This window comes from Chiloscyllium plagiosum, unplaced genomic scaffold, assembly GCF_037043375.1.
Source record: "Chiloscyllium plagiosum isolate Xiang-an unplaced genomic scaffold, Cpla_swu_hap1 HiC_scaffold_47, whole genome shotgun sequence".
NCBI classification, from domain to species: domain Eukaryota; kingdom Metazoa; phylum Chordata; class Chondrichthyes; order Orectolobiformes; family Hemiscylliidae; genus Chiloscyllium; species Chiloscyllium plagiosum.
In genome coordinates this window covers 2,648,886-2,793,064 of record NW_028270185.1, presented here as the reverse complement: position 1 = coordinate 2,793,064, position 144,179 = coordinate 2,648,886, and the positions used below count along the sequence as shown (strand labels likewise).

Below are 144,179 nucleotides of genomic sequence, written 5' to 3'. Positions count from 1 at the left end.
GGGCTCCTAATGTTCTCCCGAAGCGGGCCTTTTGTAACAAAATCAAAAAGGTGCTTGCTCAGCGAGAGTCAGGCAATGAGTGTCGCAGAAAAGCTGACGGGATCAGAGTGTGTCATGTTAGGAAATCATTGATCACTGCAACAGTCAAACTGGATCTCTGATTTAGTTATAAGCTTGAGGTTTTAAATTCTGTTTAGTGTGGCTAGGTAATGCTGCATGTGGGTTCTTGCTGTGCACTCCCACTGGCTGGATTACACTGCTTTTACACATTAGAACACTTAAGAGTCATAGAGATGTACTCATCCATATTCTAACCTAATTGAGTCCCACTTACCAGCATTTGGCCCATATCCCTCCAAACCCTTCCTATTCATGTCCCCATCCAGATGCCTTTTAAATGCTGTAATTGTACCAGCCTCCACACTTCTTCTGGGAAATAAAAACCCTTCTACGGCTTTAAAGCACTTGTGAAGGCCCAAGGAGGTGATAAGAATTACAAAAATGTAGGTTCTTACAGTTCCTTCACCAAGGGCCATAGACACTAAAAACCTAATTAACAGATATTAAGGGGTTTCTGGTTGAGAATCCTTTTACCCTAATAAAGCCCATTTCTGAACACACCCTGGGTGAGTTGGAGGTCAGGAATTCAATTCTCCTTTTTATCAGGGAGCACAAAAAAGCCCGGTTTCCAATTCCCTGTCAATATTCACAGATCTCAGAGGAGAAGATTGGCCTCAGCTGTGATGGCTGCCCTAGTTGATCTGCCTGGCAACAATCACTGCCATGGTTCACATATGAAGTCCTGGTACATTACTGAAAAAAGGTTGCTGGAGCTGGAAGGAATTGAAGGTCATTGACAGTCAGCACCGAAGGGGACAATCTTGTGTACAGACAGCTTTTCTTATGAGGAGAGGTTGAGTAGGTTGGGCCTGTACTCACTGGAGTTTGGAAGCACTGAGAGACGACCTCATTGACAAATAATACTGTTAGGGGGGTTGACAGGGTAGATGTGGAAGAGGTTGTTTTTCCCTTGTCGCAGTGTCAGACCAGGCGTATAATCTCAGAACAAAAACGGCCAGCCATCTGAACCAGAGAGGAGGAGGAGGAATTTCCTCTTTCTAAGGATGGTGAATGTGTGGAATTCTTCACTGCAGACAGCTGTCAAGGCAAGGTCAATAAAAGTCTCTCCATCTTAGTCTGGAGTACACTAGTCATTAAAAGGAACCAAGGGTTTTGGGGAAAATGTCAGGAAAGTGAAATTAAGGATGATCAGGTCAGCCACAATGCCTACGAGTGACTTACGTCTGCATCCACGTCTTATGGGACAAACCAGTTAGCGGAGGATTTGAAGGAACCCCAGGAAACGTTGACGATGATAAATGAAATCTGTCCTTGAACATCTGCAGGAAGCTCGGGTCCACAAACAGATGGCGCCTCACTGTCTGTATCTCTTTAGTGACTCGATATAATCAAAGTTTTTGTGCAGGAACAGTATCTGATCAATGTCGTCTGGCAACAGAGCTGACCTGGTCTGGTCTGGAACGCTGCTGGAACAGAAGAAAGCTCTAGTAGCAGAGACAGAGGTGGCAGGAATGGCCAGGTACTGTTTAGCCAGGTTGGCTACCGCCGGGAACCGATGCTCATTATTCTTCCACCAATCAAAGGGATTGGTGTTGCGTTTCCGCAGGGGCTCCGCCAGGTAGCTCTCCAGCTGCTGATGAATCTCTGGCATCCGCTCAATGGGATCTTCACCAAACAGGAGGTCATACTCACACTGGCTGGGTCTGCGCCCTGCCTTGCGACTACGTTGCTTGCTGCCTTGCTGGTGGTCTGAGACACTGTGCTCGTCTGAGGAGGAGCTGGACGAACGGGACCGAGAGCTGGTCACAGCGCTGGACAGCATGTTCTTCACCTTGTTGTGGACCTTGTCGCGTGTGTCTGCACTCAGAAAGCGAAGATCCTTGAACCGAGGATCTAAAAAGGACGCCACGATGGCTGGACTATCCATCATCTCATCGTCGTCAGGGAGACGCCACCGCTTAGCGATCTCCGTCCTGATCTTTGTACTCACTGCCCTAACGATACAGCCTGGGTCACCATGGTGCTGCATGAGAGCTGTCATCACCCCATGAAGACATGGGAACAAGGAGGACACAGAAGCATTGTGCTCTTCACTGAGGAAAGATGATGCTACTTTGAGAGTCTTCAGTACAGGCAGCAGATCCTGCAGAAGTTTCCACTGGTGGTCAGACAGATTCTGAACAGTCATGTGCCCAGTTCGATCCTCTTCCAGCACCATGCTCACTGCCCATCGCAATTCCAACAGCCTCTCGCACATGTCAAAGGTGCTGCTCCAGCGAGTAGCAGTATCCATGACCAACACCAGCCTCTCTTTGTTCATCTCTGCCAGCTTGGTGCTGAGCTCCACATTTGCACGGGCGCTGTGAACAAAGTGGTTGACGATGCGCCTGGCAACGCTCAGCGTGTGCTGTACCTGTTCCACTTGCAGTCCCAGTTTAATGCTCAGCTGCAGCATGCGGCCAGCACAGCACAGACTGGACCAGCCAAAGCGCTCCTGCAGCAGGCGGGAGCTGCTCATCAGGCTGCCCGCACTATCGTGCACCACCGAGTTCACAGTCTTGCAGGAGACCCCAAACTCACTGATGATGGAGTAGAGCAGCTCGCCGATGTAATCCGGTGCTGGGTTGTACTGGGGGATCGTTTTGAGAACGCAGCGTGCCAAGCGCCAGCGACAGTCAATGAAGTGCCCCACAACAGTGAGGTAGGTCTGCTTGCCCTGTGAAGTCCAGGTGTCAGTCGAGAGAGTCAGAGAGGGGACAGAGTGTAGGTAGTGCTCCAGCTGTAACTTGGCAAGGGCATATTTGTGTCTCAGGCTTGCGGTTAAATGCATGCTCGACGGGATTTTATAGCTTGGCTCCAGAAAACCAAGCAGTCTTTTAAAGCCCTCATTGTTGACGACAGAGATCGGCTGAAGATCTCGAAAAACCATACCCAGGATCAGATTGCTGATCACCTCCTCTCTTTTCTCAGGGCATGCCTTGGCATCGTGCAGGACCAGCTCAGAGATGCTCACGGGCTTGTTCTTCTTCACTTCAGGTTCCTGGCCCATGGACTCTGAGGAGGAAGAGCCCTCATCCTGCGACTGGCGAAGGTCGAGCTCACTGAGGTTGTGTTTGCGCCTCAGGTGCTCCCGCAGACTGGTTGCGCTGTTGTGGTAGCACAGCTGCTTTCGGCAGAGGCTGCACTCCACACAACGCTCGTTCAACTTCTTGAAGAAGTCCCACGTTTGCGACTTCTCTTGGCAGCTCACCGGTGAGGCATGTGTGAAGTTTAGCTCAGTTTCCTTCCTCCTTCGGGAGCCCACACTCCCATCTCTGGCCAGGTGATAAGATCGCAGGACCATGGAGAGTTCATCTGCACATGACAGAAAAACAATCACGGCATCCTAACGTCTGGTTTATAAAGTGAGGTCACAGGCTGGAATTTCCAGCCTAGAAACAGGCCATTTAGCCCACCTGTTCCATGGTGGGTCTATTCCACTCACTCCTCCTCCTGACCCCACCCTTCAGCCCATCCACAGCATTAAAAGAAAATCGCAAATTTTCCAAACCCCTTCAGTTCTGAAGAAGTCATAGTGGATTCAAAATGTTAACTCTCTTTCTCTCTCTACAGAAGCTGCCAGACTTGCTGAGTTCTCCAGCTCTGTTTTTATTTTAACTCACTTGTGGAGTTAGATTTGTGCTTGGTCTTCTCTATCAAATCTCTTCATCATCTTAAAGATTTTTAGCCAAGTCTTTTCACCTTGCTACAGAAAAGGGCTCCAGCATGTTCAGTGTTTCAAAAATGAGACCATTTGGCCCATCCTGTCTGTGCTGTCTCATTGAAAGATCTATTCAATGAATCTCACTCTTTTGTCCTTCCCCCATTACCCTGCAAATATTCCCACTTCAGGCATTTATCCTAATTTCTTTTGAAGGATATGACTATTACATTTACTCCCACCAGCCTCCCAGGCACTGTATCCAGAACACCACATTAATATTGTGCAGCTGACTGCAAATGATCACAGAGAGATGGCAAATTCTATTCCTGTGCTGTTTGCAGGGTTCTCCCCTTCACTCGTCCTCAGCAGCTGCTGCCCAGCACAGTCAGGGTCGCCACCCCATTGACTGGTCATAGCAGATCAACTGGATTGGGATTTGCAGCTACTCGCTGCCACGGTTGGCCCACAGACAGCTACTGCTCTGTCGATTTGCTTTCTCTGTTCAAAGGTGCAGACCCTGCCTCATCAAACTGACATCAATAGTCAACAAACAGAATTACAGCAGATCACTGACCGAGCAGGGGCCAAGCCTGGTCCTCAGAGTGCAGGCTTTTGCCCACGGGTGCAGGTCTCTGGCCTCGAATGGGGTGGTTCAGGTTCTGGCTAGAGATGAGGGGCATGGGAGCAGGTCTCCAGCCGGGTGATAGAGGGGTCAAGCCAGCAGCGTAGTCACTGACTTGTGGGGCACACGCCCTGGTCAGTGGAGCACAGACACTTAACAGAAAATGAACACAAACAATAGGACCAGGAGTGGACCATTCACCCCATCAAGTCCGCTCTGCTCTAACATTCAACATGATCATGGCTGATCTTGGGCTTCAAGTCCATTTTCCTGTCCTCTCCAATGTCCTTTCACCCAAGAAATCTGTTACTTTGCATTAGGTCCTGGAAGAATTTGTTTTGCAATTGTCCATTGTGAAAAATATTTTTCAAGGCTTATTGCCAGCAAGCCTCGGATATGGTGACCCTTGAGACAGGTTGGAGTTACTGACAGAGTTAGTGGATATTCAAATGTTCCACGTTACACTGTGACTGTACCTTCAGCTAATGCAGTACAGGATTCACCAATTCCAGCAAAGGGATAGATTTCCTGGTCTTCTTCTGTCTCCAATTGAGCTGCACACTCTCGGAGCATCTCCGATATCCTGCTGCTGCTGCTTTGCGTTGTCAGGGTTGCCTTGAGAGGATGAAGAAACAACAGGAATAGTTTTTTCAAACACTGTCCTCTGATGAGAAGAGGGCACATGGAGGCCAGTGGGTTTGGGAGGGAGGGTGTGGGCATGGATGAGAAGGTTCAGTGGGGAGGCTACACAAACTCAGCCAGAAATAATTTTCAGGAGGCTGGACAGGAGGAAATAGAGTTTGTGGAGGAGAAGGAGAGAGGAGAGATTTGGTGAGGGTGGGGACAAAGAAGGAGGAACTTTGGAGTGGAAGGATTTGGGGGATTGGGAGAGTCAGAGGAGAATTAGTCAAATGGCAGGGGCTTGGGGAGAGAAGTTGGGAGGGAAAGCACATGAGCGAATGAGGGGTTGAGCACGTGTTTGTATGGAGAAGCCAAACTGTGGGAAACTACAGAAGGGAAAAGATAAACAATAATAATGCGTACAAATCTACACCTTGACATAATAAACCATCCACAGGGCTTCACAGGAGGTCATAAAGCAAAATGTAACATGAGGCCAGATTAAGAGAATATTAATGTCAACCACAGATTGATGAGATGGGTAAATCTAATTGAGAGAGATCATGTAAATCTACCTAGATGAAGCCAACATTGTAATTCCAAATTCTGATATTTAATCTGAGAGCAAACACTCACAGGATTGTCTATCCCAATCAGCTGTGTGATTTTAGGAACCCTGTCCTTAGTGGACAGGATACCAGGGATCCGCTCGGTCCTGGGCTCTCCCTGCAGTTTATTGTGGTCAGCCTCCTCTGTAAAGTGAACGTGGTGGTTCCTCTCCAGGTGTAATCGGAGGACAGTGGCACTGCCAGAAGTGACCAGCTCCTTCCTGCAGATGTTGCACACAACTGTTTTATCATCTCTCCTGGTTACGTATTTCCAGACATCACTGGCATGGGCCATCCTGCTGCATCTGTGACTCCACATCAGCGCAGGCCTGACTGCAATTAAACAAAGAAGACTCATGAAATCATTCCTTCACAATTGACCAACCCAACGCCAGGAATACTGAAGCCAACCGACCAAGCCAACCCCTGGGGTAGCGAGGCTAACCGACCAAGCCAACCCCTGGGGTAGCGAGGCTAACCGACCAAGCCAACCCCTGGGGTAGCGAGGCTAACCGACCAAGCCAACCCCTGGGGTAGCGAGGCTAACCGACCAAGCCAACCCCTGGGGTAGCGAGGCTAACCGACCAAGCCAACCCCTGGGGTAGCGAGGCTAACCGACCAAGCCAACCCCTGGGGTAGCGAGGCTAACCGACCAAGCCAACTCATCCTCCATCAAACCTCCCCCAGTGCTTTTCTTTGCTCGTTCCAGTGCTGGTCATCATGTCGCCTTGCCAATATTCCCCCTACATCCCCCCTCCATCTGCGCCATTCCTCCATCACCCTCCTCCTCTCCCATTCCTCCATCCCACCTTCCCCCATCCTCCTCAGACATTTCTGCCTCATCCACCCACACACCTCCCCCTCTCTCACACACATTCTCTCCATCCTCCTGTTGCTAAGGAAACGAACCGGAAGCACTGCCATTGACCCGGAAGCTGTTGCTGCCGATTCACCGGGGATGCGGGTTATTGTCGTTTACCGGTTATTGACCATTATTACCGATTATTGACCATTATTACCGATTATTGACCATTATTACCGATTATTGACCATTATTACCGGTTGTTGATTATCGCTCTCCGGCTGCGGCCTCCCGCCCCGTCCCCATGGTAACGCGGCCTAGCTCCGCTCGGAGCCTAAATCGAGCCCCGGGCAGCGGGGCCCGGAGGGGGAGCTGTCCTCACCCCCCACCCCCGGGAATCACTGAGAGGGTGACAGTTTGTGGGCAGAATGTGGTTGGGCTCCGTGTGAAACCCCAGGCTCCTCCGCCCCCCCCCCATTGACCCGGGGGGTAGAGAATAGAGACAGAGGGTGTGGGGGGTGGGGTATAGAGGGTGAGGGTGTGGGGTATAGAGGGTGAGGGTGTGGGGGGTGGGGTATAGAGGGTGAGGGTGTGGGGGATGGGGTCTAGGGGGTGAGGGTGTGGGGGATGGGGTCTAAGGGGTAGGGGTCTAGGGAATAGGTGGTATAGAGGGTGAGGGTGTGGGGGATGGGGTCTAAGGGGTAGGGGTTAGGGTGTATAGAGGGTGTGGAGGATGGGGTCTAAGGGGTGAGGGTGTGGGGGATGGGGTATAGGGGGTGAGGGTGTGGGGGATGGGGTCTAAGGGGTGAGGGTGTGGGGGATGGGGTATAGGGGGTGAGGGTGTGGGGGATGGGGTCTAAGGGGTGAGGGTGTGGGGGATGGGGTATAGGGGGTGAGGGTGTGGGGGATGGGGTCTAAGGGGTGAGGGTGTGGGGGATGGGGTATAGAGGGTGAGGGTGTGGGGGATGGGGTCTAGGGGGTGAGGGTGTGGGGGATGGGGTATAGAGGGTGAGGGTGTGGGGGATGGGGTCTAGGGGGTGAGGGTGTGGGGGATGGGGTCTAGGAGGTAGGGGTCTAGGGAATAGGTGGTATAGAGGGTGAGGGTGTGGGGGATGGGGTATAGAGGGTGAGGGTGTGGGGGATGGGGTCTAAGGGGTAGGGGTTAGGGTGTATAGAGGGTGTGGGGGATGGGGTCTAGGGGGTGAGGGTGTGGGGGATAGGGTATAGAGGGTGAGGGTGTGGGGGATGGGGTATAGAGGGTGTGGGGGATGGGGTATAGAGGGTGAGGGTGTGGGGGATGGGTTATAGGGAGTAGAGGGCCTGGCCTGGGGGGAGATAACTGGCTGTGGGGGCTACCCCCACCTTCTCAGACAAGAGGGAGTTAATCTGAGAGAGACACTGGAATACTGTGTGCGGTTCTGGTCTCCCTGTTACAGGAATGATGTGGTTCAGCTGGAAACAACAATCGCTGGAGATCACAGCGGGTCAGGCAGCATCTGTGGAGAGAGAGCAAACTAACGTTTCCAAGTCTAGATGACTCTTCATCAGAGCTGGAGAGGGTTGAGAAGAGATTTACCAGGATGTCGCTGGTTATGGAGGGTTTGAGATATAAGGAGAGGCTGGGAGCAAATTACTGCAAATGCTGGAATCTGAACTAAAAACAACAAATGTTGGAGATTACAGCAGATCAAGCAACATCTGTGGGGAGGGAGAGCAACGTAACGTTTCACATCAGATGACTCTTCATCAGAGCTGAAGTGCGGAGGGGACAGCATTTATGTAATAATTTGGTTGGCAGGTGGGGGTAATGGGTATAAGGTACTGGTGGAGAAAAGGCACTGATAGGCTAAGACTCTTTTCACTGGAGGTTGAGAGGTTACGTTGGGTTTATAAAATCATTAGGGGTATGGATAAAGATGAATGCCAATTGTCTTTTCCCTAGGGTGGGGATTTCAAGACTGGGGGCATATTTTTAAGATCTGAGGGCAAAGATTAAAAAAAAAGACATGAGGAGCAAGTCTTTTATACAGAGTGGTTCATGTGTGGAATTAACGTCCAAAGGAAGTGGTGGATGTGGGTACAGTTACAATGTTTAAAGGACATTTGGATAGGTTCATGAATAAGAAATGTTTGAAGGGATATGGGCAAAGCGCAGACTGGTGGGACTAGTTTAGTTTGGGAACATAGTTGGGATGGACAGGTTGGACTGCAGGTTTGTTTCCATGCTGTATCTTGGTTCTAAATATTTACGTTAATTGTGTCCCTCTTCTCTGCAAAGGATGCTACCAAGATATTCCACCTTGAGAGTCAATGCCTTGGTGAAATTGATCCCCCGTCTCCTCATGTCCTGCATCAGCTGAAAGGTTTCCTAAAATCAAGTGTAATCAGGAATATAAAATTGTCACCAGTCTCAACATCCATTCCCTCCATGCCAACACTTGTAGCAGCAGTATGTGCCATCTACAAGATATGCTGCAGAAATTCACCAAGGCTCCTTAGACAGCAACTTCCAAACCCAGGACCACTTCAACCTAGCAGGACAAGGGCAGCAGATACATGGGGAGACAATGCCCTGCAAATTCCCCTTCAAACCCCTCACGATCTTGTACTGGAAATATATTGCTGTTCCTTCAGTGTTTCTGGGTCCCAATCCTTTAACTCCCTCCCTAATGGCATTGTTGGATGACTTATAGCACATGGACTGCAGCAGCTAAGAAGGCAGTTCACCAACACCTCAAGGGGCAACTAGGGATGGCCCAGCTCGCGATTCCCACCTCGGACGTTATTACTGAATCTGCATCCAACAGACTTTCAGAAACACGTCCCAGATTACAACAACTCATTTTGTTAAAAAAAATTCTCATCTATTCCAACTCTCTGGTTCTTTTTTTTAACCTTATATCTTTGTCCCTCTGGTTACTAACTCTCCTGCCAAAGGAAACTGTCTCCTTATCACTCAATCAAAATTGTTTATGATTTTGAACACCTTTCAAATCTCCTATTATTATTCCTTTAAGTAAGTCAATCCCAACTTCCCCAAATGCTGCACACAACTGAAGTCCCACTTGTTTGTTTTCATTACTAGGACTGACTGCTGCTCAGCTCCCTTGGTGTAGACAAACCTGAAGAGATGTTCTCCACAGGAGTGATGAGAAGCTGGATGTCATCGTTGACTTTGGGTAAGAGTTTTATTTGTGTTGGAATTCGTTACATTTGATTATCTTTTGGCTCTGGAAGAGAGAATATTGGGGAGTGCTTGGTGATCTTATACAGCAAGTGAGTGTTACGTAGAACATTACAGTACAGTAATGCCCTCGATATTACACTGACTTGTGAAACCGATCCGAAGCCCATCTAACCTACACTATTCCATTATCGTCCATGTATTTATCCAATGACCATTTAAATGCCCTTAAAATTGGTGAGTCTACTACTATTGCAGGCAGGGCATTCCACGCCCTCTGAGTAAAGAACCTACCTCTGACATCTGTCCTATGTCTATTATCCCTCAGTTTAGAGTTTTGTCCCCTCATGCTAGCTATCACTATCCGAGGAAAAGGGTTCTCACAATTTACCTTATCTAATCCTCTGACCATCTTGTTTGCTTCTATTAAATCACTTCTTAACCTTCTTCTCTCTAACGAAAATAACCTCAAGTTCCTCAGCCTTTCCTCGTAAGACCTTCCCTCCATACCAGTCAACATCCTTGTAAATCTCCTCTGCACCCTTTTCAATGCTTCCACATCCTTCCTATAATGTGGTGACCAGAACTGTACGCACTCCTCCAAGCGCGACTGCACCAGAGGTTTGTACAGCTGCAGCATGACCTCATGACTCCGAAACTCAATCCCTCTACCAATAAAAGCTAACACCCCAAATGCCTTCTTAACAACCCTATCAACTTGGGTGGCAACTTTCAGGGATTTATGCACATGGACACTAAGATCTCTGTTCAACCATACTACCAAGAATTTACCATTAGCCCAGTACACTGTTTTCCTGTTACATTAAACTCCATTTGCCACTCTCAGCCCACTTCTGCACTTATTTATGTCCCTCTGTAACCTGCAACATCTTTCCGCACTGTCCACAACTCCACCGACTTTAGTGTCATCCGCAAATTTACTAACCCATCTTCTACGCCCTTGTCCAGGTCAATTATAAAAATGACAAACAGCAGTGGCCCCAAAACAGATCCTTGCGGTATCCCACTAATAACTGAACTCCAGGATAAACATTTCCCATCAACCACCATCCTCTGTCTTCTTTCAGCTGGCCAATTTCTGATCCAAACCACTAAATAACCCTCAATCCCATGCCTCCATATTTTGTGCAAAAAGGTTTGTGAGGCATGACCTACCCTTCATAAAACCATGTTGACTGTCCCTAATCAAATCATTCCTTTCTAGATGATTATAAACCCTATCTCTTCTAACACTTTCCAACAATTTACTCACAACTGAGGTAAGGCTCACTAGTCTATAATTACCAGGGTTACCTCCAGTTCCCTTCTTGAACAAGGGGAGAACATTTGCCATCCTCCAGTCTTCTGGCATTATTTCTGTAGACAATGCGACAAAAAGATCAAAGCCAAAGGCATTGCAGTTTCCTCCCTGGCTTCCCAGAGAACTCTAGGATAAATCCCATCTGGCCCAGGGGACTTATCTGTTTTTACACTTGCCAAAATTGCTAACACTTCCTCCTTATGAACCTCAATCCTGTTTACTCTAATAGCTTATATCTCAGTATTCTCCTCGACAACATAGTCTTTTTCCTGTGTGAATACTGATGAAAAACAATCATTTAGTTGGAAAAGAGGAAAACGTTGAGAAGTACAAATAACTGTTGAACCGCCTCAACCTCTCCACCCCTCTAACCCACTCCAACCTCTCACCCTTGGAACGTGCAGCCCTCCACTCCCTCCGTTCCAACCCCAACCTCACTATCAAACCAGCAGACAAGGGAGGCGCGGTAGTAGTTTGGCGCACCGACCTTTACACCGCTGAGGCTAAACACCAGCTCGCGGACACCTCCTCCTACTGTCTCCTTGACCATGACCCCACCTCCCACCACCAAACCATCATCTCCCAGACCATCCATAACCTCATCACCTCAGGGGACCTCCCATCCACCGCCTCCAACCTCAGTCCCACAACCCCGCACCGCCTGTTTCTACCTCCTGCCCAAAATCCACAAACCTGACTGCCCCGGCCGACCCATTGTCTCAGCCTGCTCCTGCCCCACCGAACTCATCTCTGCATACCTCGACACGGTCCTGTCCCCCTTAGTCCAAGAACTCCCCACCTACGTTCGGGACACCACCCACGCCCTCCACCTGCTCCATGATTTTCGCTTCCCCGGTCCCCAACGCCTTATCTTCACTATGGACATCCAGTCCCTGTACACCTCCATCCCCCATCACGAAGGACTCAAAGCCCTCCGCTTCTTCCTTTCCCGCCGTACCAAACAGTACCCTTCCACCGACACCCTCCTTCGACTGACTGAACTGGTCCTCACCCTGAACAACTTCTCCTTCCAATCCTCCCACTTCCTCCAAACCAAAGGAGTAGCCATGGGCACCCGCATGGGCCCCAGCTATGCCTGCCTCTTCGTAGGATATGTGGAACAGTCCATCTTCCGCAGCTACACTGGCACCACCCCCCACCTTTTCCTCCGCTACATCGATGACTGTATCGGCGCTGCCTCGTGCTCCCACGAGGAGGTTGAACAGTTCATCCACTTTACCAACACCTTCCACCCTGACCTCAAATTCACCTGGACAGTCTCAGACTCCTCCCTCCCCTTCCTAGACCTTTCCATTTCTATCTTGGGTGACCGAATCGACACGGACATTTACTATCAACATACCGACTCCCACAGCTACCTAGACTACACCTCCTCCCACCCTGCCCCCTGTAAAAACGCCATCCCATATTCCCAATTCCTTCGTCTCCGCCGCATCTGCTCCCAGGAGGACCAGTTCCAAAAACGTACAACCCAGATGGCCTCCTTCTTCAAGGACCGCAATTTCCCGCCAGACGTAGTCGACGATGCCCTCCACCGCATCTCTTCCACTTTCCGCTCCTCCGCCCTTGAGCCCCGCCCCTCCAACCACCACCAGGACAGAACCCCACTGGTCCTCACCTACCACCCCACCAACCTCCATGTACAACATATCATCCGCCGTCATTTCTGCCACCTCCAAACGGACCCCACCACCAGGGATATATTTCCCTCCCCTCCCCTATCAGCGTTCCGAAAAGACGACTCCCTCCGTGACTCCCTCGTCAGGTCCACACCCCCCACCAACCCAACCTCCACTCCCGGCACCTTCCCCTGCAACCGCAAGAAATGCAAAACTTGTGCCCACACCTCCCCCCTTACTTCCCTCCAAGGCCCCAAGGGACACTTCCATATCCGCCACAAATTCACCCGCACCTCCACACACATCATCTATTGCATCCGCTGCACCCGATGTGGCTTCCTCTATATTGGGGAGACAGGCCGCCTACTTGCGGAACGTTTCAGAGAACACCTCTGCGACACCCGGACCAACCAACCCAACCACCTCGTAGCCCAACACTTTAACTCCCCCTCCCACTCCATCAAGGATATGCAGGTCCTTGGACTCCTCCATCGCCAGACCATGGCAACACGACGGTTGGAGGAAGAGCGCCCCATCCTCTGCCTGGGAACCCTCCAACCACAAGGGATGAACTCAGATTTCTCCAGTTTCCTCATTTCCCCTCCCCCCACCTTGTCTCAGTCAACTCCCTCGAACTCAGCACCGCCTTCCTAACCTGCAATCTTCTTCCTGACCTCTCCGCCCCCACCCCACTCCGGCTTATCACCCTCACCTTGACCTCCCTCCACCTATCGCAATTCCAACGCCCCTCCCCCAAGTCCCTCCTCCCTACCTTTTATCTTAGCCTGTTGGACACACTTTCCTCATTCCTGAAGAAGGGCTTATGCCCGAAACGTCGATTCTCCTGTTCCCTGGATGCTGCCTGACCTGCTGCGCTTTTCCAGCAACACATTTTCAGCTCTGATCTCCAGCATCTGCAGACCTCACTTTCTCCTCTGTTGAACAGGGATCCTATTTGTGGAACACAGGAATCGGGTCTATCAGCAGAAATAAGGGGGAGAATAATTAGAAGGAGAATATCGCTGTAATGAGGAATTTATTATGTGTGCATTGGGGATTGGAACATTTGACAAAAGAAGCAATGGTAGCATTGTGCTTAGCATGTGCTGCCAGAGGCTCTGCTGAAAAGGCAGTTTCACTTGAGGCTTTCAACAGGGAATTTATCATTATCTGAAAAGGAAGAATGGAGAAAGGCAATGGAGTGGCACTCAGTGAGTCTCCTCCCCCAAGACAGCCAGCTCAGACTGAATAGGCCAAATGCCCTCTTTCTCTGTAACCATTCTGAGATTTAGCACTGGTTAATCAGTTTCAGTGTTTCCCAATCTTTCGTACAGTTGACCAACCTCCTTTCTCTATCATCTCTCTGGGTCAAGGGGGTGCAAAATGTTCCTGAACTCTCAGACTCAGGTTGTGTCACAGATGTTAAAGCAGTTTGCCTGTCCAGCACTAGTTTGGAGCAGAGCACTTCATACTGTTGTGCCTCTGCCCAGTCACAGAATCTCTACAGTGTGGAAACAGGCCATTTGGTCCACATTGACCCTCTGAAGAGCATCCCTCTAAGACCCATTCCCCTACCTTTTCCCTGTAACTATACATTTTCCCATGGCTAATGCACCTAGCCTATATCTCCTGAAATACTATGGGCAATTTCTCTTGGCCAATCCTCCTAATCTGCACATCTTTGGACAGTAGGGAGAAAACCCACACAAACACGGGGAGAATGTGAAACTCTACACAGTCGCCTGAGGGTGGAATCGAACCCAGGTCCCTGGCACTGGGAGGCAGCAGTGCTAACCACTGCGCCCCATGTCGCCCCAACCATTTGTTACAAGGCCATCTGCAAGACATTCCCATTCTCTGTTACAAACTCCATCTCACCCCCTGAGATATGAGAAGTTGCATCATCACCTCAAACCATACTGCCAACAGTCTGCTGCTATTCTCAGTCCTCCGCTGTATCAGAGTGGAAGGAACCTTACTCCATGATCATTCACTTGCTCTTCCGTATTTACGTTGTCATACCTGATCTGTTCCTCATACCATTACCTAAGAAGCTTCTTCACGAGTAGTAAAGCACCTTTGGATGTCCAGAGTGGGTAAAAAGAGCAAAGTTCTCTTGTTAAGTCTGCCACCATCTGATGCCATTTGTAGGTTCCACCTGATGAGCAATGGATGAGTATGTGGAATGGAGAGGAAACGGAGTAATCTGTAAATAGATTTGTTCCTACACTAGTATCTCTCTCCTGTCGGTGTGAATCCCAGTAATCAGTGTCACAAATAGAATAGTGGCTAATTAAGGTCATTTTAAATTATTATTAAAAGATGAAAGACAGGATTTATGATTATTTGGAAAAGCATAGTGTGATTAGAGACGGTCAGCATGGCTTTCTGAGGGGCAGGTCATGCAACACAGGTGTTATTGTTGTGGTTCTGTTTGCCGAGCTGGGAATTTGTGTTGCAGACGTTTCGTCCCCTGTCTAGGTGACATCCTCAGTGTTTGGGAGCCTCCTGTGAAGCGCTTCTGTGACAAGCACTGAGGATGTCACCTAGACAGGGGACGAAACGTCTGCAACACAAATTCCCAGCTCGGCAAACAGAACCACAACAATGAGCACCCGAGCTACAAATCTTCTCACAAACTTTGAACACAGGCCTTATTGAATTCTCTGAGGATGTGACAAAACATGTTGATGAAGGTAGAGCAGTGAATGTGGTGTACTTGAATTTTAGCAAGCTGTTTGATAAGGTTCTCCATGGTTTGCTCATTCAGAAAGTAAGGAGGAATGGGATACAGGGATATCTGGCTGTCTGGATACTGAATTGGCTGGTCCATAGAAGACAGAGCTCGATGACCAGTGGTGTTTTGCTGAGATCTGTTTTGGGACCTCTGCTCTTTGTGATTCTTATAAATGAGTTGGATGAGGAAGTGGAAGGGTGGGTTAGTAAGATTGCTGGTGACAAGAAGGTTGGTGGAGTTGTGGAAAGTGTGGAGGGCTGTTGTAGGTTGCAGTGGGACATTGACAGGATACAGAGCTGGGCTGAGAAGTGGCAGATGGAGTTCAACCTGGAAAAGTGTGAAGTGATTCATTTTGGAAGGTCGAGTTTGAATGCAGAATACAGGGTTAAAGGTAGGATTCTTGGCAGTGTAGAGGAACAGAGGGATCTTGGAGTCCATGTCCACAGATCACTCAAAGTTGCTGTCCAGGTTGATAGGGTTGTTAAGAAGGTGTATGATGTGTTGGCTTTCTTCAGCAGGGAAATTGAATTTAAGAGCTGCGAGGTTATGCTGCAGCTCTCTAGAGCCCTGGTTAGACCACACATGGGATATTGTGTTCAGTTCTGGTTGCCTCATTATAGGAAGGATGTGGAAGCTTTCGAGAGGGTGCAGAGGAGATTTACCAGGATGCTGCCTGGGCTGGAGGGCATGTCTGATGAAGAGAGGTTGAGGGAGCTAGGGCTTTTCTCATTGGAGCGAAGAAGGATGAGAGGTGTCTTGATAAAGGTGTACAAGATGATGAGAGTCCCAGATAGAGTGGAGTGGATTTCCATGGCGGAAATGAGAGGGCATCATTTTAAGGTGATCAGAGGAAGATTTAGGGGAGATGTCAGAGGTGGGTTCTTTACACAGAGAGTGGTGGGTGTGTGGAATGCACTGCCCGCGGTGGTAGAAGAGTCAGATACATTAAGGACATTTAAATGACTGTTGGAAAGGCACATGGTTGATGGGTATGTTGGTTAGTTTGATGTTAGAGTAGGATAAAATGTCGGCACAATATCGAGGGCAGAAGGGCCTGTACTGCGCTGTTCTGTTCTATGAAATTATTCCGTGTTCCAGTCGGAGACACTGTATAGACAATAGGTGGTTTGTGTGGTGTGCAAGCATAGGCAGAGCATTGTTGGAAAAGCAGCCTGTTTCCAATTTTTCCCTATTCGTTCATGCGATGTGACCTTTACTGACAAAACCAGCATTAATTCTTTGTCCCTCATTGCCATTGAGCTGCCCACCTTGAATTGCTGTAATCTGAGAGATTTGGCACACCCAACAGTACTGTTAGGGAGGGAGTGCCCGGACTTTGACCCAGTGACAGTGAAGGAATAGTGATACATTTCTAAGTCAGGATGGTGTTCCAATGGATCTGCTGCCCATGTCCTTGCGGATGGAAGTAGTTGTGGGTTTGGAAGGGGCTGTTAAAGTGGTTTTGAGAGAAGTGCCATCTTGTAAATGATATGTGGTGTTGCCAATTATTGTGCTGCAGTTACAATATAATTCCTCACCATAAATGTTTCTGTGTTTCCTTCTAGGAGCAGCGAGACTGATCAGCTTGTCACCGGCTTCCTTCCTTCAGCGAGCTTTCCCAGCAGGAGTGACATTGCCCACTCTGGCTTGCCAGCACAACAGACGCACCATGGCCACCCTCAACCAGATGCACAAAATGGGCAAACCCAAGCGTGCCCCCCGCAAGCTGGGACCCACTTTTGGCCGGCCACAGCTGAAAGGGGTGGTACTGAAGACCATGATCCGCAAACCCAAGAAACCAAACTCGGCCAACCGCAAATGTGCCCGAGTCCGCCTGAGTAATGGGAAAGAAGTGATCGTCTTCATCCCCGGGGAGGGCCACAATCTCCAGGAACACAACATCGTGCTGGTGGAGGGGGGAAGGACACAGGACCTCCCGGGTGTCAAGTTAAAAGTTGTGCGCGGGAAGTACGACTGTGCACACGTCCAAAAGAAAAAGTAAAGACTTTCGCACTGACATAGTATTCAGAACTGCAAGCCAGTCATTAAAGTTGTGTGGTTCCTCCACTTTTAGTAGGACTGCTTTTTTCACAATTCCTCAAGATCCACACACCCTGATGAGATTAATATACCCTGTCATATTCCAAATCTGTTGCTCCTTACGTGGATGGACATCACTAGTTAGCCTCAGTCCCATGGGATTGGGGTTAAGAGTATGTTCCTGCTCCTGCTTGTTGTCCTGGTCACCTTTCCTGGGGAGCACTGAGAAGTTTAGAATTCCCCATGAAAGCCTCAAACTACACATCTGTTGAGGAATTGAAGACAGGAAATTTCTGTTTGGGTTCTGCTGTAATAAAGAATTGTATAGCACGAGAACAGGCCCTTCGGCCCATCAAGACTGTGCCGAAACTAAACTTTTCCTCTATGTGATCCTTATCCCTGTATTCCCTGCCTATTCATGTATGTCAAGATTCCCGTTAACCATCTGTATTGTACTGCCTCCACCACATTTTCTGGCAGCACAATCTAGGCACTTATCACCCTCTGTAAAAAAACTTGCTGCTTGTATCTTTAAACTAATCCTCTTTTAACTTAAACCCATCTCCCATGTAACGAACATTTATACCTTGGGAAAGATACAGGAACTATCAGTGCCTCTCATAATTTTGTAAACTTCTATCACGTTGCCCCTCATCCTTTGAGGAAGTGATAGTGAAGTCCTGGTAAGCTAGAACTGTTCAGCAGGAGTCCACCCTATCCCTGGGACAGGGTGGCGACTGTTAGATGTGGAACACCAGTCTGCTGATTAAAGGGTACTCCGTTATGTAATGGTGCACTCCCGTGCAAGACTTTAATTCACTTCACACTGCTATGAAATATCTCTTCCCCCTTTAACACTGAGCTTTACATTAATAGTGTAGAAAGATCTGCATAACAGTGAGGTACAATACTGTAGGCACAGGTCTGTCGCTGTATAACATTAGGGTACAGGTGTGTCCCTGTATAACATGAATGCAGTACTGGTGGGGACAGGTCTGTCACTGTATAACACTAGGGTACAGTACTGGTGGGGACAGGTCTGTCCCTATAACACTGGGGTACAGTACTGATTAGGACAGGTCTGTCACTGTATAACACTGGGCACAGGTCTGTCACTGTATAATGCTAGGGTACAGTACTGGCGGGGACAGGTTTGTCACAACACTGGGGTGCAGTATTGATGGGGACAGGTCTGTCTGTATAACACTGGGGTACAGTACTGATGGGGACAGGTCTGTCACTATAACATGGGTATAGTACTGACTGGGGCAAGTCTGTCACTGTAATACACTGGGGTGCAGTACTGATGGAGGTAGGTCTGTCACTGTATAAACTGGAGTACAGTACTGGTGGGGATAGGTCTGTTGCTGTATAACACGGGTACAGTACTGGTGGGGACAGGTCTGTTGTAAAACACTGGGGTACATTACTGCTGGGGTCAGGTCTGTCGCTGTATAACACCGGGGTACAGTACTGGTGGGGACAGGTATAGCACTGGAGTACAGTACTGGTGGGGACAGGTTTGTCACTGTATAGCACTGGGGTACAGGTCTGTCTCTGTATAACGCTGGGGTACAGTACTGGTGGGGACAGGTCTGTCACTGTATAGCACTGGGGTACAGTACTGGTGGAGACAGGTCTGTCTCTGTATAACACTGGGGTACAGTACTGGTAGGGACTGGTCTGTCACTGTATAGCACTGGGGTACAGTACTGGTGGGGACAGGTCTGTCACTGTATAACACTGGGGTACAGTACTGGTGGAGACAGGTCTGTCTCTGTATAACACTGGGGTACAGTACTGGTAGGGACTGGTCTGTCACTGTATAACACTGGGGTACAGTCCTGGTGGGGACAGGTTTGTCACTGTATAACACTGGGGTACAGTACTGGTAGGGACTGGTCTGTCACTGTATAACACTGGGGTACAGTCCTGGTGGGGACAGGTTTGTCACTGTATAACACTGGGGTACAGTACTGGTAGGGACTGGTCTGTCACTGTATAGCACTGGGGTACAGTACTGGTGGGGACAGGTTTGTCACTGTATAACATTGGGTACAGTACTGGTGGGGACAGGTTTGTCACTGTATAGCACTGGGGTACAGGTCTGTCTCTGTATAACGCTGGGGTACAGTACTGGTGGGGACAGGTCTGTCACTGTATAGCACTGGGGTACAGTACTGGTGGAGACAGGTCTGTCTCTGTATAACACTGGGGTACAGTACTGGTAGGGACTGGTCTGTCACTGTATAGCACTGGGGTACAGTACTGGTGGGGACAGGTCTGTCACTGTATAACACTGGGGTACAGTCCTGGTGGGGACAGGTTTGTCTCTGTATAACACTGGGGTACAGTACTGGTAGGGACTGGTCTGTCACTGTATAACACTGGGGTACAGTCCTGGTGGGGACAGGTTTGTCACTGTATAACACTGGGGTACAGTACTGGTAGGGACTGGTCTGTCACTGTATAACACTGGGGTACAGTCCTGGTGGGGACAGGTTTGTCACTGTATAACACTGGGGTACAGTACTGGTAGGGACTGGTCTGTCACTGTATAGCACTGGGGTACAGTACTGGTAGGGACTGGTCTGTCACTGTATAACACTGGGGTACAGTCCTGGTGGGGACAGGTTTGTCACTGTATAACACTGGGGTACAGTACTGGTAGGGACTGGTCTGTCACTGTATAACACTGGGGTACAGTCCTGGTGGGGACAGGTTTGTCACTGTATAACACTGGGGTACAGTACTGGTAGGGACTGGTCTGTCACTGTATAACACTGGGGTACAGTCCTGGTGGGGACAGGTTTGTCACTGTATAACACTGGGGTACAGTACTGGTAGGGACTGGTCTGTCACTGTATAGCACTGGGGTACAGTACTGGTGGGGACTGGTCTGTCCCTGTATAACACTGGGGTACAGTACTGGTAGGGACTGGTCTGTCACTGTATAGCACTGGGGTACAGTCCTGGTGGGGACAGGTTTGTCACTGTATAACACTGGGGTACAGTACTGGTAGGGACTGGTCTGTCACTGTATAACACTGGGGTACAGTCCTGGTGGGGACAGGTTTGTCACTGTATAACACTGGGGTACAGTACTGGTAGGGACTGGTCTGTCACTGTATAGCACTGGGGTACAGTACTGGTGGGGACAGGTTTGTCACTATATAACACTGGGGTACAGTACTGGTGGGGACAGGTCTGTCACTGTATAACACTGGGGTACAGTACTGGTAGGGACTGGTCTGTCACTGTATAACACTGGGGTACAGTCCTGGTGGGGACAGGTTTGTCACTGTATAGCACTGGGGTACAGTCCTGGTGGGGACAGGTTTGTCACTGTATAACATTGGGTACAGTACTGGTGGGGACAGGTTTGTCACTGTATAACACTGGGGTACAGTACTCTTGCTGGTGGCAGATCTGTCACTGTTAGTGATGACCTCTTCTGGCATTAAATTAGCAGGAACAATTGCAGAGCACGGTGACTGCATTAGACCACCATCTGATATCAAATGTTTAGAGATAATGAGACAGTTATTAGGAACAAGTAGAACCAGAGGGAAAGGTTTTGATGATGAACCCATGCTACACCAAGAGTTTCAGTCTGGTGTCAGGATGTTTTGGTCTCAAGTCCCATTCCAGATCGTGGAACACAAAGCCCAGACTGAAACTCCCAATTCAGTTCCAAGGGATTGTTGCAATTGAATGAAATCTTAAACTGAAACCCCAAGTGTTTGCTGAGCTAGATCTGAGAGACGGTCCTGTTGGAGGAAGGGTGTGGTGATTTCCATACCCCAACCAAAACTGCTTCCCCGCGCTTGGTTGTCAGTCTAAAATCCATGAATACAGCGGTTTAAATTAGAAGCCTGATGGGATCATAGAATAGTTCTAGTAGGCTATTCCACATGTTCCTGTCAGATCTCTGCAAAGAACACGTCACACCAAGTGAGATCTCTTTATTGTGTTTGATGAATATAAAATTCTCATGGAATGTTGCACAGGGATTCTATGTGCACTGGGAAATCTGCTCAAAATTTGCTCTGTGCAGGGACTCTCTATTTGGGGTGGCACAGTAGTTAGCACTGCTGCCTCACAGCACCAGGGACCCGGGTTCAATTCTACCCTGGGGCAACTGTTTGTGTGGAGTTTGCACATTCTCCCCGTGTCCGCGTAGGTTTCCTCTGGGTGCACCAGTTTCCTCCCACAATCCAAAGATGTGCAGGTTAGGTGAACTGGCCATGCCAAATTGCCCATAGTGTTCAGGGATGTGTGGGTTAAGTGTGTTGCTCAGGGTAAATGTAGAGTAGTAGGGAAATGGGTCTGGGTGGGTTACCCTTCAGAGGGTTGGTCTGGACTTGTAGGGCCAAATGGCCCGTTTCCACACTGTAGGATTCTATGATAATTTGGCTTGCAACAATGAATCATTCACCATGAAATGCCTTCACTCACTGCACAAAGACAATACTGTAGCCTTATGGTTTTTCATAATTCCACCTCCTTCTCCCTCCCTTTTATGTTCTCTTCCCTGAGCTTAACTGATCTCTTGCAACACCAAATCCTTTTGGTAGGTTTGAGCCACAGCTGCAGGGGGAATATTTTAACACAGCAAGTGATAATAGCTAGGAATGCCCACGAGGACAATAAAAGTGGAAATTAAATGAATTCAAAATGGAACTGGATGGGCATTGGAAGATAATCAAGTAACCAGGAGTAAGAGGACAAAGCAGTCAATGGGTCTAATTGGATTGCGCTGCGGGGAACTTTACCTCCTTTATGATGACAAATAAAAAGTGAAAGAACTGCAGATGCTTTAAATCAGAAACAAAAACAGAAATTGCTGGAAAAGCTCAGCAGGTCTGGCAGAACCTGCGGAGAGAAATCAGAGTTAAAGTTTCAGGTTATACGTTCCTCAGTTCTGAAGAAGGGTCACTCGATTTGAAACTGTAACACTGATTTCTCTCTATCGATGCTGCCAGACCCGCTCAGCTTTTCTGCAATCTCTGTTTTCGTGACCATTATTATGATGTTTGACTGTCTCTTGAAGTTTACTGGCTCATCAAAAATTATTGAGTCATGTACAATATGTTTGCCCAAAAAGCTTGATGAGCTGAGATTCGTCTGAGCTGTCAATATATCTAAGCATCAACCTTGAAAGTATGTTTGCAACTAGCTTTCTAAGTATTTGTTCAAAGATTCTCGTATCAAAGAATTATACAGGTGCAAAATGTGACTATAATCTTAATGGTAAGGTTCCTGGGAAAGAGACCTTGGAGTACAGGTTCCTTAAAAGTGGAGTCAGAGGTAGATAGGATAGTGAAAGTGTTTGGTATTTTTGCCTTTATTGGTCAGTGCATTGATTATAGGAGTTGGGAGGTCATGTTGTGGCTGTACAGGGCATTGGTGAGGCCACTTTTGGAATATTGTGTGCAATTCTGGTCTCCCTGCTATAGGAAAGATGTTGTGAAACTTGAAAAGGTTCAGAAAAGATTTGCAAGAATACTGCCAGGGTTGGAGGATTTGAGCTGTACGGAGTGGCTGAATAGGCTGGGGCTGTTTTCCCTGGAGCGTTGGAGGTTGACAGGTTACTATATAGAGATTTATAAAATTATGAGGAGCATAGATAGGCTGAACAGTCAAGGTCTTTTTCCTGGTTTGGAGAGTCCAGAACTAGAGGGCATAGGCTTAGGATGAGAGGGGAAAGATTTAAAAGGGACCTAAGAGGCAACCTTTTCACAGAAAGGGTGGTACGTGTATGGAATGAGCTGCCAGAGGAAGTGTTGGAGGCTGGTACAATTACAACATTTAAAAGACATCTGGATGGGTATATGAATAGGAAGGGGTTAGAGGCTCATGGACCAAGTGCTGGCAAATGGGACTAGGTTGGGATATCTGGTGGGCATAGATGAGTTAGACCGAAGGGCCTGTTGATGTGCTGTATGTCTTTATGACTCTGACTGTAATTTTACAGGCTTTTACTGAAACACCGAAGAAAAGACTATTCTCATGGAAGCAGCAAGTGTTTAAGCTGCTGAGGTCTTTTCGTAGGAAGGCCTTGCTAGAAATGCCAGGCATTCGCCAGAGAAGGTGAGTTTTCTGCATCAAAATGACATATGTTTGTGGATTTTGGTGGTATGCAGTTCACTGTGCTGAGAATCAGAAATAAAAGTATCATAGAGATATGCACCACGGAAACAGACCCTTCGGTCCAACTCATCCATGCTGACCAGATATCCTATATTAATCTAATCCCATTTGCCAGCACTTGGTCCATGTCCCTCTAACCCTTCCTATTCATATACCCATCCAGATGCCTTTCAAATGTTGTAATTGTACCAGCCTCCACCACTTCCTCTGGCAGCTAATTCAATACACTCACCACCCTCTGCGTGGAAAAAGTTGCTCCTTAGGTCCCTTTTAAATCTTGCCCCTCTCACCCTAAACCTATGTCCTCTAGTTCTGGATTCCCCCACCCCAGGAAAAAGACCTTGTTTGTTTACCCTATCCATGCCCCTCAAGATTTTATAAACCTCTATGAGGTCACCCCTCAGCCTCCGACGCTCCAGGGTAAACAGCCCCAGTCTATTCAGCCTCTCCCTGTAGCTCAAACCCTCCAACCCTGGCAACATCCTTGTAAAACTTTACTGAACCCTTTCAAGTTTCACAACATCCTAGGAAGATCAGAATTGCACACAATATTCCAGAAGTGGCCTAATCAATGTCCTGTACAGTTGCAACATGACCTCCCAATTCCGATAATTAATACTCTGACCAATAAAGGAAAGCATACCAAACACCTTCTTCACTATCCTATCTACCTGTGACTCCACTTTCAAGGAGCTACGAACCTGCACTTTAAGGTCTCTTTGTTCAGCAACACTCTCGAGGGCGTTACCATTAAGTAAATACATCCTGCTCTGATTTGCTTTTCCAAAATGCAGTACTTCTTATTTATCTGAATTAAACTCCATCTGCCACTCCTCAGCCCATTGGCCCATTTGGTCCAGATCCTGTTGTAATCTGAGGTAACCTGCTTCGCTGTCCACTACACCTCCAATTTTGGTGTCATCTGCAAACTTACTAACTATACCTCTTATGCTCACATCCAAATCATTTATATAAATGACAAAACGTAGAGGACCCAGCACCGATCCTTGTGGCACTCCACTGGTCACAGGCCTCCAGTCTGAAAAACAACCCTCCACCACCACCCTCTGTCTTCTACCTTTGGGCCAGTTTTGTATCCAAATGGCTAGTTCTCCCTGTATTCCATGAGATCTAACCTTGCTAATCAGTCTCCCATGGGGAACCTTGTCAAATGCCTTACTTAAGTCGACATAGATCACTTCCACCGCTCTGCCCTCATCAATCCTCTTTGTTACTTCTTCAAAAAACTCAATCAAGTTTGTGAGACATAATTTCCCATGCACAAAGCCATGTTGACTATCCCTAATCAGTCTTTGCCTTTCCAAATGCACATACATTCTGTCCCCCAGGATTCCCTCCAACAACTTGCCCACCACTGACATCAGGCTCACTGGTCTATAGTTCCCTGGCTTGTCTTTACCACCCTTCTTAAACAGTGGCACCACGTTCGCCAACCTCCAATCTTCCGGCACCTCACCTGTGACCACCGATGATACAAATATCTATTCAAGAGGCCCAGCAATCACTTCTCAGCTTCCCACTGAGTTCTCGGGTACACCTGATCAGGTCCTGGGCATTTATCCACGTTTATGTGTTTCAAAACATCCAGCACCTCCTCCTCTGTAATATGAACATTTTTCAACATGTCACCATCTATTTTCCACATTCCAAATCTTCCATGTCATTTTCCACAGTAAACACTGATGTCTAATACTCGCTTAGTTATCTCCCCCATCTCCTGTGGCTCCACATATGAGCTATCTTGTTGATTTTTGAGGGGCTGAAAAATGTGTTGCTGGAAAAGCGCAGCAGGTCAGGCAGCATCCAAGGAGTAGGAGAATCAACGTGTCAGGCATAAGCCCTTCTTCAGGAATGAGGAGGGTGTGCCAAGCAGGCTAAGATAAAAGGTAGGGAGGAGGGGCGTTGGGAATGTGATAGGTGGAAGGAGTTAAGGTGAGGGTGATAGGCCGGAAAGGGAGTGTGGGCGGAGAGGTCGGGAAGAAGATTGCAGGTCAAGAAGGCGGTGCTGAGTCTGAGGGTTGGGACTGAGAAATGGTGGGGGGAGGCAGTGGTCTTTCCAGAACACTGATAGGGGAGGGGAGGGAAATATATCCTTGGTGGTGGGGTCTGTTTGGAGGTGGCGGAAATGATGAAGGATGATACGATGTATCTGGAGGTTGGTGGGGTGGTAGGTGAGGACCAGTGGGGTTCTGTCCTGGTGGCGATTGGAGGGGCGGGGTTCAAGGGCAGAGGAGTGGCAAGTGGAGGAGATGCGGTGGATAGCATCGTCAACCATATCTGAGGGGAAATTGCGGTCTTTGAAGAAGGAAGCCATCTGGGTTGTTCGGTATTGGAATTGGTCCTCCTGGGAGCAGATGCAGTGGAGGCGAAGGAATTGGGAATATGGGATGGCATTTTTACAGGGGGAAGGGTGGGAAGAGGTGTAATCTAGGTAGCTGTGGGAGTCAGTCGGTTTATAATAAACGTTCCTGTTGAGTTGGTCGTCTGAGATAGAAATGGAGAGGTCTAGGAAGGGAAGGGAGGAGTCTGAGACGGTCCAGGTAAATTTGAGGTCAGGGTGGAAGGTGTTAGTAAAGTGGATGAACTGTTCAACCTCCTCGTGGGAGCACAAGGTAGCGCCGATATAGTCATCGATGTAGCAGAGGAAAAGATGGGGGGTGGTGCCAGTGTAGCTGCGGAAGATGGACTGTTCCACATATCCGATTTTTGAGGGGCCCTATTCTCTCCCTAGTGACCCTTTTGTCCTTAATATATTTGTAAAAACCCTTTGGATTCTCCTTAACCCTGTTTGCCAAAGCTATCTCATGTCCCTGTTTTGCCCTCCTGATTTCCCTCTTAAGTATACTCCTACTATCTTTATACTCTTCTGAGGATTCTCTCAATCTCTCCTGTCTATACCTGACATATTCTTCCTTCTTCTTATCCAAAACCTCAATTTCTCTTGTAAACCAGCATTTCCTACATCTACCAGTCTTTCCTTTCACCCTAACAGGAATATACTTTCTCTGGATTCTCGTTATCTCATTTCTGAAGGCTTCCCATTTACCAGCCATCCCTTCACCTGCGAACATCTGCCCCCAAACAGCTTTTGAAAGTTCTCGCCTAATACTGTCAAAATTGGCCTTTCTCCAATTTAGAACTTCAACTTTTAGATCTGGTCTATCCTTTTCCATCACTATTTTAAATCTAATAGAATTATGGTCGCTGGCCCCAAAGTGCTCTCCCACTAACACCTCCCTCAGCACAGCTGTAATGCTATCTCTTACCAAAAATGCCACTCCCCCTCCTCTCTTGCCTCCCTTTCAATCCTTCCTGTAGCATTTGTATCCTGGAACATTAAGCTGTCAGTCCTGCCCATCCCTGAGCCCTGTTTCTGTAATTGCTATGATATCCCAGTCCCAGGCTCCTGACCATGCCCTGAGTTCATCTGCCTCCTCTGTTAGATCTCTTACATTGAAATAAATGCAGTTTAGTTTATCAGTCCCACCTTGTTCTCTGCTTTGTTGCTGCTTGCCCTGACTGTTTGATTCGCTTCTGTTCTCAACTGTATCAGTCTCAGACTGATCTCTTTCCTCACTATCTCCCTCGGTCCCATCCCCCCAGTTTTCTCGTTTAAATCCTCCCAAGCAGCTCTAGCAAATCTCGTTGCTAGTAAATTAGTCCCCTTCTAATTTAGGTGCAATCCGTCCTTCTTGTACAGGTCACTTCTACCCCAAAAGAGTTTCCAATGATCCAAAAATGCGAATCCTTCTCCCATACACCAGCTCCTCTACTATGCATTCATCTGCTCTATCCTCCTATTCCTGCCCTCACTAGCTCGTAGCACCGGGAGTAATCCATATATTACTACTCTCAAGGACCTCCTTTTTAAACTCCTGCCTAACTCTCTATATTCTCCCTTCAGAATCTCAACCTTTTCCCATCCTTTGTCATTAGTTCCAATGTGTACAATGACCTCCTGCTGGCCCCTCTCCCCCTTGAGAATATTCTGTACCCTCTCTGAGGCATCCTTGATCCTGGCACCAGAGAGGCAACACACCATTCTGATTTTCCATTGCTGGCTGCAGAAACATCTGTCCGTGCCTCTGACTAGAGAGTCCCCTATCACAATTGATCTCTTGGAACCTGACGTACCCCTCATTGCATTAGGGCATGTCTCGATACCAGAAACTTGGCTGTTGGTGCTAAATCCCCCTGAGAATCCATCACCCTCTACATTTTTGAAAACAGCATACTTGTTTGAAATGGGGATAGCCACAGAAGACTCCTGCACTACCTGTCCACCCCTCCTAACTTTCCTGGAGTTAAACCATCTCTGTGACTGTATCTGCGGCTTTTCTCCCTTCCTATAACTGCCATCCATCACACCAACCACCCCCCCGCTCTTGTAAATTCCTTATTGCCTCTGTCTCTCCAACTAATCCATTTGATCTGATATGATTTGCAACCAACAACATTTATTGCAGAGAATTACATTTCCTGATGAAGAGCTTATGCCCAAAATGCCAATTCTCCTGCTCCTCAGATGCTGCCTGACCTGCTGTGCTTTTCCAGCACCACAGTCTCGACATTTATTGCAGATACAATCCTCAGTAACATGGAAACTCTCCCAGAATCCCCACATCCGACAAGAAGAGCATACCACTCTAATAAAGGCCATTTTTGCTCCTTCACAATCTACAGACCCAGAAATTAGCACTGTCTTATTGCTCTAAAAAAACAGTACTCCAGGCTAACTTAGTACTTATGGTTTATATTTTTAAATATGACATCAGGTTATAGTCCAACAGGTTTATTTGAAATCAAGCTTTCAGAGCACTGCGCCTTTGTCACCTGTCGGACTATAACCTGGTGTCATGTGACCTCTGACTTTGTCCACCCTGGTCTGACACTGGCAGCTGCACATCTATGACTCTAAATCATAGAGCAGCTTCGAACTTTGAGCATCATCAGCCTGTCCAGTTATCCAGTGATTTTGCTATGAAGATTTTCAAACTGCATCTACACAGGACTTGCACAAGTATCCTTCAGCATCAGGAAAGACACTACGAGTGACCGTTGTAGCAGCCTCGACAGAGTGTAGGAGCTGTCTGAACACAGAGGCGCTAAAAGTGTAATCCTTTATAGCAGGGTTTGTGAGAAAAAGAGTTCAGTTGCTATCGACAACGATCAAGATCAGGAATTTCCTATCGTTTTTCTCAGCCTAACAGATGCTTAGAAGTGCAACAAACCCCAAATTCTGCCTGATCTGAGGTCACCAAGCTCTGCCCCACTGAAAGTATATCTCAGGACCAAATTAAGCAGTGGCTTTATCGTCGGAAGTTACTCGATGACGTTATAGCCTTAAAATGTCATGTTCCGGGATTTAATGACAGACATTGCATCAATCACGTGCCAAATGAAGATTGCATTCTGATCAATAGCAGTGCACAGTGCAATCTGACAGGCCATACACTTCATGGTACAGGAGACACAGTCAACAGATGGAGATGGAATCTCTGAAAACAACATCACTTAATTACCCACAAATAATGTGGTCCATATTTACACTCAGTCAGTGCAGCAATTAAATCTTTAACAAAGCAGCTGTCTGTAGTGGTCCCCACACTGATTTCTATCTTCTGTTTTAGTGTGTACATCAAAGTTATAAACTGGAAGGTTTGGAAGTTTGGATTACCAATTGAACTGGGGGTGTGAGGGGGGAAAGGAATTGGGAAAACGCATAGGACAACGCTGGGCTTTCACCTCTGAGCCTTGTGTTTCAATCCAGTCTGAATGACAGATGGAAAATCCTGAACTTACAAGTCATTCTCAACTGGGTAATCATTTGCTGTTGGGGGAGCGATCACACACAGGACGCCTGGTGTAGGAAGTAGATAAGTTATCCCATTGGGGCAGGAGACTGAGAGGTTTGGGGACAACAGGGTGGTGAGATGTGTTAACGGGACAGTGTCAAATGAACTTTACATTGTACATCACAGGGCTTTATGCCGCAATACTTTGGTGCTTTGACGAACATAAAATTAGCACAAAGAAAAAAAATCCAAAGACTGTGGATTCTGCAGCCTTTAAATAAATAGTGAAATAAAGAGAGTTATTATTTAAAGTTGATTCCCCCCAGCTTGGGATTTGGAAGGAGGTTGATTTACAGTTCAAATTCTGTTATTTCACCTGGTGTCGAGCCTCCTTACTCGCACCTTCTGCTTGTAATGATATTCCTTCAGGTACTCCTTCAGGGTGTTGGGAATCGGGAGCAGGTCGATCCCGTCATAAGTGGAGCAGCTGGAAATGGCTGCCCTGCAGATGTGCTGGAGACTAAATGGGAAAGTCCTGTTGATGGGGTTGGAGAGCAGAGGTTCGAAGAACATGCAAGAGTTTGGATCCTTGTAGTGCTCAAGGAGGCCAGTGACAGTGGGAGCGTGGAAAACACTGGGGTCGTGGACATCGAAGCTAAAGTTGTGATTCCACTGCTCGATGCGTGCGTGCAGGGAGCGGCTATATCGGCGGAAGCTGACAGAGAAGAGGTAATCCTCCTGGGCAGAATCACGCAGCAGGAAGGCTCCCTCTGGCTTACCCTCCAGTAGAGCCTCAGCTTGGTATCGGTCCATCACTCCCCAGTAGCAGGGGAACGTAGTCAACTCTAAGAGGTCAGGAACCAGGCAGTGGATGTAGTCAATCTGAGTGTGGGCGCGATAACCATCTTTGATCTCCACCTGCTCTGGGGGCAGTTGGGGAGGGGGCAACTCTTCAACTGACGCACTCTCTTGTACCTGGAGGGTGGCTCGGTCGTCCCCAGCTAGCTCATTCATTCCTGGCGCCAGTTTGGGTCCTAGTTTGTACAACGGGTTGATCTGTGCTGTTACCTCAAAGGTGTGAATCTGTGCATGGGGAGGAGGCTCAACTCCCTGCTCGATGCTAATCCGCCTTCTCTCCCGCAGACGGTCATCTTCATCCTCCACAGGTGTCCCGCCAGAGGATGCAGTGTCCAGCATTGGCAAGCTCTGAGAGACAGGGGCGGTGTGCTGTTTGATTAGGTACCATTTCTGTGCCAAATCCGTGCCAGCGGGGAAGGGGCATTTATCGAGCATCAGTTCACTGATGTGAATCTTCCTTTTGGAGGAGGATAAGATGGCAGAATGGAGGCTGTGGGATTTAATGGGGAAGCACTGACCCACCACATCCTGAATCCGCTGCCTCAAGGATCTGCTGTGCAGTTTGCACGCTCCCAAGTCAAGGGAATCCTCTCGGGTCCGATCCGGACTCTGTCTCTCTGGTTTCCTGCCCGAATGACTCCTGACATCCTCCTCCTGCGGTCCACAGTCCGAGGCGCGAGCGGAAGGATCAGACTTGTGGGAATTTCTGTTCTTCTTTTTGCTCCGGCTTCCCCTCTGATCGTCTGGATCGCCTCGTCTGACCTTTGGCCTCACAGCCCGCTTATCTTTCTCCGGCTTGTCATTCTCTTGCGACTCTGACATGGTTTCTGGAAGTTAGCCTGCGATTCAGCCTAGGCTGTGAGTCTGAGCTTTAAGAAAAACCATTGTGGAAACGCTGATGGCAGATTGAATCCACTAATGTTGGACAAGACTTGTACACGTGGTGAAAGATGCGAGCAGCCATCTTGTCTTGAACTGCGTTCAGAATTCTCTTCAAATCTGATTTAGAAACCTCCCTAAAATTCCCACAGAGAAGTTCACTGCAAAAAAAAATGAAAGGACACAAATGAGTGGTCACAACAGATCCCATGCTGAAGTTGGTGTAACATGGTTAGAGGACATATTGGATACAAGAGGACAGGTCATACAGGCAGTCGCTTGCCTGATAACTTCACCCCTTGTACCTTTCAGGTCACAAGGAACAAGAGATTTTGGGGGAAAATTGGGGTCAGGGGATTGGTTATCTCGGTCCTGGAGCTCCAGGTCAATGAGTGAGTTATAACGGACACACACACACACACACATACATATATATATATATATATATATATATAGGTGCAAACCTGGGACTATGCTATCCGGCTTCAGCCCCAAGGAACTGGCAGTGACTCTGGTCAAGTTTCAGATTTAACCAGACTGGACATAGGAACACTTCCCACTTCCACCTGGACATGAATACCACCAAATACCTTTATTAGAATCCGTACAGTGTGTGTGGAAACAGGCCCTTTGGCCCAACATGTCCACACTGGCCCTCCAAAGAGTAACCCAGCCAGATCCATTGCCCTACCACATATTTACCCTGACCTAACCTACACACCCCTGAACACTATGGGGTAATTTAGCATGGCCAATCCACCCTAACCTGCATATGTTTCGACTGTGGGAGGAAACCGGAGCACCCGGACGAATGTGAGACACGGGGAGAATGTGCAAATCCTCTTGCAAGGATGCTTACCTTGAAGAAGTTCGCCTTCTCTCTCTACAACAATCTCAATCTCCTCTTCCCTGAAGCTCTTCAACCATGTCCTGTCCAGCTCAGCACCGTCCTCATGACCTGTCCTACCTGCCAATCTTCCTTCCCACCTACCTGCTCCACCCTCCTCTCTGACCTATCACCTCCATCCCCACCCCCATTCACCTATTGTACTCTTCGCTACCTTCTCCCCAGATCCCCCCCCCCCTCTACTTATCTCTCCACCCTGGAGGCTCCCTGCCTTCATTCCTGATGAAGGGCTTTTGCCCAAAACGTCGATTCTCCTGCTCCTCGGATGCTGCCTGACCTGCTGCGCTTTTCCAGCACCACTCTGATCTGGACTCTGATCTCCAGCAACCGCGGTCCTCACTTTCGCCTACTCCACAGGGCAGTCTGCCTGAGGCTGGAATCGAACCCAGGTCCCTGGTGCTGGGAGGCAGCAGGGCTAACCACTGAGCCACTGTGCTGCCCTTGTGGACCATGCATTCCTCATGCACCCCCCCCCCCATCCCCGTTCATCCCCTCATCCCCATCCATCATCCCCCCCATCACCATCCCCCTCCCCATCCCCTCCTCCCCCCATCCCCATCCCCGCCTCCCCCCATCCCCATATCCCCCCCTCCCCCCCATCCCCATCCCCCCCTCCCCCTCACCCCCCATCCCCATCCCCGCCTCCCCCCATCCCCCTCCCCCTCCCCATATCCCCCATCCCCGCCTCCCCCCCATCCCCATCCCCCCCTCCCCCTCACCCCCCATCCCCCCCTCCCCCTCACCCCCCATCCCCATCTCCCCCTCACCCCCCATCCCCATCCCATCCCATCCCATTCCCCCCCCCCCCGCGGTAAATCTGGGTTAATACCCAGAACATCGCAACTCAATATCCATTAAATACCAGGTTATAACAGACCAGTAAATCCCAGGGTAATAAAGGAGTCGGATCAGGGGAAAGGGGGGTATTATCAGGGGAACAGGGTAACTACCTGAAAAAGGGGGTAACTACTTGGGGAAGAGAGAGATTAACGGGAAAAGGGGTTAATTATCAGGGAATGGGGTAGTTATTGGGAAAAAATAGGGCAATAATTAAGGAGATTAGCTTATTATTAGGGAAAGGGTTTGATTATCCGGGTATTACCGAGCTGTCTGCACTCCCCCCGGTCTCCAGCCGGTCTTTACGCCGGGTTGCTGTCGATAGACCGCAGTCACTCAAACGCCCCGATCCCCGGCTCCTGCCGCCGCCCGCGGCCTCCAACTCACTCCCGGGAGCGGCCCCGCCGCCCGCAGCAGCGCCCTCAGCTCCCCCAGCGCTCACATTGTGAACAGCAACACACAACAGTCGCCACCGGCAGCGCCCTCAGCTCCCCCAGCGCTCACATTGTGAATAGCAACACACAACAGTCGCCACCGGCAGCGCCCTCAGCTCCCCCAGCGCTCACATTGTGAACAGCAACACACGACAGCCGCCCCCAGCGCTCACATTGTGAACAGCAACTCACAACAGTCGCCACCGGCAGCGCCCTCAGCTCCCCCAGCGCACACATTGTGAACAGCAACTCACAACAGTCGCCACCGGCAGCGCTCTCAGTTCCTCCAGCGCTCACATTGTGAACAGCAACACACGACAGCCGCCCCCAGCGCTCACATTGTGAACAGCAACACACAACAGTCGCCACCGGCAGCGCCCTCAGTTCCTCCAGCGCTCACATTGTGAACAGCAACACACAACAGTCGCCACCGGCAGCGCCCTCAGCTCCCCCAGCGCTCACATTGTGAACAGCAACACACAACAGTCGCCACCGGCAGCGCCCTCAGTTCCTCCAGCGCTCACATTGTGAATTGCAAGACAACCGCCGCCACCAGCAGCGCCCTCGGCTACACCCGTGCTCACACCGAGAACTGCAGGACAACACAGCCGCGGCCACCAGCGCCCTCAGCGATCACTTGGTGAACTACAGGCCAACAGATCCGCCGCCTGCAGCGCCCTCAGCTCTCCCAGCGTTCACATCGTGAACTGCAGGTCCACATCACGACCGGCAGCAACGGCCTCAGCGTTCACACCGTGCACTGCAGGCCAGCACAGCCACCGCGGGCAGAGGCTTCAGCTCCCCCAGCGTTCACACCGTGCACTGCAGGCCAGCACAGCCGCCGCCGGCAGCGCCCTCAGCGATCACACCCTGAACTGCAGGTCAATCAGGCCTCCAGCGTCTCTGTAGATTCTGGGATGCACGTCCTAGGGACTCTTCAGCCACTAGGTTTAACAGCCCTTTGCAATATCTTTTCCTTGGTGTAGGTGATTGCTTTAAGTTCCTCCCTCCCTTCCTTCTCTACCTTGATTGTCAAATATATTTTGGAAGATTCCTAATTCTGCCACAGATGCAAAATGCTGTTCTATATTTCCACAATTTCCTCATTCCCCATTATTGTTTAATTGGAAGCACACTAGATTTCAGAAAGCTAGTGCTTCCAAATAAACCTGTTGGATTATAACCTGGTGTTGTGAGATTTTTAACTTTGTACACCCCAGTCCAACACCAGCATCTCCAAATCATAACAGTGTCTTGTTGGGATAGGAGCTCCACACACGCTCTCCCCGAGGTACAAGCTCAGACTTGCTGTATACTGGTTGGTCTCTCACACATTGGTCAGGGCATTGAGTACAGGAGTTGGAAAGTCATTTTGTGGTTGTGCAGGACATTGGTTATGCCTCTTTTGGAATACTATGTTCAGTTCTGGTCTCCTTCCTTTCAGAAGGATATTGTGAACATTGAAAGGGTTCAGAAAAGATTTTACAAGGATCTTGCCAGGGTTGGAAGATTTGAGCTATATGGAGAGTTTAAATAAGCTGGGGCTATTTTCCCTGGAGCGTCGGAGGTTGAAGACCTTATAGACGTTTACAAAATTATGAGGGGCATGGATAGGATAAATAGACAAAGTCTTTTCCTTGGGGTGGGGTCCAGAACTAGAGGGCATAGGTTTAGGGTGAGAGGGGAAAAGATATAAAAGAGACCTAAGGGGCAACTTTTTCACACAGAAGATGGTACATGTATGGAATAAGCTGCCAGAGAAAGTAGTGGAGGCTAGTACAATTACAGCATTTAAAAGGCATCTGGTTGGATATAGGAATAAGGATTATGGGGAATATGGGCCAAATACTGGCAGATGGGACTAGATTAATTTAGGATAGGTGGGCAGCACGGTGACGCAGTGGTCAGCACTGCTGCCTCACTGCACCTGGGACTCTGGTTCAATTGCAACCTTGGGTGACTGTGTGTGAAGTTTGCACATTTTCCCTGAGTCAGCATGGGTTTCCTCCAGGTGCTCCAGTTTCTTCCCATAGTCCAAAGATTTTCAGGATAGGGTGGATTGGCTATGCTAAATTGTCCACAGTGTTCAGGGATGTATAGGTTAGGTACATTAGTCAGGGGAAATATAGGGTAACGAGTCTGTGTGGGATTCTCTGTGTGAACTTGTTGGGCCAAAGGGCCTGTTTCCACACTGTAGAGTCAGAAATGTACAGCATGGAAACAGACCCTTCTGTCCAACCAGTCAATGCCAACCAGATATCCCAACCCCATCTAGTCCCACCTACCAGCACCCAGCCCATATCCCTCCAAACCCTTCCTATTCATAAACCCATCCAAATGCCTCAACTGTTGCAATTGTACCAGCCTACACCATATCCTCTGGCAGCTCATTCCATATCCATACCAGCCTCCGTGAAAAAGTTGCCCCACAGGTCTCTTTTATATCTTTCCCCTCTCACCTTGTAGGAACTCTAATTCGAGGTAGCTGATCAGCGTGGATGAATAGAACTAAAGGTGCAGTTTCTGTGCTGTACATCTCTATGAATATGAATCTCCCTAGGGTACTGGTCTCTCACATCTTGTGCTCTACCTTTATAACAATGACAAAGAAGACATACATCATAAACTGTTTTGTGCAGCTTTGTCAAGGCACCTTCCTTCCAGTCTGAAGCTCATCAGATGGCTGACTGATGACGAGTATCCACTACCTGTTCTAATTCGAGCTTGAGTTGATTTCAAAGCTGCAGACACCATAGGGACTGGCAGTGAGATAACAGCAAGAAACCCAGGGCACCATCCGAGTTGGAAGCAGTATATGTGTGATTAGCATCCTGACTTGCAAATATATAATCATTCCTTGAGTGGGTCACTGGATCAGAATCCTGGAATCTCTCCCTAAAGGTCTACATGGACCACAGCAGTTCAAGAATGCAGCTCACCATCACCTTCTCAAGGGCAACATGGGATGAGCAAAAGAGTTAATGTTTCAAATCTGGTGACCCTTTGTCAGAACTACAGCAGCTCGGAAAAGGTGGCATTTATGCCGATGGAGGCTTCCCTGATTTATGATCATCAAGCCCTTTGTTATCTTTCGCACACTGTGCTCCACCTCCACCTACCTGCTCACTCCTTTAACCCCCATCGTCAGCATAAATACCACCTTTTCCGAGATGCTTCTAGTTCTGAAGGGTAATCAGACTTGAAATATTAACTCTGTTTCTATCGCCACAGATGCAGCCAGACCTGCTACGTTTCATTCGAAATTTGTTTTTATTTGATTGAGCCTCTCCCACTCCGAGGCAGGATCAAATTTTTTTTTGTTTGAATCTCAGTGTTATAACTGACAGCGTGAGAAGCTTCCAATTCCATATCAACTTCATTAAGGCTGTCAACTTTCACCTTCCTGACATTGTCCAACTCCATTCCAGCTTTACCAAATTTCATTCCTACTGTCAGTTCTATCTAAACTTGACTATTTCGATGGTCTCCTGGCTGGCCTGTCTATGGCACCACACATAAAACATACTCAGCCACATCCTGACTTGCACTCAGTCCTATGCTTACTCATTTATATTGACTCCTTATCCAACAGTGCACCACAAAGTCATACAGCATGGAAACAGACCCTTCCATCAAACTAGATTAGAGTGGTGCTGGAAAAGCACAGCAGGTCAGGCAGAATCCGAGGAGCAGGAATATCTACATTTTGGGCAAAAGCCCTTCATCCAACTAACCCATAACGACCATGTTCTGAAATGAAACTAGCCCCACGTGCCTGCGTTTAGCCTGTATCCCTTCCAAACCTTACCTATTCATGAATTTATCTAAATATCTTTTAAGTGTTGTAACTATACCTGCATCCGCCACTTCCTCTGGCAGCTCATTCCACATTGTGTAAAAAGGTTGTCCCTCATGTTATTTTTAAATCTTTCTCTTCTCACTTTAAAATATGCACCCTAGTCTTGAACTCACCCAGTGTAGGGAAAAGACTGTTGTCATTCACCTTATCCAAGCCCCTCATGATTTTATAAACCTCTACAAGGTCACCCCTTAACCTCCCATGCTCCAGTAAAAAAAGGCCCAGTCTATTTTTAGATCTCAAACCCTCCACTCCTGGCAACATCCTGATAAATCTTTTCTGAATATTTAAGGTTTTCAATATAGTCACTTCCTCCCCCTTACTCTGGCCAGCCCTCCACTCCCTTAAGATCTCTGCACTCGTCCAATTCTGGTTTGCTGTTCATCACCAATTTTACTTGTCTGTCCATTGGCAATGTAGTTTTCAGGAGCCTGGGCCCTAAGCTTTGGTATTTCCCCCTTGAAATCTTTCTTCATCTACAACCTTAACCAAGCTCTTTGACACATCTGATAGCTCAAAGCAGATTGCTCTCAAAGTTCAGTCAGTCTGGAGTGTTCTACTTAGTTAAAGATATGATATGAAATCAAATCGAGATGTACGGTAGCCTGGAGATGGAGATGCTGGAACAAAAGTCCTTTGATGGTGGAGCCCGAGTGACAGAGAGGTGGCACTATGTTAATGACACATGTTCCTGATGGACTGCATGTCCCACTCTATTTAAGCATCAAGATTTCACAACAGTGTATCAGGAGAATTCTTCTTACCGAAGCCCTCTCCACCTCCCAGTGCTTTATTCTCTAAAGAATAAAAACTCTACAAACACAATTGGACATTGCCTTTAAGCCAGGTTTACAATATCCAGCTACTCAACTATTTCAGGAAGATATGCTATAAGTCAGAAGGCATGAGATACATAAGTTATGAGCCCAGATTGTAAAAAGATACATTTACTTCATATTCTTACAGACAGAATGACATTTTTTTGGGGAAGATTGTGACTCATTGTCAATCTTACTGGACAAGTCAGCCAGAACCCCAGTCTAATGATCTCAGAACATGGACTCAAATTTGACCATAGAGATGGTTAAAGTTGAATCAAAAATCTGGAATTAAGATGCTGGACTGTGAATTGCTGTTAAAACCTTATGTGGTTCACTAACGTCCTTTAGGACCGCCTCATGACTTTGAAAACTTAGAAACTTGTATTTCTACAGCAACATTCACAATCATAAATGCAGTGATTGTTGTAATGTTGTAATAAGCACTGACGTGTGAAATGATCAGAAGTAATCAGTGTTTGAGGGATTAATCTTGTCCTCTGTCTACATGACAGTTGACAGGTGTCAGTTTAATTACTCAGCTGAAAAAAGCACCTCTGACAACACTGCACGCCATCAGTACTGCACTAGCTTTGAAACCTTTAGGGCACAATGAAACACAGCCTTCGGACTCTCAGTGTTAACTACATTGTCCAGCTAACATTTTGACCACAATGTCCTCCAAAAGTATAACAAGCAGCCAACATTTCATCCAGGTCTCAATGCCAGCTGCCAGTACCTTCACAGTGAAGTTTAACAGAAACCCCCCAACTTAATATATTAGTCCACCTGATAGCCTGATATTACCAAAGAAATACAGAACCATTATAATAACAAAATGTAACACGTGTAACTGCAAATATTCAAAAAGTCGCAATCCAATCTGCTTTCTTTCCCATAACTTACTGTAGATACTTTTCCTTATTAGTACAGAGGAGGTGCAGCATTGTTGAAGAAACTCTCTTTTGGCTATGACTTCAAACCGAGGCTCCGCCTCCCTCTAAGAGTGCTCAAGATCTTGCAACAAATCTTCATATCCACACTTTTATTTCACTGCTACTTTATGGGATATTGTTTTGTGCAAATCAGCCACACTCATCCCACATGTAGAATAATGACTACACTTCAAAAAGACTTCATTGGCCATTATGCATTTCAGGCACCCTTAAGATCATGAAATATGCTTTCCAAAAGCAAATTCTTTTTGTCTATTGTGCATGCAATCAGGTATAGCTATATCTAATGAAAGGATACCCATACATTCGAGTCTCACAAATAGTGTGATGGAGATGAAAAAAAATCATAAACCGAAACATCAACTCTATTTGCCCACAGATGCTACCTGATCTATTGAGTATTTAGAGCACATTTTTCTCCCCTCTTAGTTTAGATAAGAAAATAGGATTCTGCATTGTAATAAAACTACTCCCACCTCCAGGAGTAATATTAATTTTATTCTTTAATCCCTGATTGGTTTGAAGTCAATTTTGACCACTGCTACACAGCAGTGAACGGCTATTTTAAAGGAAGTGATCACAGGTCATTGTAATCGTTGTTCGAGATAGCAAGTCAGGCCCCAGTTTCTTCATTCACCTCACTCTTCAATAGCGACTTCAGCTCAGGTGGGCACTTCCCAACTGAAGACAAAGCAGTTGCATTAAGTGATTGGTGCAATTACAGGGTACATTAACTAAACACATTCTTTATACACACACACAGTAGAATTATCACTGGACTGTTAGTTGAGAAACCTAGGTAATATCCTGGGGACCCAGGTTCAAATCCTGCTGTGGTATTCAATTGGGAAAAAGTCTGGAATTAAATTCTGATGACGACCACAGATCTGTTATCAACGGTTGGGGAAAACACATCTATTTCACTAATGTCCTTAGGGGAGGAAGCTGCCATCATTACCCAGTCTGGCTTCCATGTGACTCCAGACCCACAGCAACATGGTTGCCTCTTGACTGCCCCTGCTGGGCAATTCCAGATGGGCAATAAATGCTGGTCTAGCTGGCAACATCCTCACCCAGTGAAGGAATAAAAAAAAATGTTAAAAGAATGAAAGCTTAATTGATTGCAATGCACCACAACATTTATGGCAACAAAACATGACATTTATGGCTTTCCTCCTTAATTCCTCTATCCAATGGCTTCACTCCCCCCAATCAGTTCAACGCTCAAATGGATATGTCTCCTGTTAAGTTTTCCCAGTTCATGCCTCAACCTTTTCATTGAATCAGTTTGAATCCAGTTGGGAATACTTTGTTTTTTAAAAAAAGATGATTCACTGCAAATAATGAGGAGAATGCAAGGAAACCACGTCTAAGCAATGATTCTTTTCTCAGGGGATTTAGTGGTGGGTGGGACTGGAAAGCAAATTAAAATTCCTAGTTACATCAGAACAGTTGCATTCCAACAGCATTACTGATTTGTTAAGTCTCCTCCAACAGGATCATCCAAATGATTCATCCAGATACAGAAAACCTGAGTAGGCTGGACAGTGTCTTCAGGCTGCAACATACATATCGTGCGAACAATTCTCAGGCAAGATTGATCTGTGTTTAGAATCTTAGAGGCAGCCAGTCTGAGTGAGGATGGGGGAAGAAAATATGATATTGGTTTACATAGTCTATAAATTTAATCTTAAGCCAGTCTCAAAACACAGACGAAAGGGGATCCAGATTGCACCTTCTTGCTAGTAAAACAGAGTGTTTGCATTATGAGACAATGGCAGCAGCATGTGTGCTGGTAGTTAATACATTGTCAACAAAGTCCCAGAAAAGGCATTGAAAATATTGAATTGTAAACAGTTGTACTTCAAACTGTCAGTTTAGATTAGATTACATTAGATTAGATTACATTAGATTACATTTTAGATTACATTACAGTGTGGAAACAGGCCCTTCGGCCCAACAAGTCCACACCGACCCGCCGAAGCGCAACCCACCCATACCCCTACATTTACCCCTTACCTAACACTACGGGCAATTTAGTACGGCCAATTCACCTGGCCCTGCACATCTTTTGGACTATGGGAGGAAACCGGAGCACCCGGAGGAAACCCACGCAGACACGGGGAGAACGTGCAAACTCCACACAGTCAGTCGCCTGAGGCGGGAAGTGAACCCGGGTCTCTGGCGCTGTGAGGCAACAGTGCAAACCACTGTGCCACCGTGCCGCCCACCAAGGTGGCAGAGAAAGTTCAGCAGTCAAGGAAAAGTAATCAGTATCTGTACCTGGATACATGAGCCATGCAATTCATGCTTCTATCAAGATGGGAAGGCTAAAGAGGGAGCCTTTGTGATACTGAGTCACAGGCTTTCCGAACATCTCTCTCAATATTGGGGGCAGGTTTATCTGTCAGAGTCCGTGTAAAAGCTCATACTTGAAAAAACCCAATTCATCAGGCGTTAAAATTAGACAAAAATACACCTCGCTTGTCTAAAGATCAGTTATGAAATTAAAAGTGACCAGGTGGAGAAAGGTAAAAACCATAAGAAACAGGAACACATTTAGCTCCTTCACCTGCACTGCATTTAGCAGGATCATGCATATTCATATTGTACTCAGCAAAAAGGTGTTGCAACTTGTGTGAATATGGTTATTCACCTTCTAAGTAAGTGAACCTTCAGAAGCAAGGAATCACTTTGGATTGATTCTGGGAGAACTGCATGCAGAATTAAAGGATAGCATAATATATACTGGACTATGGGCATTCTTGTGTTAAAAGTTATGTAGTTACAGAAACAGTGTTTGGTTAACAGTATTTTTCAATTTATTTTAAAAGTTATCAATCCTTCCAAGGACTACAAAAAAAAGGGGAACAATTTGAAGGAATCATTGTTGAGCTGCTCTCCTGTACCATATTTTATCAGTGGGTGATATGAGCAATAGTGCAATATCTGCAACACAAGGCTTGTACACACAACCAACAGGGACCTTGGGCAAATTTTCTCATTCCATGTAAAACTCCAATGGCCACGCAGTTGAAACCAGGTAGTATGGACATCTGCACAAAACTGGGTGGTTGAGGCTGCAAAGGTCCTCTCTGGCCTGTGTAATATAATTACCATTCTCCCTTAATAGAAACGTGGATAAAAGAACTTATTATAATGACAAGTACAAGTAGCTCTTCAGTAAGAGATGGAATCACATTTTACCATCCTTTTAAAGCCAACTACACTTTTGCAGATGTAACTCTTCACAATAAAAAACACATGTAGCTAAACAGGTGTTATCATGCTCACCTTCATAGTGATCTGATTATCTTACTGCTGGCTCTTTAAACTGGAATGCCAAAAATTAAATTTTCAAAACCGGAGTCCAAAGAGAGGAAGGAAATGAGGAGTATCATTCAGAGCAAAAGGTCATCATTAAAGAGCAGCAGGCAGAACAGACAATCTTCACCACTCATTTGGCCACTTGCAGGTACAAACAGGTGAGAGGTTGGTCATCCTTTGTACTACATCTAGTATTGAACACCGATCGCAACATCCAGACTGGTTCCACCATTCCCACTCTAGTGTCTGCGCAGACACAACTCTCTCATTCAAGCCTGTACACTTTGACACTGTCATCATCTTAAAGCAGTAGTGCTTTCCCTTATGAGGACTTGTGATTCTTGGATTTAAAAATCTGCATGTTAATACTTGAACATGAATTTAAAATCATTAATAGACAGGATTTGAAATTAAAACTGAAGAATCAAAGAGAGATGACCCCTGAATCCGCTAACTACATACCAGTCAGTAAAGAAAAACAGCATGAGAGGTGCCAGTAGTATCTGTTATGCTTGGAGGAATCAGGAACCTGCCTTAGACTCTCCCCAATCTGGGAATTGCAAATATCCTGGCTATTCCAGTTTGTTCAGATAAATAGTTCAAGGAGTGTCACTTTCCTTACAGTCTAATGTATCATATGAAGAATAAATATTTAAAAATGAAACAAACCTATTAAGCAGCAGTTTTCAATCATCATAGGAATTCTGTCTTGGCAAAACAAAAAGGTTACCGCTGAAATATTTTCCAGTCTCGTATTACATTGGCCTTTCACAAAGTAACATTCATTCCACATCTGGCTACTCACATTTTGCACAGAACTACGATCAACAGTTAGTTTGTTTTGTCACCTACTAAATATTTCTTTGCTCAATTCAACAGTATTCCAATCTCCCAACTCCACTTTCTGCCGAAGATGGCTCCATTCTCTCATGACAAAAACAAATCTGGAAAGTCTGATCTCAGTTCTGAAAACTCAAAGGAAGTGGGTCTCCACTTGAACTGCAAGTTCGTCATTTGAAGGCTCTCTGATCAGCAACCTGGGAGCAGTCAGTGTTAAGAATGAAGAGACATTTTACTCCAGCCATCCATGCTCCTACTGCACAAAACAGAATACCGCAACTGGCACTTAGGGTTATTCACCTTCCTCTCATCCCTGCAATTAAATTGGAGATATACTCTCCAAAATCAACCTTTGCTCCAGTCTCTAAGGCAATTGAGCCATCATTGCTTGTGAAAGTCACTGAATTCCCTCCAATAAACAGCCACTGGTCTCAGAGTCGGAACAATGAGTGGTGGAATGCTATTTGGTACACAAAAGTCTAATCCAGTCCTAACAACAACTTCCTAAATAGGGTTCTTGTGATAGTGGTAGTGCTCCTACCTCTGAACCAGGAGAACTGGGTTCAAGCCCATCTGTTGGAGAGGTGTCTAATAACACTTCTGAACAGGTTGAATAGTGAAAATAACAACTGTTTTCTGTAAGGCCAACGGATATAAAAGAGGAACTCGTGATTTTTTTCCTTCTTAACTCAACGATGAGAGAGTCAATGGAAGCCCACATCATTAGTCGGAGATTAGCAAACTCAGAATCAAGACTGAACTGGTGACACTTCATGACACATCTATAGAGAAACAAAAATGCACAATCACCAGATCTCACAAAACTTTGCAGCCAATGACATGCAGTGTTAGAATACAGGAGACATAGCATCCAACTGCACTCAGCAAACACTGACACGGCAACCATTTTAAATAGCCAAACAATCCTCTCTGCAACAAAAACAGATTGTTGGAAAAGCTCAACAGACCTGGCAGCACCTCTGGAGAGAAACTAGAGTTGGGAAGAGTGACCCTTTTGAGGTAATTTGACCCAAAACGTTAACTCTGCTCTCTCTTCACAGATGCTGCCAGATCTGTTGAGCTTTTTCAGCAATTTCCACTTCTGACTTAGAGCATCTGCAGTTCTTTCGGTTTTTACTTTGCTGTCATGAGACTTGGTTTAGTTCTTAGTTTTTAAATCTTTTCTGTAACACTTATAGAGGGAATGGTCAGGTCACTGGCATAATTCTTCTATTCTTCAAGACAGTGCTATGGGATTTTCTTTTAAAAAAAAAGAAAACATTGGGTATGCAGAAGGAGCCTCGGTATAAAGTCTAATCCAAGAAGCAGAAATCTGACAGTTTGGTACCTGTTGTGGTTCTGTTCGCCGAGCTGGGAATTTGTGTTGCAGACGTTTCGTCCCCTGTCTAGGTTACATCCTCAGTGCTTGGAAGCCTCCTGTGAAGCGCTTATGTGATGTTTCCTCCCTGCATTTATAGTGGTTTGAATCTGCCGCTTCCGGTTGTCAGTTCCAGCTGTCCGCTGCAGTGGCCGGTATATTGGGTCCAGGTTGATGTACTTATTGATTGAATCTGTGGAGGAGTGCCATGCCTCTAGGAATTCCCTGGCTGTTCTCTGTTTGGCTTGTCCTATAATAGTAGTGTTGTCCCAGTCGAACTCATGTTGCTTGTCATCTGAGTGCATGGCTACTAAGGATAGCTGGTCATGTCGTTTCGTGGCTAGTTGGTGTTCATGGATGCGGACCGTTAGCTGTTTTCCTGTTTGTCCTATGTAGTGTTTTGTGCAGTCCTTGCATGGGATTTTGTACACTACATTGGTCTTGCTCATGCTGGGTATCGGGTCCTTCGTCCTGATGAGTTGTTGTCCGAGAGTGGCTGAGAGGAAAGCCACACACACAGACCAAGTCTTAATCTACGAAAGCAACCACCCCAACACACACAAAAGCAGCTGCATCAAGACACTGTTCAAAAGGGCCACAACACACTGCAGTACACCAGAACTGCAAAAAGAGGAAGAAGAACACCTATACAATGTATTCGCCAAAAACGGATACCCCCGCAATTTCATCAACAGATGCCTAAGGGAAAGACAACGGAATGAGGACATGCCACACTACCATACATCAAAAACATTTCTGAACTGACAGCCAGACTACTGCGACCACTAGGACTCATAACAGCACACAAACCAACAGCCACTCTCAGACAACTCCTCACCAGGACGAAGGACCCGATACCCAGCATGAGCAAAACCAATGTTGTATACAAAATCCCATGCAAGAACTGCACAAAACACTACATAGGACAAACAGGAAGACAGCTAACGGTCCGCATCCATGAACACCAACTAGCCACAAAACTACATGACCAGCTATCCTTAGTAGCCACACACGCAGATGACAAGCAACATGAGTTCGACTGGGACAACACTACTATTATAGGAGAAAGTGAGGTCTGCAGATGCTGGAGATCAGAGCTGGAAATGTGTTGCTGGAAAAGCGCAGCAGGTCAGGCAGCATCCAAGGAACAGGAGAATCGACGTTTCGGGCATAAGCCCTTCTTCAGGAATATAGGACAAGCCAAACAGAGAACAGCCAGGGAATTCCTAGAGGCATGGCACTCCTCCACAGATTCAATCAACAAGCACATCAACCTGGACCCAATATACCGGCCATTGCAGCGGACAGCTGGAACTGACAACCGGAAGCGGCAGGTATAAACCACTATAAATGCCAGAGGAAACATCACAGAAGTGCTTCACAGGAGGCTCCCAAGCACTGAGGATGTCACCTAGACAGGGGACGAAACGTCTGCAACACAAATTCCCAGCTCGGCGAACACAATCACAACGAACACCTGAGCTACAAATCTTCGCCCAAACTTTGAAGTTTGGTATCTACACTGGCAGCCCAGATTAGATCACTAACCCAGGAGAGGTGGGGGAGGTGTATGGTATTGGATCAGTATGGCACACCAAGGTGTTTTCAGTTATGGGATAAGCAAAAGTAGGACATAAACTGGGATCAGACAGGGAAGTAATTTCCATATCAAGTTGAAGCAAGGATCAGGTGGAAAATCTGTGCTACATGGAGCATTCAATGGATTTGGTGATGTGTTGCCAGGAGGTGCAGACAACAGCTTTCAGAATGTTTACTGCTGAAAGGATCACATTCATACCTATTTGAGATAGCTGCTGAGATGTTTTAACACTCCCAGCACAAACAAGAAAGTGTTACCGACATTATGAATTTAATTTGGATGTAATAACGTAGGTAAGCATTTGGCACCAAGGGATAGATTTGGAATGGAAATTAAACACGCTGATGGAAGGCCACTGCAAAACAAGCTTAAAGATTCCTAAACAGTCCCATGGGTTCAGCATCTCTAATTGTACAAGGTACAATTGCAGGAAGGATACAAAAACAAAGTTAGAGACTTTACCCTGGATTATAAAGACAGAACCAGTTAACTGATCTTAAAGAAACACTTATGGGGGGCTTTAGCTCCTCCATTCAGCCACTCACCATGATGCGTGCAGTTTCACTTTATCTCCCATCCAATCTTATTTTAGACGTTTTCTTTTTTAAACTCAACGCTGGTCAATTGCTCTCCTGTATCTCCCCTTTCGGTCATCCAGCTTTTTCCAACTGGTTTGCATTTAAGTCTCTAGCCATTGACTTTTACGCCTTCCTCCTTTTGAGAGTCCCATCTCCAGCACGTATATCTCCACAAGAGATCACCATATCATTTCAAACTCAACTTTCTTGAATACTTCTGCAATTTTTAAAGTGACCCCAAAGGACCAGTTTCCCATCTTTGCCTTAATAGTCATACATGTCAACATTCCAATGTATTAGTATAAGACCATAAGACATAGGAGCAGAAATTAGGCCATTCAGTATCTCCGCCATCCATTGCATATCAGAACTTAGCACCCATTCCCATTCAATAACAATTAAATAATTTTAATACACAAGTTAAATGTTACAGGTTTTAACTTGTGAATCATCCAGTGTCTTTAATACCTCCCTTGTAGCTTTCATTTTTATATAAAAACACTATGTTCAATAAACTGCTGAATGGTTTTTTGATTCTCTGATGTATTGCATCCACTCTTTCCCTGTCCACTGCATCAAGATCCATAGCACTCTCTCGAACCATTGCGGCTTCAAAAGGAGAAGAAACAGAAGTAATGCAGGAAGGAGGGTGCATTGCGAAGGGTACATTTCCAGTGGATCAGAAACCAATAATCACCTGAAATTCAACTTGAGATCAAAGATGGCTGACCCCACTTCTGTGCATTGTATATTAAAACAACAATTTTTAGGAACATATAACAGTACCATTCATTTGGGGAGACGGGTTTAAAAAAAAACAACTTTTAAGCACTTTTGGATATTTATTGTTTAGTAAGAAAATTATTTTCCTGGCATCAGACAGAACACAAAGTGATGACCTAACTTTGCACCAGAGCAGAGATTCCTGGTTCCTTTAGAAACTTCACTCTGGGGTAGATTTCCTCAATTGAAGTTTAGTAAACTGACTAATGATTGGGTCAAATTATAGATTCAGGAGAATTTTGGGGGGTGGGGGAGGTGAAAGAAGAAATCTTATTTTGTTACTGCGGAGTTTTAATCACAAGATCACTGAGTACTTTTCATGAGTGAATAGATGTGAAGAATATAAATGAATCTCACTGGACAAGAGGGGCTTTGGTGTCCAAATTCAATTTCTCCCAGAGTGCAGCTACACAAAAGTAGTTCATTCAGGATGTGACACTGCATCAGTTCTGGGGTCAACTTCCTCCTTTTCTCTTCCAGGTGAATCAATTAAAGCAATCTGTCTGCGCCATCAAAAAACTGACGTAGCAATGTCAATACATCAGTTGAATGAGGTGACTAGCACAAGCCAATGGCATTTCCGTTCTCACCTAAACATCCACGTGTAGTCTCCAGGATTAGGGGAATAGCTTACTCTAAAAAAAAAAGGAAAACAGTTGGACTTCATTTCCTCCTGAGGAACTGCTACCCCATGGAGATCAGCCTAGCCCAGGTATCAAACCTGGGACATTCTGAAACAGAGTTACCAAAAGGAACTTTCTGATGCTTTGCAAATAATATGACTGCTCAACATAAACAAAATTTTATTCAGGACTGCATCTGTCCAAACGACACCAGGATTCCTGGTCTGAGAAATACATTAATGGCTATGCCAAAACTAAACAACCTTTGATCCATTAACCAGGATGTAAAGTTGTGTGCAACAGAAGTGAAGGGCCCCACAGTTAGTGTGCTCCCAGAAATGGATATGTTCAAGCATGTTTAATTGTCAAGGTGCCAAAAGAATGTGAAGTGAAACTTTAGAAACCAGGAATGAGTCCGTTCTGGCCTTGAAAAGCAAAATATTTAAGGAACAGGCATATTCCAAAGTTTGGCTATTAAAATTCTCTCCCCCCTCCCCAACCCTTGTCCAGCAGCACAAACTCAGCTGCTACAGACTTGAAACATTTCAACACTGCTTTAACATTCCTCTATTCTCTCATACTTCAACCCCCCCACCCACCCAGCCCCTCCCACCCAAAGCCCTCTCTAATTCGGTCTTGGAAAGTACAACTTCCCTTTTACACGAGGAAGCAAACCTGCTGCAAAGGCTTTTAAAAATAATAACTGTATAATAGAAAAGGGTAACTTAACTTGTGTTTTAAACATGTATCGTAGCTTGTACAAGAGGGGTGGGGGGGGAAGCGAACCTTCAAACACAATGCTTTAAATGACTTTGGTTTAGATCCCATTCCAGTTTGATCCATTCCAGACCTTAGTTAGTTCCTTACAGTTCATGTCTGTATTAACAAACCATCCTATATTACACTTTACTTCAGAGGCATGGATCATCATAACCTTGTTACACAAAAGGAACACAGAGCCAGGGCTTTCTTCAATTTGAAGAATTCTGGTTGGGTAATCCCATATAGGGTTCCAGAGCAGATAGTACACTCTTTCCACAACCAACTCCCCCTTCTAGTTCAGCCCAAATTAGTGTCATGTGGAGCTCAGGATTCCAAATTGAACTCACTTATCAAATTAGTCAATTCAAGGGACTTGTCCTTCTTTCCCCTAAGCTTTACAGATAACCATGAATAGAAAAGCTTCAAATTCAACTTCACATTTCAAAGCCAAATCAATGGTGAAGCCTGAAGCCTTAAAATGCTTAATGCCATTGACTGTCCCTCAGTGAGTTTTCAACTATTGTTTCATGAATTGGTTTTAAAAATCAGATTCAATTGCACAAAACCTACATGCTGTGCAGCTCTCTCATGCAGACACATCTTCAATACATAAATGCATGGTGAAAACAAGCTGGGTAGAAGAACTCAGAAAACCATGAATTAAGTCAAATAAAACCTTTGTAATTGTGGGACAAACCCTGCATAGAGATGAACTTTATCTAGTTCCTAGATTTGAAAAAAAAGTAGACGAGACACAGTCTCGCATCAGGGCCTGTAACAAGTTTTATTTTACATGCTCTGAGTCAGTCTGCATTTTTATAAATGAATATTACCTATTAATGGGTCAGTTAAATAGTGTAATTGCTGCCATAAATTATCCACTCAAGGTCTGGAATGGAAACAGATTGAAGTGGCCGTTCATTTCTTTTGTCAATTTACCCAGATGGTGGTGCAATACATACCTCACATAAACACTCAACACTCACAAAATACACAAGGCTGCATCATACAGTGGGCAGATGTCTGAATAGGAACTGGGTTGAGCCTTACAGGGGAGCCTGCCCCTCTATACCCAGTTCAAGCCTCTAATTTCAAGTGTTATTCTAAAACAGGAAATTGTTGCTATGGCAATGCCCTGGGCAGCTGTACAACTGTTGATACCAAAAAAGAAATCTCTTAAACAGACCAATACACTCAAGGGTGGTAAAGTGGGATATTTATAAAACCCTAATCTCGTTTTACTTGGTCTAAAGGAAAGGACAAGGGAAGATTCCTTAAATGGCTTGACATTAAACGACTGCCTTGTTGCACTGGCTGAATACAAAAAGACACAGCAAATTGAAACTTCTGCAGAACTGCATTCAGAAGATGCTCAGTGTGAGATTTACCAGACTGCTGTGAAAGGCATACTTATGAGTTACGATCTGCATTTTTAATTTAAATCAAGTTGAAATTGTACTGTGAATAACAGAAATGATTCAAAATTATTTTAAAACAGGAATTGTTCTCAGGAAAGTAATCAATTGTTCATTAGGCCCCAATGTTTAAAACTAGTAAATGTTTTGCTTTTAAAAAATTCTAATGGAACAGCGATGCAGAACGTTTATGCATTCTGCAGTCTTTCATGGCTGGGGTGGAGTGAAAAGAAAGGACAGGGTGAGTTACTTACTAGCATGTCTTCTGACATTCCAGCTACATGCACTACATACAAAGTTCCCCTTTCCCTTCCCCTCACTACCTGGGCTGCTGCGAAAAAAAGACTTCTCCAGGAAGGGGAAAAATATTTAAACATTCAACTCATCTGGACTTAAGTCCCTGCAGCACTTGCAACATTGATACCAATCAATAGTCTGAAAATCCATTAACTCTAATAGACTAAATGTATATTTAACAGAAGATTCATAAGAACTTACACAATGACTTTTGGGACATATCTACATTTTTATGTCATTTAATTTTAGCAAAAAATGATGGATAATGTAGCTCGTGACATTGTTCTCCACTTAGTCATAAGTCAGCCTTTTACCAACACTACAGAAATATCCTTTAGGGAGTGAACTTTGCAATCTCACCATGCATTAGTGGCAGGGCTCCAAATGGTTTCAGAGTTCAGTTGAATAGGAAGAGGGACAGAATTGGGTTGGGGCTTAGAAAATATTTAAAAAATGACAACTCAAAAGGGCCAAGTATTAGACTGCTTCACTGCATTTGCACAAGTACAATCTGGGGCTGAGGCAGGGGTGCACATTCCAGCTAATTGAGAAGCAAACAGCTTTAAAAGGGAAGAGATTATAAAAAAGTTTACTATATAACAGTGCCTCCTACCTAGATGGCATAACAATTTATCTATCATCTCTACACAGAGTTTGGAAAATAACCATATTCTGGAGACTCCATATTGGTCTCTCATCACCACACTTTGCACCCAACTTTGTAAAGGTTGATGGAAGTTGAATATTCAAGCCCGACTTAAATTTATCAGATTGTTTTTTTAAAAAAAAGTGTAGATGGTGACAAGTCTTGGTTTTCCACAGACAATTTAGCACCCATGACACCAAGCAACATAAACAGATGGCAATTTCAGTGCTTAGCTGCAGCCATAAACTGTTTTTAGAGACAGTATATGAAACTGTAGCCTCTGAAAGGGCCAGGGAACCCTTGCAAGCAAAAACAAAGTCAGTCTCCCCACAGCTCAGCAACAGAAATGGCCAGCACATTGAGAAAAGTGCAATAATGAACCATGTTCTGCAGCAGTGTTCAAACAAGTGATGCAAAACACATCCAGGGACATCATTTTATGAATTTTAAAACTATAAACTATAAGGGACAGGTTGCTGTACTTCAAAAGCAAAAATGATAAAGGAGTTAGGAATATTAACCCTTGCATTCTGAAGGCACATAAGGAGCAGGAAACTGTATCATGTATTTTGGAATGGAAAGAAAAGACCACCCTCATTTTAACTTCCCTTCAGAGCCTGGATAAATCTCACACAGATTTAAATGCGAGCAGTTAGGCCAATCAGCCAACTTGGCATACAAGGCACCCAGTTTTAGAACGTACCCATGGCTTTTGTATAAATCTTTTTAAAAAAAGAATATCTTTCCTGCAGCTGCAAGGTAGGAGTTGTAAAAGTAAATTTCATGCAGAAGTTGCAAAAATCATGGGCACAAATCTCAACAGGGATTTCTAATTCTGTGTATAATAACATGCTGTACAAATTATTTTCCAGTTGGATCCTGTGGAAAGTACTTCTCAGGTACTTGCCTCTATCTTCTTCTATCTTGCCACTAGAATTTGGGTTTTCATGTTCTCAGAATAGGGAATTAGGTGACTAGGAAAGGTTCACTTCCATTCTTTTCATGAACAGGATGATCAACTGCCTTATACCCCTGCTTTAATTAGGGCAGCCATTCAGCATCTGTACTGAGAAATGGACAAAAAAATTGTGCAAAAAGGAAGTGAATTTATGAGTACAGGTGATTCCTTGCATGGGACAATCAAATTCTTTGTTCTTTTAGAGTCTGCTCTGGGAGTGGGCACTGGTTTTCCTACCCCTGTACTCGCCTCTTCAAGACGATGGCAGCTGGAACAGCACTGAGGCAAGTTGAGAACATGTCTATTGGTCAGTGCGACAGGATCATTATGATATCCAAAGTCATTTAAAGTCATGCATGTGTTGTGCATGTCCCCCTCCTAAAATGTAAACACATAAAACTTCTTTGCTGAAGCCACAAGACTCCAAAAACAAAATGTGATTCATATAAACAGACCCTTATATAACTGATACCCTTTTGAGAATTAATCTCACTTTTCCATACATACATTTACTATATACATGAAACCTTCCTTCTTTGAACATACACATCCCCTCCCCCCTCCCATTCGGTGCCTCATGCTAGAAAATTATGACCTATGAATTCTCTTTAAATGCAACTGTAAGCGATCAGGGAGGGTTACACAAATACACATCTCCCTAACTTCTCGCTTCTTTTGTTAAGTTTTTCAAAAAAATAAGGTTACCTTTCTTGCATCATTACAAGAAGAAATATTGTGTTCTGAACACACCACATTACAAAAATGCAGAAAAAGAGTTTTTTGCTGTCAATATTGCATTTGGACGAATGAAGAAAGAGACTGTTTCTTTTCCACCCCCAAACACGTGTCTCCAATTGGAGGCAGGAGATTGTTCTTTGCGCAATTTGCCTGCATTTATAAGTTTACATATTCCCTGTCAAATGAAAGCAACATGAAATGCAAACATGCTTGAAAAAGTCAAACATCAGTGTCTCACCATTTGGCTACAAAAGATTTCTGTTCATGGGCAGCACGAACAACCAAAAAAACAGAATTATCAGTACAAAGTCTTAGTGAGAATGTCTGATCTCTCAGATTTATTTGGTGTTAAATTCCTGCCATGTCACTGATCAGGAATAAAACTGGAGTGCCCTGCAGCAAAACTAGATTCATAAACTCTTCTCCCCTGCCCCTCCCACCAACTCATTTGTTGGTCTAGATTTTGCCAATTTGGCAAAATTCATGTTAGACGTAAAGCATCAGGACAGACCCTGAATTCCATCCGAAGACACTGAGCAGAACTTGCTGAAATGGGTGAGTTACAGGTTTAATCCCAGAATTTCTGCAGCAAGATTCTCAACTGTTCTGGTACAAGACTAAACTTTTTTTTTCGCTATGTTCTACTCTGGGTTCATAAGCTCACAGTGATGAAGGTGGACATTATAGTGGAAGAGGTTGAGGGAAGGGCCAATTTCCATTTTATTTTTCAGGGGTCAGGGAAATCAGATCCTAATTTTTAATAGACAGGATCCAATATCAAAGACATTCCCTTAGTTTAAGCAGGCTAAGCATTGGAAATGCCAGCTCCTAGAGGGTATTTTAGACAGTCTGTTTGCTCACAGGTGTTGCTTCAACAAAACTTTAAGGTCTTTTATTTCTTTGAAGTTTCTCTAAATCCATACAAGAGGAGTAATCCCACTGGAAGAGCCAACTGCCATTTTGAACTCCTCCTGCCACCTCAAACACTTCAACCCATTGTCAGTGTTCTGGAAGTCAGTGTGATCACATTGCTCCAAATTACCAAAATAGAGTTGATATCCATGAAATTCCAAAACAAACAAAAAAGAAATTACCCACAGCCTAAGTGAAAGGCATCAAGACTCCTTCAAGAACCCTGATAAGTTTGAAAAAAGGGTGGGAGTAGGGGAACTTCATTGTGAAATGCCTCCTACAATACATCAATATTTATGAAACCAAACTATATCAACCATGAAGGGAGAACAAAGCGACAAGGGAGAGAATTCAATCAAAACTGCGCTATGCAGTAGCTGTTCACAGATCTATTTCTGCTATCAATACAAGCACAAATATGCAGATGAATATTAGCAACACTATAACATCAGATAAAAAAGGTCAATTGTTTCCTCATTTTATTCACCACAGTGATTAATCCTCCTTGCAGCCGCTTAACTGAAGGCAGCTAGAGCACACTGGATAATGATTTTTGTTTTTAAAAGTAATGTGGGCTTCAGAACAGAATACCTCTTTTACATATTCTAAAACTTTAATGGTTAAGTTGTATGCATCACTGACAGTTGACCAGAGGCTTTAGGTTAAATTAGTGATAGACAGATGCAAAAGCCAGACCTGTACGACTGCCTAGTACTGTCAACACTGGGTACCAGACCTACATGACAGCACAGCATGTACAAGTTTCTGTTAAGACAATTGTAATATCAACCAAGAGTTCCCGTCTCCGTTCTTCCTGTCATGAGCACTGCTCACCACCTTACACTGTCAATCACTAATTTCATTGTAATTCCCAGTTTTATTTAAATTAAAATTTGAACTATATGATTTATTTGTACCGGTTCAGAACCTTTTACCAGTTGGGTACTGAAAAAACAAAACACTTTAAAACAAAAATATACTGGAAAATGGACCGGAAGTAGTTTGGTAATCGGTCTATTTTCCCGAAGGTTAAATAAAGATCAGCGAAGATATACATTTTAAGGTGTAGTGACCCTCAAACTTCAGTGGCATTTCCTGCAGCTGCTGTGTAATGTCAGTCTCTCATTAAGTGTTCACAAGCTAAGTACAGCGTACTAAATAGTTGATGTCTTGTCCACTCCATCTGTCAAAATAAAAAATAAAATCGTTTTAATGAAGCATCAGCCAAGGGTATTGCCATAATCTCCTCTTCAGATTTTCACTCTTTCTGCTACACATCAAATACACAACTAGCACATTTAATAGTTTGCTTTCCCGATATGTTGAAATCCAGGCTCAATGCATCACTTCCCATAATAAGACTCCTCTAATGAAATTTGTGTTACTTGGTCTGTCCTCCACCTTATAACATTTTACCCATGCACTTCCAGGTTAGTGAACAATACCACCCTTTTCAATCTTGATGTCTAGCTCTTTACTAAAATTCTAAGAAAAGTCTTAACTTACAACTGCGACAGCTTGAATTATGACTGAACAAAGCATGCAAGTATTGTGCAATTTAACATTCATAATAAAGTTTCATAAATCAACCATGAGAAACATTAATCGGTTTAATGTTGTATAACTAAGGTAAAATCATATTTCTAACATCAAGACAAAGAGAATGTGAAAAAGTTTAATAAAGAACAGTGACCCTTTACTGGGGAAAGGAGGACTATAGTTGCAGTAGCAGTCTTAGTTCTCCAGTGGTACTTGACTTACCACATTCACTGCTGCTGTGGTACAAATTACTGGATCTCAATAGCACAGCAACCATTACAAATATATTATTTATATTTGGTTCCTGACTGACTGTGCACCAGTTCTAGAGCCAAACACTGATAGGACTTAAACATAAAAGCAGGGATGTACTTCTGAGGCTCTATAAGGCTCTGGTCAGGTCACATTTGGAGTATTGTTCGCAGTCTTGGGCCCCCATACCGCAGAAGGGATGCGCAGGCCCTGGAGCGTGTTCAGAGGAGATTCACGAAAATGGTTCCAGGAATGAACAGCTTACCATATATAAGGAACATTTGAGAATTCTGGATCTATACTCTATGGAGTTTAGAAGAACGAGGGGAGAATCTAATTGAAACTTACAGAATACCTGGACACAGTGGACTTTGAGGAGATGTTTCCATTGGTAAGAGAAGAGGATCAGAGGACACAGCCTTAGAGCAAACGGAAGACCTTTTAGAACAGAGGCAAGGAGAAACTTCCTCAGCCAGAGAGTGGTGAAGCTATGGAATTCACTGACCCAGAACGCTGGGGAGGTCAGGTCATGAAGTATATTTAAGATGGAGACAGATAGGTTCTTGATTGCAAAGGGGATCAAGGGTTATGGGGGGAAAAGTGGAAGAATGGGGTTGAGAAACTTATCAGCCATGATTGAATAGCGGAACAGACTCCATGGGCTGAATGGCCTAATTTCTGCTCCTATGTCTTATGGTTTTGGATAGATAAGAACTGAAAATGCTGCAATTTCTTGGCTGTATTGTGTTGAGACAGAGATAATGTTTCAGGTTGATAAGTTTTATCAGAATTGAAAGGAGGTAGAAATTTAATACATTTTAATCAAATGAAATGGAAAAGGGTGAAGAAAAGTACAAAAAAGTATGGGTGTGCTGGGTTGGGAGAAGGGAAAGATTAAATGAAAATGGATGAAATGGAAATGGGGAGTCAATGGCCTAGTAGTATTATTGATAGACTCTTTAACCAGGAACTCAGCAAATGTTCTGGGAACCTGGGTTCAATTAAAAATAATCTGGAATTAAGAATCTATGGATGACCATGAAGCAATTAGTTATTGGTGGAATAACCCATCTGGCTCACAAATGTCCTTCAGGGAAGGAAATCTGCCTCTTCACTTGGTCTGGCCCACATGTGACTCTATAACCTCAGCAAGATGGTCAAATCTCAACTGTCCTTCGAAATGGTCCAGCAAGCTACTCCGTTCAAGGGTAGCTAGGGACAGGCAATAAAAGCTGGCTAGTCAACGATGCCCACATGCCACAAGTGAATTTTAAAAAGGGAAAAAAGGATTGATGGTGCATGACCAAAAGAGAGGGAAAAAGAAATACAATTCTAGAAGAGGTGTGATTGGCAGATGAAGAGCTGTCATCTAAAAGCAACAGCAAGAGGAAAACAAAATTAGAGCAAAAAACTGCAAAAACAATGTTTCTTTTGGTAGTAGGGGAAGAGGGGATGGCAGAAGTCATAGTCATGGTCTGAATTGTTGATGTTGAGTCAGGAATTTAGTAAAGCATCCAATTGCAAGATAAAGTGCTTCTAAGCTTCACTGGTAAACTGCAGGAGATGGGGGATGGAAAGGTCAGCATGAGGGCAAAGATAAGAATTGAAAAGGCACAAGATCGAAGCTCAGGTTTACACCGAAACAGGAGAAATCTACATTTGGTCTCTCCACTACACAGCAAATGCACTGTGTGTATAGTATAAACTCAAAGTACACATACGTTATTGTTTCACCTGGAAAATGTGTTTGAGGCCTTGGATGGCATGTGGTTGAATAGAAAGATGACAAGGTGAGTGTGTCGGAGTAAATGGAGGAATGAAGCATGGTGTCACAGAGGGATAGGCCACTTCAGAATGCTGAAAGGGGAAGACAGGAAATGTGTTTGGTGCTGACATTACACAGGAGTCGGCAGAGGGGACAAGAGGAGATGCAATTGATATCATCAGGTAGAATGCAATCCAAACTGGAAAGGAAGATCTATGGAATATGGAGGTTGGCAGGATGGAAGGAAAGAACAAAGGGAACTATTGTGGGAACTGATGATATGAAAGCAGGTACTGGAAAATGGGGTGGACCCAGTTAAACACCTAACCAAGCACAGTGAGAGGGCAGAAATCCTTGAGGACAAAAGGAACTTGTCAGAAACACTGTAGAAACTGGGAGTGTTAACAGGAAACCAAATGCAAAGAATTCTAGTTGAGCCAGTGTATATCGTGCATATTTGGGGATAGCATTTGCCTGGAAAAGGAGGCAGAAAAGTCAAGGAAAGGAAGGAAGAAGTTGGTGATGGACTGTGAGGGAGAGGAAACTGGAATAATAATTGATTAAATGCTCCATTTCAGGGTGAGCACAGGAAATGGCAGGCACTACAGCCTCCTGTACATTAATAATTTTAAGAAACTATACTGATTAGGACTGAAACAAGGAATATTCCACATAACCCACAAAAAGACAAGTATAGCTAGGACTTGAATTCCACTGAAACCCTTCACTTACCTCCTAAGGCGTGCTCGGTCATACTGAGACACAGAGATTCTAGTCTGGTATTAATCTCAGGTTCTGTTACTGGCACTTGGCATTCTGTAAAAACATCACAAATCTTCAGTAAAATTTCAATTTGGCCATGCAACAGAATGCCACTTCTTTCTCTGCAGGGTTTCTTCTGCGTTCCACAATTTCTCCTCTTTTGGAGAAAGATGCTTGGAGACAATAACATCTGCTGCCACAGGCATTCTCAGCACTTGAATATTCATTTGTTGAGCTGAATATAATGGCCACATGCCCAGCAGCTGGAAAACAACCTGCTTTGCCTTTAGGGCTTCCAAAACCCACCTTTACTGGGTGGCCTCCTTATGTAGCATATAGACTCCCCTACAATTGGTATGAGACCTTTAAGTGACTGATTGAGGTTTGGAGTGGGGGTGGGAAGATCATTTGATTCCAGACCGCCCAGCACACTCAAAGTAAGAACCATACTTTGCCCTGTGAGAGAGAATGTTAACAGCATTAGCAAGCCTCTCAATAATACTGGTCACTAATGAGAAGTCTGATCATGTTCTCATCCATTAGAAAGCCCACATCTGCAGACAATGGGAGTAAGTGGACCTTAATTAAGAGCAGGAATCATCATTAGCTTCTCTCCTCTTACTACCCTCTCCCCATAATCAAGTTTAAGGCTCAAGATTAATTCTAATAGTTCAACTTGAATCACAAAATAATACAGCATAGGAGGCCATTTGGCCCATTATGCCTGTACTCATTTTTAACAGAGCTACACCGTTAGTTCATTTCTTTTAGCCCTGTAAATCTTCCTGTATAGGGTGAACTTTCTCAGCACCGATCGGAGAATTTCTGATCTCAGTGTCTCAAGACCACAATGTGCAAAACATTTGTTTACTATACAGCCAGACTGGAGGGCAGGATGGGAAAGCTCTCTGCATTTTAAACTGACCAAGGATGACTAAGTGGTCTGTTTAAAAATGTTCTTAGGGATCCTCAAGTTTCCTCCAAATTATCGATCAAAATAGCAACCAAAATAGCAACTATTATAGACCAGTTAGTCTGACCTCAGTGGTGGGAAAAATTTTGGCGTCAATTATAAAGGACGAAGTTACGACACATCTGGATAGCAGTAACAGGATAGGTCAGAGTCAGCATGGATTTATGAAGGGGAAATCATGCTTGACTAATCTTCTAGAGTTTTTTGAGGATGTAACTCTGAAGATGGACAAGGGAGATCCAGTGGATGTAGCATACCTGAACTTTCAAAAAGCCTTTGATAAAGTCCCACGTAGGAGGTTAGTGAGCAAAATTAGGGCACATGGTATTAGGGGCAATATACTGACATGGATTGAAAATTGGTTGGCTGACAGGAAACAAAAAATAGTGATAAACGGCTCCCTTTCTGAATGGCAGGCAGGGACCAGTGTTGTGCCACAGGGATCGGTGCTGGGACCGCAGCTTTTTACAATGTACATTAATGATATAGATGAGGGTATTAAAAGTAATATTAGCAAATTTGCTGATGACACAAAGCTGGGTGGCAAGGTGAAACGCGAGAAGGATGTTAGGAGAATAGGGTGACATGGACAGATGCATGGCAGATGCAGTTTAATGTGGATAAATGTGTGGTTATCCACTTTGGTGGCAAGAACATGAAGGCAGATCACTACCTAAATGGAGTCAAGTTAGGTAAAGGGGCAGTACAACGAGATCTAGGTGTTCTTGTACATCAGTCAATGAAAGCAAGCATGCAGGTACAGCAGGCAGTGAAGGCAGGCTAATAGCATGCTGGCCTTCATAACGAGAGGAATTGAGTACAGAAGCAAAGAGGTCCTTCTGGAGCTGTACATGGCCCTGGTGAGATCGCACCTGGAATATTGTGCGCAGTTTTGGTCTCGAAATTTGAGGAAAGACATTCTGGCTACTGAGGGAGTGCAGTGTAGGTTCACGAGGTCAATTCCCGGAATGGCAGGATTATCTTATGCTGAAAGATTGGAGCGACTGGGCTTGTATACGCTTGAGTTTAGAAGGTTGAGAGGGGATCTGATTGAGATGTATAAGATTATTAAAGGATTGGACACTCTGGAGGCAGGAAGCATGATTCCGCTGATGGGTGAATCCCGAACCAGAGGACAGTTTAAAAATAAGGGGTAGGCCACTTACAACTGAGATGAGGAGAAACTTCTGCACCCAGAGAGTGGTGTGTGTATGGAATGCTCTGCCCCAGAAGGCTGTGGAGGCCAAGTCTCTGGATGCTTTCAAGAAAGAGTTGGATAGAGCTCTTAAGGATAGTGGAATCAAGGGTTATGGGGATAAGGCAGGAACAGGATCAGCCATGATCATAATGAATGGTGGTGCTGGCTCGAAGGGCAGAATGGCCTATTCCTGCACCTATCGTCTATTGTACTTCAACTGGTCAAGTCAGAAACAAGCAGTGGGGGAAGATTTATAAAACTTGTCTTATAAACAAACTGCATCTCATTATTTTCACAAAGACACTTCCCATGCTGAAGGTGGAATTGACAGAGGTAAAACATGCTGCGCTTTTCCAGCAACACATTTTCAGCTCTGATCTCCAGCATCTGCAGACCTCACTTTCTCCTCAGAGATAAAACATAACAAACCTGGCTGCTGGAACATCAGGATGGCCTGTGGGGAGGTATGCACAGGTAGTGAGTATGTCCGTTGCACAGAACTGCGACTTTGACTTGGCATGCTATTACTGCCACCTGGGTTCGCAAACCATAGGTTCTGCAGGAATAAAAAAAAATATAATGCAGTACCTGGATGACGACATCTGGATTTATTTTCCTCATTTTAATAAAAGAGAAATTACTAATCAAGAAAGCCCATTTTCGAACATCCACAAATGATCATGAGAATCAAACTGTTAATAAGAACTTGGTGATTGTCGCCTCATCCCTCTTTACTTATGGTGCCACTTGCTGGATTGTAGTTCCACCTGCACTGTCAGCTCTTTGTCACTTCATTCAAGTAATAATTTCCTCATGCAAGATGAGGCCGTTGGCCTTGGCAGACAAACAGATTGGCCAAGGAAGAAACAGGATCATTCCATAATGTCCACATTTATGAATACATGAACTAGGAACAGAAGTAGGCAACTTGAGCTTGCTCTGCCATTCAGTAAGATCATGTTTCAAATTCCACATTTCAATCTGTCCCTGATAGCCTTAGATTCTTGTCAAGTAGAGGAATCTATCTCCACTGTAGAATATTCAATGATCCTGCCTCCTCAGGCAGAGTGTTCCAAAATCTCTCAACCCTGAGAAGAGAAAGAAAATCCAGGCGGATTTGCTGAATGCTGATTAGGGCAGAAAGCCTCCTTTCATAACCTAAGAGCACAGAGATCGCCAGTGAGGATGTGGTATCCAAGTATGGTTATAATAATGCACTAATGACTTGGAGACAAGTTCAAATATCAACATGGTGGCTAAGAAATTTAAAATTTTTGGTTGACTAAACAAATCTAGAATGGGTTAATGAATCTTTTGTTAAAATAACCCCTCAATTTCTGAATACTCTCTCCAGGTCCACAGCCATGTGGGTTAAACTCTCAACTATCATTTAAAATGAGGCAAAAAAAGCTGCTCAGGTGCACTGGTGTGGACAATAAATTCTGGACTTGCCAGTGATGCCTGCATCCCTCAACAGGAAGTTATGCTAGAACTGGATTTGACTTTCACCCACTGCTCTGCCCTTACACGTGATTTAAATGCTCAGCACTTGGAAAACAGAGGGAGGATCTGACATAATTAACATGGATTCATGAAAGGGTAGTCTTGCTTAACCAATCTATTGGAATTTTGAGGATTTAACTGACACAGCTGATAAGGGAGAACAAGTGGATGTGGTTTACTTTGACTTCCAGAAGGCTTTCATTAAAGTCTCACATAAGAAATTAGCATGCAAAATGAAAGCACATGGGATGGGGTAATGGTGTACTGACATGGATAGAGAACTGGTTGGCAGAAAGGTAATGAATAAGGTCTTTAGAGTGTGGTAGACCAACAACTAATGGGATATTACTGGGATCAATACTTGGACCACAGCTGTTCACAATACATATTAATGATTTAGGTGAGGGGACTAAATGTAATATCATAGTCTAAGGTGAGCTATTTAGGACTGAGATAAGGAGAAATGTCTTCATTCAGTTGTGAGCCTTTGGAACGTCTGCCATAAAAACAGTTGAGGCCAAAACACTGAATGTTTCCAAGAAGGAGATACAGTTCTTGAGACTAAAGGCGTCAAAGGGTATGGGGAGAAAAAAAAAGGAACAGGGTACTGAGTTGGATGATCAGTCATGATGATATTGAATGTCAGAGCACGCTAAAGGACGAATGGCTGACTCCTGCTCCCATTTTTTATGTTGCTATGTTCGCATCCTCATTCTAAAAGAGATACGTGATGAAAGTCCCAGTTTTTAAAAATTTGTTTAATTTTAAACTTCCTACAATTTCATCCTGAGGTGGCACAACGGAAGACACCAACATCCAATTTCATGGTAATAACTTTACAGGTTCATACAACCTTTCATCATCCATAAACACAGCTCAAAGCATGAAAAGCCACAGTAACAACCCTCATTTTCTTGGGGTCATCTGCATTAGGAGAGTAAAATTGTGACAGGAAGCAGGTGGAAATGCAAGGTGCCAAATAAAGAAGAAACTGGGCAAAGAGTTACAGAAAGCAGGTGTACAATGGCTGAACAAAAAGAGGAGCAAGGCTGAAGACACCAAGTCATTGAACACATTACTTAAATTCACATTCTCAGCTCGTCAGCAATACAGGACTTTCAAAGTTAGTTTTTTTTTAAAAGCAGTGCTTATTTTATAGATACTTGTTTTTTCCGTCCAGGACATTGAACACTAGGAGAAGGATTTTCCTTAATTAGATTTTCCTTAATTCACTGGTATGTACATATGGAAAGTTTTATTGTATTTCACATGGTTTATGACAAATCTGGCAAATGGACGAGTAGGGAATGCATTATGAATGAGATGCTGGTAAAAGAATGGTAGTTGATAAAGAATACCAACACATACTACCAACAGCTGCTGCATTCACCATTTTTCTCTAGAGAGATAGCAGACCACTAAATTCTGAATATCATTTATATTTAACACTTGAAAAGATTGCACTCATCGAAGGAATCCACAGCCGATCAGCATCTCTGATTTCCACCAACAAACATTTTAAGTTGCAATCTCGTAGCATAGCCATTTTCCTCAATAGGAACTTTACTAACCTGCCTCCCTTGACTTGTCAATGGATTAAGCGTATGCCTTGGAGAAACACCACCCAGACTAGCAGCTGAAGTGCCAATCAGACCCATGCGGTTTGCAGAAAGACCCCGTGGAGGCACCTGGAATGGCCGTTGGCCTCGCCTGCCTAGTCCGCCAACCACAGAGCCGGCTGTGGGAAGTGAACTCGACTGACTGAAACCCCAGCTGGAAAGGAAAAGAAATTTATGAATTCCAGTATTCACCAAAGAACATGAAATACCAATAATAAATTACTAATAATTTCCCTACTTCCGAAGCAGTGACCCCTCGAGTCAACAGTAAAGTCCAACTAAACCTATTCGACTTATACTGATGAACAAGATGATAAACTCAGGCCAAGTCCAAGACCTTGACTGGATGGAGAAGATCACGCAGCACTACTCTGATGAAGAGCAGGAAAGCTCTCATTAAAGTCCTGTCAAATATTTATCCCTCAACCAATGTCACTAATCAACATTATTTTTGGTGAAATTTTGCCTGCACATAAGTGTCAAATTTCTAGATTACAGAAGTGACTATTAGTTTACTGCCTGTGAAGCACAGTCATCTGATAAATGCGATAGCCAATGCAAGAATATTTTTCTTTCTTATACAGTATCTTCCATTTACAAAGATTGTGTTTTGACAAAAGTATTATGGACAAATGGAGTCTTTAAACATATGTTGTGTGAGAAATCCTATATTTCATAGGAGAGTCTTCCTACTGGATATTATGTATTCCTAAGTTGTGCTTCTATTTCACAATTTCACAGACAGGGCACAACGTTGACATTCTGCATCACACAGTATGGACTGATTTGTTCTGGTTAGGAGTCATTCTACATATATCAAGTTGGCATAGATAAATCTGCTTCAAGTGGCTCACATTGTACATTTTAATTAAAACAAATTGTATGGTAGTGAGTTTAATGTAGTAATTGAAACTCAGGAGTTCTCCTGATGTTGATAAACATCACTTCATTTATTACATCCTTTGTTACTCGTGACCAACAATTATCCTAGTTGTTATATAAATCTTCCATCTTCAGTACCTTGGCAAGCATCAAGAAATGAATGGTGTATGTGTGATGAGGATGCACAGATTTGAAGTCTGACAGTTGATACAGATTCACATATAGTTTTGCAGTGTTCCAATGCAGCTTGATTGTCTTTGAGTACCAGCAGGTTCAGTATTTAAAACCAATATTCAGTAGAATCCACTACAGAACTGAATCGTAGAATCCCGATAATGCGTAAGGAGGCCATTCAGCCCACCATGTCCACACCAACCCTCCAAAAAGCATCCCACCTACACGCAGACCCCCATCCTCGCCCCATAACTCCATATTTACCAGGCTAACCCACCCGGCCTGCACCATCCCTGGACACTATGGACAATATACCCTGACCAATCCTTGCACAGCTTAGGACTGTGGGAGGAAACTGGAGCACCCGGAAGAAACCCACTCAAACGTGTAAACTAGAAGGCTGGAATCGAATCAGGGCCCCTGCTGCTATGAGGCATTAGTGCTAACCACTGTACCACTCCCACGGAGTGAGGAATAACGACATCAATAGATTATGATGGGGATGTTTGAACATGGCTGAATTCTTTTGTTAGGGAGGAAAAGGGAATAGATATACACTCAGATCTGTCAGTGAGATTCCTTCATTGGTGCTGGGAATGGACTATGTGAAGACAATGAATGAAGCAGAGATTGAGACAAGATTAATATGAAGAAATTGGATAACTGGAGTTTGTTGAGAGACACAGAATGTTGAGCAATTGGATATAATGTTGATGGTGATTTTTGGGTACGGGTAGCTTACTAATTAAAGAGAGGGTTTATTGATGCAGCCTAGAAAATATTCTATCTAGATGCATCACAGCTTGATATGGCAACTGCTCTTCCAAAGACCACAGTTACAACAGAAAGTCATGAACACAGCCCAATCCATCACGCAAACCAGCCTGTCATCCATTGACTTAATTTGTGACGATATTGTGGTTTTAAGAGGTGTATTTTCTCCAGGTTTTTAAAAAATAAGTTAGTCGAGCAGTTGAATACACAATTTATTTGGCTTCTTTGTGCACACTAAAGTTTTACAATCAAATTCACTGTGCCAGGTTTATAAGTTACTACAAAAAAAACCATATGAATAAATGGTATAAACTCACTTCCCATTACACCTCTCTAGTTTCCCCATTGTGTATACAGGCCAAATTAATGGTGAATAAATCAGTGTACAGTAACCCATTTTAAAGTAATCTTCTGAAAAATTCAGCATCAGCAAGATGGCATCTGGTGCTCAGCTCTTAAATATGGTCCATGAAACTGCCTCAAATATGCCATTCTGCCAGGATCAGAAATAAAGACCAAAGCAAAGAATTTAAACTAAAAGCACTACAGAAGTCAACAATGACAAATTAAAAGTTTGTGCCAGAACCACAGTTTTAAACATTTTTCTATTCTCCAGTATTGTACAATTTCTTCAACTGGATCAGAGAACTGGAGATTCCTATCACTTCTAGAGTGTCAATGATCAAACTGTGTTACCAGGGGCAAATTAATTCCCAGAACTTTACAATTATTTTACCTGATTATTTCAAATTGCAAATACATATCAATACTTTCTGTAGCACAGAGATGCTTTTCAGCTGAAGGCCTGTGACCAGTGACGTGCCATTAGGATCAGTGCTGGGTCCATTGCTTTGTCATATTTTGATAAAGGATTTGGAGGCGAATATAGGAAGTATGGTTTGTGAGTTTGCAAAACTCACGTATGAGCGCAAAATAGATGGTGCAGTGGACAGTGAAAAAAGGTTATCTCAGAGTTCAATGGGACAAGGAGTGACAGATGGAATTTAATTTAGATAAATGTGAGGAGCTGCATTTTGGTAAGGCAAACCAGGGCAGGATTTGTATCGTAAATGGCAGAATCCTGGTAAGTGTTGCTAAACAAAGAGACCTTGGAGTGCAGGTGCATAGTTCCTTGAAAGTAGTTACAGGTAGACAGGGTGGTGAAGGCAGCGTTAAGCACACTTGCTTTCATTGGTCATAATATTGAGTTAAGGAGTTGGGATGTCAAGTTGTAGAGGGTGCAGAAAAGATTTACAAGGATGTTGCTGGGACTGGACGGTTTGAGCTATAGGGATAGGCTGAATAGGGTGGGGCTTTTATCCCTGAAGAATCAAAGACTGAGGAGTGACCTTCCAGAGTTTTACAAAATCATGATGGGCATTGATTGGGTGAATAGCCAAGGTATTTTTCCTATGGTAGGGGAGTCCAATACTACAGGGTATAGGCTTAAGGTGAAAGGAGGAGAAAGATTTAAAAAGTCGAGGGGTAACTTTTTCACACAATTGTGCACGTATGAAACCAGCTGCTAGAGGAAGTGGAGGACATTACAACATTTAAAAGGCATCTGGATTGGTACATGAATCGGAAGTGTTTAGAGGAATATGGGCCAAACACTGGCAAATGGGAATAGATCAGATTGGGATATCTGGTTGGCACAGATGAGTTGGACCAAAGGGTCTGTTTCTGTGCTGGATCAATCGAATGGTGTGATAATTGCTTATCTCTTTTCATACTGACAACTAATAAAATTCACCAAAAAAAAAGAAGTTGTAAGCTTCTCTCATGTTGCACAACACCCAAAGTCTGCACTTTGTACCTTCTAAATTAACATTTGGCAGTTTTGAAAGCTCAAACAGTTTCCCCTTTATTCCCTATCCAACTAGCCCTCAGTGCAGCTCTGTTGCATTTACTTCTCTTATTTACTCTCTATTTTTTCCTCTATTCCTGGAATGAAAGCTGCAAAAGGGAACAAGTGGGAACAGCAAGGGGTAGCACAGTGGAGAGTTGTACCAGTCTGAGACTGAGAGTGCTTACGCACAAGGGAAAACCAAAGTGATCAGGAAGATGTAAATTTGTTGAAATGCAAAGCAGGGCTACAAGAATCTAACATCTAGAATAGCAAACTTAAGAATCTGATGTTTTAATTGAAGACCCTCCATTAGAAGGAAAACCAGTCCATGGGTCTCTTGCAAAGATGTTCCCGATCTTGTGAGCCACACTGTGAACCTTTAATTTCTGATTTGCAGCACAATGAACTGTATACCCCACCAAAATCCACAAACATATGTCATTTTGATGCAGAAAACTCACCTTCTCTGGCGAACGCCTGGCATTTCTAGCAAGGCCTTCCTAGGAAAAGACCTCAGCAGCTTAAACACTTGCTGCTTCCATGAGAATAGTCTTTTCTTCTGTGTTTCAGTAAAAGCCTGTAAAATTACAGTCAGAGTCATAAAGACATACAGTACATCAACAGGCCCTTCGGTCTAAATTGTCTATGCCCACCAGATATCCTAACCTAACCTAGTCCCACCTGCCAGCACTTGGCCATATTCCTCCAAACCCTTCCTACTCATACTCTCATCCAGATGCCTTTTAACTGCTGCAACTGTACCTGCCTCCACTTCCTCTGGCATCTCATTCCATACATTCACCACCCTTTGCATCAAAAAGTTGCCCCTTAGGACATTTATATATCCTTTCCCCCACCCTAAACCTGTGCCCTCTAGTTCTGGACTCCCCCAACCCAGGGAAAAGACTTTCATTATTTATCCTATCCATGCCCCTTACGATTTTATAAACCTCTAAAAGGTCATCCCATAACCTCCGACACTCCAGAGAAAATAGCTCCAGCCTATTCAGCCTCTCCATATAGCTCAAATCCTCCAACCATGGCAACATCCTTGTAAATCTTTTCTGAATGTTTCAAGTTTCACAACATCCTGCCGATAGTAAGACGACCAGAATTGCAAGCAGAATTTCAGAAGTGGCCTAACCAACATCCTGTACAGCCACAACATGACCTCAACTCTTGTACTCAATACTCTGATCAATAAAGGAAAGCATACCAAATGCCTTCTTCACTATCCTATCAACCTGCGACTCTACTTTCAAGGAGCTATGAACCTGCACTACAAGGTCTCTTTGTTCAGCAACACTCCCCAGGACCTTACCATTAAGTGTATAAGTCCTGCTAAGATTTGCTTTTCCAAAATGCAGCACCTCACATCTATCTAAATTAAATCCATCTGCCACTCCTCAGCTCATTCGATCAAAATCCCATTGTATATAAATCATTTATATAAATGACAAAAACGGGTGAACCCAGTACCAATCCTTGTGGCACTCCACTGGTCGCAGGCCTCCAGTCTGAAAAACAACCCTCCATCACCATCTTCTGTCTTCTGCCTTTGAGCTAGTTCTGTATCCAAATGGCTAGTTCTCCTTTATTCCAGGAGATCTAACCTTGCTAACCTGTTTGCCATGGGGACCCTTGTCGAATGCCTTACTGAAGTCCACATAGATCATGTCCACCACTCTGCCCTCATCAATCCTCTTTGTTACTTCTTCAAAAAACTCGATCAAGTTTGAGAGTCATGATTTCCCATGCATAAAGCCATGTTGACTATCCCTAATCAGTCCTTGTCTTTCCAAACACACGGAAATCCCGTCCCTCAGGATTCCCTCCAACAACTTGCCCACCACCGACATCAGGCTCACCAGTCAATAGTTCCTGGCTTTTCCTTAACACCTTTCTTAAACAGTGGTACCATGTTAGCTAACCTCCAGTCTTCCAGCACTTCACCTGTGACTATTGATGATACAAGAAAGGGGCTCAAACACTATTCAAAAGTTGATATAGTTTGAGCAATGTCCACACTCCTGATTTTCACTTAAATAATTTAAGACTCTAGATGCTTAATTCTGTGTGTTCCTTGCATTACGTCAGGACATTTGGAATAGGGCAGTGTTATTGCAAATATACATAATGGAAACCAACCAGTTAAAAAGGGGTCACATTTCTGTGGTAGTGTAGGAACTGTTGCAAGTTTGCACTTTGGTGAATCAGACTGGTCTCCCATCAGTGTTAAGAACCATTCCACAATACTCCCCACTAACCATAAGAAAACCAGTGTCTGTGTCCACATATCTAGCTTACACAGCAACAGGAAGGACCCAGTTAGCTTAGGGTGGGCGGGGAACTATTCCAGAGAGTACTTCCTAAGGTGGGGAGATTTAAAATAAAATCACTTTTATAGAAAAAGGAACAATTAGCATGAAATATATTAAATTCTATACTTCAGAATTTGTAGTTGTAAACATTGCTTGAATTGCTTAATCATACTTGTGTCAGAAAGAGATAAAAGTCAGCTTTTCAGAAAGAAACGCCTGCATTTGCTAAATCATTTTAAAAGGCAGGTGACAACTTGGGCCAACATTCCTGGACTTGTCATAAAGAATCAATTCACCTGGGGTTTTTGTTCCTGATGATTATCTAGTGATTCAATGGCAAGAGACAGTGTGTGGGTACTGGCAAGAATGGAATAAGTTAGCTATGATCCATCCACAGGCTAACCCAATACATACTGAATGGCCAGTTGGGTATGATATTTCAGAATCCTTCGAACCCAGACAGCATACTCTAGCAATCTTAAAGACTGCATGTGTGCTTAGCTCACTGACAGCATTCTCACCTTTCAGTTAGATTGTTATGGCAATACTTTTCAATACAATGCATAATTTCAGGCTGATACATGCAACATTAATAATGAGGCAGTGCTGCTGCATGAAGCATTACAACAAATCCCCACTGACCAGGTCAAGTGGATGCAAAAAGATTAGAATATATTATTCAAAGAAAGCAGCTCTCCTGGTATCTTGGTCAACAACTCCCCTTAATCAAAAACAAATAATTTGGTTATTCATTCTATTGTTGACTTGTGAAATCTCGCTGTGCGCTAGTTGACTGCCATGGACAAAGCAAGAAATTATATTTCAGAAATAATCTATTCGCTGCAAATCACTTTCCAACATTCTGAAGGATATAACAAAAAAACAAGCTCTTTGCTTCTACAATACGAGGTTAACTACAAAATTAAATTAGGATCAATAATCCTTTCTACTTTTCAAATGCTATTGACATCATTGCTATTAGTTTGGACTCAGAAGGGAACATAGGAACTTGAGTTTCTTCATTGTAAAGGGATGTACATTTCAAGGACAGATCATTAGCATACAATGATAACATTTCTCCATCTCATGTCTTTATCACAGGATGGCACTCCTGTTATAACACAAGTACCCACCTCATGAGCCAGGCACTTCTCTAGGAGCTGCAAGTAAGAGCTTATATTTTCTTCATCTGGTCTGGACACCAGCAGCTGAGTGCAAACTATAAAAAACAAAACAGACAAGATGAAATATGTTCCAGATTAAAATGCATGAAAAAAAAACAATATCTGCATTATTTCACCCTCTCTTCTGGAATGCCCACTGTCAGAAACTCTGGTACAGTGCACCAATGCACAGTGGTTCCAGAAAACATAGGATAAGGCTATTATTGAGCAGTCTAAATGACAAGCCAAGTGCACCCCTGAGGAAGCAGTGATTAGCTGCTTAGGTTTTGAAGTCAGCATATTCTCTGAAGAATAAAAAAAGAGAAGTGTTAAGCATTACCACTTGGAGCTCTGGTGAAAGAAGGAGTTGGAGTAGAAGATATAGGCAAGAGTTTTGGTTTCAACACTGAAGAAAGGAGGAGATAAAGCAGTACAACCGATACTATTGAGCCTGTTCATGATTAGGAAATTTGCAGACAAAAATTGATGAGTAGTTGATAGTGAAGAGGATTGCTGTTGATTTCAGGAAGAAGTCAATAGTATAACTGAGTGGGCAGAAACCGAGCAAATGGAATTCAATTTGGCAAAGGGAGATTATGCATTCGGGAAGAGCAAAAACAAAAGAATACTCAGTAAACAGGAAAGCATTGAAAGGGGTAGAGAAAGTAAAAGACCTTTGGGTGCATGTTCATTAGTCCCTGAAGGTGGAAAGAAAGATAAATAAAGAAGGTGTATGGGATGCTTTCCTTCACATGGCAAGGTATTAAATGAAAGAGCAGAGATGCAATGTTGGAGCTAAACACGTTAATGGTTAGGCCACAGGTAGGGTTGTATAGACATTGCAGGAAGGACAGAAATGTTCTGAAGAGGTTACAGAGGAGATTTACAAGAGTGTTGCCAGGGTTTAAAAACTGCAGGTATGAGGCAAGATTGAATAGGTTAGGGCTGTTTTCCTTAGAAATGTTTTTTAAAAAAATCAAGGTGGTCTGACTAGAGTAGACAGGGAAGAGGGCTTCTCCTAGCAGAGGGGTCAATCAGCAAGGACACACATTTAGGGTGATTGATAGAAAGATCAGAAGGAACATCCAGAGAGCGACAGATTTCTGCAATTCCCTGTATGGTTTGCGGTTGAGGTGGAAACACTCAATTCACTTAAAAAAGTATCTGGGATCTGCACCTGAAATGCCGCAGCCTAAAAAGCAATGGACCAAGTTCTGGTAAGTGGGATTACAATGGATGTTTGGCAGTTTATTTAGACAATGTTGGGCTACATGGCCTCTGTGCTGTAACTTTGCTCTAGTTCTATACTCCTTATAATGGAATAGCCACTTTGCCTACATTTGCTGTAATTAACACTTGCAATGATCTACAAAATCAAACATAGAGGCCCTTTTCAAAATTGAGCCAACAATCACAAAACAAGTTTGTCATATCAACTAGCTAAAAGTCCATTTCAGCCCTACTTTTATCCTCCAAATGCCAAAGATGCTGGTCCTTTCCAAGCCCCCTGCAATGCTCTTTTGCAGGCAAGATGGTTAAAACTACAGAACAACCTAAATACAGAACTAGGAAATAAAAAAGGCCGAGCCTTGATCTCTGCCCACCAACGTGCAGTAAGACTGGGCTAACTGCATAAACAGTTTTATCCAATACCCTCACAGTATTGTCTTGATCGTATGACGTACCACAAGTCAGCACTGTCAAAATCATGACAATGGAGTTAGCAGACAAAAGAAAAAACAACTGTAGTTTGTAATCCTATTAGAACCAAACATGAACCAAACTAAAAAGAGACATGTTGAAATTTTTCACCTTGCTCTGTCAGGACCGGAGTACAAACTATGAACCAAACCACTTGTAGCCATATTTCCTCTTATTCCGTTACTTTTGGAAACTCATTTGATTTTATTTTTGAAAGCATGGACCACTGTTTAAATCCTTCTTGATGATTCCCAGCCCTCCACAATTACAATGTTAAGAACTAACCTTTTCCCATGACTCTGGTGAACTGTCCAGGAATATCACCTTCAGATACAGGAGCTACGGCTGACTCTCCATCGCACGTTGACACGCCCTGGGTCTGAAAGCCATCAGACGTAGAATCCTTCTCGGCAGCTGCTTTGGTTGTTCGACTGTCTGTGCCCAGTCCAGGTATAGTATTGCAGGAGTTATTGGGGTCTGTCTCATGACCCTCTTTGGGGGTCATTTGAGGTGTTGTATAAGCCTTGATTGGTGTTATAATTATCTGCTGCAGCTCCTGAAGAGCATTGCGAAGATTTCCTCCCTCGAGAATGTCCTATTGAAAGTATAGTAAGTACTCATTACTTCAATCACTGCGGTCTTTGCATTATATACTGGAATGATTTTCAATAATTTGATCATGATTTTGCAGTCGTTGAATTTCTTATGTTAACACTGGTGTTCTAAACAAATTAATATTTGTGCACACATGACTTGCGTGAATTACAGCAAGTCAGAATAGAGCTAAATCTATTTAGAATCACAGTTGCTTGTGACAGACCTGGAGTTTACCCAATGTTGGGTTGTTGCTCATTTTGCTGAGTTGCACAGGTGAGAGGTCTCAGTGTACCACAGGTTTACATAATCAGTTTAAGACAGGTTCAAACCCAAGTCCCATTCTCAAAGAGAAAAGTAGTACCCACTGTTACCTATTAATATCCATACTCCCACCAACACTGCCAAGTCTTTTTGAAGATCTGATGCATATGCAGAAATCATTTGAAATTTAGCCAAGTCTACAATCCAAGAGCTGATGCAAACAAAACTACAAATTCATCTCCAAACAAGTGTTACACCTCTTGTAGTGTGAGCACTTCAAACTGTACAGACCAAAAGATTCCTGGTCTAACAAAATCTGTTAATTTTAGCCAGGACAGCAATTAGAACATTACAATGGTGTTCCAAAATGATGCCTAGCACTGTGTACCAGCAAAAGAAAATTGCAGGAAGGGAAACTAGCAGCTTGTTATTTACATGGTATCGTCTCACAAAGAATTATCAACAAATAGCACATTAAAGAAATATGGACATACAAAAATTTAAAATAAAACTCTGCCACAGGTTTGCAGATTTGAGACATTTCACACAAGTTCTATAATCGACCAGTCAATGTTCCATAACTGAGTTTACTGATGTGTTGCAAATAATACATTTGACTCAAAACAGAAGTTGCTGGAAAAGCTCAATAGGTCTGGCAGCATCTGTGAAGAGAAATCAAGGTTAATGTTTCGGTTTATAATACATTTGACTTCACTGATATTATGCAGACTACTGATAAAGCAATAAACACCTCATATTAGGAGATATTCCTAATAGGGTTTATAGGAAATCAGAAACTCATACATTGGGATGAAACAAGCAGATTTCAAACAGAAGTATTATACCGGAACAATGAGCTGTACAGTTTTCCTTGACGTTAATTTTTATTTTTACTTGCTTTTATCATGACTACTGAGCTTCAGTCAGGAGGACACTACTCATCAAGCTCTCAAATACTGTGGTGTCAAGATGCAAAGATAGCACCAGAAACATTTCACCAAGAACACAACTCATCTTGCCAATATTCCTCAAATGCTATGGCTCAGTGCATTACTACGCCACACGTTGCAGTAAGATTCAATGCCAAGACAACATTGCTACTTAATCATAAACAGAATGAAACTGAGTATAGCAATTAGTTCGGTGTTTCTTGGGAGTCAAACATCGAAGAAAGGAATTCTTGCTCTTGATTGCTCTCCAATGCCCCTTGCAGAAAAATGCATGCGAACACCAGACATCAGGATCAAGAACAGCAGCAGCAGCAACATTCAAGATGAGTGTATGATGTTAATATTCAGAGTCTGGATTAGGACAATTGGGAAATATGTCAAAGGCCTGATTTTGTCCATAAACCTATATCTACTACTTGCAGAGGGCAAGTAATTGGGAAAAAAAAACTTACCTTTTCTAAGGATTTCAGTACACCCTGTCGCTCACGTAACTTCTGAATGCTCAAGGCTATTTTATGCCGTGCTCCCTTTGTGACATTCTGCATAAAGATATAGAAAAGATGTTTAATGAGTTAGAAAGTAGAAGGAGAAAGGATCAGTGAAAAAAAAAACAGGATGAGGAAAGGGGGGAAAGAATTAAATGCAGTGTTCCCAAATTTTAATGGTTTTTAAATCCCTTATTTGAGCAGCCTAATCAGCCTGAATGCACCGTACTGCTTGTATAGCTTTTCATCTGCCCTGACCAAGGTCCTTGTTGCTTAAAATGTTTTACAGCAGAAGATTTTAAGTATGTTACTTCCATCATTTGAGGTTTAATTGAGCCAATTATTATAAGTTGTTTTACAGTTCTGGTCATCCTGCTAAATGAAGGACTTTATTAAATTGGAGAGGGTTCAGAAACAATTTACCCAGATATTACTGGGATTGGAGGGTTTGAGTAATGGAAAGGCTGGGACTTTTCCACTGGGGTGAAGGAGGTCGAGGGGGTGACCTTAGAGAGGTTTAAGGTAATAAGGGGCACAGATAGAGTAAAGAGCAGTGCTACCTCTTTTCTCCATTGTAGGGGAGTTCAAAAGTAGGGGGCACATCTTTAAGGTGAGTGGGGAAAGATTTAAAAAGGGGCCTGTAGGGTAACATTTTCACAGTGGGTGGGTGATGCGCAGAACAATCTGCCAGAGGAAGTGTACAGGAAGATGTAGGTTCAATTAAGGTACATGACCAGGCAAATTTTAGAGGGATGTAGGACAAATGCAAGCAAGTGGGATGAGTTTAGTTTGGGAAACTTGGTCGGCATGGACAAGTTGGACTGAAGGGTCTGTTTCCATGCTGTATGGTTCTATAAAATGATAAAAGACAAACCTGAGATTCTAGCTGGTGTTCGGTCAGGGTCATCATCTCCTCATAGGTTAGCTGAGAGAAGAGGGATGCATACTTGTGAAGCCGAAGACTTTTTAACCAAGTGGGCACGTCTGTGAAGACAAAAAAAAAGGAATCAGCAACATGAAGGCAAAACACGTGCAAGTGAAACAACCAAACCACCTCCCAGGCTGAATGACAGGATACAAAAGCAGGGGTCTCGGTATTGGATAGGGTGTGCAGAGGCAAAACAAGAGAAAGTGAGAAAGCAAATAATACATGTGGATTTGAAGCCATGCCTCAAAGCTACTATTTAATTAATTCTAATTCAGTGAAGTCCAGTTCCCCAAGGAAAGCAATCACAGAACAACTAATAGAGGCCATAAAGATCAAAATAAGTGAAGTGAGGGAAGCAATTTAGACTTAACCAAACTCATCCTTCCATAGATATGCAGTCACCATCAATAACATCTATTTGCCTCCACTTAGAAGACTACTTAAAGCATCGATCAGTGTTAACACTTCAGGTCAATGACCTTTTATTGCAGCTTTCTTTATATTGCTTCATGGGAGGTGAGCATCCTTAAATAAATCTGCATTTATTGCCTCTCTAATTGCTCTGGAGTAGGTGCTGGTGAGCTGCTGCCTTAAAAATGCTGTGGCCCTTGGTATATTGGGACATCCACAATGCTGTTAGAGAGGGAGCCCCAGGATTTTGACCCAGCAATACTGAAGGAACAGTGATATACTTCTAAGTCAAAATGGTGAGTGTTTTTTTTTTGGGGGGGGGGCAGGAGGCAGGAAAGACTAGCAGGCAGTGCTGCTTTCATAAAGTATACAATCCCTTCAGCAATTCATTCTTTCCACCTAGTTCCATTTTTATTTCAGATCTTCAACAATATTTCGCTTTGTGTGTCCAACTAACCAATTCTTGAACTGGCCTTTTCATTATGCCCTTATGCTCCTGCTAAAAGTTTGAATTTAGAATGGTTTCATCACTTCCTGATAGTCCTCTGATTTTGTAATCATGGTGCTCATTAAATTATACCACGATAAACTGAAATTAGGCTAGAGAAAAAAAAATCTGATTTCTACAGAAGAAATGGCATGAGATTCAGTGGTGAATGCGGAAGTAAAGGCTATTAATCATAAATAAGCCAGGCTCTTTTGGATGGTACCCCCTCAATCACTTTAGATACATTAATGCTGCTTTAAGCTTATGCAGATTGGCTGCTTTGATGTCCTGCTAATGCAAATCTGTCCGTAACATGACTACTGCATTAATGAAGTTTCCCTTAACATCCTTTCTTATTTTTGAACCAGTTTCTTGGAATTAGGAATCAGGAACCTTCACAAGGAATAAGTTCACTAGATCAGCTAAAGTCAAACTCCTCCATGATCTCAAATTTAAATTGGCTAATTTTTAAGATTTCTATTTTATAAAAGAAAACAAACTTCATTCCTTCTACATTTCTCCACTTAAATTGTGAAATTATTGTTGCTTCCTAGAGCTTTATACAGTAATTTTGTTTTAACAAGCATCTGAATGCCAGGACAACATATTACACAAACTGCATATCACATCATTACATTCATCAACTTCAACTAAGTCCTACCCAAGATAAAACAAGCTCATTAACATATAACATACATGAACATAGCTAATCAAGGTAGGAGATACAGCAAGTTGAGTGGATGTGAGCAGCAAATTAGAGTCACAAGGAGATTAAGTCAGTTAGACCGTGGCAGATGTGATACAATGTGGGGGAAGTGACAGGTACTTTAACTTTAAAGCGCAGCAGGTCAGGCAGCATCCAGGGAACAGGAGAATCGACGTTTCGGGCATAAGCCCTTCTTCAGGAACCTGTTCCCTGGATGCTCCTGTTCCCTGGATGCTGCCTGACCTGCTGCGCTTTTCCAGCAACACATTTTCAGCTCTGATCTCCAGCATCTGCAGACCTCACTTTCTCCACTTTAACTTTAAACCAAGATAGGCAAAATTGGAATAATTTCCTAATGGCAAAAGATTCGGAAGGAATTTGGGTGCTTTCTCATGCATATAAATCACTAAAAGCTAGTGCGGAACAGCTCGAATTTTGTATAGCACCTTTAGTGCAGCAAAGCATTTCAAGAGAATACACAGCAGCATGATCAAATAGAAAATAACAAAGCAAAACAAAAAAAAGTGGTATTAGGATAGTTAAGACATCGTGGTTGTGGGTATGTTTGCCGAGCTGGCAAGTTAATTTGCAGATGTTTCGTCCCGTCTGGGTGACCTCTTCAGAGCCTCCTGCAAACCGCTGCTGTACTCTCTCTTCTGGAATTTATTCAGTTCAGTTTCTGCTGCATCCGGTTGCTTGTTGTAGTGGCCGGTATATTGGGTCTCGGTTAATGTGCTTGTTGATGGAGTCCATGGCTGAGTGCCATGCTTCCAGAAATTCTCTGGTTGTCCTATGTTTAGCTTGTCTTATGATCGTTGTGTTGTCCCAGTGAAATTTGTGGCCCTTGTCATCTGTGTGTATGGCTACTAGGGACAGTTGATTGTGGCATTTAGTGGCTACTTGGTGTTTGTGGATGTGGTTAGTGATTGCTAGTTGCCTGCCTGTTTGTCCTATAGTGTTTTGTGTAGTCTTTGCATGGAATCCTGTAAATTACGTTAGCCTTGCACATGTTAACCGACAGCCACACTCCGACAACTCCTCACAGGACAAAATACCCTATACACGTCATGTGCACAGGAGGTTCCAAAGCACTGAACATGTCACCTAGACAGGGGATGAAACATCTGCAAATTAACTTCCCAGTTCGGCGAACATACCCACAACCACGACAGTTGGCACCCGAGCTACAAGTCTTGATGCAAATCTTGATGCAGTTTAGACATTTTGAGGAGAATTTTAAAATGAAAGGGGGAAACAGGACTACAAGGCGGCAATTCCAGACTGGAAAGCTAGATATGAGAGAACAGAAATCCACTGGTGAAGCAGTGAATGCTCAAGAGGCCAAAATTGGAGTTAAGAGGCAGTGACGGATACAGTTTCATCAAAAAGCTCACAGAATGTCAGTTTTGCATTTCAGCTTCCTTGATATAAAAGAGAAGGAAGACTTCCTGCAGTGCTTAAGAGCCTCAGTAAGATCTCAACTAAAAGAGTGCATTCAATTTTAGATGTCACATTCAAAGTTTGTGCGAAGATTTGTAGCTCGGGTGCTCGTTGTTGTGGTTCTGTTCGCCGAGCTGGGAATTTGTGTTGCAGACGTTTCGTCCTCTGTCGCGGTGACATTCTCAGTGCTTGGGAGCCTCCTCTGAAGCGCTTCTGTGATCTTTTCTCTGGCATTTATAGTGGTTTGAATCTGCCGCTTCCAGTTGTCAGTTCTCAGAACAGCCAGGGAATTCCTAGAGGCATGACACTCATCCACTGATTCAATCAACAAGCACATCGACCTGGACCCAATATTCCGGCCACTGCAGCGGACAGCTGGAACTGACAACCGGAAGAGGCAGATTCAAACCACTATAAATGCTGGAGAAAAGATCACAGAAGCGCTTCACAGGAGGCTCCCAAGCACTGAGAATGTCACCTAGACAGGGGACGAAGCGTATGCAATAAAAAATTCCCAGCTTTGATGTTACATCTCAAGAGAGATCTTTGGGCAGAAATATGAAAATAATATAGAGAGGTTCAAGTTAAATTTATGGGGAAGTTACAAAACTTGGCTCACACCACCTTCACCTCGTTAAGTCTAGTCGATTAGAGGAGGATATTACAGAGGTAATTTGATATGACAGATACAAAGAAGGCATTTCGTCTGGTGAAATTTTAGGTTGAAGTGAGGGACTACTTCTCCATATTGTAATAGGAAACCTTGAATTTCCTCCTATCATATCTGGGATCAAGACCAACACAGACTTTTATTAAATGGCTATCAAAGGATATGGAGCAATGACAGATAAATTAATTTTAGGAGGAGGAATGACATTCTCCTGTTCCTGACACAGCCTCCAAGTTACTGCTTAATCAACATTTCAGGGAGAAAGTGAGGACTGCAGATGCTGGAGGTCAGAGCTGAAAAGTGTTGCTGGAAAAGCGCAGGTCAGGCAGCATCAAAGGAGCAGGAGAATCGACGTTTCGGGCATTAGCCCTTCTTCAGGAATGAGGAAAGTGTGCCAAGCAGGTGAAGATAAAAAGTAGGGAGGAGTGACCAGGGGGAGGGGCATTGGAAATGCGATAGGTGGAAGGAGGTTAAGGTGAGGGTGATAGGCCGGAGTTGGAGTCCCCACTGGTCCTCACCTCCCACCCCACCCACCTCCATATACATCGTATCATCTGTCGTCATTTCCGCCACCTCCAAACGGACCCCACCACAGGGATATATTTCCCTCCCCTATCATCGTTCCGAAAAGACCACTCCCTCCGTGACTCCCTCGGCAGGTCCACACCCCCCCATCAACCCAACCTCCACTCCTGGCACCTTCCCCTGCAACCGCAAGAAATGCAAAACTTGCGCCCACACCTCCCCCCTTACTTGGCTCCAAGGGATCCTTCCATATCCGCCACAAATTCACCTGCACCTCTACACACATCATTTACTACATCCGCTGCACCTGATGTGGCCTTCCCTATATTAGGGAGACAGGCTGCCTACTTGCGGAACGTTTCAGAGAACACCTCTGGGACACCCGCACCAACCAACCCAACCACCCCGTGGCTCAACACTTCAACTCCCCCTCCCACTCCACCAAGGACATGCAGGTCCTTGGAATCCTCCATCGCCAGACCATAGCAACACGACGGCTGGAGGAAGAGTGCCTCATCTTCCGCCTAGGAACCCTCCAACCACAAGGGATGAACTCTGATTTCCAGTTTCCTCATTTCCCTCCCCCCCCACCTTGTCTCAGTCCCAACCCTTGAACTCAGCACCACCTTCCTAACCTGCAATCTTCTTCCTGACCTCTCCGCCCCCACCCTCACTCCGGCCTATCACCCTCACCTTTAACCTCTTTCCACCTATCGCATTTCCAACGCCCCTCCCCTCTACCTTTTATCTTAGCCTGCTTGGCACACTTTCCTCATTCCTGAAGAAGGGCTCATGCCCGAAACGTCGATTCTCCTGCTCCTTGGATGCTGCCTGACCTGCTGCGCTTTTCCAGCAACACATTTTCAGCTCTAATCAACATTTCAGTCAAGGACTTTTCTCCACTTTTATTTGATTTGTAACATACACCTTTCTTTAAGTTGATGCAGGTACCCCTGCTTGGAAGTCTTTTTATATCAATTTGCAGTTGGGGAAGATAGGGAGGAGGAAAGAGAGAAGGGGGAGAGAAAAAAAGAATTATGCTTTGGTGTACCTAATCTTTCAATTTTACCACATGTATCAGAATGGGGAAGGGAACAGATTGAAAAATTGTTGGCAACGTTAATTTGAGACAGAGTAAAAAAAAGTGATTCATTAGTTAGAAACTAAAGGTCAATGCACTGGCATTGCAACTCAACCCACCTAAAAATACTTCCATGACATAATAGCTCATGACTGTGAATATTGAATGCAACCTTCAAATATGGCCACATATATGGATTCCTGACCAATTAATTTTATCAGAACTGTATGCAGTAAACACTAATTTTTACACTGATTATCTGACAGCAAATTATTGAATCGAAACAGACAATGAATGTGCTGTAAACTTCAAATTGCACCGTAATCCCATATACAAGAAAATCTTAGAGCAAGACACACATTACTCTTTTACGACCTAGCTCTGGCCAGACACTGGCAGCTGCCCAAGTTTAGTCAGGTGAAAAAGGTTGTAGTACTAGTAAAACTAGAGGAAAGAAAGAAACAACATGGAACAGCACAAATATTTGAGAAAAATTTAAGTGAGCTTCTTTAGTGTGTAAATTTGGATTTTCATAATTTGCTTGCGGAGCCTCTACCATCAGTACAGTTTCAGAAACTTGTTATGATGGGTGCATGAGTTCTTCATGTAGCATTCTGAACTACAAAGAAACTCAAAGACATCTTTACAGTTCCAAACCAGTCCTTTGTCTTGACATTGCATTTAGATCTAAATGGCACTACAAAAGGGTAACGCGTGTCATAAATAAATTAGATATGAAGTATTAAGAACTCCACATATTGGCATACTTCCAAATCTTACTCTAACACATTGGCACCAATCCACAAAAGAAGCTTGGGGATAGCACTGGGAGGTCTGAGCGAAGAATAGGTTTTGTCCTGTTCAGGTTTTATTATTCAGCACTTAGGGAAGGGAGCTTGTCAAATGATTAGTTAAAATGTAACTGACAGTCTCTCGATATTACCACTAATATTACTAGGTTAGGCAAAAGTAAATAAATTCTATACTTTGAGACAGTAGAGCGAATTGAGGATTATAAAGGATCATTAAAAAAAGGATACGAGAAAACATTCATATTTTGAAGCATCCAAAATTAGAAACATAGAATTTTAAATTGTGTCACAAACCAAGCACATAGATCTGGCAATTTATGAATGTCATCTTAACACCTGGATGGGTTATTATCTTGTAACACCTCCAGACATTTAAAGTATTTGACAGCAAAGATATACAAGGAGAAAATATAGGCAGAGAAACAGAAATAGATTTGCATATGCTGGACTTTAATCAAACAATTTCAGGTAATCCCACGGGACATCAGAAAATAGTGTTACTGATGCACATCCTGTTTACTTGACACACCCTCCCTGATTTTATCTGATCCGCCATACACTACTCTGGACACATTCTACACTAAGAATGAACATTTGGTTGAAATGCAAATGTAACCATGTTAGGTTTTTTTTAAAAATCTGGTAAATAAAATAATTTTAAACACCTCACACAAAATACAAACAAAAAAAACAAAGTGCATAGATGTCACTGCCGATGTTGCTATGTGCTAAATTCTGCCCCCAAAACAACCATAACAGTGTCTCAGTTCACACCTGCTCATTATTCAATGATCCACCACTGGAAAGGAGCTCAGGATCTGACTTGCCCAATTTCTTTTCCTTTAGCCAAATAGTGAGTTAACAACATTTTTGAGCATGAGTCTGGATAACTATTCGGGTGAATATCAATAGCTGCCATGATGCCTTATTTCAAGACCCATCAACTTCCGTACATTAAAGTTCCAAAGAACCAACTTTTAGATAGGAGCTTACTTTAATGCCAAATCTGTTTGTTCCAACAGAATATTCAAAGAACAGTGAGTACTTCCAGTTTTGTAGCAGCATTCTTCACTCAACCAAAACCTTCTATGATAGATTAATAGATCATCCATCTAATCAGTCCCTGCAAGGATTTTGTTGGTCGCTATATTTGTTCGAACATCCATTGCAATTCCAAACAAATTTACCATGCAGAAGGGACACATTATAGAGCTTTGGTCACATTTCCCAGTAAAGTCTCTTTCTTTCCAAAGTGGCCATAACTTCAAAATTATTTGTTCAAAGGCACTTGAAATCTGAAGCAACAAAAAAGCAGGTCTGGCAGAAACTGTGGAGAGATACACAGTCAATATTTCAAGTCTTTCAGACCTTTCTTCAGAACTCAATAAAGAATTCTCTTCAGTCTACAGAACAACATTCTGAACTTACAGCAAAAATAAGGTTTATTAGCACACAATACTCCCATTTAATGTTCTTGAAAAATATTCCAGGAGGATTTTGCTACGAAATAATACTGCTACAATACACAAGAAAATAATGAGGTCAATAAATGGAATACTCAGTTACTGGAATCTATTCCAAGCGTTTTACTAGTTAGTGATCAAGGATGTATACGTTACTGTCTTTCCTGCAGACTGAAACGAAATAAAAATCTGTGCACTAGCAAGGCATGAGAGTTAGTTGCAGAATGGAGACTGTACAGAGCTCTGCTCAAGCAGTAGTTGCTCCTTTTCAAAGTAATTGAAATACTTGCATATTCAACGTAACACTGACTAGGTTTTTCACAGATCATACCCAACTATTCACCTCATCTCAGTTACCTTTACCTTGATTGTGGATAGGTAGCACTAATGGTCTCCCAACATACTGGTCTTTTGCAGCTTGCACCAATCTCAATGCAAACCAGTTACATTCACTAAGGCTAACCTCCATATTTTTAAAATCCTCATTGCTAATTTTACTTTTACACCCTTTTCTATATCTGGATGAAAAGTTGCACCCATTTCTCAGCTTACTCCAAACTTTTTTGTAGACTTTCAACTTAAACTTCTGTTCCATTACATTTTCTGATCCGATAACCTGGTCATTATCTCTTACCTTTCATGCCACTCCCCTCCTCCTGAAATGTATTGCGATTTGACCCTTGTTCCTCAGTCTGCTCACTGCCACCACTCCCAGAAGAGGCTATGCTGCTCTGTGGGGAGAGAGGTGCATGGTCTGATGGGGCGTAGACTGCTCTGGTACGTAAGTCATCTGGAGACATCCACTCGCTGACTGCAGACTGGTTTGTCATATTGATTGGTGGGGTGAGGGAAACTGAGCGCTTGAGAGGACTGTGGTTGGTTTGAGTTTGGCCTTGGAGAACTGAAAATTAAAAATGGCACATTAATTTATTTGAAAAATTTATAAGAAACAACTTAGAGAGTCATAGAGATGAATAGCATGGACACAGACCCTTCAGTCCAACCCGTTCATGCCGTCCAGATATCACAACCCAATCTAGTCCCACCTGTCAGCACCCGGCCCATATTCCTCCAAATTCTTCCTGTTCATATACCCATTCAAATGCCTCTTAAATGTTGCAATTGTACCAGCCTCCACCACATCCTCTGGCAGCTCATTCCATACATGTACCACCCTCTGCGTGAAAAGGTTGCCCCTTAGGTCTCTTTTATATCTTTCCCCTCTCACCCTAAACCTATGCCCTCTAGTTCTGGACTCCCTGACCCCAGGGAAAAGACTTTGCCTATTTATCCTATCCATGCCCCTCATAATTTCGTAAATCTCTACAAGGTCACCCCTCAGCCTCCAACGCTCCAGGGAAAATAGCCCCAGCCTGTTCAGCCTCTCCCTGTAGCTCAGATCCTCCAACCCTGGCAACATCCTTGCAAAATCTTTTCTGGACCTTTTCAAATTTCACAACATCTTTCTGATAGGAAGGAGACCAGAATTGCACGCAATATTCCAACAGTGGCCTACCCAATGTCCTGTACAGCCACAACATGACCTCCCAACTCCTGTACTCAATACTCTGACCAATAAAGGAAAGCATACCAAACACCTCCTTCACTATCCTATCTACCTGCGACTCCCCTTTCAAGGAGCTAGAATCTGCACTCCAAGGTTTCTTTGTTCAGCAACACTCCCTAGGACCTTACCATTAAGTGTATAAGTCCTGCTAAGATTTGCTTTCCCAAAATGCAGCACCTCGCATTTATCTGAATTAAACTCCATCTGCCACTTCTGAGACCATTGGCCCACCTGGTCCAGATCCTGTTGTAATCTGAGGTAACCCTCTTTGTTGTCCACTACACCTCCAATTTTGGTGTCATCTGTAAACTTACTAACTGTACCTCTTATGCTCACATCCAAATCATTTATGTAAATGACAAAAAGTAGAGGGCCCAGCACCGATCCTTGTGGCACTCCACTGGTCACAGACCTCCAGCCTGAAAAACAACCCTCCACCACCACCACCCTCTGTGGCAAAACAAAAAATAATGCCTAAAATGAGAGCTTCAAGTGTTCAGCCCTGCAAGAGTAATTAGCTTCCCAGCTCTGTTTAAATTACAAGTTAGCCTCTCTTTCTTTGTTGTTAATAGATATGGTTATGCATTTCAATTGACTATTTTAGAATCCTAGCTACTATTGTGAACACTAACAGGGCCTCAGCAGTCTAAATAGATAATGCATGGGCTCCAGCTGAAGCTGCATAAACAAATCAGGTACATGCTCCTTTTCAAAGTAACTGAAATATATTCAATGTAACACTTGCCCACTTCCTGAAATGCCTTCAGTCCTCCTGGCTGAAAAATCTAGAGCCGGAAAGATAAATACTCAGTGCTCTAACAGCACCAAATATTACACCAGAAATATTATACTCTGTACGAACACCACCTCTAACATACTTCAAAACTTTGGTTAAATTAAGCTGAGGGATAACTAGGAACAGGAGAAGGCCACTCAGCACCTCAAGCCTGTCCCATCATTCAATGAGATCATGGCTGAGCTATGGCCTAACTCCATATATGGTCCATCTCTCGTAATACCTTTGCTTTACAAAAACTCTCAATTTTAAGATTAATTTATCTAACATCAACTGCTGTTTTTGGATGACGTGCAGAATTGTCACTGACATTACTCTGACTATTCGTGCTGTGAGATTTAAGACAGGACTCAAGAATCTCAACATATCTGAGAAGATCTAAAAAGTATGACGTGAAAGAGCAAAAACATCTCTCACACAAGTGATAATTGGAAGGTTCAAATGCATAAAATATTGAATAGGTGCACAAGGCAATTAAAAGAAAGGACTCTTTCAAACTCCCTTTTGTAATGAATATTGGAATTAGAATATTCTAAAAAGTAAAGCCATCTTTCCACAGCATAAACAATGTTTGACATCTAAACACAGACTTCAACTAAAGGTGGGACATTCTGCTTAACAAACACTCAACTATGTTAAAACCAAGGGCTACTCAAAAACAGTAGATCACAGATAGTGAAACCTGAACACCAAGTAACTTCACTATTTACAAAGTCAAAAATGCAAAATAATTCACAGAAGGGAGAATGTACTTTATTAGCCTTGGTTTACAGAAGTTTACATTTGCTAACAATTCTCGCAATGGGGCCTACAAAGACTTGCGGCATGGTTAACAGCAAAATGAATGAATAGCACTCAAATAAAAGCAAAATAATGCAGATGCCACAAATCTGAAATACAGACAAAGTGCTGGCCAAACTCAACAGGTCTGGCAGCATCTGTGGAAAGAGAGAGTTAGAAGTTTCAAGTCTTAACATGACTCTTTTACAACTTGAATTTGGTATGAGTAGTAGCCAGAGGTATACTCTCCTGGTCCCTCTGCAAGGGAGTTTGTAGTGAGAAACAGTACCTCGCATTGATAGGTTAGTGAATGCCTGTGCACTCAAAGGCAGTATTAAAACATTCTACATGCAGCAGTTTCATGGTGCGATTATATCTACAGGATGGGGAAATCAGTGATCACTAAATCATTTGAAAAGGATACCTTACAATCAAAATAGAAGTTTGAGAAACACTGCCACAGAACAAGTCTCTCAGATAAAAGGACAATTATAGCTTATTCACGCAAATGAGGTTACATTTAGCTAATTTCCCTCCTCTACATTTTCTGGGTTACCATTCACTGAGTGCTACTAACTTTATGGCACTCACTCATGGGTCTGTTGTGTCAGTACTCCATTTGTTTAGATTAGATTAAATAGTTAAAGCCTTGATGAAACACTATGTACAATACTATAGGGGCTAATGTACAGTGAGCATGTGCAACAATACTGAAATTTTCCACCACCTAGTTTAGAAATTAGCTGCTATCCTGAGACTATACTCATTAGTAGATCACTCATTTTAGGGGGAACCTCAGCATTACTTTTTTTTGGAAAATACTTCAATATTGGATTTTCCTGCCTTCACATCATATAGAGGGCAGGATTATGCCTTGCTCTACCTCTACCAAATGCCCCTCAAATGAGTAATTGTGCTAATATTTCATGTCACGAGCTCATGGGTACTGAGGTCAACAGCAATTTCCTCATCATTCCAGCCACTGCAGTAGTAAAAGGTACCATCTGTGTTTGCCTATACTGCAATTTCACATTGAACAGTGACAACTAACTGAGAAACTTGGCAGCTTTTAAAGGTCCAAGATTGGAGTTCTGAGCTGCTCGTGCTCTTAATTGGACTATAGGACTGGTTGAACTGCACAGAATGATTTAAAATACTTGCACAAACTCATTTCAACTTCTATATTTTCAGAAACATCAATTCAAAGGTTTGAAACTATACTTACAAAATATGCTCTTCAGACAATCTATTCTGCTTTCAGAGCAGGCCACACAGCACCTCAAGAATGCTTGGCGTTTATGCATCAAAAGAGCCTCGTCTCATTTCTCCTCAGCTCATTCTCTCAGCAGTATCCTTTACTCTTTTCTCCTTCAAAGTTTATCTAGTTTCATCTCAAAAGTTTCCAGTCTATCCATCTAGACCACTTCACACGATAATAACTTTCAGAATCTCACCACACTGTTAAGAGACCCTCCTTAATTTCCTCAAATGATTGGATAATTACTAAACACAAGAAATGGAAGGCATTCAGCCGCTTCAACCTGCACCAATCAATAAGATCACAGCTTCAACTTCACTTTCCAGTTCTTGCCCCATAACCCTCATCAGTCAAAAATACAATTCATTCTATAATTCCTGAAGAGCTTACGCTCGAAATGTCGATCTTCCTACTCTTTGAATTTTGCCTCACTGGCTGTGCTTTTCTAGCATCACACTTTGTGACTCTGATCTCCAGCACCTGCAGTCCTCACTTTCTCCTCTCTGGTTTAACTGTCCAGCAACTAGGCCTCTCCTTGAATGGATAACTGTTCATCTATCCACAGATACTGCCAGACATACTGAGATTCTCCAAAAATTTTTGTTTTTATTTCAGATAGCCCGCATTCACTATATTTGCTTCTAATTGAGATGCCTTTTTAAAAATGTCCCCAGTTCTAGAGTCCTTCACATTACTGCAACATCCTCAGCATCCACCCTGTCACGTCCCTTTAAGATCCTATGTTTCAAGAAGGTCATCTCTAATTCTTCTAAATGCTACTGGGTATGGACTCAACTAATTCAATCTTCAAAAGATAACCACTTCATCTCAGGAACCAGTGAACTTTCTCTGAACTGCTCCTGATGGAATTATATTCTTAAGGAGACCAAAACTGTACACAATACTCCAGAGGTGGTTGGATTAAAATCCTGCATAACAGCAATAACACTTCCCTATTTTTAGACCCTATTCCCTTTACAATAAATGTTAATCTTCAACGAACCTCCTCAATGATATGCAAATATGTCATTTGATTCATGGACCAGGATACCCAGATCCCTTTGTCACATTCCACAGTTGCTTTCCTTTCAAGTAATACACTGATTTTTCGATTCTTCCTGCTAAAGTGGATAAGTTCATGTTTTCCTACATTATACTGAACTTTTTGTCTGATCACTTAGTCTGCATAAATCCCTTTGCAGACTCTTGTGCTCTCTACTTACTTCCCAACAATATATTATCAGCAAATTTATTACATATTCAAGTCCCTTCATCCACATCATTGATATGGTAGGTATATATTTGAGCCCCCTAGAATTGATTTGCATGGTATTCCTTAGTGACAGCTTGACAACCTGAAAATGAACCATTCATCTCTTCTCTGCCATTAGCTAGTCAATCCTCCCCATGCTAAGACATCACCTCATTTGGTGCCATTTCATACTGCACATGGAGCAGACATTACAATACCTTGACACTGATGATCTCAGTTGATTTACCAGCTGAAGGCTCCAGAGGAGGTCTAGAACTTTCCCATTTGACAGAATAAAATCTATAACCGGTCACGTTGCACCTAACGGAGGAAGCCCATCTGTTTGCTGGCAGTCACTAGATACAGCGTCAGAACTTGGCTGTAAATGTGTTTAAATGATTTTTTAAAATAAATGGGAGGTTATGCAGCTGGCTTATTAGTAACGAAACAGCATACAAAGTACAGTAAAAGGGCCACAGTTTGGAACCACAAATGAGAATAGAAGTGAATGGTCTTTTACCAGTAAGCCAAATTTTAAAGAAAAGTTACAATCAAAATTGCCCAGGTAGAAAAGTTTGTTGTGTGTTAATGGAAAACATATGGAATGCTTCACAGGACAGAGAAAAATAAGTTTTGATATTCTATTCCGCTTGAGGGAGACACTGATGTAATGTTAATCACTGGACTAATATTCCAAATCCTCAGGCTAACGCTCTGGGCTCATGGATTCGAATCCCAATAAAGCAAATGGCATAATCTGAATTCAATAAAAATCTAGAATATAAACTGGCCAAATGATGACTATGTAACCACTATCAATTGTAAAAATCCATCTGGCTCACTGATGTCCTTTAGAGAAGAAATCTATCATCCAGGGAAGGAGATCTGCCATTCTTACCTAGTCTGTCCTGCATCCAACTCCAGACCCACAGTAATATTACTGTGACGCTTAACTGTCCCTTTAGGGATAAGTGATAAATAATACCCTGTTATTATCCCCATATCTCATGAACAAATAATTTAAAATTATAAATGAGTGCCTGGGTCAAATGGAAAGCAGCAGCAAAACTTGGAAATTTACTGAGAGGTGAACCAAGAGTAAGTGATTGCCTGTCTCAGTGTTGCAATAAGATTAGTTTTCTGAGAAGTTAAAAATCACACAACACCAGGTTATGGTCCAACAGGTTTAATTGGAAGCGCTAGTTTTCGGAGCGCTGTTCCTTCACCAGGTGGCTGTCACGACCACCTAATGATGGAGCGGCGCTCCGGAAACTAGTGCTTCCAATCAAGCCTGCTGGACTATAACCTGGTGTTGTGAGGTTTTTAACTTTGTACACCCCAGTCTAACACTGGCATCTCCAAATCAGTCTTCTGAAAGGTCATTTTCTCCTTCTTCTCTCAAGTTACTGCTCCACCACTGGCAGTCTTGCTTCACCTGCCAGAGCTTTAAGCTCTGGAATTTCCTCTCTCAACCTCTGTGCATTTCTTTCCTCTTAAGATATTTCTTAAAACCGAACTCTAATCATTCTTCCCCAATACTTCCTTATGTGACTTATCAGGTTTTGGTTCATATGACTACTGAACAGTGCTTTGGAGCATTTTATTGCATTATAAATACAAATTGATTTTTAAAATACCAATAAATAGATTGCCACAAGTTTTTAATATTTGCTATTTAAATTCTACAATATCAAATAGCAAGTATCCCAGCGAGACCTCTTCAGTAATTAAAACACAGCAAATAATAAAATTCACTGAGCTTTACTTAACATGCAGGAGTTCAAATCCAGTTACTAGAATTTTCACTTAGTACAAAAAAGGTTGGGCTTTGAATCAGTGGAGAAAAAAAGTTAGCCAATCATCTTTTCCTATTGCCTTAATCTTGACTGTGTCTTGGGATGGAGAGGGGAGAGCCAGTCTACAGCATTTTTCATTAGAATTGTTGTTTTACATCCCCCACAACGTTTCTTCCCCCTAATAAATAGCAAGCACCTTCTCCCACTCGGACTGCTGAAAATAGATGCATTATTCCCCAAAGGAGCAGAATTAATTTTATATCCCATAGAAATCTGTATGCTCAAAAATCATGGTCATCACTAGAAACTTCACTGACTAAATATCTCGGTACCAGTTTTCAGTTGGTAAATACAATAATAAATAATTTTTATAGAAATGAAGTGGATTAAATAATTCAAATCGGGGAAGGGGAGGGGAGTGAAAGGGTCTTCTCTCATTGAAGATTTTCCTCTCATTTTACCTTTTCGGTGAAAGCAATATTATTAGTTTACCTTCCTTCACAGGAACAGGGGAAAGTAAGGATCATGAAGGCAAGTTCGGTGATTAAAAGGAAAAATCCAGCATAACTGATTGCTTCCTAACTGATGTAATTCTGTTAGCCAGAATATTCAACTACCTTAATTATACATAATTTCTTCAGACTGGAGAATACAGCATATTAACAAGTCTCAAAGACAAGCCAAACAATCAATAGCAAGGCACATTTCCTTCAGTATTCAAACACAGTTGTGTCATCTCTGTAGATTCAAACTGTGAAACATGTAAATATGCAGCCAAAACAAACTGTTCACAAACCTCCACAAAAACAAAAATAAGCAGCATAATGGCTCAGTGGTTAGCACTACTGCCTCATAAGGTCACAGACCTGGTGAGAATGTGTACACGGTATGGGCAGGAAGGGAAAGAGTTAAGTTTTGAGTTTTGTGAAACAAAGCTTCAGCTGAGCATGACTCAGATCAGATAAGAGCTTGCAGTTAAAAATGGGGTGCTGGAGCCAAGGGTAATGGGTTAACAAGGTGGAAAAGCATTCATTATGTAGAAGTGTTCAGTATGTAAGGTCAGTTTAACAAGGTGAAAAGTATTCATTATGTGAAGCCAGTTAAGGTTAAGAACATTGAATGTGTAACAGCAGATGGCTTAATCTTTACTGTTGACACTTACTGATTGTAATCAATACATCACCCAATCAATATATATGTTGCCTTATCTGGATGCTCCTCCCTGTAAAATTACTATATATTTCGTTAAGAAACTGCTGTTCGAGAGAGAAGACTGAGAACTCATGTCCCCGTGCACATGAGTGATCTGTCTCTCTCCCTCCAGGGCCCAGAATAAAGATGAAGGAGGTAAAACTGTAGTGTCTGAGTGTTTTGCTTTGTTTTTGGGGGGTTTGGTTCCACCTCCAGGCAACTGTGCAGAGTTTCTCCCGGATGCTCTGGTTTTCTCCCACAGTCCAAACATGTGTAAGTTAGGTGGATTGGCCATGCTAAGTTGCTCCTCCAGGGATGTGCAGGTTAGATGGGTTAGCAATGGCAAATGTGGGGTTATGGGGATAGAATTGGTAGGGCGTGTTTATGAGTGGGATGCAGACTCGAAGAACCAAATGGCCTCTTTTCACACTGTCGCAATCCTATGATTCAATGAAAACAGATGAACATTATGACAAGATGTGTCTGGGATGAAACTATGGCATCACCATGTAAATACAAGTTAGTTGGAAACATTAAAATAGCTTGTGCACAATATTTTTTTAAAAAAAGACCTATAGGATGTATGAACAATTACTGTCATCATGTTAGAGTTTCACAAGAAGATTCTTCTCCCACCAACCTCCCCAAAAACAACTTTGTAAAAAAAAAAGAAAAGCACTTGGTCTGGAGTGGCCAGCATAATGCCAGTGTACTGCAGAGAAGCTACAATGACTTATTCATGTTCACCACTTTCTGATGATGGTGAAAGGTTAAGAGACTGGGATGTGTTATTGAAGGAAGGAGACTTCCCATAAAGATGGCAAATACACAATGTAAACACGAAGGTAGTCCTAGCAGCCTACGCAAAGCAGTGCTGCTAAAAGGCTTGGACCTCATTGCTTGGGTGAGATCACAGCTAGGGAATAATGCAGCATATGAATCATACTTCCCAAATTGGAAAAAAAAAGTCAATGGGTCACACGAGCATGATTTTCTTTTTAGTACTCTAATAGAGCAACAGAGACTGCAGAACGCTTTACACAGTAAGTGCTGCACTTGCCTCAATGTAATATGGGAGTAAGTATGGTATTTATATCACAGAAGAGAGCCATTAAGCTCAACAAGTTCATGATCATGATTATACTTCACTGGATTGCCAATGCTACTCTTTAAAAAAAGACAACAGCAATGCGGTTGATCTCTGCTTGACAATTCCCACTGGCACCGAAGAACGTTAACTACACATGTCCTTGCAGCATATCAAAATGACCAAATAAATGTTTTTACTTTAAAGGCTCATCTACAGGGACAATAATTATGTAGGGTAGTTAGTCAATTTCTTGCCCATCAAAAGTACTTGGTTTACACAGTAACTTCAGTAACTCAACACTTGTTACGTGCAAAAGTTGTGCATTCATAGTTACTATATGGTATATCATATTTGTGACTCGCTCAATCTACTCAGATATTCTGGCATGTTTTGAAAAAATCCCTATAGGAATGCAATGCAAAAATTGCACTTCTGGACTGTTGATGGCAAATCTAAGATAGGAGAGAAAAACACATGACAGCACTGGGACATCTGCATCTCTAGAGTGTGTTTCAGTACATACATTATGCACAAGAGAAAACCCTAATCAGAACTGGTCTGCTGCCAATGATTTCTAAACAGCGCCATCTCATCATAACTGATTAAAATCAATCATTTATTTCTACTTGTTTCATGTGCATGTCATTCACAGAACGTACTAGATGCATAATTTTATTTGACTGCATGGAGGAGAAAAACAGCTGTAGATATGTACTGCCTTCAGGCATTTTTGTTCTAATCTATATATAGGCTGACACTATTGGCACAGTTGAGCACTGAATATTCTCTGCAGCTTTTCCAACACACGTTTTCTATTATGTAACATTAAAACAGAAAATGTCTGTTGTAGATAAGTTATTTTCTCCCTCCTTTAGTACCCTCTTGGACCATATTTTGCCCTTCAGCTCCCAGGCCTTGGTCAATGCCAGTCAACCAAAAACAGAACAGCTTATAATAGTCAAAATAGATGGACATTCTTTGCAGGACTGCTGTCCTCGTTATGCTCCCCCTTCGGCCTATTCCAAGTGACACTGCCATGTTCATAAAGTCTGGTGAAATTCATAAACTATCCTATGGTGCAATTTGCTGGAACAACTCGCTGAACTGCTTAAAATATTTCTACTGCTAAAAAAACCTTGAGAGGAGCAGATGGAACAAATGAATGATTCTTAAAATATGGTACAGCAGACAAGTTACTGGTTCAAAAACTTTTAGAAAAGCAGTTAGCTAGATTCTACCCAAGTTAACTCAGTATGTTTTAAAGATGCTAACCATTTTGCCGAGATCCAATTCTCAGTAGTGCACAGCACTCGTACCTTGCTATTCTTCATTTACGAACCTGATCATTACTTTTCATTATTAGTCACTAGATTGAGGGCCGAAGGGCCTTTAACTGTGTTGTTCTGTTCAAAAAACATTGGACAATTTTAGTAAGTGGTTCCAGTGCAGATACAAATAAATTAAACATTAGTATAAGCAGAGCTCAACATTAGCAGGCATTGAGTCACCACAAAATTATTAGTAAGCTACAACAACTGTGACTAAATAATTAATTGGCTAGAAAGTACATCAGGACACTCAGAGGACATAAAAGTGCCAGTAATCCAAGTTTTTCCTGTTTGTTTGATGCATAACTTTTATTTTCTGGGACAAAATTAGGACTTTTAATCATTGGATGGTTAAGCGTTACTCATATGTCTTTATATATAATGAACTATACAGTGAAAGTTTTTTCTTGCAGTAAAATAGTGAACTCTTAACCAGATTCCAGGTCACTAGAAAAATGAAGGACAAAGCTATAAAAACCTATCTTCACCCTGAACCTTTAGCAAAGCAAAATGCCATTACGCTCTTCACAGGATTGTCAGTAAAAGACTTCCACTGAGCCACACAAGGAATTTTTTTTAAAAAAGCTTAGTCAAAAAGAGTGGCTTTTAAGGATCCATCATGACTTAAATTAAGATTAGGCATACACAAGAGGTCATTTAGGAACAGAGAAATCTTTGAGAATTGGAGGATATTACATAGATAGGGAGAGGCAAGGACACAGACTTGAAAACCAAGGACCAGAATGCACAAGCCAGAGCATAAAATGCTTAGCCACAAGTGTTTTTGGGTACATGCAATGGGGACTCTTTATGGGAAGGCATTGGATTAGCGATATTATCGCTAGACTATTAGTGCAAAGACCCAAGTAATGTCCTGGGGACATGGGTTCAAATTCTACCATGGCAGATGGCGAGGTCTGAATTTTTTTTTAAAATCTGGAATTAGGAGTCTAATAATAGCCACAAAATCATTGCTGCTTGTTGGGAAAAACCATCTAGTTCATAAACATTCTTCAGGGAAGGAACATGCCACCCTTACCTATTCTGACTTACGTGACTCGGACCTAGAGGAATGTGGTTAATTCTTCACTGATCTTTGGAATGAACAATACATGCTGGCCTTGCCAATGATGTCTACAACTCATGAATGAATAGAAAAACTATAATCTGAAAGTGATTTTGCAAGGAGGGTAAGGCAGCTAATAACTGAAGATCTAGCACCAACGAAGGTGCTATAGGTTGAATGGCATCAGTTGTGCTGTAATACAAAGGATTTATAAGCCTTCGAGGCACTGATTCAGCAGTGTTTGAACTTAGTATGTCTTTCAGTTTGTATGCAAAAGCAATTTCAGAGTTATAGCAATTAAAAACGTTCAGCTAGTGTTACTGTTTCCAAATAATGCTAAGGAACCTTTGCTGGAAAGTTGTTACGTACAGAGAGGAGCATATCAGGTATCTCTATAATGAGTTTCACAATCAAACGTCCCACCATCATTTATGATATAGATATATGCACTAAGAATAAAGAAGATAGTCATGGACCTTTTGGTACACAGATTAGTATGGGTCAAAACAATGACCTTTTCCTAACACATTTGGCAGAGTTTAATGACTTACAATGCCAAAAAGCTTCAGAATTACCTAATAAAAGTTGTCTTTACGATGTCCATTTTTGTTGCGGGGGGCTATTCCACTCAACAAATTTATCTTTGGTAACTACAAGGTGACAACATATTGCAATCATACCAGAAACATTTAGATTAAGGCTTCAAGCATAAGCCATCTTTTGGGTTCAAACTTGATCATTAAATGTCTAAGTTACCTGTACTTGCATTGCTTCCAATGTTGTTGATAGCAGATGGCACCGATGCAGATGTATGCAGAGGCAAATGTCCATTCTCACAAGTCATTGGCTTGTCCTGCCAAGCAGGGACAGTTATGCACATGCCACTGTCTGCTCGACTCTGCCATTCATTTAGCTTGTCTTCAACATTCTGCCTTTGATTTTGGTTGTACACGCCTGTGTAAATAGAGTCTGCTGGGCTCACATTTTGCGAACTGTAGTTGGTTGAAATGCGTTCCTCCAAGTGGGTTAGCCATAAGGCTAGAGAACTCCGGTCATCCAGTGATGTGGCAGGATGGATTAGTGCATAGGATAACAGCTGTCTACTCTCTTCGATGAAGAGATTGCTATCGATGGAATAGGCCAACACCTTTTGGAGCAGTTTCATATATTCCGACTTTGCCTCCACATTCCCAGGCTGAAGTAAAGGAAGATGGGAAAGCAATTGTAGAACAACCTTTTCCTTTGGATCCTGATGCCATTGGCTGATGAAAGCTACAAAATGAACAAAGTGAAATTCAAATCATTTGAAATAAAGCTTTCTGCCATCACAAACTTTCAATATCTTTCAGTCACCCTCAAAGTCAATGCATTTTCGGCTCACATATGCAGTCAAAAGGCAGTATTTATCTGATAAATTTAAATTTAAGTTTCTGTATAAAAGGGAACTCTGGATTAGTGACTTGTTAAAAATTAATATTTAGATTGTTATTCCACTGTCTTTTTCACTGTAGTGCTGCAAATTATTTTTCTTTAGAGGTCTTGAATGAATCTGCCTCCATCACCCTTATAGGCAGGGCATTCCAAATTCAAACCCCTTGTAGTGTTACAAGATTTATTTCCAATTTGTCTCAAATTTGCAATTTTTGCTTCTCAAGTCTTCTACGAAATGGAAGGGTCCCTCCATCTGTGACATTTCCTTCCAATTTTGAACACTAATCAAATTTGCTCTCAATTTCCTCTTCTGAGGAAGACAGGCCAGCTTCTCCAATCCATACAGATAACTACAGTTCTTTACCTTGGAAGCATTCTTGTAAATCCTTTTTTTAAACACTGTTATGAATACATTTACAACCTTTTAAAAATGAAGTGACCAGAGCTGGACACAATACTCCAGCTGAGGGCAACCAGCACTTTAAAGACAGATGTTCACCACAACTTCCATGCTTTTGATCACTATGCCTTTATAAATAAATTCCAAGATTCCATATACCATATTAACCATTTTTTTCCAAACTGCTTTGCCAGTAAGGTGCGCAGGCGTACTCCCAGAACTCTATGCTCCTGTGGCCACCTCTTGATCTTCCTGCCAAAATGCATCACTTCACATTTGTCAATATTAAGTGTCATCTGCCCAGCTATTACACAAACTCATAATATTTGCTGTTGTCTATCACTGTTGTCACAAGGTTCAGAAAACTTTCAGGTTTGGTGGCATAGCAAATTTTGAAATAGCTCCCCATTCAAGCCTAGGTCATTAATACAAAGAAAAACTATTGTCTTGGTCCTGTTAATAGCTCCCCAAGGAATCCCTCACCATATCTTCTTTCAGTCAAAAAAACATTCACCACTACTGCTCCCATCATTCATTCAACTTTGCATCCAAGCCACTATCATTCCTTTATTTCCATGGAGTCTGGCTTCTGACAGAACCTGTTATGTGACACTTTAATGTCTTTGGAAGTCTATGTGCACTACATCAAAATCCCTTCAAAGACCCTCATCATCAAGAAACTCAAGCAGGCTAGGTAAACCCAATTTATCTTTACCAAATACATGCTGCTTTTCTTCAATTAGTCCACTAAGTGACTTAATTTCATTGAACGTTTAGAAATGATAACCCAGGACAAAATTGAACAGATTGATTTTTTAGCCTGTGTATCCCTCATCCAGTAGTTTTCTATTATGTGCCACACTAAACAGTGACCTCCCAGGGAATTTTCTGCCATGGTAGGCAGGCTTTGCTCTATAGATCATGTACTTTGTTAAGATCAAGCAGTTAAGTATATTCTTGTTTAATAATATACACATATGCAAGCATAAGGATGAAGTAGAAAATAAGAACATTCTACAGATTACAATGGAGGAAAACCAATGAGAACTCTTCTCTACAAACTTGAGGGAAAATTAGAGGCCTTCATTTTGGTTGATATTTTAATGATCTCCTCAATCAGACCGGGCTCATGTCAATTGATGTTTCAGGTATAAGCCCTTCAGAAATTCCTGATGAAGGGTTTATGCCTGAAACGTCGATTCTCCTGCTCCTCAGAAGCTGCCTGACCAGCTGTGCTTTCAAGCACCTTACTCAAACTCTAACCTCTAGCAACTGCGGTCCTCATTTTCTCCAGGCTCAGGTCAAACTAATGCAGAGTGAATAAAGCACAAAACTCAAAGCCATGCTTCAATGGCTGAACAGCTGGCTCTCTCTTGGTCAGCTAAGTTGTGAAATGCAAGATGAACGAAAAACAACCAACCAGTCTTAAACATGAAACTATTAACTGAATCAAGCCCTTATTAGAGAACCCCAATATATGAAGATAAACAGATTAACATCCTTGGGGTTACTACTGACCAGAAACTCAAACAGACACTCCACATGAATGCTGGGTACCACATGCTGGGTACAGAGTGAATCAGAACATAAAAATACTGTGGTAAGTAACTTATCCTCAACTCCCCAAAGACTATCATCTACAATGCACAATTCTAAAAGTGATGGAATACTCATCACTTATGTGGATGGGTGCATCCCCAACACAAGAGGTTTGACAGCATTCAGCGTTATAGCATCATAGAGCTGTACAGCATGGAAACAGATCCTTTGATTCAACTTGTCCACGCTGACCAGATATCCTAAATTAATCAAGTCCCATTTGTCAGCATTTGGCCCGTATTCCTCTTAAACTTTTCCTAAACGCATTCCAGATGCCTTTTAAATGCTGTAATTGTACCAGCCTCCACCACTTCCTCTGGCAGTTCATTCCATAAATGTCCACACTCTGCATGAAAACGTTGCCCCTCAGGTCCCTTTTAAATCTTTCCCCTCGCACCTTAAACCCTCTAGCTTTGGACTCTGCCTCTCCAGGGGAAAGACCTTGGCTATACACCATCATGATTTCATAAACCTCCATTAGGCTACCTCAACCTCCAACACTCATTGAAAAAAGCCTCAGACTATCCAGCCTAAAGGTGAATAAATCTCCAGCACCTAGAACTCTGTCGGGAGCTAGGGATGTGATTGCAAGGCCCCTTGCTGACATATCTGTATCATCGATAGTCACAGGTGAGGTGCTGGTAGACTGGATGTTGGCTAACATGGTGCCACTAATGAATGGTGGTAAAGAAAATCCAGGGAACTATGGACTGGTGAGCCTGATGTCAGTCGTGGGCAAGTTGTTGGAGGGAATCCTAATACACAAGATTTACATGTATTTGGAAAGGCAAGGACTGATTAAGGATAGTCAGCAAGGCTTTGTGCATGGAAAATCACGTCTCACGAACTTGATTGAGTTTTTTGAAGAACTGATGAGGGCAGAGCGGTGGACATGATCTATATGGACTTCAGTAAGGCATTCAACAAGGTTCCTCATGACAGACTGGTTAGCAAGGTTAGATCACATGGAATACAGCGAGAATTAGCCATTTGGATACAGCACTGTCTCGAAGGTGGGAGACAGGGTGGCGGTGGGAGGGTTACTTTTCAGACTGAAGGCCAGTGACCAGTAGTGTACCACAAGGATTGGGGCTGGATCCACTACTTTTCATCATTTATACAAGTGATTTGGATATGAACATAGCAGGCATAGTAAGTTTGCAGATGACACCAAAATTGGAAACCAAAAGAGAAAATGCTGGAAAATCTCAGCTGGTCTGGCAGCATTTGTAAGGAGAGAAAAGAGCTGACGTTTCAAGTCTAACTGACCCTTTGTCAAGTGTAGTGGACAACAAAGGAGGGTATCTCAGAGTACAACAGGATCAAAGAGTGGCAGATAGAGTTTAACTTTGATAAATGTGAGGTGCCGCATTTTGGAAAGGCAAATCAGAGCAGCACTTCATAGACCATAGACTCTAAGTGTGGAAACAAATTCTTCGGCTCAACAAGTCCACACCAATGCTCTCACCAGACACATTCCCCTAACCTATTACTCTACATTTCACCTGACTAATGCACCTAACCTATACATCCCTGATCACAAATGGGCAATTCAGCATGGCCAATTCACCTAACCTATATATTTTTGGATCGTGGGAGTAAACCAGAACACTCAGAGGAAACTCATGCAGGCACAGAGAACGTGCAAACTCCATATAGGCAGTCGCCCGAGATTGGAATTGAACCTGGGTCCCTGGCACTGCGAGGCAGCAGTGCCAATCACTGATCCATTGTGCTGCCCTGACTTATACACTTTATGGTAAGGTCCGGGTGAGTTCTGGTTGTAGGTTTGCTCGCTGAGCTGGAAGGTTCATTTTCAGATGTTTCATCACCAAACAAGGTATCGTCGTCAGTGAGCCTCCGGATGAAGCACTGATGGCATGGCCCGCTTTCTATTTATGTGTTTAAGTTTCCTTGGGTTGGTGATGCCATGTAGACAGGATAGTGAAGACTATATATAATATGCTCTCCTTTATTGGTCAGAGCATTGATTATCGAGTTGGGAGGTCATATGGCAGCTGTACAGGATATTGGTTAGGCCACGTTTGGAATATTGTGTGCAATTCTGGTCTCGCTACTGTAGGAAGAATGCTGTGAAACTTGAAAGGGTTCTGAAAAGATGTACAAGGATATTACCAGGTTTGGAGGGTTTGAGATATAGGGGCAGGCTGAATAAGCTGAGGCTGTTTTCTCTGGACAGGGGGCTGAGGGGTGACCGTATTGACGTTTATAAAATCATGAGGGGCATAGATAGGGTAAATAGACTAAGTCTTTTCCCTGGGGTGGGGAAGTCCAGAACTAGAGGGCATAGCTTTAGGGTGAGAGGGGAAAGATATAAAAGGGACCAAAGGGGCAACTTTTTCACATAGCGGGTGGTGCATGTATGGAATGAGCTGCCAGAGAAAGGGGAGGTTGGTACAAATTACAACATGTAAATGAAAACTAACCTTCCAGCTCAGCAAGCAAACCTACATCCAAAACATTTAAAAGGCATCTGGATGGGTGCATGAATAGGAAGGGTTGAGGGGGATATGGGCCAAGTATTGGCAAATGGGACTAGATTAATTTAGGATATCTGGTCAGCACAGACAAGTTGGACGAAAGTCTGTTTCCATGCCATACACTTCTACGATTCTATTTCCCTCCATCACCGTTGCACAACTCTTAGGCTGTCCCTCTTCCCACCATCTCCCCTCCAATGCTGCCCCCTTCCACTCTCTCCCATGATATATCTCTTCCCACCATCTCTTTCTCCCTCACCTCATTTAGTTTCTTTGAGCAACATTTTAGAAACTAAGCCTCAGCAGAAAATGGTTTTTATCTGTTCAGAAAAATCCTAAGTGAAGGAACAAAAAAGCAACTTTGTTGTAAATGTATAACAATTACACAGACTTTCCATTTAACACCAAATTTTATTTTACAAACTATGCTATAACTGCTTTATACATATCACAAAATTCAAAAAGGCAGCAAGGCTGCAATCATACTACATTTACAAGTTTACCTACAGCCCAGATCTGCAATTCAATTTGGATTATTCTGTACCGTAAGGTTTCAATTTGAAAATCTAATAATTTTAAAAAATGGAAATGAAAGACGACCATAGATTGTTCTAGGTAAACTTCAAAAGAAATTCTGTATCCAAATATCAAACTTAAGCTTACCAACAAGGCTCCCAATCAAATCAGCATGGTCAAGGTCAGAACATTCACATCCTCGCACATGTTGACTGAATTGTTTCAAACTCTGAACAGCTTAATTGCAGAGCAGCTCAACAGTTTGAAATCAAAACAAGGTGATAAAATGCAATGGTATCAGAAGATAAAATGCATTTACTTTACTGCAACAGCAAATAAAAGTGATTAACTCAGTAATCATGATTGTATTAATAGGGGAAGGTCCACTCAGAGGTGCATAGGGAAAAGCAGGCTTAATACTTAGAAAGAGTCAGCCGAAGTTAGATGGGGGCAATACCCGAGCTCCCACAAAATGGTTTAGTTGCACAAGCAAAACAATTAAAATCAATTCCCCCACCCCGAATAAAGACACACATATACCAATAAGAGGCATTTCAGCAAGACAGAAGGAAATACAAAGTAAACAATAACCCCAGCAAGTGACATCACACCCCCCCCAAAAAAAAAGACATCTGAAGTAAGAAGAAAAAAGCACATGTAAAATAATCTCGCCCATATCTGCTTATTTTCCCTAATCCGTGTGGTATCATAGAATTTCTCCAGTCAAGCAGCTTGCATATTCTCATTTAAAACAGGTTTATTTGGAAGCACCAGCTTTTGGAGCACTGCTCCTTCATCAGGTGGTTGTGGAATACAAAATTTTAAGACACAGAATTTATAGCAAACGTTTACAGTGTGACGTAACTGAAATCATATATTGAAAAAGACCTGGATTGTCAGTCAAGTCTCTCATCTTTTAGAATGATCATGTTGGTTTCAGTTCTTTCATATGAAAAATCACAAAACTTTAAAAGTTACATTCTCAAGTGAACATTAACAATTGGTGTCATGTCAGCCCAGATAATGCATTTAAGGTGAGAGCTGTCCTGTGTGAGACTGTCTGTCCCACAATGGTCAGATTGACCCTAATCTAAAAATTGGATTCACAGAATCTTCCATGGATTCATGCAGTCTTTGAGCAAAGTAAAAATTTAGTTGCCTACAACTGCAATGGATGAAGTTCAGGGTCTGATGTGTATGGGATATGCCATCTAAATTAATATGTCCACGATTCTGGCAAGGATGAAGAAAATTGCAGACCAAAAATGAACACAATTTTCTCTGCAATTCAATTTGGATCATAATATCTATAGATGATTTAAGTTTAAACATAAATCACAGCCTAAATTATCTAAACTTTGGCAAAAACAAACTGTCTACACTAAATGTAGTTCTACAGGAACACAAAACAGGATCAGGCCATTCAGCAACTCCAGTCTGCTTTACCAAAACAGATCATGGTTGCTCTAAATATTGTACATGGATTTGAGGTGTAAAGATGAAGGAAATAAGAAAAAACAACATGACAGTTGAAGATCACAGCCTGCTTCATAATTCAGCAAGATGGCTTAACTTCTAATAGAATTCTACTTTCTCATATATCCCTTAGCATCTCACCCTAATCACGCTCTGAAAACATACTAATCCGTGTCTCAAATACAATCACTTACATCTTTAGAATAGAGAATTCCAAAGATTTCCAACCCTCTGTACGAAGACATTTCTCCTCTTTGTCCTAAATGATCAGTCTTCATCCTGAGGCTGTGATATCTTCGTTCTAGACTGTGCAGTTAAGGGAAGCAATTTCTCAACACTTATCCTGCTTGCCTCTCATAACTATATGTGCTTCAAATATGATACTTGCTCATCCTTCCAAACTTCATTCAACACTAATTCTGACTATATGACCACGCTGATCTAATGTTTCTTCAGTGCACCTCGAGGAATATATATCCCTCCTTGATCAGTGACGTCAAATTATCAAGTGTGTAGTAATGCATTTTAAATATGGTCTGAAAGGTAGTCATACAGCACAGAAACAGACCATTTAGTCTTACCAGTCCAAGCTGAGCATAATCCTAAAATTGCAACAGTTTCTTTACTCAAACTTCAATCTCCTTGCAATAAAGGCTAATGTACTATATGCCCTTTTAATTGCTTTCTATAACCATATTTTGGTTTCTTATGTATAAGAGGACAAATAAGTTACTCTCAAATGTTCGTATTCAAAGTCTCTCACGTGTTAAAAATGCTACTTTTGCAATCTACATAACAAAGCCATTAACTCCTATTCATCAAATTTAGCCTATCTGCCACCTTCTACCCAATAGGGTGGCATAGTGGTTAGCACTTCTGCCTCAGTGCTGGGGACTTGGGTTTGATTCCCACCTCGGGCCACTGTCGGTGTGGAGTTTGCACATTCCCTCCATGTCAGCGTGGGTTTCCTCCCACAGTCCAAAAGGTGTGCAGAGGTGGTGAATTGGGCATGCTAAACTACCCATTGTATCAGGGGCATTAGTCAGGGGTAAATGTCAGGGAATCGGTCTGGGTGGGTTAGTCTTTGGAGGGTCGGTGTGGCCTGTTTCCACACCGGAGGGAATCTAATCTACTCCACTGGTCTATATCCCTTTCCAGCATTTTTACATTATATGGTGTGCTTTCCCAATCAGCATTGTGCTGCCAGCAAACAGTGATATACTCAGTCCCCTCAATTAACTCATTTATAAATGAGACCACCCAAGCATGTGGTATATTGTCACACCCCACTTGTCATATTTTGCCATCCCATAAACATCCAATCTCATTTTCTGTCCATTAACTATTATTTCTCAAAGATTTTGCTCATTTTCACTTCCAATTCCATGATTTTATGTTTAGAAAACCCAATGCAGTACCTCATCAGGAGTGTTCTGAAAATCCAAACATGATTCCACTAATCAAAATTGCTTGTTATACCCTAAACAATACACTACATGCCCCTAAGATTGACTCTGGCTAACCATATGCAGTGCCCTTGCGATGTACAAATGTTCACCACTTTACTCTACTATTGATGGCATGCACAGACAGTCAAAGCTTTCTCTACTAACCTCTACTCAACACAATCACAAACCAAAACCAAAAATAAATAAATACATGTTTAAGAATTAGAGCATCAGACAATATGGAGAATTTGAAACCCCACTCCACTGCAGAAGTGGAGTGTGTCAAGGAAAAAAAAAGACACTGCTGTAGACGAAACCGGAAAACCAACACTTATTATTAATAATTCACTAAAAATGCAATTCAAACTAAAGGATTGTACAATGAAATAGGCACTTGCAAAAATGAAATTGAAGTTTAGGTATTTTTTACCTTTGTACAAAGTCTAGTTGGTACAGTTGCATATTTGAGTGAAATATAATTATTTTTACTCAAAAGCCAATGTTTGATTGGGAAGTCATGTCTCACTAACTTGATTGAGTTTTTGGAAGTAGTAACAGAGGATTGATGAGGGCAGAGCAGTGGACGTGACCTATGAACATCAGTAAGGCTTTTGACAAGGTTCCTCATGGTAGACTGGTTAGCAAGATTAAATCACATGGAATAGAGAGAGAATTAGCCATTTGGATACAGAACTGGCTCGAAGGTAGGAGACAGCATGGTGGTGGGAAGATTATTTTTCAGACTGGAGGCCAGTGACCAGTAGTGTGCCAAAAGGATTGTTGTTGGGTCCACTGCTTTTTTCATTCATATAAATGAATTGGATGTGAACATAGGAAGTATAGTTTATAAGTTTGCAGATGACACCACAATTGGTGCAGTGGACAGTGAAGAAGGTTACCCCAGAGTACAGCGGGATCTTGATCAGATGGGCCAGTGGGCCAAGGAGTGGCAGATGGAGTTTAACTTAGATAATTGAGGTGCTGCATTTTGGAAAGGCAAATCAGGGCAGGACTTATACATTTAATGGGAATGTGCTGGGGAGTGTTGCTTAACAAACAGACCTTCAAATGCAGGTTCACAGATCCTTGAAAGTGGAGTCACAAATAGATAGGATATTGAAGGCAGCATTTGGTATGCTGGTCAGCATAATGAGTATAGGAGTTCGGATATCATGTTGCAGCTGTACAGGACTTTGGTTAGACGACTTTCGGAATACCTTGTGTGCAATTCTGCTCTCCCTGCTACAAGGAGGATTTTGTGGAATTTGAAAGGGCTCAGAACAAAAGTTAAAAATCTCAACACCACATTAAGGTCGAACACGTTTATTTGGAAGGTACTCCACAACCACCTGATGAAGGAGCAGCACTCCAAAAGCTAGTGCTTCCAAATAAACGTGTTGGACTATAACATGGTGTTGTGTGATTTTTAACTTTGTACACCCCAGTCCAACACCAGCACCTCCAAATCGGGTTCAGAAAAGATTTGCAAGGATGTTGCTGGGGTTTGAGGTTTAGAGAGAGCCTGAATAAGCTGGTGCTATTTTCCCTGGAGCATCGGAAGCTGAGGGGTGACCTTCTGGAGGTTTGTAAAATCATGAGGGGCATGGTTAGGGTAAATAGATGAGGTCCTTTACCCAGGTTGGGGAGTCCAAAATTAGATGGCATAGGACGAAGGTGATTTAAAACTGCCCTAAGGGGCAACTTTTTCACACAGTGTGGTGCATGCATGGAATGAGCTGCCAGAGGAAATGGTGGAGGCGGGTACAATTACAACATTTAAAAGGCATCTGGATGGGTACATGAATAGGAAGGGCTTAGAGAGATATGGGCCAAAGGCTGGAAAATGGGACTCGATTAATTTTGGATCTGATCGACATGGATGAGCTGGACCGAAGGGTCTGCTTCCATGCTGCACATCTGTGACTAAGTATATTGTAGAGATAGCATGGTACAAAATAAATTTAAAATGCATTGCATCATAGCACAGCTGTAAGTCTCTAGACTGAGACTAAAAATAAACACAAATATACATTTTAGTGGCAGTCACCACAAGCCACAAACTTTCAAACTAAGTTTAATAGATGTCATACATGAAGTGCAGACATACTTAGTTTAAGATTGATACATACTTATTGGTTTTCTAAGAAAGAAGTGCCTTATTTCCATGACCATTTTGCATTCAGACTCCAATTCTGCTCTAAAATCAACCATTCAGACGAAAGATGGTCATACCCAAGTTTACGAGGTCTGGAATTTCATTCTCCATGTAGCTAGATGCACAATCTACAACATTATTATTTTGTCAGCCACTAAGAGAAAACTGGTTTACTGGAGAGGTTCTTAACATTCATTTACAAATCTTCAATATTTTATAACAATAGCCATTTTGGAATTAGGGACAAGTATTAAAATTGCCAGTAGTCCTTGCTTGAAAATGACATCTACGTTAAGAGAGATTGCTTTCCCAGATGCTCCCTACAAAGGAATCCAACACAGCTCAGGGGTTTATACTTGGGTGCAGACCTATAACCCAAGAGAAATGCTCTCCCTGCTCCAACCTAAAGTTTAAATGCAAAAGTGCCTTGTGACATGTTTCAGGTCCAGATAACACAGACACTGAAATAATACTAAAATTTTCATCTGGCAGGATGCGAAATGTGGACATGTATGCACAACTTCGTTGATACATGCAGGGAAGCTAGTGCAATTTGAACTACATAGTCTGATGAAGTGTTAGTGGTTACAAGTTGATCACTTAATGCAGGGTTGGCAGAAATTTAAGAGGCCGAATTAAGGAAGTTCATGAGAAACACATTGGCTGAAGAAGTGATTCGCCCAATGGCACCAGTATACTAAACAGGTTAAAACACACAGGATTCAATCAGCAAACAGCTACATTCATTCATTGGGGATCTTCATTTCTGGACACTGAAGCACAATCATTTTGTAATTCAGTGCCAGTTACTATTGCATACTTATTTTAAAAAAAGGCTAAGAATACTTTCAAGGATCTAGAACAACCACTTCAGGGTAAACCGGTCTAGCCTTACTCTAACAGCAGAGAATATCTGAATCCTAGAAATGTATTTTTATTTATTCACTCATGGGATGTGGATGTCACTATTTGGGATAGCATCATTAATTGCCGTTGGATCCAACTTAGTGGTTTGCTAGGCCATTTCAGAGGTCAGAATGGAGTGTGGGGTGCTGGAAAAGCACAGCAGGTCAGGCAGCATCTGAGGAGCAGGAGATTCGATGTTTCGGGCATAAGCCCTTTAATCGGGATGAGGCATGTGGATCAGGGCTGAGAGATAAATGGGTGGGGGTTGGAGGGAGGTAGCTGGGAAAGCAATAGGTGGATGAAGATGAGGGAGAAGGCAATAGATCAGAGGGGGCAGTGATAGACGGGGGGTCCGGAGGATGGTACCTAGTTGGAGGCTTAGGAACTGGAATAATGTTAGGGGAGGGGAAGTGAGGAAGCTGTTGAAATCCCCATTTATCCCGTGTGGTTGCAGGTCCCAAGGCAGAATACGAGGTGTTCCTCTTCCAGGCATCGGGTGGTAAGTCAGAAGTCAGCTGAGAGGCAACTGTGGGTCTGGAGTCACATGAAGGCCAGATCAGATAAGGAAGCACTTTCGTTCTCTCAAAAGGACGTTAGGGAACAGGATGGTTTTTTTAAAGAAAATCACAATCGACAGTGGTTTAATGGTTATTAGACTTTCAAATTTGGAATTTTAGAATAAATTGAATTCCACTTCTACCATCTACATTGGTGGGATTCCTTAATGGGTCCTGGGAACATTGCCTGGATCCCTGGATTACTAAGTTAGCAACACACATATCAGGAGAAAGTGAGGTCTGCAGATGCTGGAGATCAGAGCTGAAAATGTGTTGCTGGAAAAGCGCAGCAGGTCAGGCAGCATCCAGGGAACAGGAGAATTGACGTTTCGGGTATGAGCCCTTCTTCAGGAAGGCTTATGAAGAAGGGCTTATGCCCGAAACGTCGATTCTCCTGTTCCCTGGATGCTGCCTGACCTGCTGCGCTTTTCCAGCAACACATTTTCAACACACATATCAGGCCAATTCTGTACCACCTCTTCACCACCACCACCACCACTTTATAATCAGATATTTCAAAAAGATGCTAAATATTAAAGGCAGTAACAAAACTCCAGATTCTCCAAAAATTCCTCAGCATGATTGAGTTCAAGTCAGTTCTAACAATTTATGTAGTTCTGCATATTTGACATGCCTCATTTCATGTTTGTCACGACAGGGCATCAATACATGGAAAAGAATTATGTTCGAGCAAAATTCTCTATAGACATCTTGTGATAAAGATAAGTAAACATTTCCTGACAGACTAAGATCAAAGATGTAGCTAATTAAATACACGTTATTTTTACTCAAACTATAATTTTCTGCTCCGGCAGACACACAAAACTCATCTTTAAATAAAAGTACAATTTCCCCAATGGTCTACTGACAAGCTTAGTGAAAGGTGAAGTATAGAACCAAGACTAACCAAGTCTCCATGTTTGGTGCTGCTGGTTGGGTTGGGATGGGAAGAAAGGGTGGAGGTTGGTAGTAGGGTAGGGAAGTTACATTGGACTTTGATGCCTCCATTGCAGAGGAGGGGTGCAAATAATTTGTTTTAGATTTTTCAAAAGAAAAAATTAGTTTTTTCAGAATCTTATGGCCGAAGGATACCAAGGGTACTTTACAGACAGAATCTCAGAACTGTAGTCATTAGAATAATAGCAAATTTGAAAACAATTTGGGATATAGATCATAAGTGTTTCAGCGACGTTCAACAAGGGATAAATAAAAAGATCAGGGATAATGCATCATGTCTTTTCTGTAAAGGGATCAATCACATCACCTAAGGGACAGGTTGGGCCTGGTTTAGTGTCTTATCTAAAAGACAACTCCTCTGACAGTGCAATATTCCCGCAGTACTGCACTGGAGTGTAAGTGTAGATTTTGTCCAACATTTTCTACCTCTGATTGTATTCCCAAATGGAGGGGATAAATGAAATAAAGGCTGCATCAAGGTTGTAAATTCTGAAGTATTTAAACTTATACTCTTTTCGTGTTATGGAATGACTTCCCAATGCAAAGTGCATTCAGTTGAACATTCACAGAAGAAAATCCAGTCAGTGAATCTTGTGAAATGTTTAACACGAGCAGAGGAGGGTGAAGCTAAAACTGAGTCAAAAAGGGCAGTTAAAGGCAGCATATCAAAGCAAACCACGGCTAGATGGACCCATTACCAGAGTCTTGGGTAAAGTAACACACTTAATTGCAATTTAATGGAATTGCACACTGACGTTTTGACTAGACAAAGCTTCAAGGCCATGTTCAGGATTCATAACATGTCCTTGTGTTGTTGGGCCAACGGAAGGCATGATTTAAAATACAAATATTTCACTCTGATGATAGAAAGAGGAAAAAAAAAATCTATTAATTCACCTACCAGTGGTTGTCAGTACTAAACAAACACTGGTATGGATACCATATCAAAAGCATAAGTTCAAGTTACAACACTTGAAAGTTTACACAGCAATGGAAGCATAAAGCATTATGGCTCATTTTACTCCACTCTGCATCATCTGGAGGAGAAAGTGAGGTCTGCAGATGCTGGAGATCAGAGCTGAAAATGTGTTGCTGGAAAAGCGCAGGTCAGGCAGCATCCAGGGAACAGGAGAATCTACGTTTCGGGTATAAGCCCTTCTTCAGGAAGGCTTATGAAGAAGGGCTTATGCCCGAAACATAGATTCTCCTGTTCCCTGGATGCTGCCTGACCTGCTGCGCTTTTCCAGCAACACATTTTCAGCTCTGCATAATCTGGACACAATTTAATATAACTAAGAGTGACAGCAGAAAAGGAATGTACAAACATGGTACTTCTCAAAAGACAAGACTGAGAAACAATTTGTTATAGAGGAACCAGTGGTTGACAACTGATCAGAAATGGCAGTGAGCTGCTGTTCCCAATGAACCCACAAACAACCCCGGGCAAGAAATAGAGCTGGTATTCAACAGGTACTGTACTAATATCAGCTCCATTAAAAGGTCAGCAGAATGATGATAATCCTGCACAGAATGAGGCTGCTTGTGTAACAGTCCAAAATTTACAAAAGACCAACAAAGTTATAAACACACAATTAAATATATTCAATCAGATCAGAAGAGTCTTATCTAAAACAGTAAGATTGGCATTTTATTTAGTACCCCAAAGCATTTCACAATTATGTGCGAAGTGTTGTGTAATTGTGTGCCAGAGTAAAGTTGATACAGTGAGATCACAAAACTATCAAATGGGTTCAATGACTTGCTTATTTTCTTTTGGTGACTTATGCTGAAAGAGTTGCATTGACCAAGTAAATATCAGGCTAGTTTGTAGGAACTTGCTGTGTATGGGATGGCTGTGGAGGATTCATCATTAAACCAAATGGCAACATTGGAAGCATGGTAGCTAATGTGCATACATAACATTCCTAAGGCTTGAACAGAATATCTTTTTGTATTTGAAATGTTCTTGCCATGATGCTATCAGACCTGCTGTGTCTCTCCAGCATTTTCTGTGTTTGTTCCACATTAGGTAACCTTGATTGCTGAACACGTTGAGTCGCTTAACATCAGGAGGCAGCAGGTTCAAATCTGTGTCACTGATTATTCAATAATTAGGGTAAAGTTCAGGTTTCTTTCCGCAGAACAGAGCCAAACAACACAACTTCTGGGATACTAAAGCAAAATATGCCTTTATTCATTCACAGGACGAGTGTGTCAAAGGCGAAGCCAGTATTTATTGCTGATCCCTAATTGCCCAGAGAACAGTTAAGAGTCAACCACATTGCAATGAGTCTGGAGTCACGTTTAGGCCAGACCAGGTAAAGATAGCAATTTCCTTCCCTAAGAGGGCATTAGTGACCCAGATGGGGTTTTTCTAACAATTGACAATGGAGTCATGGTCATCATCAGACTCTATTCCAGTAATTTATTTAATTCAAATTTCACCATTTGCTTTTGTGGGATTCGAACCCAGGTCCCCAGAGCATTATCTGGATTAACAGTCTAGCAATAGTACCATTAGGCCATTGCCTGCCCTAAAAGAAAAAGATTGAAGATGCCATAATTTGAAATAAGAACAGAAAATGCTGAGTACATTCAGGCTCAGACAGCATCCATGGACAAACAGCCAGAGTCAACCTAACCCTAATTTTTAAAAAATGTTACAGGTAGGAAAATGGGAAGTAGGTCAAAATGGAAGGGAGCTGGAAATGTGTTGCTGGAAAAGCGCAGCAGGTCAGGCAGCATCCAGGGAACAGGAGAATCGACGTTTCGGGCATAAGCCCTTCTTCAGGAAGGGACACAAGGAGTTGCTTGGTTGAGATCTTGAGCACTACAGAAATAAATTTTGTTGAAGTTTAAACAACCTGTCCTGATGTGCACAAGATGTAACAGAGTTAAGTTGGTGGGGTGGGGAATTCTTTTATGCTGTATAAAAGGGAAGTGGTCATTGTTCGGCAACCTATTACTTGCCAACTAATAAAAAGAAGAAAGGAGATGATGTTGGGAGTAGACTAGGGAAATTAGAAGATTTGGAAAATGTTAAAGATCAACAGAAAGCTATAAAGAAAAGAAAGATAGATTACGACAGTAAACTCGTTCAAAATAAGACAGACAGCAAAGGTTTCTACAAATACATAAAAACGAAAAAGAACGGCTAAGGCAAACGTCTGTGCTTTAGAGGTTGAGAAAGGGGATTTAATAATGGGAAATAAGGAAATAGATGAGACATTGAACAGGTATTTTGTGTCAGTCTTCACAGTGGAGGACATGAATAATATGCTAGGAAATGACAACAAGGAGACTTCAAGTAGGTGAGTACCTAGAAACGATCATTATCATGAAAGTAGTAGCTAATGGAGCTAAAGATAGACAAGACTAATGGCCCTGATAGAATGCATCACTGGGTACTAAAAGAGGTGGCGGGAGAAAAAGCAAATGCGCTCATGATCATTTTTAAAATTCACTGGATTCTGGGGCAGTTCCAGCAGAATGACGTCACATTTGTTGTTTTCCCTTGCTTAAAAGAGGTGTAGACAAAAGGTGGGGAATTTTAGGCCAGTCAGCTTAACTTCTGTAGAGGCGAAAATATTTGAATCCATTATCAAGGCAGAAATAGCAAGACATCTAGATAGAGGCAGCATGGGTTCACGAAAGGCAGGTTATGTTTAACTAATTTACTGGAAGTCAATGAAGACATTACGAGTGTGGTGGTGTATCTTGATTTGCAAAAGACATTCAACAAAGTGTCGCATAAAACACTGCTGGCATAAGATAAAGGTGCACTGCATCACGGGCAATGTATTAAATTGGATGAGATTCCCTACATTGTGGAAACAGGCCCTTTGGCCCAACAAGTTCACACGACCCTCTGAAGAGTAACTCACCCAGACCCATTTCCCTCTGACTAATGCACCTAACACTACGGGCAATTTAGCATGGTCAATTCACCTAACCTGCACATCTTTGGACAGTGGGAGGAAACCCACGCAGACACGGGGAGAATGCACAAACCCCACAAAGTCACCAGAGGCTGGAATCGAACCTGGGACCCTGGTGTTGAGAGGCAGCAGTGCCAACCACTGAGCCACCATAGCATGGATCAAGGATTGGTTGACTTGCAGGAAGTAAAGAGTGGGATAAATTAGTGCTTTTTTGATTGGCAGTGACTAGTGGTGTGCCTCAGGATTCAGTGTTGGGACTGCAATTATTCACAATTTACACAGATGATTTGGAACCGGGGGCCACGTGTAGAGTGCCAAAGTTTGCGGATGACACTAAGATGAATGGGAGAGCAGAGGACTCAGTTTGCAGAGGGATACAGATAGTTTAAGTGAGTGGGGAAAAATCAGGCAGGTGGACAACAATGTGGATAAATGGTGAAGTCATCCATACTGGTAGGAACAACAGTCAAAAGGATTATTATTTGAACAGTTAAAAATTGCAGCATGCTGTGGTGCAGAGGGACTTGGGTATCCTTGTGCATGATTTGCAACAGGCAATTAAAGTGGTAAATGGAATTTTGACCGTCATTGTTGGAGGTATTAAGTTTAAAAATAGGGAGGTTGTATTGCAGCTATTTAGGGTGCTGGTGAGGCCACACCTGGAGTTTTGGTTAAAGGATGTACTGGCACTAGAGGGGACACAAAGGACGTTCATTAAATTGATTCTGGGATTGAAAAGGTTGGCTGAGACAGAGATTATATTCATTGGAATTTAGAAGAATAGGGGGGAAATGAAATCTTATAGAAGCACAAAAATTGTTAAGGGTATCGACAAGGTAGAAGCAGGGAGGTTGTTTTCACTGGCTAGTGAAGCTGTAAGAGGACACAATCTCAAAATTAGGAGGAGCAGATTTATGATTGAATTGAGGAGGAACTTCTTCACCCAAAGGGTTGTGAATCTGTGCAATTCCCTTGCCGGTGAAGGAGTTGAGGCTACCTAGTTGAATGTTTTAAAAGCTAAGATAATTTTTTGAACATTGAAGGAATTATGGGTTATGGTGATAGAATCATTCCACTTACCCATCCTATGATTCGAATGATTCTACAATCTTTTTGAATTGCGGAGTGAGCACGAAGGGTCAGATGGTCTACTCCTGATCCTGGTTTTTATAGTCAGAGATGTACAGCATGGAAACAGACCCTTCGATCCAACCCATCCAAATATCCAAACTCAATCTAGTCCCACCTGCCAACACACAACTCAAATCCCTCCAAACCCTTCCTATTCATATACCCATCCAAATGCCTCTTAAATGTTGCAATTGTACCACCCTCCACCACTTCCTCTGGCAGCTCATTCCATACCCATACCACCCTGTGTGTGAAAAAGTGCCCCTTAGGTTTCTTTTATATCTTTCCCCTCTCACCCAAAACCTACGCCCTCTAGTTCTGGACTCCCTGACTCCAGGGAACAGACTTTGTCTATTTATCCTATCCATGTCCCTCAATTTTGTAAACCTCTATAAGGTCACCCCTCAGCCGCCAACACTCCAGGGAAAACAACCCCAGCCTGATCAGCCTCTCCCTGTAGCTCAGATCCTCCAATCTTGGCAACATCCTTGTAAATCTTTTCTGAACCTTTTCAAGTTTCACAACATCTTTCCAATAGGAAGGAGACCAGAACTGCACGCAATATTCCAACAGTGGCCTAACCAACGTCCTGTACAGCCGCAACATGACCTCCCAACTCCTGTACTCAATACTCTGACCAATAAAGAAAAGAATACCAAACGCCTTCTTCACTATCCCATCTACCTGCGACTCCGCTTTCAAGGAGCTATGAACCTGCACTCCAAGGTCTCTTTGTTCAGCAACACTCCCTAGGACCTTACCATTAAGTGTATAAGTCCTGCTAAGATTTGCTTTCCCAAAATGCAACACCTTGCATTTATTTGAATTAAACTCCATCTGCCACTTCTCAGCCTATTGGCCCATCTGGTCCAGGTCCTGTTGTAATCTGAGGTAACCCTCTTCGCTATCCACTACACCTCCAATTTTGGTGTCATCTGCAAACTTACTAACTGTACCTCTTATGCTCACATCCAAATCATTTATGTAAATGACAAAAAGTAGAGGGCCCAGCACCGATCCTTGTGGCACTCCACTGGTCACAGGCCTCCAGTCTGAAAAACAACCCTCCACCACCACCCTCTGTCTTCTACCTTTGAGCCAGTTTTGTATCCAAATGGCTAGTTCTCCCTGTATTCTGTGAGATCTAACCTTGCTAATCAGTCTCCCATGGGAAACTTTGTCGAACGCCTTACTGAAGTCCATATAGATCACATCTACTGCTCTGCCCTCAATCTTCTTTGCTACTTCTTCAAAAAAACACTCATTCAAGTTTGTGAGACATGATTTCCCACACACAAAGCCATGTTGACTATCCCGAATCAGTCCTTGCCTTTCCAAATACATGTACATCCTGTCCCTCAGGACTCCCTCCAACAACTTGCCCACCACAGAGGTCAGGCTCACTGGTCTATAGCTCCCTGGCTTGTCTTTACCACCCTTCTTAAACAGTGGCACCATGTTTGCCAACCTCCAGTCTTCCGGCACCTCACCTGTGACTATCGATGATACAAATATCTCAGCAAGAGGCCCAGCAATCACTTCTCTAGCTTCCCACAGAGTTCTCGGGTTCACCTGATCAGGTCCTGGGGATTTATCCACTTTTAACAGTTTCAAGACATCCAGCACTTCCTCCTCTGTAATCTGGACATTTTGCAAGATGTCACCATCTATTTCCCTACAGTCTATATCTTCCATATCCTTTTCCACAGTAAATACTGATGCAAAATATTCATTTAGCATCTCCCCCATTTTCTGTGGCTCCACACAAAGGCCGCCTTGCCGATCTTTGAGGGGCCCTATTCTCTCCCTAGTCACCCTTTTGTCCTTAATATATTTGTAAAAACGTTTGGATTCTCCTTATTTCTATTTGCCAAAGCTATCTCTTGTCCCCATTTTGCCCTCCTGATTTCCCTCTTAAATATATTCCTACTTTCTTTATACTCTAAGGATTCACTCAATCTATCCTGTCTATACCTGACATATGCTTCCTTCTTTTTCTTAACCAAACCCTCAATTTCTTTAGTCATCCAGCATTCCCTATACCTTCCAGCCTTCCTTTTCACCCTGACAGGAATATACTTTCTCTGGATTCTTGTTATCTCATTTCTGAAAGCTTCCCATTTTCCAGCCGTCCCTTTACCTGCGAATATCTGCCTCCAATCAGCTTTCGAAAGTTCTTGCCTAATACCGTCAAAATTGGCCTTTCTCCAATTTAGAATTTCAACTTTTAGATCTGGTCTATCATTTTCCATCACTATTTTAAAACGAATAGAATTATGGTCGCTGGCCCCAAAGTGCTCCCCCACTGACAACTCAGTCACCTGCCCTGCCTTATTTCCCAAGAGCAGGTCAAGTTTTGCACCTTCTTTAGTCGGTACACTCACATACTGAATCAGAAAATTGTCTTGTACACACTTAAATTCCTCTCCATCTACACCTTTAACACTATGGCAGTCCCAGTCTATGTTTGGAAAGTTAAAATCCCCTACCATAACCACCCTATTGTTCTTACAGATAGCGGAGATCTCCGTACAAGTTTGTTTCTCAATTTCCCTCTGACTATTGGGAGGGACTATAATACAATCCCAATAAGGTGATCATCCCTTTCTTATTTCTCAGTTCCACCCAAATAATTTCCATGGATATATTTCCAGGAATATCTTCCCTCAGCACAGCTGTAATGCTATCCCTTATCAAAGATGCCACTCCCTCTCCTCTCTTGCCTCCCTTTCTATGCTTCCTGTAACATTTGTATCCTGAAACATTAAGCTGCCAGTCCTGCTCATCACTGAGCCATGTTTGCTTAATTGCTATGATATCCCAGTCCCATGTTCCTAACCATGCCCTGAGTTCATCTGCCTTCCCTGTTAGGCCCCTTACATTGAAATTAATGCAGCTTAATTTATTAGTCCTACCTTGTCTCTGCCTGCCCTGACTGTTTGACTCACTTCTGTTCTCAGCTGTACCCGTCTCAGTTCGATCTCTTTCCTCACTATCTCCCTGGGTCCCATCCCACCACCTTACTAATTTAAATCCTCCCAAGCAGTTCTAACAAGTTTTCCTGTCAGTATATTAGTCCCCTTCCTATTTAGGTGCAATCCATCCTTGTATAGGTCACTTCTACCCCAAAAGAGATTCCAATGACCTAAAAATGTGAATCCTTCTCCCATACCCCAGCTCCTCAGCCATGCATTCATCTGCTCTATCCTCCTATTCCTGCCCTCATTAGCTCGTAGCACTGGGAGTAATCCAGATATTACTACCCTTGAGGACTTCCTTTTTAAATATCTGCCGAGCTCTCTGTAATCTCCCTTCAGAATCTCAACCGTTTCCCTTCTTATATCGTTGGTTCCAATGTGGACAATGATCTCTTGGTGGCCCCTCTCCCCTGTGAGAACATTCTGCACCCTCTCAGACATCCTTGATCCTGGCATCAGGGAAACAACACAACATTCTGCTTTTTTTCTGCTGGCCACAGAAACGCCTGTCTGTACCTCTGACTACAGAATCCACGAACAACTGATCTCTTGGAAGCTGACCTACCCCTCGTTGCATTAGAGCCAGTCTCAATACCAGAAACTTGGCTGTTCGAGCTACGTTCCCCTGAGAATCCAACACCCCCTACATTTTCCCAAACAGCATACCTGTTTGAAATGGGTATATCCACAAAAGACTCCAGCCCTAGGTGCCGACCTCTCTCACCCTTCCTGGAGTTAACCCATCTAAGTGACTGTATCTGAGACTTTCCCACCATCCATCACATACTGTTGCAAATTCCTCATCACTTCTAGCTGTCTCTCCAACCAATCCACACGATCTAATAAGATGGCAGATATAATCCACAGTAACCCTTAAACTCTCTTTAAACTCCCACATCTGACAAGTGCATATCACTGCAAAGGCCATTTTTGCTCCTTCACAATCTACAGACCCAGAAAATAACACCATCTTACTCCTCTACAAACACTGCCCCAGGTTAAATTAATAGCTATGGCTTATATTTTAAGTTTAATCAAGAGACCTATCTCCAAAAACATATAATCAAGAAAGAATCCACTATGCTCACTACTGCAGCCTCTCTCTTGGACAGACTTAAAACAACAATTAACTTATCTGATTCTGTGCTGTGAACTTCACCCAACAGTTCCTCCAAGATTAGTTGTGAATTTCACTGTTTGTTCATTTTCCCAGATGCACTCCCATGTGCAGCGATACACGAATTCAAACAGCAAAGGCGGTAACTGTGCAGGTTCTCTCTCTCTCTCTCACATGCACTGTCCTCACCATGTGCTTCCTTTGTCTGCTCTTCTCCCTGTTAAACTGCTGTTGTTTTGACTTATTTTTTCCAAAGTTCCAAAACAATGAAACAGCATATAAACAGTAATTGCTGCTCCTGGAATTCGAGGAAATCACCTCCAACACTTAAAATACCTCAAAATAAAAAAGGAGCAGCTCTTACAGCCAGAAATTTTTCCTGCCCTCCATCTTTTATGTTCTTTTTAAGACGGACAGTTCCTTCAGAATACTGAAAAGGGCAGAATATGTTCAGTTGTGGGGTTACACTGGCGGCTGGTGGAAATTACAGATAATCGATTAAATATGGAATTTGAGGATGAATGGATTCCTTTGATTTCTTCCATTCCAGATTACGAAGAAATGAATCAAAACACTTTGTCTATATTGAAGGGGGCTTAAATGAAATGTCATCAAGACGATTAATCTGCTGCATTGGACAACCAGACTCTAATCAAAATCCGTAGAGTTGAAAAGTGCGGTACTGGAAAAGCACAGCGGGTTAGACAGCATCCAAGGAGGAAAGTCGATGTTTCAGGCATAAGCCCTTTATCAAGAAGGTGATGTGTGTGTGTGTGCATAATGTGTGTGTGTGTGCATAATGTGTGTGTGTAATGTGCTATTTAGCCACAATTCTTTGATTTAGCCCCTCTTTACAAACTTTGTGGTGTTATGAAGTTAAAATTGCTTTTTTTTTAAAACAATTTGGAAAGGAATTTATTAGACAGACGAATGTTTTCAATGGCATCGGAAAAGAAATATATTAAAAGTCAAAAGGCAGTAAGTTCAGGAAAGAAGTTTGAAATCACTTCAGGCAAAAGATGATAGAAATGTGGAACTTTTTCCACAAAAAGCCATAGATGTTAGCTCAATGATTTTTCTAGCCAAGTATATTAAGGCTATGAGCCAAAATGAGTGAGTGGAGTTGGGATACAGATCAGTCACAATACCACTAAAAGCTGGACCAAATCAAAAGGCTGAAATTTTTTTTAGAAATCACTCATACGATGTGGGCATCGTTGGCAGGGCCAACATTTATTGCCTGTCCTTTGTGATCCTTAATGTGGTGGCGAGCTGCCTTCTTAAATGGCAGGCAGTGACCAGTGGGGTACTGCAGGGATCAGTACTGGGACCGCAGCTTTTTACAATATATGTTAATGATATAGAGGATGGTATTAGTAATAACATTTACAAATTTGCTGATGAAACTAAGCTGGGTGGCAGGGTGAAATGTGATGAGGATGTTAGGAGATTACAGGGTGACCTGGACAAGTTAGGTGAGTGGTCAGATGCATGGCAGATGCAGTTTAATGTGGATAAATGTATGGTTATCCACTGTGGTAGCAAGAACAGGAAGGCAGACTACTACCTAAATGGAATCAATTTAGGTAAAGGGGCAGTACAGCGAGATCTGGGTGTTCTTGTACACCAGTCAATGAAAGTAAGCATGCAGGTACAGCAGGTAGTGAAGAAGGCTAATAGCATGCTGGCCTTCATAACAAGAGGGATTGAGGATAGAAGCAAAGAGATTCTTCTGCAGCTATACAGGGTCCTGGTGAGACCACACCTGGAGTACTGTGTGCAGTTCTGGTCTCCAAATTTGAGGAAAGACATTCTGGCTATTGAGGGAGTGCAGCGTAGGTTCATGAGGTCAATTCCTGGAATGGCGGGATTACCTTACACTGAAAGACTGGAGCGACTGGGCTTGTATACCCTTGAGTTTAGAAGACTGAGAGGGAATATGATTGAGACATATAAGATTACTAAAGGATTGGACATTCTGGAGGCAGGAAACATGTTTCCGCTGATGGGTGAGTGCCGAAATAGAGGACACAGCTTAAAATACGGGTTAAACCATTTAGGACAGAGATGAGGAGAAACTTCTTCACCCAGAGAGTGGTGGCTGTGTGGAATGCTCTGCCCCAGAGGGCAGTGGAGGCCCAGTCTCTGGATTCATTTAAGAAAGAGTTGGATAGAGCTCTCAAGGATTGTGGAATCAAGGGTTATGGAGATAAGGCAGGAACAGGATACTGATTAAGGATGATCAGCCATGATCATATTGAATGGTGGTGCAGGCTCGAAGGGCAGAATGGCCTACTCCTGCACCTATTGTCTACTGATTCACTGCAGTCCATGTGTTGTAGGAACACCCTCAACCCCATCAGTGAGGGAATTCTATGATTTTGACCCAAAGACGCTAGCTTACTAAATCATTCATTCCCAAATAAAATCATAGATGATAAAAAATCTCAGGTGATTATACAAATAAAAGCTGTATAAAGATTTAAAGCTTTGCATATAAATATAAATTGATAAAAGCAGAGCTGTTTTTCATAGAACAGTCATATAGTATGGATGTAGGTTTGCTCGCTGAGCTGGAAGGTTCATTTTCAGACATTAAACGTCTGAAAACGAACTTTCCAGCTCAACGAGCAAACCTACACACAGAGCTACAAATCTTCTCAAAACTCGCTAGTCATATAGCATATATCATAGGCATTTTCCTGAATCTGCCAATCTCCTTTGACAACTAATGTCAGTTTATTAGCTACATCAAAATATTTCCAATATCTGATAAATTTTTAGAGCTCTCAATGAAGTATCAACAGTTGAAATTAATATTGTAATAAATACGTAAAACGAAATGACTGACATCAATTAGTTGGGCTGACATTCTGCTTTGCCAAATCCATGTACATAGCCACTAACTAAAACTATGAAATGATCTTGTGCAATTTTTAACTGAAATGATAGATAATTTCATACATCCATATTTAAAACATGTGAAAGATCAGGGTCAAGTGCAAATAAAGAATTGTTATCCTGTCTACTCCCAGCTAGACAAGGTCCAACTTAAATGATTTTAAGGGTGAATTTGGTTTTCCTCTCAGCTTCTAAAGTACAATCAGGCAGTAGTTAACATCAGTATTTTTGATTCAAAGATTGGATGATTCAGTGTGCCTCAATCTGACAAAATAATCATAGACAATATTCATTAAGTGGTCAGACATAAATGTGCATCAATTGTCTACCAGTGCCATTAAAATCATTTCTGTTGTGTGTAATATAGACAGTGGAAGATCGTAATATCACTGGGTTGATAATCCAGTACCCCAAACTAATTTTCTAGATACACGGGTTCAAATCCCATCCTGAAGAAGGGCTTATGCCCGAAATGTCGATTCTCCTGCTCATTGGATGCTGCCTGACCTGCTGTGCTTTTCCAGCAACACATTTTTCAGCTCAAATCCCATCATGGCAGAAGAAGAAATTTGAATTCAATAAGAAAATATGGACTTAAAAAAACTGGCTTCAGTGACCATGTCGATTGTTGCAAAAAAAAAAACTGATTCATTAACGTCCTTTAGGGAAGGAAATCTGCTGTCTTTACCAGATCTGGACTTCATGTCCAGAATCATAGTGATATAGTTGACTCTTAACTGCCCACTCACTAAATAGGATGGGCAGTCAAATGCTGGCCTAGTGACACCCATATTGCATGGATTAATTTTTAAAAATCAGACAGTAAATAATCAACTACTTAATCCAGAAACTACTGTCTAAAATCTCCAATTTTAAATGCCATAAAACAGCATATTTTCAGAGATAAAAAATCCAAGTGTTTAAATACTGACTCAAAGTCCTCAGCTGGGAATTTGATTAACTACATGCATTAGGCTACTTGCTCTATGCAGCCAAGCCAACTGAATGAGGAATACAGCAGTAAGCCTGCATGAACTTGCACTACATCAGTTCTTGCTGCCAACTGCCATTCAATAATCCATACTGCAAAATGCAAGAGTATGAAAATTCCAGCTTTCATTAAAACATCGAAAGACAAGAATTTTAATTAATTTTGATGACTGAGGCCCAGGTTGAAGGAAACAAGACTTACCAGCATCATTGGCTTCACCTTCTAGTATGTGGATGTCAGTGCAGTCGGCCAGCGAATGCTCCAAGCAGATCTGAAGAAAGCGAGCCTGGGTCCGACTGACCCTCTTCAACAGAGATAACAGGGCTACTGTCTGCTCACATTCATTCCATCCTTTAAACCACCCAGCTAGCACACCAACTTGATCCCGAAACATCATGATCGCAAGCCTGCACGATTATCTGTCTCTCTCTCTCTCTGGCTCCCAACTGACAGAAGAACGTCACATGTTTTCAGCTTGGATAGTAAGATTACCGACTTTGTAGGAGTCGGTGTCTTTTCTGTCCAAACATTTTGAGGCGATCCAATATTCTCTTTTCACCAGCCCCCTCTCCTTCAAGATGCAACAGTCCAAGAGACCACCGTCAACACTGGCAATTGAATGATGAAACAATTTCAGGAGTGTTCTGATAGGAGACCATTGAAAGCTTCTTTCCTAATCTTGCCTCTTGAAGTTAGGGTTTCATGTTGTCACTGTTTAAAACAAAACAAAAACATCAATAACATAGTAATGCTAAATACACATTTTCTAAGTGGACTTTTGAGCCAATTTCTACAATTCTCTTTTCTCCTTGGACACGCTTTGTGCAATTCATTCTGCTCTTAGGTCTTCACCGAAACCTGTATGTATTGTTAAGAAATAAACTGAGAACTACTCTCTTTTCTCCAAGTGTTGCAACTAAAATTGGAAATCTGAAGTGACAAAAAAGTTCAATCTCCCTCCAACATTTATGCCTACTATTCCTGCTTTCCACGTTATCACAGACCTTTCCCTTGAACTTCTTCCCCACCTGCCCCTCATTAACTTAAAGACTGATCCCATTTTAAATTTTCCTTAGTCATGATGCAAGTTCAACAACCTGAAATGTTAACTTAATTTTTATCCCCACAGATGCAACCTCACTTGCTAAGTATTTTCAGCTTATTTCAGATTTCCAACATCTGCTCTATTCTGATTTTTTGAATCCCCATACTCTGTTGCTGGCACCCAGTCATGCAGCAACATACAAGACAGATTGACATAGGTGTGGGGAGAATTGAGAGCACCAATTCATGGCTTGCTACATGGATAACCACAGGTGCAGGCCCACATAAACTGACACTTGCAGAAACACCAACTTGGTTTCAGACTTCAAAATTTTCTTTTGACAAAATCAAACATGCATGGTTAAGTTTTTGCAAATTTAATTATAATCACATTCAATACTTTTCTTTAGAAATGATATTCTAATGGGAGCACTCTGGAGTAGGAATATTTACATTTATGGGAATGATTCCTTTTACAACACATTTCTCCCTGCACTCAGGACATCATAGAGAGCTTAAGCTTAACAAGAACAGGAAAAATGTGCATGCTGAGGAGAGATAGTACTGGTCACAGGAAAGGAGGAGGAAGAGTACCAATGAATTTAGAACACCTGTAAAGAAAATACATTTTTGGTTTCAGAACGTAACAGCAACACATACAAAAAGTGATCTATATAAATAAGTTATCAACTGGGTAGATACTGCATCCGGTACATCTCCAAAAATTTTGAATGATTGAATTAACACAAACTTTAGGAACATACAAAAAGCCTATTGTCTGCAGTGTATTAGATTATTAGATCCCAATTACACAATGAACTCAATGAATCATACCCAAATGTGCATACAAACACAAAAACTAAGTCATAATTCTTCTAAAAAACAATATTTTTCAACCACCCCACCTCAGGCCCACCCCTTTTGCAGTCCCATCTGGAACAGTTATTAAGCCAAGAACTAACTCCCAGTGTATGACATCATTTCTGCAGCCATCTACATCTGGTATTCATTAGCATTCAAAGAGCACTCAGCATTGGCACACACTGGATAGAGAGAGAAAAATCTGTATAAAATCACACTGCAAATCACTCAAACGGAAACAGGACTTTCTCTTTACAGTCAGGTCTCTGAATAGTGAAAATACCCTGTTTAATTTCAGAGTACATTTCACTGCAATTAGGGCTTGCATGTTGATTTTGAAATAGGTTAAAACTAAATAATCCCACAATGGCATGACTGAATTTGTTGCTCAGTACAGCTCAAAGTTTGATTCCTTATTTTATGCCGAGGAATGGGTCAAATCAGAGTTCTATACTACAAATGGCTTCATTGTCTGGTGGTAGGAATGGTGAAGAAGATGGGAAACCAAGGTTTCCCCTCACAATCATGACTCCATTTTGATTGTGAGCATCAAAACAACGTATAAAGATAGGATCAGGCCAATCTATTATATTCTCCCACTGTCAACAGCCTGCTGACATTTTGCAGAGTGATACATGAAACAGGGAAACTTAGACAAGGTATATAGTACCATATGGAACACCATAATCTGGAAGAAACGATTCAGTTAGACAGACCATGGAGCAGCTTCAATACAAGCTCCTGATTTCAACAGGGAGAAAGTGAGGACTGCAGATGCTGGAGATCAGAGCTGAAAAATGTGTTGCTGGAAAAGCGCAGCAGGTCAGGCAGCATCCAAGGAGCAGGAGAATCGACGTTTCGGGCATAAGCCCTTCTTCAGGAATGAGGAGGGTGTGCCAAGCAGGCTAAAATAAAAGGTAGGGAGGAGGGACTTAGGGGAGGGGCGTTGGAAATGCGATAGGTGGAAGGAGGTTAAGGTGAGGATGATAGGCCAGAGAGGTCAGGAAGAAGATTGCAGGTCAAGAAGACGGTGCTGAGTCCGAGGGTTAGGACTGAGATAACGTGGGGGAGGGGAAATGAGGAAGCTGGAGAAATCTGCATTCATCCCTTGTAGTTGGAGGGTTCCTAGGCAGAAGATGAGGCGCTCTTCCTCCAGGCATCGTGTTGCCATGGTCTGGCGATGGAGGAGGCCAAGGACCTGCATGTCCTTGGCGAAGTGGGAGGAGGAGTTAAAGTGTTCAACCACGGGGCAGTTGGGTTGGTTGGTGCGGGTGTCCCAGAGGTGTTCTCTGAAACGTTCCCCAAGTAGGCGGCCTGTCTCCCCAATGTAGAGGAGGCCACATCGGGTGCAACGGATGCAGTAAATGATGTGTGTGGAGGTGCAGGTGAATTTGTGATGGATATGGAAGGATCACTTGAGGCCTTGGAAGGAAGTGAGGGGGGAGGTGTGGGCGCAAGTTTTGCATTTCTTGCGGTTGCAGGGGAAGGTGCCGGGAGTGGAGGTTGGGTTGGTGGGGGGTGTGGACCTGACGAGGGAGTCACGGAGGGAGTGGTCTTTCCGGAACGCTGATAGGGGAGGGGAGGGGAATATATCCTTGGTGGTGGGGTCTGTTTGGAGGTGATTTCAACAGCACAACCAGAGGACAGTGCTCAAACTTACTAGGCCTATTTTTTCATGATCAATTTACAAAGAGATCTTTAATACAGAAACCTAAAAGCATGTCATATTTCTATTTCATGGGCTATGGATAGCAAGCTGCTTGCAAAAAGTTTCATTTGAAATTTAACTTGTTCAACAGTTAAGCAAGAAAAATCACAGGGTCTTCAGAAACCGACTGCTTACACATAAATCGCCCCATCCTGCAACTGGTTTAGCCAAACTCACTGGCCTTGTTTCACCACAATACTATCCAGGAAGCTCATGATCCATAAAATGACAACACAACGCACAGTTGTGTAGAAAAAAGCCCAAACTCAATGGCTGGAATGCCACCTACTTATGCTCTCAGCTAATGGGCTGCAATAGGTGGAGAAAAGTTGGGAGTAATGGCAAGAAATGTTCAATTATCACACCGTGCTCATCTTGTAAACATTAAATAATAAAACAAAATATCAAGAACCTTGTTCTCAGCTTAAATGATAAATTTTACTTTGTGTTTCATACTAAACACTATCTTCAGCATAGACTGCTACTTTGATAACTCAATAGGCAATTGCACTGCAACACGTGATTCTAAATGACAGACAATTGTACACTGAACGCCGGTCCTCACGGGAAACTAGGATGCACAGATCACAGCCATGGCCACTAACTAGGAGGGGGAGAAAAATTTCCCAATAGTTCCTATTTCTGATCTTTCAATCCATGTTGGAAAATGCTTTTTCACATTAGGCAAGGGTTAGATAAGATCTGCTGGTGATATCTTCTATGATTAAATTTCCTGCTAACACTAGGTTGAAAAGTGAATTATCATTTGAGTGAGGGTTAAGTGAGAGCTGGATCCCATGTCACTATATTCAGGAGGGGCAAGGGGTATATTGATAGTTACATTTCCTCGTAATGAAAGAGGAGCTACCTATTGCACTAACTACAAAAAATGGATTCAGGACTTCATTTGTACTGTAGATTGAAATCATTAGAAATTATTGGCAACTACACAGCACCTTTAAATATAATAACACATTCTAAGCCACTTCAAAGATGCACTGAATATTAAAAATCCACAAAGACAGAGGTGTGTTTTAGGAGCATCTCAAGTGAGGACAGAAAGAAAGCAATAGTGAGATATTGAGGGGGGTTTTAGATTCTGGATGTAAGTTTGCTCGCTGAGTTGGAAGGTACACTTTCAAACGTTTTATCACTATACTCGGTAACATTAGTGAGCCTCTGGTGAAACACTGTTGTTACGACCCCCTTTCTATTGTGTGTGTTGAGGTTAGAACTTTATTTCAACGAGCCACCACACACTGCAGCACCAAGGAACTACGAAGAGCAGAAGAAAGTCATATGAACATTGTATTCAAAAGAGCACAGGTACCCAATGAACACAGTCCGACAATTTGTTTTTCTTTGTTGCTGAGAAAAAGACAAAATGCGCCCAGAAACCCTAGCCACTCTGCCCTACATAGACGTCTCTGAAATGATTGCCAGACTACTCAAGACCTCTTGGCATTATGGTAGCCCACAAACCCACACACTAAAATACTAGCTAATGAACTTAAAAGATCCTATACAGACAACAAGCAAAATGAATGTCATTTACAAAATATACCTTGCAAGAACGGTCACAAACACTACATTGAACAAACAGGCAGAAAACTAGCCACCAGGATACATGAACATCAACTAGCCACAAAAAGACATGACCCACTCTCACTAGTATCTTTACATACAGAGGAGGAAGGACACCACTTTGACTGGGATGACACATCCATTCTAGGACAAGCCAAACAGAGACATGCACAAGAATTCTTAGAAGCATGGCATTCCAACTGGAACTCTGTCAACAAACACATTGACTTGGATCTCATCTATCAGCCTCTAAGAAAAATGAACAGGAAGCACATCACAACCTGAAATGATGTCACCACCCCAAGGAAACCTAAACACAAATAGAAAACAGGCCATAACACCAGTAGTTAACTGGAGGCTCACTGATGATGTTACCTAGCATGGTGACAAAACATCTGAAAACAAACCTTCCAGCTCAGCCAAACTTACACCCAGAATCTTAATCTGAGCTACAAATCTTCTTCAAACTCATTAAGGGATTTGAGAGTTTAGTGTCGAGTCAGATACATTCATTGTTACCAATGGTGGTGTGAACAAAATCAGGCTTGCACAAGAAAGCAAAGTAGATGGGAGCACAGAGAGCTAGTGTGGTTGCAGGGCTGAAGGAGATGGCAAAGATATGAAGGGACAAGGCCATTTGATCATGCACCAATGTAAATATAAGGAGGGCAGGTAGCAAAACAAGTTAAGACAGAAGCTCGAGAACATTCTAAACTCTGCTTGTGAATGGTAGCAGTGCCTTGGAATAGTCAAGGCATGAATGGGAATTTCAGCGACAGACAAGAACCTAAGAAACAGGAGTATAGTTTACTGGGCCTGGTCCACAAACGAGCCGAAGAAATGACAAAGTCATGCACTACTGATCCAGAAATGTTCTTACAGATGAAGTAAATATAGAAATCTTATCCCAAGTTTGATATAACATTAAGATTCCGAACAGTGTGGTTCAGTCTGAAGAGTTGCCAATACACAGGCTCAGAAATTAGGGAATGGAGTTTGCATATTTCTTTTCTAAAAATCCTTAAAGGGGAGTCAGAGGTAGATAAGATACTGAAAGTGTTTGATATTTTTGCCTTTATTGGTCAGAACATAGAGTATAGAAGTTCACAGGACATATTCAGCTGTACAGAACATTGGTTAGGCCACACTTGGAATATCGTGTGCAATTCCGGGGTCTCCCTCCTATAGGAAGGATGTTGTTAAACTTGCCAGGGAGGTAAATTAAACTTTTAATAACTTACCTTGTGAATGGGCAGAGCGCACACTGAACAGGAGCAAACACAGGACTGCTGGGTAAGTGAGGTAATATATTTGGACGGCTGCTTTACCCGAAACACTACTTAGTGTCTCCCACCTATCCTCGTCCTCTAACCAAAAAAATAAGGTTCTGTGCATTAATTCGGTAAGGTTGCCAGTTTTTTTCAATAGTCTCTTTAGGAATTCAGGACATTGAAAATGTTCCTCCTGTAGGATGCATGAGGTAAGAGTCTCCACTAGTGTCTCCATTGACTTCACCTGTGGGAAGTGCACCCAACTCCAGCTCCTCGAAAACCACATTAGGAGCTGGAGTGGGATAAACTTCGGATCATTTGGGAGATAGAGGGGGTAGTAGAGAGAAGTTACAGGGAGGTAGTCTCACCTCAGGTACAGGAAAAAGGTAGATGGGTTACAGTCAGTGGACAGAAAGGGAACAAGTAGACAGTGCAAGGATCCTATGTGGTGTTCCTCTCAATAACAGTATACCATTTTGGTTACTGCTTTGGTGGTGGTGGTGGTGGGTTGTTTAACAACCTGCCAGGAGAAAGCCAGTGGCCAGGTGTTTGGCAATGATTCTGGCTCTTTGGCTCAGATAATGGTGGGGGGGGGGGGGGGGGGGGGGGGGGCGAATAGAAAAATACTAGTTGGACTCCTGGAAGCTATGTTGCTGCCCAGGTGCCAGGGTCTAGGATGTCTCTGATCGAGTCTACAAGATTCTGAAGGGGTTGGGTGAGCAGCCAGAAGTCATGGTGCATATTGGCATCACGACATAGCTAAGAAAAGGGATGAGGATCTAAAGTGATTTCAGGGAATTAGGTTGGAAGCTAAAATGCAGGATGAGCAGAGTAGTAATCTGAGGATTACTACTGGTGCCACGTGTTTGTGAGGCAAAGAAAAGTGAGCGAGTGCAGCTAAATATACAGCTACTGAACTGGTACAAGAGGGAGGGCGTCAGATACATAGATCATTGGGGTACCTTCTGGGGAAGGTGGGACCTGTACATGAAGGACAGTCTGCACTTAAAACTGGAGGGACACCAATGTCCTGGGTGGGACATTTGCTGGAGCACTTCAGGAGAGTTCAAACTAGTTTGGCAGGGGGATGGGAACCAGAGATATAGATCAGAGGAGAGGGTAGTTGTTGAAAAGGGCAGAAATAGAATGCAGAGAGTCTGTCAGGAACGATACATTGTTGATAGGGCAAAGAGATGGGTTAAAGTGAGTCTGTTTCAATGCAAGGAGTGTCAGGAATAAGAGTGATGAACTTTGGGGCATGGATCAGTACTTGGAACTACGATGTTGTGGCCATAATGGAGACATGGATTTCACAGGAATGGTTGCTGGATGTTCCAGGGTTTAGACCTTTTAAAAAGACCAGGGTAAAAGAGGAGGGGGAGTAGCATTGTTAGAGAAAAGGAGATTGTTGAGGAGAGTTTGTCTATTGAGTCAGTATGGGTAGAAGTCAGAAACAGGAAAGGAGCAGTCACTTTATTGGATGTTTTCTATAGACCCTCCCCCCCTCGCCCCACACACACACACAATAGCAGCAGAGAGATGGAAGAACAGATTGGACAGCAGATCTTGGAGAGGTGCAGATGTAACAGAGTTGTTGTATGGGTGACTTCAACTTCCCCGATACTGATTGTAACCTCCTGAGCGCAGATGGTCCGGATGAAGCCGATTGTCAGGTGTGTCCAGGAAGGATTCCTGGCTCAATATGTAGATAGGCCAACGAGGAGGCAGGCCATATTGGATTTGATGCTAGACAATGAGCCAGGCCAGGTGTCAGATCTCTTGGTGGGACAAGATTTCAGTGAGTGACCACAACTGCCTCACCTTTACCATAGCCATGGAGAAGGACAGGACAGTTTGGGAAGGTATTTAATTGGGAGAGGGGAAATTATACTGCTATTGGACAGGAGCTGGAGTATAAATTGGGAACAATTGTTCTATGGGAAATGCACAACATAAATGTGGAGGCTGTTTAAGGAGCACTTATTGTCCCACTGAGACAGGCAAGGAATGGTAAGGTGAACGAGCCTTGGATGACAAGAGGAGCTTCTCGTCAAGAGGAAGAAGGATGCTTATTTAAGGATGAGGAAGCAAGGATCAGGCACAGGTTTAGAGAAAGGGTAGCTAGGAAAGAACTCAAATGGACCGAGGACAGCTAGGAGGGGTCACAAAAAAGCCTTGGCGGGAAGGATTAGGGAAAACTCAAAGGCGTTCGATGCTTACTGGAGGAATAAGAGAATGATCAGAGGGAGGGTAAGGCCGATCAGAGATAGTGGAGGGAGCTTGTGCCTGGTATCTGAAGAGGTGGGGGAGGCCCGAACAGTTTTCGGCTTCAGTATTCACTCGAGAGAGGGACCTTGTTGATTGTGGGAACACCGTGGACCAGGTTAATAGACTTGAACAGATTGATATTAAGGAAGTGGATGTGCTGGAAACTCTGGGAAGCATCAAGATAGAAAAGTCCCCAGGGCCAGACCAGATATATCCAAGGTTACCACAGTAAGTGAGGAATGAGATTGCTGCGCCTCTGGCCATGATCTTTGTATTCTCACTCTCCATGGAGTAGTACCAGATGACTGGAAGGAGGCAAATGTTGTTCCTCTGTTGAAGAAAGAGAATAGGGATATCCCTAGGAATTATAGACCAGTGAGTCTTACATCTGGATAAATGCGAAATGATTCATTTTGGAAGATCAAATTTGAATGCTGAATACAGGGTTAAAGACAGGATTCTTGACAGTATGGAGGAACAGCAGGATCTTGGAGTCCACAAACATAGGTCCCTCAAAGTTGCCACCCAAGTTGAAAAAGTTGTTAAGACAGCATACGGTGTTTTGGCTTTCATTAACGGGGGATTGAGTTTAAAAGCTGTGAGGTGTTGCTGCAGCTCTATAAAACCCTCGTTAGACCACACTTGGAATATTGTGTCCAGTTGCATTATAGGAAAGATGTGGACGCTTTAGAGAGGGTGCAGAAGAGATTTACCAGGATACTGCCTGGATTGGAGGGCTTGTCTTATGAAGAGAGGTTGAGTGAGGTCTGGTTTTCACACTGGAGAGAAGGAAGAAAGGGGTGACTTGATAGAGGTATACAAGACAATGAGAGGCATAGATAGAGTAGATAGCCAGAGGCTTCTCCCCCAGGGCAGAATTGGCTGTCACGAGGGGTCATAATTTTAAGGTGATTGGAGGAAGGAATAGGGGAGATGTTAAATGTAGGTTCTATACATAGAGTGGCGAGTGAGTGGAATGCAGCGCCAATGGAGGCAGGAGAGTCGGAGACATTAGAGTCATTAAAGTGACTGCTGGACAAGCACATGGATGGCAATAAATTGATGGGTCTGTAGGTTAGGTTGATCTTAGATTAAGATAAATGCTCGGCACAACACTGTTCTGTGCTCTAAACACATGGTCACTTGGATGAGGTATCAGACAGCAAATGGTGTTCACAAAACCGCCTTTTTTTCTTTTGAATCTACATTTTTCTGAAATAAAAGGGAGTGTGCTAAAATACCTGAAATGGTATTTTCTCATATGTTCCTGTGAAGAGGAAAACAGAAAACATGTACTCCTCTTGGAAACCAGAACGTGAATGACAAAAAAGCCAAAAATATTGCAGACATGAACATCTGAAACAAACTAGAAGATATAGTAAACACATGGGTCAGTACTGATGAAGACAGAGACTCACATTTTGAAGATTTAACACTAAAAAAAATACACATCAAAATGTGTTGATTCTCTTAGCTGCTGATTGACCGGTTGTATTTCTAGCATTTTTGTTTTAAGATACTGGTGGTGGTTTGAGGAAAGGTGATACTCAGTTCCTTCAACTACATAAGGCACATGTTGAAGAAACACAGTATGAGGGGTAAAATGGTGAATGGGCTTACCTAGGAATAAATATTGAGATGTATAACTATTCATGTTATACATTAATGATTTGCAATTTTTGAGAAGATTTGTAGCTCAGGTTGTAAGTTTGCTCGCTGAGCTGGAAGGATTGTTTTCAGATGTTTTGTCACCATGCTAGGTGACATCATCAGCGAGTCTCCGGTGAAGCACTGGTGTTCTATCCTGCTTTCTATGTGTGTGTGTTGGTCTGTTAAGGTGGATGATATCATTTCTGGTTCTTTTTCTCAGAGGTTGGTAAATGAGGTCCAAATCAATGTGTTTATTGATGGAGCTCTTGTTTGAATGCCAGGCCTCTAGGAATTCCCGTGCGTTTCTCTGTTTAGCCTTTCCTAGGATGGCTGTGTTGTCCCAGTTGAAGTGGTGTCCTTCTTTGTCTGTATGTAAGGATACTAGTGATAATGAGTCATGTCTTTTGGTGGCTAGTTGGTATTAGTGTATCCTGGTAGTTTGTTTTCTGCCTGGTCTGTCCAATGTAGTGTTTGCTACAGTCCTTGCAAGGTATTTTGTAAATGATATTAGTTTTGCTGGTTGGTGGTAATAGGGTCCTGAAGGTTTATTAGTAGCTGTTTTAGTGTGTTGGTAGGTTTGTGGGCTACCATGATACCAAGGGTTTGGTGTCGTTAATGATTTAGATTAATGAACTGAGGGCATTGCTGCTAAGTTTGCAGATAGATAGTGTTGAGGAAGCAGGAAGGCTGCAGAAGGACTTGGACAGGCTAGGGAGGTGGGTGAAGTAGCGGCAAATGGAATACAATTTGGGAATATGAGAGGTTATGCACTTTGGTAGGAAGAAAAGGTTTCGACTATTTTTTTACATGGGGAAAGGCTTCAGAAACCTGAAGCATAAAGGGACCTGGGTGCCTTAGTTCAGAATTCTTTTAAGATTAATGTGCAGGTACAAATGGAACATTAACATTCATTTCAAGATGGTTAGAATACAAGAGCAGAAATATACTGCTAAGGTTTTATAAGGCTCTGGTCAGGCTGCATTTGGAACATTGAGAACACTTATGGGCCCTGTATTTAAGGATGGATGTGCTGGCATTGGAGAGGATCTAGGGGAAGTTTACAATGATCCCAGGGATGACGGGCTTGTCAAATGAGCAAGTGTTGAGAACTCTGGGTCTGTACTTGGAGTTTACAAAGATAAGCGTGATCTCGTGAAACTTAGAATATTGAGAGGCCTAGATAGAATGGACGTTTCCACTAGGAAAGACTAGGAACTGAGGGTACAGCCTCAGAATGAAGGAGTGGCCCTTCAGAACTAAAATGAGAAGGAATTTCTTCAGCCAGAACTTGGTGAATCTGTGGAACACATTGCCACAAAGGGCTGTGGAGGCTAAGTCATTGAATGCATTTAAGACCAGTTTATACAAGTCTTTAATTAGTAAGGGCATCAAAAGCTATGGGGAAAAGGCAGGAGAACGAGTTGAGAAACATAACAGCCACAATCTAATGGCAGAGCAAATTAGAGGGGCTGAATGGCTTAAGGTCTTATGGCCTTAACTTCTCAAACATTCGCACTGCAGTATCCAGAAGGACAAATTCACATTTGTTAAGAGCAAATCCAGAACAGGTCACCAGACAGCTCTTTTATCCCCTGGATGACTAAAGGTAGGAAGGACTCAGGCATATGTTCCTGTGAAGATGAAAACGGAAAACATGGACACAATTCAGATGTGGTAAAATGATAGCATTGGTGCGTCAAGAACACAGCTCAGATGGACTGAGTTATTCTTCAACCAAATTAATTTCAAAAGTGAGCTGGATAAAGGAGATAGGGAGAAAGTGTTCCTGCTTGAAAAAGGAACAAGGACAAATGGACATAGATTTAAAATTGTATTCAAACAAAGCATGGGTGATAAGAAAAAGCTTTTTCACTAGGGTGGAGAATGCACTGTCTCAGAGTAGTGGAGGTAGTTTCAATTGAGGCATTCAAGAGGGCATTAGATGATTTGGATAAAAATAAAACAAGCATATGGGAAAAGAGCAAGAGATTGGCACTAGGCAATGATGCTCACTTGAAGGGCCAATGCAGACGATAGGCACAACAACTTTCTTCTGTACGATAAGACATCTGCTTTCTGTGAAGACTACATTTTTGAAACCCACAACTAGAAAAGAAAATGTCTTCAATTGCTCCTTTGCATCCTGAAAACCAGGATTCCTGACTACCAGGAAACTGAAAAACAATTGGTTTCAAACCAATTATATCATCCAACCTCTCTCATGTGCTCAGTGTTCAGCTGGGAATCTTTGTTGAATTTTAGTTGTGGTTTGGTAAATAACATTCACATACTAGCTTGAGTGTTGTAGATTAGAGTCCCACTCTAGACACAAATAATCCAGACTGACACTCCCACGTGCAATCCTAGGGTGCACTGAGGCGTTACTTTTCAGACAAGATGCTCAACTAAGAGAAAAGACTAGTTCTCAGTCTGATATCAAATATTGCTATGGGATGTTTTCAGAGACAAGCCCTGGTCAGTATTTCTCTCTAAATCAGGTGAAGTAGATGGGATGATGTTCTTTGTGGAGCTTACTGTGCACAATTGGCTGCCACACTGTAGTTTTAAAACTTCATCATGGTTTTAAAGTACTTTGAAACATTCTGACTTATGAAGGTGTTGTATAGATGCAAGTCTATCTTTCTTGAGCAATACAATTTGTTAGCAGCAACAACCCTCTGGAACCTCACCCAAAGAACCAGCCAAGACAGCCCACGTCATGATCCTGTACAACCTCTTAGGACCAATCCCATTACTGCTTCTATACACTTGGGACTAGGGCTCACTAAATTGCAGCCAGGAACAGAAAGCCTATTTTATGTTTTCTCTTCCATGATCCAGTGGTATTAAGCTCACTGACATGAGCCCTCACTGCCACCACAGATCAGGAATTAAGCTAGAGATATTCAGGTCCACATAGCCTCGTGCAAGCCAGATGAGTACAGCATCATGAATCATAGGTTATAAAGTATCAGTACCCCTGTCCTCGCACTTAATTCTAATCTATACACAGAATCAGACAAAACAAAACTACTTCAGCTTCAATGTACTTTTTGTATTCTGCTGTCATGCAATATTAAAATATTTCCAAATTAAACATCAGCCTTTTCTTAAATATCTCTTTACCTACAAATTACTTTAAACAATTTATACACCACAAAACAAGTCAGGTTAGCTGCTGCATCACTGCCCTGTTGTGCAGCTGAGCCATACAGCAGCAGAATGTCCAAGGTCTGATCTTGGCTGATCATAAAGGAGGCAACTATGGCGCTACAGGTAGTTTTGCTTCTAAGCTGACAGGTGGAGAATAAATCAGCCAGAGTCATACTGCTTATCATAAGAGCATCCTGCCCTTTTGACCATTCTGAAAAGTGTAGTCAAAAGTCAGATTCATCATTCACCCACAACAGAAGATTGATAGGTGACAAATTGTTAACTGTCAAAATTATGGAAAGACAAGTTGGAAAAAGGGAAGTCTGGTGATAGATACTGGAGAGGAATTGCAAAGATGAAACAGATTCAACCAACAAAGAAAACTGAGACTTATTTTGAAAGTATCAGATGCTTTTGGTGTCATTACTGCCTTTCTCAAGTTAGTCAAATACTATGCTGCCAGAATTTTAAAAAGAGCCACACAACCCCACCCCAAACTCCATATCACTGCCCCCAAGCCCACATTTTGGGCCATCAGCCAGATTAGACTAACTGCTGACACCCAACCTACCAAATACACTTGCACTCTTCCAGAAAGATCGTTGTTAACTACCGGCTGATGTCCTCACCAAGGTGCAGAGATGGGAGACTGATGTTAAGCTTACTTTGGTGAGTCTCGATTATGGAAAAGAAACCAGCCAGCAACCCTGCTCTCATTATTGACCAGGCTACCTCACACGGTTGAATAGCCAACGATAATCGCCACAAAGACTCAGATGAATAAAAAGGGCACCTGGTTGGTACAAGTCAGAAGCAGCATATATATAAGCAGAATACATCAAGTGCAGCAAATAAGCATTCTCAATAAACTTATCAAATAATAAGGCACAAGTGAGGACTGTAGATGCTAGAAATCAGAGTCTAGATGACAGTGGTGTTGGAAAAACACAGCAGGTCAGGTAGCATCCAAGGAGCACTTGTCAAATAATAAATCTAAAATGAATTTCTCTTCTATGGCTCAATATAAAAGAACCCTCCAAAGTTGGGCTCAAACCCAGAATAAACATTTTGCCCTGGGAGCAAAGAAAACCCAAGCACAAGACTGTCAAGCCAGACTTCTTGACAGTCTCAATGCATTCACAACATGAAGCTCACAGCAAAAAAAATCCTCAATTCAGAAATCTAACTCTGAATGGGTACAGCAAAATTTAGATTGTAGCCAATCCCAGGTTTCACCAGTGTTCAGGCATGAGAGAGAGAGGGGAGGGGGATCCACTGTATATTTTAATGAGGAATTATTTCATGTTCACATTATGTCCAAAGTGGGAAGGTACAGCACTCAATATTAATCATCTTACCATATTTAAAGTCATACTACTTTGGAATACTCAACAATAAACTGAAACGTTGAATGTAATTGGCATTCAGCCTTTAAGTGAGAACAGTTTCCTTTCACCATCAGTTGTTAATTCATAATTCACATCAGCAGATAATCATGAGCAACAGGTAACTCACAGGTTGCAGTTAGCCAACCACAACAAAAACTGTACTAATAAAGTTAGCCAAGGTGCTTTTCAAAAATATTAAACTTGTTAATCATAACTTTTTGACATCAAGTTTAATAGATGTTAAAATATGCTAAAACTCCCTAACAAGAGAAGTTCACCATACCGAACAACTCACATACAATATTTTGAATAGATGTAAAATTCATTCTTTAGACTAATCATACACTGTGTACACAAAAAACACTCTTGACAACACACTGATATTTATAACTTTTAGGTAGATATAGCAGGACACCAAAATTATAAATAGAACAGGACCAGTTCTTTTTTAAGCTACAAAATGATCTGAAAGTGATGACACGAACAGTTCAGCTGTGTCATGCAATCTTTTTTCAATCAAACTCACTAAAATGCTGCAATGAGTTCTATTTCAGAGTAAAAGTAATCTTCCTCCCTTAAATATGCTTTCCCACAAGAGGGTATAAAAAAGAACCAAAGAAAGAATACCAGACTGAAATTCCTTTGAAAACAAAATTTAAAAAAAATAGAATAAAAAAAAGTGGCGGGGAAGCAGATCTGGAGGCAAAAGAGGGAGAAGATCTACATACCAACGCTCAGACTTTCCACCAGGATGGAGTAGGTTTGCCTTGGGAACTGGGGTGGGTTTTTATTTGGTGTGTTGTGAGAGTGAGTGGGAGATAAATGATAAAACGTGAGGCTGAGCAGCTTTGGCTTCTCCTCACAGCCACCTCTCCCTCCCCCCTTTTCCCACACACGCAGAGACATGAGATGTTTGTGGTTTTACTCCCCTCCCTTTCCAGGCCAGGGGAATGGTCAACACCCTCTGTCCAGCCCCACAGCCAAACCCCTCCAACCCTCAGCCCGTCATGGAGGCACTTCAACACCCATCACCCCTTCCCTACCCTACCCTACCCTCCCTCAAGTGATGTTCGAGGCCTAACCCTCCTCTTCCCGTTCCCCGTCTCTCTCTCCCCCACCCCAACATGTTTCTAAAAAGGGGAGGGGGGGTGAGGAGAAAATAAAAATAAATGTCATCCAATCGACCCCGTTCGACAGCCCGTACCCGACATTTAGTCAAAAACATCAATTATTTACCCATCCGCCGTCGAATTTTCTCGATTTTTCCCCCCTCCTCACCTGTGGTGCTGAGGTGGATGATGGGGGAGGGGGGGGGTTCCAATGGCGGGCCCCCACGTCGGAAGGGGAGGGAGGGGGGGGCGGGGAAGGAGGGAGAAAATCGGCCGCGCCAAACCTGCCAGGTCGCACTAACTTGATGGGGGCTTCGCCGTCGGCCTTCGCTCATTGATGGGTGCTGTGGCCTGCCCCTCTCATCTACCGCGGTTCCATTGGTTAATCGAGCTGTCCATCTTACGGTAGCCCCGTCATCACGTTCGGTTGCCATCGGGGGAGCGGGCGGGATTAGGACGTGATGTCACAGTGTGCCGGAAACTATGGGATAGCGTCGGCGCAGGGCACGCCGGGGGTTGTAGTTCTTAATCCTCCCATCGCTCTCAGGGCGCATCCCGAACAACAACAACTTGAGTTTATATAGCGCCTTGTCATCGCAGTGGCAATGTCTTCCCTCTCGAGATGATGGGATGGTCATCAAACAAAATTCGAGGAATGAGCGACCCATGAGATGTTTTAGGATAAATTTTTGGTGAAAGTTTAGAGCAGTAATATTATAGAGAAGAGTTTTTACGTAGGGATTACCAGATTTGGGACACTCCAACCACAGCAGAGCCATTAAGGGGAATGCTACCAAGGGTGCATGGTCATGTACAGCACTGAAACAGACCTTTTGACCTAACTCGTCCATGCTGACCAGATATCCTAAACATATTTAGTCCCATTGCCAGCACTTGGCCTATACCTCTCTAAACCCTTCCTATTCATATACCCATCCAGATGCCTTTTAAATGTTGTCATTTTACCAGCCTCCACCACTTCCTCTGGCATCTCATTCAATACATGTACCACCTTCCACCTAACAATATTTCCTCTCTCAGCTTTAACCTATGCCCTCTAAAAGACCTTGATGATTCACCTCTGACACTCCAGGGAAAATAATCAGAGACCACAATTAGAAGGAGAAGGTTACAGTGGAAAGAGGAGGGGAACCAGGTCTTTATAAAGAGTTAGTAACAAGGGGGGAGAATCTTAACTGCTTTTTCTGGACTGGGAGTCATTATAAGTCAGCGAGCTCAGGCATGAGTGCTGTACAGTTTGTTTCTCACAGAATGGATCTTGAATGGACTAAGTCCTGCCCACAATCATTACACAACCATTAACAGAGGGTCACTGGCAGATCATACATTTAGAATCAAAATAAAACATTGGGAAACTGGAGACTAAAACATTTTCAATCTCACCAACCCAAATCCATGTTTCTATAATGTGGCTTTTAATTTATTTAAACGATTGCCAATTTTAAAAATTATCTTCAGGAGCAGTGACTAAAGATCAATGGTCAATCAATCAAGTGCCTCGTGAGTTAACTAAACTTCAACTCAATCTTTACAAAAAGTAAGAAATAACTTCCTGAAACAATTTTGCATTTTATTTTAATTTCAGCATATTCCAGGTAATGACATCCAGTATGAGACTAAAGCTCTGATTAATTACAGCCTTGTTATGTGCTACCCATTCTCTTTACCTAAGTTGATAAGAATTTGTAATTTAGGTTTTAAGGTGCATAAAGTTATACGATTTTTGTGCTGAGAATACAACTTTCCCATTTCACTGGTCAAACGTTAACATCAAACATTCCCAGAGCAGGCACAGTATATGGGTAGATACAGAATAAAGCTCCCTTTACACTGTTCATATCAGGGCAGATATAGTCATGGGGTTTGATACAGATTAAATCTCTCTCAATTCTCTTAAACTGAAAGTAATTCTCTCTCTACACTGTCCCCTTCAAATACACTCTAAACAGGTACAGCATGGGGTTAGGTACATAGAGAGCAAAGCTCCCTTTATAGTTTTATATACAACATTTTGTTCCATGATTGATTCCCCTGAATCTCCAATGCATACTCATTAGTAGGTTCCCATATAGTTAAAAAATTTGGACAGTATGGCATTTTAAATCAGTAACCAATTAGGTAAAAGCAATTTGATAGTTTGTTTGAGAGTAACGGTATAGATGATAGGCAAGCAAGATTTTATTTGAAAGATGTTGCAACTTGCTTTAAGGTGAGCTTTTACATTGCATGTGACTGAATCATAAGATCTTTTCAACTTGTATATGTTTGAGAGAACTAGGTCTCAACATGGTGTGTGACTGGAGAACCAAAGACTGATTTGGTCGACAGATGATTTAAAACCAATCTCAGGTGGGAGGGTTACTTTCAGGTGCAAGCTACCCAAGGCAAAATTTTAAGAAGCTAAAATGGGAAGTGTTAAAAGCAGCTGGTTGCAACTATGACACAGGGAAGAGCCACGTAGCCTCTTGTTTAATGTGCACTGTGGACACTCCAAGTTGCTGGCTTTCTTCCAGTGACAGTAAAGAAATATAAGGATTGGATTTGCCCAGTGACTCACATCATCACCTTGCTCACAAGCATCTCAAATTGCTTTGTATGCAATTAATCATAGCACAAAAGGAAGCCATTTGACCCATTGTGTTTGTACTGGTTTTCTAATAGTGTTACAAATTATACTCACTCCCTCTGCTGTTTCCCTATAGACTTGCAGTACTTTCTTCTTCAGATATTTATCTAGTTCCCTTTAAAAAGTTCCTATCAATCTGTTTCAGCCACTCTTTGGGGCAGCACATTCCAAATCACAGCAACTTGCTGCACAAAATAATTCTCCTCACCTCCCTCTACTTGAAGTAATATTTCTAACTGCACAGTGTAACAATGCAGGAACTCATTCTGCATACACAAACATTCCCTCTCCGTCAGTGATGCCCAGTAGCAGCAGTGTATGCTATTTACAAGATGCACTGCAGAAATTCACAAAGTCTCCTCAGCACTGTTTGAACCCACAACCACTTATACCTAGAAGGACAGGAGCAGTGGATACGTCAGTCCCAGCACATTCCCCTCCCAGCCACTCACCATCTTGGCTTGGAAGTGCAGTGCATCGCTGTGCCTCCACTGTTGCTGAGTCAAAATCCTGAAACTCCCTCCCTAATGGTATTGTGGGTCTACCACATGACAGCTGTGGTTCAAATAGCTTACCGCCACTTTCTCAAGGGGCAACTACAGGCAGGCAATAAATGCTGACCCAATCAGCAATGCCCACATCCCACGAGTGAATTTAAAAAACACAGTAAGATCCCACAAAGAACAATGAGAAGAGTCGCCAGTTAACTTTTTGGTGGTGTGTGGCAGGCAAATTTCAGCATTGCTAATTCTACTGCAGGGCTTAGAATTTACGTGACTTTTTGTGTTACTGCAGACATGAGGATAGCCTTCCATTTAAGCAAACAGTAGTGTAGTGGTAATGTCCCTACCTCTTGGTCAGGATGCATGGTTAAAGCCCCAGCTGCTCCAGAGGCATATTACAACATCTCTGAACAAGTTTATTAAAAATATCTAAAATCAAATCAAATCACGGCAATGCACTGATTCTAGATTTGATTTGACTTTGGTTAGTCTTTGCTTTATTGACGAACACCCTTTACTCCTGATGAAGGTGATGATTTCTGATGACACTTATAGAGTCATAGAGATGTACAGCACAAAAACAGACCCTTTGGTCCAACTCACCCATGCCGACCAGATATCCTAACCTAGTATAGTTCCATTTGCCTGCACTTGACCCATATCCGTCTAAACCCTTCCTATTCATATACCTGTCCAGATGAATTTTAAATGTTGCAATTGTACCAGCCTCCACTATTTCCTCTGGCAGCTCATTCTGATAACGCACCATCCTCTGCGTGAAAACGTTGCCCCTTATGACCATTTTATACCTTTCCCCTCTCACCCTAAACCTATGCCCTCTAGTTCTGGATTCCTTCATCCCAGGGAAAACACTTTGTCTATTTATCCTATCCATGCCCCTCATGATTTTATAAACCTCTAGGAGGTCACCCCTCAGTCTCCGACGCTTCAGAGAGAACAGCCCCAGCCTGTTCAACTTCTCCCTATAGCTCAAATCCTACAACCCTGGCAACACCCTTGTAAATCTTTTCTGAACCCTTTCATGTTTCACAAATTATATAAGAAGAATTCATTTCCAGTGGTTTCAATGATGAATGTTCTCTGGTTTGGATGAAGAAGACTCCTTTTAAATGTAAAAAAAGGCATAGGAATATTGAACATTCATGGCACGAAGAGGCCATGCAGCCTGTCGTATCTGTGCTTACTGAAAAAAGAGAGCTTTCAGCCTGATCTCTGTAACCCTGCAGATTACTGCACTTTGAGTGATTGTTTTGGACCAGGTGAAGAACAGAATTTGGATGAAGACTCTTCTGTAAAATTGAACATATAAGGTAAAACAGTACAGGACAGGAACAGGCCTTTCAACCATGATGCCATTCTAAACTATACCATCAGCCTGCACTGTACCAATATGCCTTTATTCATTCCTGTTCATGTATCTGTCTGAATGCCTCTTAACCTTTTCTATCATATCTACTTCTACCACCTCCCCTGGCAGCTTGTTCCAGGCACCTAAAAATAAACTTTCCTTGCACATCTTCTTTAAACTTTCCCTCTCTCACCTTAAACCTATGACCTCTAGTATTTGATATTTCCATCCTAGAAAAAAAGAGTCCAACTCTCTATCGGTGTCTGTCATAATATTATCTACTTCTATTAGATTGTTCCTTAGCCTCTAACATTCCAATGAAGACAATCCAAGTTTTTCTAAACCCTCCTTATAGCTAATACACTTCAATCCAGGCAACATTCTGGTAAACCTCTTTTGTACCCTTTGCAAAGCCCCCCATCCTTCCTATAATGTGGCAACCAGAACTACGCACAATTCTCCCAATGTGGCTTGACTAACGTTTTATACAGCTGCAACATGATATGCCAACGTTTATACTCAGTGTCCCAAACAATGAAGGCAAGCATGCCGTGTGTCTTCTTTACCATCATTTTGGGATTAACACACTTTTGGTGGTAGTTACGTCAGTGCAGATTGATGAGCCAAAGGGCCTTTTCTGCACTGTATGAATCTATGAATCAAGTATCTGGGAGCTATGGGCTTGCCTTACAAGATCCCTCTGTATCTCAATGCTCCAAAGGGTCTTGCAATTTACTGTATACTTTCCTCTTAAATTTGACTTCCTAAAATGCATCACCTCACACTTGTCCGGATTAAACTCTATCATTTCTTTCCCCAACTTTCAAACTGATCTCTATCCTGTTGTATTGTTTGACAAATTCCCTTACTGTCTACAATTCCACCAACTTCAGTGTTGTTTGCAAAGATACTAATCAGATTACCCACATTTTAATTCAAATCACTTATGGCAAATAGCAGAGATCCCATGCTGATCCTGTGGAATGCCACTGATCACAGACCTCCAGACAGAAAAATACCCCACCACAACTACCCTCTGTCTTCTATGACCAAGCCAATTTTGTATCCAACTTACCAACTCACTGTGAATTTCTTGTGAATCTTTTGGACCAGAGTCAAAAGTGTGGTGCTGGAAAAGCACAGCCGGTCAGGCCACATTCGAGGAATAAGAGTCGACGTTTTGAGCAGAAATTCCTGATGAAAAGTTTATGCTTGAAACATCGACTCTTCTGCTCCTCGGATGCTGCCTGACTACTGTGCTTTTTCAGCACCATGCTGTTTGACTCTGATCTCCAGCATCTGCAGTCCTTACTTCCTCCTAATCATCTGGATTGAATGAATTGAATTGAATTGAATTTATTATCACGTGTACCGAGGCACAGTGAAAAGCTTTGTCTTGTGAGCAATACAGGCAGATCACAGAGTTAAGTTGTATAGGTAAGTAAATCATCGGTAAACAGAGGCAAAAAAA

The 144,179-nt window shown here is 42.8% G+C and overlaps 4 protein-coding genes across 9 annotated transcripts in view; 1 reads left to right on the top strand and 3 right to left on the bottom strand.

Moving 5' to 3' along the window:
* Nucleotides 1-13,783, bottom strand: part of LOC122542732 (E3 SUMO-protein ligase ZBED1-like) — a 15,326-nt gene extending 1,543 nt beyond the window's left edge. The window contains exons 1-4 of one of the 2 annotated variants that reach the window (XM_087984135.1): nucleotides 13,355-13,783; nucleotides 5,664-5,968; nucleotides 4,883-5,021; nucleotides 1-3,435 (exon numbers count right to left, since the gene is read on the bottom strand). The exon at nucleotides 1-3,435 is cut by the window's left edge and continues 1,543 nt beyond it. In XM_087984135.1, coding sequence (XP_087840261.1) covers nucleotides 1,436-3,435; nucleotides 4,883-5,021; nucleotides 5,664-5,954 — 2,430 coding nt within the window. In that variant the 5' untranslated portion in view covers nucleotides 5,955-5,968; nucleotides 13,355-13,783 and the 3' untranslated portion in view covers nucleotides 1-1,435. Of the gene's footprint in view, nucleotides 3,436-4,882; nucleotides 5,022-5,663; nucleotides 6,155-13,354 lie in introns of those variants that run through there. The other variant, XM_043680716.2, reaches the window with a different exon arrangement.
* On the top strand, nucleotides 6,564-17,386 carry mrps12 (mitochondrial ribosomal protein S12). Of its 3 annotated transcripts, XM_087984136.1 has the most exons (4): nucleotides 6,616-6,662; nucleotides 6,693-6,744; nucleotides 9,523-9,616; nucleotides 16,885-17,386. In XM_087984136.1, exons 3-4 carry the CDS (start codon nucleotides 9,568-9,570, stop codon nucleotides 17,319-17,321), a joined length of 486 nt encoding a protein of 161 aa, XP_087840262.1. In that variant the 5' UTR covers nucleotides 6,616-6,662; nucleotides 6,693-6,744; nucleotides 9,523-9,567; the 3' UTR covers nucleotides 17,322-17,386. The 3 variants fall into 3 exon arrangements, with proteins under 3 accessions (XP_043536654.2, XP_087840262.1, XP_043536655.2); XM_043680719.2 differs by lacking the exon at nucleotides 6,693-6,744 and having other exon boundaries at nucleotides 6,564-6,616; XM_043680720.2 differs by having other exon boundaries at nucleotides 6,623-6,744.
* An 11,498-nt stretch (nucleotides 17,387-28,884) lies between these two features.
* socs9 (suppressor of cytokine signaling 9) lies at nucleotides 28,885-33,212 on the bottom strand. The gene is made up of 2 exons (XM_043680715.2): nucleotides 33,075-33,212; nucleotides 28,885-31,226 (listed from the first exon to the last, which is right to left on the bottom strand). The coding sequence occupies exon 2, from the start codon at nucleotides 31,006-31,008 to the stop codon at nucleotides 29,701-29,703; it is 1,308 nt and encodes a 435-aa protein (XP_043536650.1). The 5' UTR covers nucleotides 31,009-31,226; nucleotides 33,075-33,212; the 3' UTR covers nucleotides 28,885-29,700.
* A 15,514-nt stretch (nucleotides 33,213-48,726) lies between these two features.
* Nucleotides 48,727-138,440, bottom strand: samd4b (sterile alpha motif domain containing 4B). 3 transcript variants are annotated; one of them, XM_043680711.2, is made up of 13 exons: nucleotides 138,317-138,440; nucleotides 122,355-122,864; nucleotides 95,905-96,420; nucleotides 83,659-83,925; nucleotides 75,376-75,485; nucleotides 74,469-74,555; nucleotides 72,494-72,803; nucleotides 70,478-70,563; nucleotides 67,485-67,600; nucleotides 63,297-63,498; nucleotides 60,652-60,778; nucleotides 58,022-58,105; nucleotides 48,727-54,916 (listed from the first exon to the last, which is right to left on the bottom strand). In XM_043680711.2, the coding sequence occupies exons 2-13, from the start codon at nucleotides 122,548-122,550 to the stop codon at nucleotides 54,888-54,890; spliced, it is 2,130 nt and encodes a 709-aa protein (XP_043536646.1). In that variant the 5' UTR covers nucleotides 122,551-122,864; nucleotides 138,317-138,440; the 3' UTR covers nucleotides 48,727-54,887. The 3 variants fall into 3 exon arrangements, with proteins under 3 accessions (XP_043536646.1, XP_043536647.1, XP_087840171.1); XM_043680712.2 differs by having other exon boundaries at nucleotides 138,359-138,434; XM_087984045.1 differs by lacking the exon at nucleotides 83,659-83,925.
* Between the last annotated feature and the right edge of the window lie 5,739 nt (nucleotides 138,441-144,179).

What these genes read in the sequence shown, in the direction of transcription:
- mrps12 (XM_043680719.2), top strand. Translation starts at nt 9,568, where the DNA reads ATGTTCTCCACAGGAGTGATGAGAAGCTGGATGTCATCGTTGACTTTG. An exon ending in GATGTCATCGTTGACTTTGG is followed by an intron (nt 9,617 to 16,884) that starts GTAAGAGTTTTA and finishes GTTTCCTTCTAG; the next exon opens with GAGCAGCGAGACTGATCAGC.
- socs9 (XM_043680715.2), bottom strand. Translation starts at nt 31,008, where the DNA reads ATGTCAGAGTCGCAAGAGAATGACAAGCCGGAGAAAGATAAGCGGGCT.
- samd4b (XM_043680711.2), bottom strand. Translation starts at nt 122,550, where the DNA reads ATGATGTTTCGGGATCAAGTTGGTGTGCTAGCTGGGTGGTTTAAAGGA. An exon ending in AACACCAGCTAGAATCTCAG is followed by an intron (nt 74,556 to 75,375) that starts GTTTGTCTTTTA and finishes ATCTTTATGCAG; the next exon opens with AATGTCACAAAGGGAGCACG. An exon ending in CCAGGCGTTCGCCAGAGAAG is followed by an intron (nt 63,499 to 67,484) that starts GTGAGTTTTCTG and finishes TTTCCTTTCCAG; the next exon opens with CTGGGGTTTCAGTCAGTCGA.